This window comes from Typopeltis vanoorti, chromosome 23 (assembly GCF_054136105.1).
Source record: "Typopeltis vanoorti isolate ZY-2024b chromosome 23, IOZ_Tvanoo_1.0, whole genome shotgun sequence".
Lineage (NCBI taxonomy): Eukaryota > Metazoa > Arthropoda > Arachnida > Uropygi > Thelyphonidae > Typopeltis > Typopeltis vanoorti.
Window position 1 is genome coordinate 48,856,674 of NC_143571.1, and position 144,179 is coordinate 49,000,852.

Here is a 144,179-nt window from a genome sequence, read left to right on the forward strand (position 1 = left end):
TTGCTGGTTTCAATAATTTTTTGGATTATTATTTTTTTTTTTTGGGCGGGGGGGGGGGGGTAGCCACTGGCTGAGAAAGTGTTGAGGATGTGATTTTCAGTGGTTAGGGCATTGTCATTTGAAGATTAGTTTGGCCTTGTTGTGTAGTGTCTTAATAACTACATATTGTTCTGAAGGGGGGGGGGGGGGGTATTGTTGGTGAATCTATCTGCCTGTATGGGTGGGTTGTCTATAAACTGAGAAAACCAAGGTTCCATCAGGCTGGCGGGTGACTAGTGTGTCTAGGAAAGGGAGGCTGTTGTTTTCCTCTTTTTCCAGGGTGAACTTGATTCTGGGGTGTTGGTTGTTTAAGTGTGTTAAGAAGGAGAGGAGTGTATCAGAGCCATGTGGCCAAATAGTGAACACATCATCAACGTATTAATATTTGTTTGTTTTTCTTCATTTCCTGGAGAGCTTTGAATGAGAAATGAAGAAAAACAAAGAAATAGTAAACACCGAAGCAAGTTCAAATTTGAAAGACTTTTCATGGAATCAGCCTCAGCCCTAAGAAACATGCCAAACCTCAACAAATTTGGTTGCATGAGACTGCCCCAAATTTGGAAGACACAAAAATCAGGAGACCTTCAGCCCAAATGCCAATAATACCTACATAGCCTGCTAGGGGGCACCATCAGGACTTTTAGGAGAAACAATAGCTTCCTCGCTTCATTCCTCATTTACTGTATGTAGTGCCTGTGTGTACGTGTCTTATTTTAAGTTCCTTTGAAGATGGCAACGTGAAGTTGCTGAAATATTGGAAATATAGATTAAAGTTTAATAATCATTGTAACCAACGTATAAGCCTTTCTACAAGAAATATGGTTAAGAAGTATTGTAGAATGAATGCTGGGTGAAGAACAATCTGGATTCAGGCCAAATAGAGGCTGTCAGGATCAGATTTTCACTTTACGACAAATAGTTGAGAAATCGTGGGAATATAAGAAAGATCTGTATTTGAGTTTTGTAGACCTGCATAAGGCATATGACAAGGTGCAAGAGAAAAGCTATTCAAAATGCTACAGTTATATTGTGTCAATGGGGCAATTATATCAAGGTATACTTAGTCTTTATTTGAGTCGTAAGAATTAAAGTACAGGAAGATGGTTTGATATTAAATCTGGTGTCAGACAAGGACATACATTATCCGCTCTATTATTCATTAGCTATATGGATCACAATATGAAGGAAAGTGGTATTAAACCTGATATCAAAATTGGAGATGTTAATTTTAGCTCTTTGCTTTATGCAGATGATGTTATACTTTTAAATAAATCCAGTACAAGTCTACAAGATTCCCTGACTAAATTGAATAACTGTTGTAATCAATTGGTATGAAAATCAGCAATAATAAGACAAAGACAAAGACAATGAAAATAGGCAGAAAGATTGAAAATATCAACTGCATCATGAATGGAGACCATATATAACAAGTAAAACATTTCAGCTACTTAGGCACAATTTCCAGTGAAGATGATAAATTAAATAAGGAAATAGACAACAGAATCAACAATTCTGATATGGTATGGTAGGAAGTCAAATGAATAAATTTATATGGAATAAGAGAGAAATTAGTCAAAACACTAAATTAGCTGTATACGAGACAGTGTTCAGCCAATTTTAACTTATGGATCTGAGTCAGAAGTAAAACACTTGATCAAAGACTAGAGACTGCAGACAGATATGAGAGTCCTGAGAAAGATTATGGACATGAAAAGATGGCATCAATGGCAATACTATAACTAGGATATTAGGAAAGAACTTGACATTGTCAGCATCTAGGAATGCATTAGCAGAACTAATCTCAGGTGGTATGGTCACTTAAATAGATTGCGAGAGGAAAGATTAGCAAAACAAGTGTTCTCTGTCAGGTTGGCAGGAAAAAGACCCAGAGGAAAACCAAGATATAGGTGGATTGATACAGTAAAAATTGCCTTAGAAGACAGAAATATAAGATCTAATAATGTTGGAGTTTTGACAGATAACAAGTTGATTTGGAGAAAAAGTGTTGATAAGAAGGTCCTGTACACTCCTTGAGAGTAAATGTCAGGAATTTGATGATGATGATGATAAAATTCTCCAATTTGTATAATGAATCAGGCAGGTCCCATATGAACTGGAATAAATTTAAATATAGATTTTCATTATAATGTGAAAACTCTGGAGCAGGTGCCAAGTGACTAAGGCAGTACCAGCACTATGGAATGTTGATATGGACCGAAGCCAAAGAAACATAATTGTAGTGTGGTTGATGGATGGGTGGAAAAGAGGTGATATGATAATGTTTAAGTTGGTAAGAGATTATACATAATCAAGTGTGTGTGTGTGTGTTTGTGTGTTGGAGAGAGGAACAAGAAGCCATTCTTGGAAGTTATTCATACATACATAGCTCATGGCAAAAATATGATGTTAAAAAAGAGAATCATGATGTCATTATATATTAACAGAATTGAAGAATTTAAAATATTTTAAGTTAAAACTTTGAAGGAAAACACAGATCTGATCTATGGAGTTGAAAATTAAAATAAGAGTTAAAAGTAAAAGTCTTAATATGCTGTAAGGAAAAAAAAAACATATCATTATAAATTCAGATCTAAGTTCATAATCCAGGTCACAGCTTCAGGAGCTGTTTGCAAAAAGTCATTCCAGTCATTCTGATAAGCATGGAAGATGCATTCTGTTACAATATGTTGCACAATCTGTCGTGGAGCACCACAGTCACATTCTGTAGATTTTGTCTGTTCCATTTATAGAGAGTATCTCCACATAGGCCATGATTTTTCCAAATTCTATTTAGTACTGTCCATGTTTTGCAAAGTAGATCTGATCCTGTAATGATTTGATCACCTTTAAAGATGTTATGCAAATGTTCTTTCATATTTTCCTTCCATGTTTCTTCCCACTTTGTTAAAGGGTTAAAATTATTTAGCACTAGTTCTTCTACTGCTCGTAGTGATGGATGGCGACATTTCAATCTATTGATGTTAAGAGTTGGGAGATCCTGATGCAGGTAGGTTCGAATTACCAGCAATTTTTTGAAATTCACAGACTAAAGAATTCAATCTACGTAGTTCTGTAGGGATAATGCTTGCTAAAAGAGGTAACCAATATGTTGGGGTCGATCTAATAGAGCCTGTAATTAATCTTAAGGTATTGTTCAATTGAGAATCGATAATCCTTGTGTGAGGGCTATTTTCAGCACTGGAGAATACCAAAGCAAGGGCTGTTGTCCGAAGAGTAGAGGCTCTAGAACCCCAATTGGTGCCACAGAGTCTCTGTAGGATATTATTACATGTCCTTAGTTTATATGCCAAGTTTGAAAGATGTTGCCTGAAAGTGAGAGAATGGTCAAGTGTGACTCCCAAGTACTTAGGGAATTTATTATATGGAAGTATAGTGTCATTCAATTCAATTTTTAGTTTCACATTTGCCAAGTTATTATTTAGATGAAAACAAGACATTACTGGTTTACTCCTATTTAAACAGAGTCTCCATCTTTTAAAATATTCATCCAGAATAGTTAAGTAAGCTTTTAGAATTTCTTCTGTACGACTTATGCATTTATGCTGTGTAGTTATTGTTATATCGTAGGCATAACAAAATTTCCTTGATGTAGTGACAGGAAGATCAGATATATACAGATTGAATAATAACAGAGATAAAACAGATCCCTGTGGCAGCCTATTATTTAACTTCCTTTCGCTGCTAGTTTTATTACCTATAGTCACTATAAATCTTCTATCTCTTAGCATACTTGGAAGTTATATGAAGGTGTGATGAAAAGAGGGGGGATGAAGAGTGATATAAAAATTTTGATTAAATAGATTTTTTAATGGAGAGTGATGTGTGAGCGAAATGCAATGTCTGCGAATGATTAGTGTGCAAATGAGTTTAGTATGATACGTACGATGCTGGCTGAATGAAATCTTCCATGGTGAGCAACTGTATGGAGATTCCTTATAATAATGGATGCATCTCTGGGTTTGTATATCTTGCAAAACTGCATTTGTTTGAACAAATTAAGAAGCTTGTCATACTGATGGACTTAGACCCATAAAAGTTTCAGTATTCACCATTCTGAAACAGCTTAATGAAAACTGTTGTATCACTTACTCTAAGGATTTGTTTTAAAGTAAATCTGAATGCAAGATCAATAATTATCACTGAACAATAAAGATGAAATTGTCTCTTTATTAATGTATGGAGTTTTTGGAGAGACAGAAAAATTCAGTAACTTGAATTATTACTGCATCAGTGCTACAAACATTTTATCCTTTGAGTATGTTAACACATACCTAGCTTTAGCCATACCAGGACAATGCATAAAAAAACAGATGATTTGTTCAGCTTTTTAATTGACGTTAAGTGTATTTCTAGTGGTATACCAGGGCTAGAGTGCATTAAACTGTGCTGCTCTAGTACTTGCCCCCCCCCCCCAAAAAAAAAAACGTTATTGGATAAATTTCAAAATATTGAAGAGATATTATTTAAAATTGTTACATATTATTATTATGCTCTAAAATTTATTTATAAACTCTTTTATAAATTCATGAGTCATTAACAAAGGGTGGGAGAGGACCTACTGAGATGAAAAAAGTCAGTTTTGTTGGAAAAAATGTTCTCATAAGGAACACTACTGTATTTCCCCATTTGCACAAATTCTCTATTCCTAATACTTAGGAGTAGAAATTAATCCACTCAAATTGGTAGTGCAGATGAATAAATGTGCAGAATTAAACTGAACTGACAGTCAAAAATACTTCTACACAGTGTAGTCCATTAGTAGATCAGTGCCATGTGTGGACAAGAATTAAGGAGTAAGAATATGTTTCTCAAATAGGCACAGTTACTTTGGGGTAAACAGTATGAGAAAGACCTAAAAACTGGTCGATGGAATGAAAAAAGAGAAAGAGAAGTTCAGTTCATAGACCTGAAGCTGGACAGTAATGGATGGATGGATACTGACTAGCAACTGTTGATGTGCTTACAGGTTTACAGAAGATAGAAGGAATGATGGGACCAGTTTGACAGAACATTGCTCATGAAAATAACTATAGAAGAGGTATAAAAGATCAGTGAGAAGTTACTGAAGTGACTGTGAGAGGCTAGAGTCAAGGATAAACTGTTTTTTTGAAGACTAAAAAGACTACATATACGTCTTTTTGACAGAAAAGACTAGATGTGAGGTCAGCTGAAGATTAAACCTGATCTTGCCTAAAGAGTTGAGTATTTTCAAAAATAAAGAGAAGTGCAGTGATACTTGGCAGCAACAAAGTTCATGCATTTGTTTTCACTCCATCGAAGAATGGATCAGTTCAAAACATTAGTTAATATCTTAAAGCTTGAAATTATTGTACATTACTAAGTTTATCAAATGAAAGAAAGTAATGGAGTGTATTGCATTAGCAAAACTATGACAAAAATGCAAGGCTAATGAAAGAAGATCATTAATCTATAGGAGGAACAGCATGAGTAAAAGTGCAGACTCTGAGATACTCCAGCAGTGGTGAGGAATCTGAAAAGAGGAAACCATCCAATACAACATGTAATGAATGATTACGGAGGAAATTATTTGCAAAATTGTCAGATTTTTGGAAAGACAACATATACTATAATATTAATTAAATTGTTATCTGAACTGATTAATTTTGCCCTGTTATATAGGGTTTTTATAATCCCATATTGTTGGGGGGAGGGGGTGATTGCTGGTGAATGTATCTCCTGTATGTGTAGGTATTCTGTAAACAGAGAGAGCCATGGATCCATCAGGCTGGCATGTAATCAGAGTGTCTAGGAAAGGGAGATTGTTATTGTTTTCTTTTTCCAAGGTAAACTGAATCCTGAGATGTTGACTGTTTAAGTGTGATAAGAAGTTGTGGAGTGTGTCCAAGCCACGTGGCTTTTTCTTCAAAACAACTCCCCCAACAATATCGGATTATAAAAACCCTATATAACAGGACAAAATTAATCAGTTCAGATAACAATGCCCTTACTAATGAACTTAACGATATTCTTAACCCCTTTGTAATCAATGGCTACAACACAACCCCCATAAAATCCAAAAAATACTGAAACCAATTAACCTCAACACCCCCCCCCCATAACAGGGACTACTATAAATTTATCACCATTCCTTTTATTTGGAGTACTTTTGAAATGCTCACAATGAGACTGCCCCAAATATGGGAAGCTTGCATTTTTAGCCCACATCAGCCAAGACAACCCAATTTAGGGCTCTAAGACTGATTTCAGTTGTTTTCTTCAGCCATACTTGTTCAGTATTAGTGCCTGCGTGCATATATCATTATTTTTATGTTGCCTGAAGTTGGTAATGCAACATTACCGAAATATAGGAAGTATGAATCAAAGTTTTTTAATTAATATTATAGTATACATTACCTTTCCCTAAAATCTGACAGTTATGTATCCCCAACGTATAAGTTTATCTACAAGAATTATCTGATTGCAAAGGGCAGGAGGCACACTATAAAATGTCAGTTTGGTTAAGTAGGCCTCTATGTCAGACCCAATCAAATGCTTTGCAAATATCAAGGGTAACAACCATATGAGTTTCATAAGCTTGCATCCAAAAAATAGGTGGGTTATAATGGATAGGAGATCTGTTGTAGATTGAAAGTGGCAGCATCCATGCTGATGGTCATTGATTAGGCCCTTGGGGATAAAGCTATATTTCTTATACCATATCTTAAATTCAACCATCTCACTCTGACAGTGCATTCCTATCATCTATCTACCACTCTCCATATCTCTACTTTACTACTTATCACACTTTTATGCAGTTTACAGAATGATCTCTCTCTCATTTTCCTTCTTTCCATCCCTTTGATAAATCCCTCTGAGATCTGATCTTCCTCAATCATATCTGGAAAATTACCTTACTCATGTTAAAACGTTATTTTCTTGACCACAAAAACTATGGAAATGACTTCTATTGGGATTTATTGATCAAGTATTTTTAGAACAACTATGTTATACCAACTAGTTTCACCAACTGAGGCTGTTGGCATCTTCAAGGTACATAACTGATATAAGGCACTTAAAGCAAAAAACTGTTACACACTATAAATCAACCGATTCCAATTATATTTGATAAAAAAGAATGCATATAATACATGCATAGCGTGTATATGAGCTCACTTGTTGTTATTTAGGAACATTCTATAATTGGTACTATAATTCAGTTCTTGTGTGTTTAGAGATCTAATAAGGGTTTTCCAGATCTCAGGTAAGATTAATCCTTGGTTCCTGTGAAGGTTTTGTACAAAACGGGCAACTGCTGTGGCTTCTTTAATCATTCGGGAGTGGAAATCCTCTATGTAAGGAATGGAACTTTTACCCCACTCTATGATATGGTTAGTTCTTGAGAAACGAAAAGATAAACCTGATTTTTCTTCTCTATTATTATTAACCTCTCCAATGTGTTCCCTTTGTCTAATCTCAAGGCTTCTTGAAGTCTGGCTGATAGAATTTAAACTGCACGAGCAGGGTATGTTGTAAACTCCAGCATATTTGAAGAAAGGATGGCTGTCTTTTGGAGATCTTAAGAGTTGCCTAATCGTTTCTATAGGTTTAAAAGTCACTCTTATTCTATGGGGTGTGAGGAGTCTTGCAACCAAATTAGAAACTGTCCCCATGTATGGAATGATGATTGTAGAAATATACTGCGTGTCGTCTCATTGTCTTTGTGGGGGTCATAGAAAAGTATTTTGTGGATGAGACTTTTTCTTATGGAATAAAACCATATATCAGCAATTGACTGGCCTTGCAATGGGTAGCCCTCTCTCTCTCTTACCATCTTGTGCTGATCTTTTTATGGAGAATCTTGAAAGTAAAATTTTATATCAAGTAGACCCTAAACCCACAGTATTGTGGAGATATGTAGACAATATTTTCATTGTTTGGAACAACACAAAAAAGGACCTGTTTGATTTTCTAAACAAGATCAACTCATTACACCATACAATCAAATTCATTCTAGATCTTGTAAAAGATAACCAATTATCATTTCTGGACACCCTAATTAAGAAGCAAACAAATGGTCATCTCAGCCTCTTAGTTTGCCGAAAACAAACCCACAAATACAGGATATTATTTGCACTTTTGCTCCTCCCACCACATTTCTCAGAAACTTAGCATTGTACACATGCTGAAAAAGCGAGCTTTCCGCATTACAACAGATCAACAAGATTTCCAAGATGAATTATCACTGATAACTAACAACCTCACCATGAATGGCTACCCTCGGAGACTCATCCACAAAATACTTTTCTCTGACCCCCCACAAAGACAACGAGACGGCACACAGTATATTTCTACAATCATCATTCCATACGTGGGGACAGTTTCTAATGAGGTTGCAAGACTCCTCAAACCCCATAGAATAAGAGCGACTTTTAAACCTACAGAAACAATTAGGCAACTCTTAAGATCTCCAAAAGACAGCCATCCTTTCTTCAAATATGCTGGAGTTTACAACGTACCCTGCTCGTGCGGTTTAAATTATATCAGCCAGACTTCAAGAAGCCTTGAGATTAGACAAAGGGAATAACATTGGAGATGTTAATAATAATAGAGAAGAAAAATCGGGTTTATCTTTTCATTTCTCAAGAACTAACCATATCATAGAGTGGGATAAAAGTTCATTCCATACATAGAGGATGATTTCCACTCCCAAATTATTAAAGAAGCCACCACAGTTGCCTGTTCTGTACAAAACCTTAACAGGAACCAAGGATTAATCTTACCCGAGATCTGGAAAACCTTTATTAGATCTCTAAACATACAAGAACTGAATTATAGTGCCAATATAGAACGTTCCTAAATAACAAGTGAGATCATACACATGCTATGCATGTATTGTACACGTTCGGTTTTGTCAAATATAATTAGAATCGGTTGATTTATAGTCTGTAACTTTTTAGTTTTAAGTGCCTTATATCATTTATGTACCCTGAAGATGCCAACAGCCTCAGTTGGTGAAACTAGTTGGTATTGTTCTAAAAATACTTGATCAATAAATCCCAATAGAAGTCATTTCCATTACCTTACTTAAAACTTCGTATCTCTTCTGGTATTTCCACATCACATTAAAAACTAACTAACCAAATCTGTACACAGTAATCTGCATGTCATCTAATGAAATCCTTATAAGGATAAAACCTGCTTACACAACACAGCTGTTACAGAGATTCCACTTTAAGCATGCTCTACTGTTTTCTTACTCAATTTCTTATTGTTGTTTGCTGTTTGTACTGATGATGTCTTATGATATGTAAGAAGAAATATTTACATAATAAATTTATTTTATTGTGGCATACATATTATTCTGTAGTTAGTTGTGTGTAATATCAACCCACACAAAGCTGAAAAGTCTATAGCAAAATTGCCATGTATAGGCAAATTAAGTCCTTTTAAGGTTTTGATCAGACTGCAACTAGTCAATTTCATCCATACTATAGTAGGAATGATTCAGATTACCCTTAACTATGCTAATAGTCACACAGATAAAATATATCAGACATATATATGCTTTATAACTATGTTTCTATAATATCCAAGCTATATATTGACTTCAATGGACACCTCACAACCACGTAATTATGGATCTACATATGCACATCAAGGCTGGTATGGTGGTTAATGCAAAATGCTAGCCAGATTCTTCCTTAGATAAAGCTATTAATAACCACAAACCTTATATTAAAGGATTACATCTGAAATCAAAAATTACCAAATATTAAACTAAATTAAGTAATTTAAACAAATACCTACAGAAATTTCAAATTCATTTAGTAAACACAGTATATACAAGCGTAATAAGTGTAAATGAATAGTTTCTTATTTCTCTCACATATACTTTCATTCAATTTTGAGATGTATAAAAAGCTCCATGTTGAGTTGAACCTTTTACATACTGATATATTTCTTTATTCTATACATGAGTGGTATGAGAATCTATAAATACATCAGTGCCACATGTGAGAAACAGGAGAGGCTTGGAAAAGAAGTTTATTGACATTTTGTTTTGAAGAGTTGCCAGTTATTTTGAGAGTACTTCATGAGGATGGCTGTTTCAAAGGACAGAAGTAGATGAAATGAGAGAGAAAGACAAGAAGTAGATTCAGTGTGTTTGCAGTTGGACTGAAAAGGAATGTCGGACAGCTTCTGCTTCAACAGAAAGTAAAGGAATGATGGTCAGTTCAGTGGAGCAGTAACCATGGACATTCCTGTAGAAAAGACAAATTTGAAATGGTGAATCTTTGAGAGAGAGAATGATCATCTATGAGCTGAATTGCTGCCATTTGGACAGCATCAAGAATTTTTAGGAAGGTTATAAGCATACACTCTCCACATATTTATTGTGTACCACATGTGTATCACTTCAAACATGTGAACAGTATTCAAAGGATGGGTAGATTTGAGATTTTTATAGAGTTAGCACAATGAGTTAAAAAACAGTATCTTGAGTAGAAGAGAATAGTTTTTTAGAGGCTGAAGAAGCTATTGATGCAATACGTTTTTACCAGGAGAGGCTGGAGGTAAATATCAGTACAAGCAGAGAGAGAGAGAGAGAGAGAGAGAGATCTGATCCTATCTGGTGATTTGCAAATTACTGAAAAGTAAGGGTAGGTGAGCTGAGATCCCTTTTGAGATAAAAAAGATATGACTGCTTTTTGGTGACAATGAAGGTGACCAGGTTATCCCATTGAAGAATAGTATGAAGAACAGTGTTTAAGTTACTGGTTTTAAATGATCTTGCAGCATGGAATGCCTCAACACTACATGGTTTGTTGGATGAGTAGGATGAATGGAGTATATTATCATCAGCAAAACTGTGAACAGGATTAGCAGTAATATAGAGTAGGTTATCATTTATGTATAGGAGAATGAGGGTAGGTAATAGAACTAAGTCCTGAGGTGCTCCTGCCTGTGAAGCTTGAAGAGATGATGCCATCCACCATGACAAAGTGAACAACCAGAGATAATGCTGGCTATCCAATTACTGAGGATGGCAGATATACCAAAGGATTGCAATTTGCTTACCAGGTCTCAACACCAAACATGATCAAAGTCCTGGAAATGTCATGATGTAGGATAAGAGGTCAGTTGTGATTTTGATTGGGTTGGCATATATAAATGCCAGCTTAAATGTAGAAGATTGTAGAGATGATAAAGGATGGGTGTTAACTCTGAAGCACAATATTTGAGTACAGTTGGAACAATGAGGACTAGAAGACATTTTGGTGTACAAGTTGTTTAGTATTCTTATGATTCCTCTTTGGGTGGGCATCACTTCCATTTTGACAGGAAGTGAGTTTTCTGCTATTGGCCTTTATGAAGTTAGATTTTCTGATGGTTAGTCGTTTGCATTTATCATGTGCTTCAGCACAGGCTGAGTATGAAGCAACTGCTTTGGTGTAACCTCTGTTGAATAGGGCTTGGAAAATGGACAAGAACTTTGGGTAGAATGGGGGATGAAGGCTTTCATGCCAGTGAAGATAATTTCTGTGACTCACTAAGAGCAGGCATTTGGATTAGAAGAGCAGAAAAAAGATGGATGACCATGGAAAAGAAGAGAAAAAGTTTGGTAGTGGTAATTTTATAGTGCCAAAGGATATGAGATTGGGAGTGGTTGGAGTGAAGGCATTCTTTGTGAGAGGAGGCTTGCACAGATTGTGCAAGCTAAGTTATCTGTGATCTAAGTTACTGGGAGGAGAAGTGATCTCTATAGTGTATTCAGGAGGAGAACTGGTTAAAAAGATATCAAGATCAGGGGGTGTGGAGGAAACAAACAAACAGATCTGAAGAGAGGTGTAAGATTAGTGATGATACAGAAAAGTGTCTGGGGAGGGGTCATATCTGAGAAGTGGGGATGGTGGAACTTGTTATGGAACCAGAAATTAGCTAGTATGTATGTTTACAAATGCCAGAAGTATTTGAAATAAAGGAAATTAAATTAGAGTAGTATTAGAGTATATTTGCCCCAAAATTGATGGAATAAGTGAGACATGATTAGATAAGAATGATATTCTAACAGGAATAGAGATGGATGAGTTTTTCATGAAGTTAGATAAGACAGAAAGTGTGGAGGAGGTACTGTTGATGGTAGTAGAGGAATAATTCCCATATAAAGCGGAGATGCAAGGAGCAAATAGTGTTAGCAGTTTTGAAGCAGTATGGTGTGAGGTGGAGGCGAACAAAATAAAATAACTAGATAGGTATTACTATAGACCTGGTAATGTGAAGTGCAGTGAGAAGGAAATGTATAGGCAAATTGATGTAGCTAATAAGAAAAGGATGATCATTATGGTAATATAGATTGAAATGAAGCAGCATCTGGGGACAAAGAGAATGAATCCCTCTCTCGAGTTTTTGAGGGACATCTTTTAGGTGGGAGATGAATTTCCTGAATAAACTTTTAAGTGGGAAATGAATTTCCTGAATAAACTTTTAAGTGGGAAATGAATTTTACTGCCCAGTGTGAGACCACTGCCCCACCCATTGGAGGCCTGAAGTGGCTTGAAAGTTCCATGTATTTTACATAGGGATCAAGAGTCTTGGATTTGATTATCTCATCATAGGATGTTATTGCAAAACAAGGTGTCTCCCGTTGGTGAATGTGACCATGAAGTGATTAATTGGGTAGTGGCCAGCTATGTGAAATCTTCTATGAGAAAGGGATATATGTGGGTCTGTAAGACTGCTAATTTTTGACAAGCTCAGGAAAGAGTTTGCAGCTATATCATGGAATAAGGAATTGGATGGAAAGGAGATCAATGCTGCTTGGGACCTGTTCCGGAACTGTCTGAATGCATTCTCAAGGTCAGGAGGTCAAATAAGGCAGATGCAAAATGGGTGAATGACCTTAGCTGCAATTTGGGTTTCTCTGAAGAATAGGTGATTTGGTTTGTAGATAATTACAAGTGATGGTGATGAATATGTTTATGTTAATGTTTATACAACAGACATTGGTAAAGGGGATGTGAAATCAATTTTTATATCGATTCTGGCATGGCTTGTATGATGTCAAAGAGAGCCTCTGAAGCATTGTTACACTGTCTTAATTTAAGCAGAAATGATAGCATATCCATTCCTAAAATATAATAAATTTAGTTTAATCCTTTATCCAAGTGTGAGCAAACAAAGTTTGCACCTGAAAGTATCTTCAGGACTGGGGTAAGGTGGTACAACACCAGGACAACTCGTTGCAAAGGTGGAGCAAGCTACCAACAACTCCTGTCTCAGTATCTCCTATAATGCAAAACACATCTCCTTGTGGATATGTCTAATGTTATGCATTAAGGGAAGGGCCACTACCCAAACTAGTTTCGACCTTTATTGAGGTCTCTTCAGTGGGAGCCAGGCCCAAGTTGAGATACCAGGCTCACTCCACCTTTGCAACGAGTTGCCCTGGTGTTGTACCACCTTACCCCAGTCCTGAAGATACGTTCAGGTGCAAACTTTGTTTGCTCACAGTTGGATAAAGGATTAAATTAAATTTATTATACTCTAACCAAGTGAAAAATAAACTTTCAACATCCATTCCTAAAGTTTGGAAGATTCTTATCCTTAGTAAATATATTTAATTTATTGTTTCATAATTATCATCATCAAATTCCTGACATGTACCCTCACAAGGGGTGTACAGGATATGATAGTACTACATGAAAAACTTACATCATTACTAACTTCCTATCTACAATTTTCCTCCAAATCACTGTTACCTATCAAGACTCCAAAATTATCAGATCTTATATATATTTTTTTATTCGTTTTATAATTATTCCAGTTTCAATTGCATGATATTATCCTGCTTACAGGGACTCTTGCCTTTATCAGTTAAATGATTGCTGCATTCTAATTTGTTTGAATTGCTTGTGCTTTTTACCTACACTGATAATGTATTGTTATATTCCAATAAAAATATCTGTTTATTTTCCCATCCCACCTACTATATATATATATGTATTTTTTTTTTGAGTTGGGCATATTTGTCTGTCACAACTTATTTTCAATAACCCTATTTACAGCTATTGTGTATTTACATGTTTTGTTTTAATCTTTATTAATAGAGGTTAAAAACATGTTCCTTTAAAGGGAATGTATTAATGTCCATTTAAAAGTAATCATTCCAATTTTTTATATCTTTTATTAAGAAAAAGCAGCCCAGAAACACAGAATAGTTTGAGACAGTTCAAACTACAATGTCAGAAAGCCATATGGAACTCTCCTTCCAAGATAAAACTACTAGTGGTATTTGTTCTTGAAAGTGACTGACAGAGCAATGCTGCTGCCTATCAAATAGAATGCAACAGCAAAGTCTGGTGATGAATGTAATAAAATTGAAATCATTTTTCAAAAATTTTGCGAGTAAATTTAGAAGTTTAAATATAATACAGTAGTTGGAAAATAATGTGGTAATGATGTGAAAGCAAATATAGCTTTTGCACCTCTCCCACATAAGTGTCAGGTTTTGAGTGGGAAAACATCTATGGCAAAAGTTTATGTTTAAACAAAAACAATATTTATTTGACCATTAATTCCACACATGTAATTTAATATTTTACAATTTGTGAATTTCATTTTTTTACATACTTTTATTTTTCTTTTTTTAATAAACAGAAATGTTTTTACAGTATATTTTTAATCATCTCTGATATTTATTCAGAAAGATCACAATTTTAAGGCTGTTTATTCTACAAATGATAAACAGTCTTTTACATCTCAAAACCTCTCTCAATAAATGCTAAATCTAAATCAAATAAGTAAACTGATTAAAAATAAACTCGTAAAATTCCAATAAAATTGTGATAGCAATATAAAAATATAGAGCGATAATATTTTTATACAATGCAGTATCACATTTTATACAAAAATATTTTATCTTCAATCAATAATCTCTTCATTATCAATAAAAGTAATAATTTATACATACATTTCATAAGGCACACAGATATTTCATTAAGAATTCAGATTATCAACCTTTCTCTGATTCATGCTGTTCAAGAAACTGTTCCAATGTGGCAGCATCCAAAGGAATATAAAGATGCTCAACACCATCAGAAGACTAAATATTAATGAAAGTATTCGGTCAACATAATTAGTTTTGTAATAGCAAAATGTAAGAACAATTTTCTATGCTATTCTGTTAATTAAAAATACATATTTACTGAAATGTTCAGTGTGAAAATGCAGTTTTAAATTTTACAGCATGCATATGATATTCATTTTTTTTTTTTTTTTAAAGTACTGCATATACACATATAGAACATCTCAAAATAAGAACTCCTCGGTAGTGGACTCAAAAAAATTAAAAATGAATAAGAAAATAAGTCATAGTGAAAGGTTCTGGAAAGAAAACCAGTATATGCTCTTAGAGAAAATTTCAGAAAAGTTATGTCCAACGGTATTTTAATAAAAGTCAGAGAAAGATTGGGTAACTTTTTTTTTTTATATGAATCCCATCCAGATGATCCAGAAACTCTGCTTTATAGATCAAACATATGATGTCTATGTCACCTCAAGCCTCTAATAAGAATGGCAGTCTCACATCAGGCAATACCATTATGAATTTAAAATAAATATCATTAAGATATTTCACATATATCAGATCATCTTAATAATATTCATCATTTGAAAGGTTGTAGATGACCTTCATTGTCCAATGAAACATCAGCACTTGTTTATTGGGAATTGAAATCATTTGGTAAAGAAAGCAGAGTTTCCTGTTTCTGTCCTTGCAATCTTCAAAAATGCATGCAAGCAATACCCTTCAAGGGTGGTATAAAAATACTTCCAGATAGTGTGGGACTGAACCTGATGGCAATGCATTTAGAAGGCTCTCCAATCAGATAGCGCATAATCCTGCTGCCCAAGTGCACCGCTATTTTGCTTAATGAAGGGGGGGGGGGTGTTGAAGTGATTTGGTTTAGTTTAGTCCCCAGAGCAGCTTCCAATCCTCAGCATCCAATCTTCAAATTTTGAAGATTGGGTGCTGCTCTGGGGATTAAACTAAACCAAATCACCCCCCCCCCTTCCTGCCAGTCCGCCAAAAATTTCTTCTTCTCTCAGAAACAATGCTCCAGCCACGTATATCGAATTTTCTAACCTCTAAGCAGCAGCAGATGTCGCACTAGCTAAAAATTGTAATTTCATAACATTGGATTTAATAAATAAAATACTATCTACATTGGTTTTGTGTTTTTGTCTTAGCCGTCAGCCGGTCCGCGAAATATTTCTCCTATTTTTCCCAGTCCACAGGTATAAAAAAGGTTGAAGAATGCTGGTATAGTACATATGCTTTTATGCAGTGTGATATTCTTTGCCAGAGGATGTCAAAATTAGTTGAATCTCCTCTTTTTGATTTTCAGTGGCTTAAGATTTTTTTGTCCCATTATGTACATTTATCTGCTTTATCTACCACTCTCCCAAATTCTGAAAATCATTCTGATTTCGATTTCATATCCATTAAACTTAATCCCCTGCAACCAAATTACCCCAACAATGAAGACATCTTCCTTGGTAACTTTAATGATCGCAACTTCAATCAGCTTTTTTTTCTCAGTTCTGTGACTTAGCTGGAAGAGAGGCCGACGTATTTGCTGGTACAAATGATCGAAGAAAACTGTTCATCTACCAACTGAAATATTTGACCATCATCTCCACTCACCCACCATTCAAGATCTTTCCTTAATTCTCCTTCCAGGTGCACCGTTGATGTAACCCCTCCTCTTCTTTTACTCATCCTAGAGTTGCATTTCTAGTGGAGCACCCCCCCCCCCCTCAGCCATTCACACCCTTATATCCTTTGGCACCATAGTAATGCAAGCAACAACATCTGAGATATTTACTTCTCCTTTCCATGGTCAGATTATTGTTTCCTCTTTCCAGATCCAGATACTTCTCAGGATCTTCATTCCTCATTATGTTCAAAATTCATGCTCCATATCAAAACCAAGGAAAATACCTAAAAGAGACGTGCTCCTGAATAAACACCTGTTGTTTATAATTTTTAAAATATTATATTTAGCTGGCATACTCCCCCACTAAACACCTCCCCCCCCCCTCCCTCCCCCCACACACAGCATGAAAGCAAGCCCATATTTAGCCAGTTCCAGAAAGGGAGATAAGCATCTACCATCAAACCTACTGACTTATTGCTCTTGCATCCACGATGTCTGAAGTAATGGGGATTATCTATAATCAATTTCTTCAACACCTGGAGAAGCTAATTAGTAACTACCAATATAGATTCATCATAATTTTTAATTAAATTCCAGCCATGTACCCTCAGGAGTGTAGAGGATATGACAGTACTACATGAGAAATTTACATCATTAACTTCCTATCTACAATTTTCCTTCAAATGAGTCTGTTACCTGTCAAAACTAATATTATCAGATCTTATATTTCTATCTTCTAAGGCACTTTTCACTGTATCAATCCACCTATATCTCGGTCTTCCTCTCGGTCTTTTCCCTGTCAACCTGGCAGAGGACACTTGTTTTGCTAATCTTCCCTCTCCTATACCACCTGAGATTAGCTCTGCTAATGCATTTCTAGATGCTGACAATGTCAAGTTCTTTTCTAATATCCTCGTTTTTAATATGACATTGCCATTGATGCTATCTGTTCATGCCCCTAATCTTTCTCAGGAGTCTCATATCTGCAGTCTTTAGTATTTTACTTCTGACTCAGCTCTCAGATCCATAAGTTAAAATTGGCTTAAACACTATCTCGTATACAGCTAATTTAGTGTTTTGACTAATTTCTCTCTTATTCCATATAAATTTATTCAGTTGACTTCATACCATACTAGCATTGTTGATTCTGTTGTCTATTTCCATATTTAATTTACCATCTTCGCTAAAAATCGTGCCTAAGTAGCTGAAATGTTTTACTTGTTCTATAGCTTCTGCATTAACAATGCAGTTGATATTTTCAATGCTTCTACCTAATTTAATTATGTCTTGTTATTGCTGACCTTCATACCATATCTATTGCAAGAGTTACTCAATTTAGTCAGGGAACCTTGCAGACTTACCAGATTTATTTAGAAGTATAACATCATCCACATAAAGTAAAGAGCTGAGATTAATATCTCCAATTTTGATATCAGGTTTAATACAACTTTCCTTCATAATGTGATCCATATAGATAATAAATAACAGAGGGGATAACGTAAATAATTTTCTGACACCACATTTAACATTAAACCATCAACCATCTTCCTGTACTTCAATTCTAACTGCAAACTTACAACTCAAATAAAGACTGAGTATTGCTTGATATAATGCCCCATTTCACCATACAATTGTAGCATTTTGAATAGTTTTTCTCTTTGCACCTTGCATATGCCATTTCCAGATCTACAAAACTTAAATACAAATATTTGTTATACTTCTATGATTTCTCAACTATTTGTCTTAAAAAAAATCTGATCCTGACAGCCTCTATTTGGCCCAAATCCAGCTTGTTCTTCATCAAGCTTCCCTTCCACCATCCTTCTCATCCATTTCTAAAGTATAATTGCATAAATCTTATCAGGAACACTTAGGGAAATACCTCTGTAATTTTCACATTCAGTTTTATTTCCCTTTTTACATATGGGTACTATGAGAGCTCTATTCCAATCATCTGGAATTTGTCCCTCTGTCCAGGCTTTCTGAACTATGAAGTGCAGCCACTATAAGACTTTTATACCTCCACCTTCATACTTGAACATTTCTGATCAAATATCATCTATTCCAACTGCCTTTCCACATTTCAAGCTTTTGATGGCTTTTTCTACTTCAAGTATGGATATGTATTCCTTTTTGCATGCCTGTTGAGTGTTTTTTTTTTTTTAACCAGTGCTGTCACTGATTGTTTCATTTAGCAATTTTTCAAAGTAATTACTCCATACCTGAAGGATATCTTTTCTCCTATTTTCATGTCATGTTTATCATCTCTAATTCCTTTCACCACTCTTTCCACTATTTCTGAGCTTTTTCAACAACCTGCAGAATATCTTGCCACCTTCTTGATATTTATTTTCTATGGTCTTACCAAAGTTTTCCCATGAATTTGGTAAGACACGCTGACTTATTTGCCAGGAACGTTTGATGAGCTTTCTTCTTTTCCTTCACTGCCTCTTTAATTTCCTGTGTCTACCATGGAGTTCCTTGCAGACAACCTTACCACATGCCTCTCTGGCTGAATTAATCAATGTTTTCTTCAGGATTTGCCACTGAATCTCCAAGGTTTGGTTTCTGTTCTCAAACTCTTTCATTTTTTCTTCAATAATGTTTGTATATTTTAGTCTACAGTTCACATCTGAGAGCTGTTCAACTTTAATTCAGTTTAAAACTTTCTTACATGTTCCACTTTTCAATATAAAATTCAATTTTATCCTGCGCAAGCAAAACTAAATGGTGATCACTTCCAATTTCAAATCCTCTGTACATTCTAGTGTCCTGCAGAACCAGTAAGAAAACATCACTACCTACAATAACATAGTCAATGAGACTTTCCTTATTCCTTGCCTCTTCTCTCCATGTGATTTCATGCACATTTTTATGTTGGAACATGGTGTTAATAATAGCCAGCCCATGTCCTGAGCAGAAATCCAAGAGGGATTTGCCAATATTATTAGCTATACTCTTTGATGTGCTTTCTTTAAAAAGGACCAACTTTTCCTTTTTCACTGCGTCAGTTGCTTTCTCTAAAGCCTCAAAAAATTCCTCCACTTCTACCTTAGTAAAACCTTCTGTGGGACCATAGGCACAAATAAGTCTCATTCTGATATTTGCCCACATCACTCTACTTGATATTGCCAGCCATTCAAGATTAGCCTCATATTTAGTGTTGAATACTAGCTACTCCTTTTTCTTGATTGCCATTGCCTGAATATGACATTTTGTATTTACTGCTCAGAAACATCTCACCAGTTTTTGTCTTATTTGTTTCAGTCACTCTATTATGTCGATCTGGTACTTATCCAACCTCAGCTAGCTTAATTTCTTTGCCATTCAGGCTTCTATGTTGATAGTACTGATCTTGAACTCTGGTGATGTTGAGTTGGAATGTGTTTTAGGATTTGTTCCAATAGCTGACTTTTTGCTGTTTGCTCTGGTTCCTTGGCAGAAACTTGGTCTTGTCTAACCAGGCAGTGCCCCAGTTGGCATGAAATTCTGTCATGTTGTACCATCATTTTATATTGTGGTTTAAGCCAATAAGAATACAATTTGGTCGGCTAAACCCCAAATTACCAGCCCATCCTTGTTCATTCAGTATCCAAGTAGACAACAGGGTGCCCTACAAGAAGGTGAGGATTAGGCATTAGGTCAGAATCCCTGGGGTCAATTCTAAGACTATGTAGAGGTCTCCTCTCAATTATCCAGCTTTGACCTTTAAGCACCCCCACCCTTTTTTTTACATGTTAGAAAATTATGCTTTTCCACATCATATCATTTCCAGCTTGATAGGACACTCCTGTGCTGTGTAACAAATTTTAAATATCCATTTCCCAAATATCTGGAGGAGTAGAAAAGGAGCAATTTCCTAGCCAACTGATGACCTTAAATTTTTTGTCCACCCTTAAATTTTTTCTATGGGGTTAATTGAGACAATATGATAATTTAAATCATAATAATTTGGTCTTTAACAAAAAAGAGTTAAAGACAAAATTAGATACGATGTAGCCAAATTTCAACACACGTGACAAGAGCTAATTACAGGTCGCATGCATGTGATCTATACAACACTTACATGAAAGTTGTTTATTCCAAACAAAAACTTTACACTTCAATTATTCAACACCATTTTTATTGCTATTTCTTAATTTTTTTTTTTGTCCATAAATATTTGCATTTAAATCACCATTCTTTTGTAAAATGTTAACTAATTCAAAAAAGTTGCAGAAAGGTTATTCCTTACCTTACGAGATTTAAGTAACTTATGGTCACGAAATTCTGTTAACTGGGCCCTCATAGTAAGATCACTATTGACTAGAAAAGCTTCCCGACATCGTTGATAGCACTCTTGAAATGACATTCCTATTGTGATCAGAAATATAAATCTATAACAATTACAAATTTTAAATGAAAACTACACACAACAATAAAAAGTTTAATCAAGAGTCTGGAAATAGACAACAGAATAAGCAAAGCTCGTGTGGTGGTTAGCCAGCTGAAACATTTATATGGAATAAGAGGGGAATTAGCCAAAACACTAAACTAGCAGTATACAAGACAGTGTTCAAACCAGTTTTAAGTTAGAAATACAGCACTTGATCAAAGAGTAGAGACCACAGATATGAGGGTTCTGAGAAAAATTACGGTAGTGAACTAATGGCATCAATGGCATAATCATATTAAAAATGAAAATATTAGAATTATCTTCATTTTTAGAATTATTAGTATTCAAGAATGTGTAAGCAGAGCTAATCTAAGGTGGTATGGTCACCTAAACAGGAAATGGCAGGAAAGATACCCAGAGGAAGACCAAGGTTTAGGTGAATCGATTCAGTCAGAACTGCCTTAGAAAAATGAAATGTTAGATATGACAATATCGGAGTGCTTACAAGTAATAGACTGATTTAGAGGAAAATTGTGAATAGGAGATTGATAATAATGCAAACTTAATCATGTAGTGCTGTCATAGTTACCCTGAACAGCCCTTGGGATACATATCAGGAAATTGATGATGATGATGATGATATAATATATGCTCGTCCAAATATTGTAATATATTGCCAGTTTTGTTTGCCGAGTGGTCAGTGTATCAGCTCTCCAGCCAAAAGGCTGCAGGTTAGAATCCTGCCATGGGCACGGATGTTTGTGATTGTCTGCGAAAATACTAGTGGCAGGGAATAGATGGCATTGGTGTTGATGATGATTGTTGCAGTTCGTTGTAGTTGGTGAATTGAGTGGTACCCTCCCTTGATGAGTCTTTGAACTCCCTGGAAGCATCACGTAATGATGATAATAATATCACCAAGTCAAAAAAAATTTTTTTTGCATTAGCTAAAACTACTCTATTTCAACCAAAACATACAATTAAATGTATTTTTCAGAACTTAGCTGCACACAGCTATTCAATTCTTTGAAATCATCCACAATCATGAATTACTGCTTCAGTGGTTGAAGTGTTCGTTTCCATTCATTTTCAACTTTAGTTTATTCTGTTTATTTAAGTATTCATATTAATGATCAGAGCAGTAACTGATTCAATCCATCCACATTCTCTTTCGTGTTAGGCTCAATGGCATCTTAGAAATTCTGATACAGCTTATGATAGGGTAGTTAATCCTATCTGCATTGTCTGCTACATTAGTAAATTGCACGTGTTCTGGTGAATTTGCCTGGAATGAAAAACTCTGTCAGTTTCATATGAAACTGGATAACTCACATTCAGTTGTAAAACCCTGAGAAAGGTTTTTTGCATCCAAGAAAGGATTCAAATTGACAGTAAATTGACAGGCCTCATCGAAGTAGCCAGGAAGATGGATATTTCAATTAGGACAGGTTATGTGCTGAACTACAAAGCTGGAAATTATGACAAACTCAGGAGAATACTATCGGCTACTGGATGGTAAAGGACATTAGCAATGCATGAGATGCTTTGAAAAGGTGATTATATCAGGCAGTATCTGAATGTGTCCCTAGAGTTCAAAGAACAAAATAGATTAGAAGTGAAATGGATGCCCAACCTTATTAAGCTAGAAATCCAAAAGATGAGATAATGTACAAGGAATATTATGACAATAAAAGTGAAAGGAGTCAGAAAATAAGTGTTTCAGAGGGTATATACAACTTGTCAGGAGAACAGAGAATAATTTGGAAGATGTACAAAAGTGAGTGTTATAATGTAGTGAAACACATCAATTTTTGGTCATGTAACTTTATTACCAAATGGCAACTATTGATGGTGTAGAGCAGGGGTTCCCAACCTTATGCCCATGGGCACCATGGCGCCCGTCGAACAATTTGTGTGTGCCCGCCGCTGTTCAACTGTGTGCCGTAAGTTTGAAATAATCACGCAACAATTCATGTCATGCTATATGACGCAATGTGTTAATGGCACATGACGAGTATTAAACGCATACAATGTAAAGTAGACGTGCATTCGAAGTTGTTCATTCCAGTTTAAGAACTGGAATATCATCATATTCTCCTAATTATGAAGCACTGGCTAATGAAATGCTACCAAAGATCACACTAACTTACATATATATATTTAAATTTTTATATAATGTAAACTTTTAAGTAATAAAACATTTGATTATAATATAAACTTTGTATGTATTCATTTAACAAACAAACTCAAAAAAATTGCTTGAAAAAACAGATGGTGCCAGTCGCCCTATCGGTATTTTAGAATGTGCTCTAGGAAACAAAAAGGTTGGGAACCCCTGGTGTAGAGTGAACACGTTGTGTGTTTTAGTTTGAGGAAATGAAGTCTGCAACACAAGTTCAGAGGAATTTCTGTATGCAATATGGCAAAGAACCTCATAGGTGCATGATCTACATGCGGCACAAGAATTTTGTGTACACAGGCTGTTCTGTGCATCATCCAAGGCCAATGAGAAGGCTGCATGCTGCCAATTTTGTTGTGGAAGAAGTTCGGAAAGTTTCCAGAGAAGCCCTGGAAAGTCAACGACAGGCATCTTGTAAAATTGGCATTCCACATGTGACTGTATGGCATGTTTTATGATAGCATCTACATTTAAGACCCTACAAATTTATCCTTATACAACATTTGAAGAAAGATAAGAAGATATGCCAGGATTTCTGTACGGTAATGATTAGTAGGATAGAACAAAATGAGGACTTTTTTTTTTTTTTTTGGACATGATCAATTTCAGTGACGAGTGCACTTTTCGTGTAAATGGGCAAGTAAACGCTCACAACTGCAGAATTTGGGGAAGCAAAAATCCACATGCCATCATAGAACATGTTCGCGGGAACCTCAAAGGCTAATGTTTTTTGCACCATAAGCAAGAAGAAAGTATATGGGCCCTTCTTTTTTTCAGCGTCTACTGCTACTGGTGGTATGTATCTAGACATGCTACAAGGTTACCTAATACCACAATTAGATGTCTATGACCAAGATGAATACATTTCCAGCAAGACAGAGCACCTCCTCATTACCTGACAGACATAAGGTTGTAACTCGACAGCCATTTTCCACGCAGAGGGATTAGCCGAGGGGTGCCTGTAGCATAGCCACCATGTTCCTCCTGACCTTACAACATTAGATTTTTTTTTCTTGTGGGGCTTTGCAAAGGATCAAGTGTTTGTACCACCACTACCAGCCAATTTGGATGAACTGTGTTTCAAAATTACTGCCACCATTGCCGAAGTTATGCAAGATATGCTCTGCCACATATGGCAGGAAACTGATTACAGATGGGACGTCTGCAGAATTACTGGAGGCAGTCATAGCGAACTTTAACTCTCTGTGTTGAAACTTCAAGTGGTACGTTACATTTGCACCATAATAAAAATTGTTAATCTATCACTATTTACCTTCTATTGCAATTCAAAGCTGTATATCCCTTTTGAAACACCCTGTATATAAAGCTTGAGTATTATATGGAAAGCTAAATCAAAGTATGAAAAAAATTGCATGCTAAAGGCAATCTAAAAAGAATTTTATTGCTATGTTGCAAGAAAAATGAACGTGGAAGAATACCTTTAATAAATAAACATGGTACCTTTGTGTTAGAGGATGAGATTATTCAAATAATGAATTCTCACTTTGCTAAGACTATCAATCATGTGTACAGTATGTAACATGGTGCACAGTGATAGCACTACATTGCATGAAGAAACAGAAGTGCATAATAATAAGGTTCAAGAGTTGTTGTATAATCAATTCAGCAATAGGGCAATATGCTAAAGGAATGTTTAGCTGAATTGGCATGGTCCTTGACATGTTTGTATAACAAATCACAGCTCAGGAAAGATCCTACAGGAATGGAGAGAATATATAATAGCTCCACTGTGCAAGGGAAGTACAAAAACTAAGTCTACTTACCTATCAGTATCTCTGGAGCAGTGGTGATCATTTTAGAGAAACTAAGTTTCTTGCATACAACAGTGACTGACAAGCTATACTTTGCAAACAACAGCATGGATTTACTAAATTGAGGTAATATTTTAGCAATTTGCACATATTTTATCATAGCGTTACAGCTGAGTTCGATAAAGGAGAATGGATAAACTACATTTATCCATTACTGTTATACTTTGCTAACGCATTTTATAGGATATCACACGAAAGGATGTTGCATAAACTGGAGAACATGAGATTGGAATATAAACTATTGACTTCAATAAGAGTGTGTATGTGTGTGTGAGAGAGAGAGAGAAAAGGGGTGGCTAATGGAGATGTATCAAAAAGTGGTATATGGTAGATGCAAATCTACCTGATTTAAGGTGACCAGTTGTGTATCCCAGGAATCAGTTTATACTGAATTCAGTCTATACTGAATAACAGTTGTCCAAAATGATATTGGGAAGGACATGACAGGATGATATTTGGAAGGAATGATATTGGGAAGGACATGACAGGAGATGTTCAATTGTTTGCTAATGGTACAAAGATAGACAGGGCAATCAGGAATGCTGCTGATATCCAGCACTTACAGAATGATCTGAATAAGCTGAAACTTTAGGCAAATGATAATGGCTGTCAATTCACCATCACTAACTGTCAAGTTATGTACTTTAACATGACGGGATTTCCAACAGTACGATTATGTTACAAGAAATTTGATGGGGCCAGATGTCTTGGAGTTAAGGTGAATAGGAAACTGAAGTTCAAAGGTCACATTTGCAAAATTAAATACAACTCAGGGATAAGTGCAATGCTGAAACCAACCTTGATATGTAAGGATAAGGAAGTCTTTTTTGCCTCTTTACAAGGCCTTGATATGGCTACATCTAGACTACTCTGTGCAGTTTTAATCTCCTGGGTTTGGAGGAGATAAAGAAGCTGTGGAAAGGGTTAAAAGAAGAGTAACAAAGATGATGTCAAGATTATGGAATGCAGATTAAAGGACAGATTGAGAGTATGTGAACTACAGACAATGAAAAACAGGAGAAGAGAGGAAACATGACAGATTTCCATAACCTTCTGAAAGGGTGTTACAGGTTATCAATATGAAATTTTTCAGTATATATTTACTGAAAAAAAAAATTTATATACAAGAAGTTTTCACTTCACAAATTTTTTGGATCGGAATTTTTATTTTAAATTGTGCATGGCAAAGGCGATTAGGGGTGTGTACAGGGAATTATGCAGTATGTAATGACCAGTTAGAACGAGCCTCAGTCACTCACGAGTCTTGGCGAAGCAAGTGTGTTATTCGTAGTTTTCTTCAATTACACCTGATTTTTTCTTGTTTTCTTTTTAACTATACTCCTTTCACTTTTCTACCAATGTCAAAAAGAAACAACAGTGCAAAACTAGAAAATGAGCAAAAGAAACAAAGAAAAGCAATTACATTGGAGAAGAAATACGAAATTATTACCAGCCATCAAACGGGTAGCACTGTTAAAGCTCTCTTACTGAGAAATTTTCTCTGGCTGTTCTACAGTTTGCACCACCTTAAAGGATAAAGAAAAATATTTGAAAGTAGTAAAAAATGCAGCATCTATGCAGTCTATGGTTGCATAATAAAGAAACAGGCAGTATAATTCCTCATAAGGAAATACTGTTAACTTGGATAAGTGACCAAACTCATGGATTAAACATGCCTATTACCTATGTAACGCTTTGCACTAAAGCATTAGCTATTTTTAAAATGCTGAAAGACCAAAAAGGGATGACTGCAAAGAGACTTTTGCTGCAAGTAGTGGGTGGTTTGACCGTTATAAAAAGTGAACTGATTGGCATAACACTGAAGTACAAGGTGAAGCTGCAACCGCTGATAGTGAGGCTGCAAAATCTTATCCAGAAAAATTAGAAGAAATAATTAAAGAAGGAATTCGCTCACAATCGCAGATTTTTAACGTTGGGCCTTATTTGGAAATGGATGCCTGCAAGAACTGACATCACAAAAGAAGAATCTCAATGAGGTTTTAAAGCATCAATAGATTGCATCACTCTACTATTAGGAAGAAATGCTGCTGGCGATTGCAAGTTAAAACCCTTATTTGTGCATCAATCAGAAAATCCAAGAAGCTTAAAAGGAATTAATAAAGATACTGTTGGATTCTGAATGAACAGAAATTAAAATTATTAATACTCCCTTCAGAATCCAACATAATCCACCATATCAAAGGCTACATTTGTAGATATTATTTAATGTAAATCTCTTATTATAAACTATTATTCATATAATTATCTTTGAGTTTTTATTTTTATTATTTAATCTAAGATATGTATTAATAATAGAAAGGACTATTTCGGTAAGAACAGTTGTACTTTATAGCATTTTAGAGTGAAGTTATAAGAAATTATCTTCTTCTGTTAAATCCTAACATTAACTGTGGTGTTTATGCTGAAATTAGCCGAAGCTAGAAGATTAATAGTCTCCCCCCCCCCCTTAAAGTGATAGCTATCTCTTGACTGAGCTATGTGATTTCTGACTAAGGGATAGGTAAAGAATACAATTGTTAAAATATTTGCTGTGAATTTCAGTGGTAATAGACTTTAGAACTATCTTTGCTTATTAAGGAGAAAGTAGATTTTGAAGCTCAGTGTTTAATAGCAAAAGTTAAGTGAATGTTATGTGTAGTTGAACTGAGTTAATTTTGCATTATCTTGTATCCAAAGTATGCTTATGTATTTATTATATAACCTTGCATTAAATATTTTGTTTTATTGATTTCAATTTGTTGTTAGCCTGATTCTTTTCCACTGCACCGTTCATAAAATTATCGGACCTAGCGGGAACCTAAAATTTTAATGTAAAATTCGGCCTATATATAAACATTAGACTGCTAAAGTTAATTAATATTTGATTACACTATTTTGCATAGACTAATATGAATATAGGATGGTACAGTATAATAGAAATTTCCCTATATTTGAATTAGTAATCAACACACAATTAATTAACCTTAATAAGAACAACGTTAAAACAAGATGGCAGATCAAAAGCCAGGAAGGACAATCCAACAATACACTCTCCCAGAAATATGGAAGGCAAGTAAGGCTTGGCTCATAGGTTCCCTATTCAAAGATTGGATTATGCATCACTTTGTTCCTGAAGCGAAACTTTATTGTGAGAAAAAACAAATTCCATTTAAAGCGCTTCTAATAATTGACAATGCACCTGGCCATCCCTTATCAATAGCTTACATTTGTCCTAATGTAAAAATAGTCTTTTTAGCTCCAAATACTTCTCTTTTACATCCAATGGATCAGGGAGTGACTGCGATGTTTAAAGCACATTATCTCAAAGAGAATTGAAATGTTAATAGAAGCAACTGATAAAGATGGAAACTTTTCTATCAAAAAGTTTTGGAAGAAATTCAACATTTTAGACGCAATTCGGGTAATGCAGAAGGCTTGGCATAAAGTTTCTGAAAAAACTATGGAAGGAGTATGGCATAAACTTTGTCTTCAATTTAATGATAATTTCGAAGGCTTTGAAGACCCAACAAAGATTGTGAATTCTGAAACTCAAGCGATCTTAGATATGGCTAACCAGTTGCAAATGGAAGTTTCGGAAGGTGATGTTAATGAGCTGCTTCAATCTCACACTATGGAACTCTCACTAAACGATCATCTTGAATTAGAGGAACAAGAAAGAAATGAAGAAGAAAAAGACAAAGAAGATAACGAATATGAAGCTCCAACTCGGTTTTTCACTTTAAAAGGTGTAGAAGAAGCATTTAAACTTCTTGAAAAAATGCTCAAGCAATCTTTGAATTACAAGATTCAGATTTTGAATGATTTAGTAAATTTTCCCACAAAATGAATAATGCTTCTGCTCTATCAAATTATTTTCTTAACGGCTGCCGATTCACCCAGTGATATAGAAATGAGTTAATTTTTTTTCAAAGAATATTTTTTAATTAAAAATATTTCTTATGTTATTTTTTAAATATGTAAATCTTTGGTCAGTTAAGTCTTTTCTTATCATTTAGTATTCATTTTATATATTCCTTCTTATGAATGCAACTCTTGCTTATATTTCTAAGGCAAATAGCATTATTTCTAAGACAAATAAACTCCCGCTTTACGAATGGTCGCTAGGAACCAATTAATTCATAAAGGTGGGAAGTACCTATATATATATATATATATATATATATATATATAAGGTGGATAGATGACAAAGAGACATCTATGGAAGTTTGTGTGGTTAAGAAAGAGATGAAAGCTAGATACTAGAAAGCTCAATTTGTGAGAGAAAAATCTAGCCAGTAAGTCCAGTGCAAATTAGTTTAAGTGAAGGTATGTCTTTTCTCAATGAATCCTTGACTCCTTGGAGGTCTAAGATAACATACACAACTGCTGACCATCATTTGTATGAAGTTCACTTCTAAATTAATTCTAGACCAAAGAAGCTTCCTTCTTTGGTCTAGAATTTTTTGATCTTTTCTTTCTTCAGATCTAGTTATGCAAAGTGAATATGAAGATCCTCTTTAAAAATATCCAATTTACTTTGAGAAAATCACTGAAATAAAAGTAACCCTTGAATGTAATTTCCAGGTCACCTATATAGTCTAAATTCAAGACATTTTACTTTATGAATTTGAAACTGGACATACTTCAGCTGAACAATTCAAAAACATCTTTGTAGATGTTTTTGAATGCTCTTCTTCACAACATTCTAGCCTTCTAGAATGTTGTGAAGAAGAGCAATACCTGACCGGGTATTGCTCTTGAAGGCTGGCAACAAAATTCTTGAAACCAAGCTCGTTCAAGATGATCACTCTGAACTGAACCTAAGACACTGTAAGTTATCAAGGTTGATCAAGTTACAAACCTACCATTAGTCAAAGTCAGCATTCCAAGAGAAACTGTGCAAGATTAACTTCACCAGCCTGGAGAAATCAACAGAAATTATAGAAATGATGTGCTACATAAATTTAAACCAGAAATAAAATAAAATAAAATACTGAAAGTTACAGAGAATTAGGTGCCATTCCTCAAGATGAATATTCCATCAAACAATCATCTATGATGAAAAGTAAATCTAGTTCTCTGGTTCAACAATATGAACATACAAAATCAAGGAACTCAAGGTGAAGCAATGTAAAAGGTCATTTTAAAAACAAGGTCATATTATGCATTTAGTAACATTGAGGGTATAATTTACTTGGAAATTATTCCAGAAAGATGCATTATCAATGCCAACCTTCTTTCTCAAGAACTGGAGTAAATGCAATGCTTTCTAAGTGAGCCACTACTGGTTAATCAAAAACACTGCTCCTTCGACAAGCAACACTAGACTATACCAACATGACAATGTTAGGGCCGCGCGCACACACACACACACACACACACACGACAATGTTAAAGCATGAAAAAAAAATCAGAGTACTGGAGTTGGGACTTCTCCTCATTCAGCATGTAATGCAGACCTGGAACCATCTGATCATCATGATCTCAGATCAATAGCTTACTTCTCGCACAGATGATAGCACACATCAGGATTGCACTGAGGAAGTCAAGAATGGAATGAAATCTTCCAGGATTTGGCCTAGTGTTGTAGAGGGGTAGAACTGCATGTGGAGGGACAGATCAAACCACAGAACATAATCGCTCATATTTTTTAAGAATATTTTTCAAGTGCAGATTTATGAAGTGTTAAATAAAATGAAAAAATTCAAAAAACTTTTTAGGTCATTTGCATGCATATATATATATACATACATACATGTACAAGATGACAGCAGATTTATCAATTAAAACTTATTAGCATAAATTAACTTTTATATTATATTATATTATTAAAAATTATATTTACCAATATAACTGTTGTTGTCCTTTTGATTTAGTTGATACTGAACTAAAAGAAGGAAGATTTTCTGAGCATTAGGTGTTAAACTGTGAAACACATGCAATAAAGAACTGAAAGCCAAACTTCCAGACTGTTGTAGCAGCAAACAATTTTCATAAGATGTCTCAGCAGTGTAGGGAGCATATGTAGTGACATCAAACCACAGCCATTTGAATCTGCTAAGTTTAATTTGATCCCAAACTGGAAAAAAAAGCAAGATAAAAAAAAAGAAATCAGTTAAATTAATAAATTTTTATACTAATGATTTGTAATGTTATGTAGAATCTAAGATTATTTATTGCTATACAGGTGACTTGAAAGTCTTTCCTAACATTTATATATATATATATAATTGTTATAACATAAAACAAATATGCAAATGAATGAGGACACTTAAGCTATATTTTTGACAAACTAACTTCTTAAGACATATGACCTCCCCTCTCCTTTTTTTATATACAGAACATCAGCTCCTTCTGCTAAAATTCTCTTTCTTCCCCCTCTCTAGTTGTGCTATGTTAATAATGTGTTTGCTATCATGCTGCATGGTCACAACTCTAATGCATTCTAAGTGCACTTAAATAACTGACAGCCTATGATAAAATTTCCTTTAGAAATTGAAAACAACTGTTATTTGCTGTTTTTAGACATCAAACCAGAATTAATTACCAGAATTCTCGATGTTGTCTCTTATAACATCTACAGAAAACCAACACACACACACACATCAACCAATAGAATATTAATTCACACCACCATCCAGCACAAATTCATACATAATACAAAACATTAGCACACAGAGCTAGAGCTATTTGCTCTAATAACAGTTACTTGAAAAAGAATTAGAATACATTTCTAATAATTTCATTAGTGATGGTTACAATCTTAATAAAATCCATGTGCTAAAGCTTAATGAAATACACAGGTTGTTATATCCTACACCTAATATTAGACAAACTAACAGAGAACCATTAGATCATTCTAAAACCACAGCAGTTCTTTATCAAAGGAGTATCTGTAAAGATTAAAAAAATACTCAGTAAATACCAGTTACAAACTTCCTATAAACTAATATAAAAACTGGCTTCCCTTATTCATTCTCTAAAAGATGAAATTTTCATCCATTATCAGTATATCTGGAGTTTTTTTAATACACTGTCAGTGTAAACTCCCATATTATGGAGAGTCTTCGCAGATCTATAGCTAAAAGGAGAAAAGAACACCAGAATTATATAGTTATGAACCAATGTGGACAAAGTGGATAAGCAGATTATTTGCTCTATACTTACTTGCAGTCAGATGGAAAAGGACTATAAATTTACTTTAAAAAGTAAATTTATAACTGCCCCCCCCCCCAGTTACATATATAAATTTACAATATTATACACATTATTTTAATGTGTCGCATGACTTCATTATGTAACGGTGTTAACTCATTTCCATATATAGTAATTTCAAAAGATGTGAAGTATGACATCATGTTTGAATATCAATACATGACCATATATGGAAGTTTTGAGAGACACAGTCATGTGTACAATGGAAGTCTGGGTCTATATAAGGCAAAACATCCAAGAGAAGAGATAGAGGTTTTCTATCTCTTCTCTTGCCTGAGTCCACCACCATGTTGTGAGGTCTGATGTCAGTAATCGAGAGAGAGAGAGAGAGAGAGAGAGAAGCACTGTAGGTCTCAAGTTTCTCAATCTCTTACCTGAGACCGCTGCCATGTTAAGGGTCCTAAAGGGCATAGAATAATCGACAAAGAAGAAATTTGGCAGGAAATCAAGAAATATCTTCATGTTAAAGACAATGCTAAACGAAAGTTGTAAGTACTTATATATGTGATATTTCCAAGCAAGAAAGTATATCAAGTGTATCTGCTTATAGGTAGAATATTGAAATAAGCTCAGTCTAGGTGTGTCTTAATCTCAATTGTGTATGGGTAATTATTGTAAGAGTAAGAAGAGTTCTGTACTAGATAATGTAAATTAATATTGATTTAAACTTACTCATTATTTTCAGTTTATGTATGTAAGTATGATTAGCAGGATATTCTAGATTGCGATTTAATCGTAAGGGAAGAAACAGAACTAAATCAGGAAGAATTGAAATTGACAAAGACTTGTAATGCAATTGTATATATGAATGTTAATGTGGATCAAAAAGATGTGATGGGGAAATTTGGATACAGGGAGCTTAATAACAGAGGAGAACAATTACTCCACTTCTATAAAGCAAACGATCTAATGATTACAAAAACATTGTTCTATCAATGCCCTAATAATAAATATACATGGACATCCCCAGATGGTAATATAAAGAACTGCATAGACTATATCATCATAAACAAACAATGGAAAAGATCAGTAAATAATGTACGAACATTAATAAGTTTTGATTTTGACACTGACCACGAAATATTAACTGCCAAAGTGAAGACAAAATTCAATAGGGATACAGTTGAATTTTGTCTTTGAATTTTGTCAGGAAAAACAATATCAGAAAAGAAGAAAATATCAACCTATCAAAACTAAAAGATAGTTCAAGCAGAAGTCAATTTTTAGAACAGATGTGCGCTTGAAATTAAAACCCTCCATCTTCCAGAACAGCGGAAAATACTGGAAAGAAGGAAAAGAAACAGTGTTATCAATTGCAAAAGACACTCTAGGTTCCAAATCCAAAATAAACAAACAGTGGATAACCCAAGAAATCATAGCTACCATAGAAGAGAAAAGAGAGGCCAAGATACTTGTAAACCAACAAAACAATGAAGAGAATAGAGAAAAATACAGAGCACTAAAAAATAAAGTTGATAGCCCATGCAAAAAAGCCAAAGAAAAATGGTTAGAAGAAAAAGCTAAGAAATGTCAAGAAGCATACCAACAAAACAACCTAAAAGTCTTCCATGATACTGTAAGAGAAATTACAAAGGCATTCTCAGCAAAAGCAGTAACAATGATAAACAACAAGATGACTGAAACTGGGAATATTGAATATATAAGAAAAATCTGGTCAAACCATTTTAAGACTATCTTCCACCAAGGAAACAAAACTATAATGCCAAGAATAGAAGGAAATAATGATTACCCAAAAATTTTACAAGAAAAAGTTAGATACGCAATAAAACAGATGAAAAACAATAAAGCACCAGGCATTGATACTATCCCTACTGAACTGTGGTCATATGGAGGCAGCATATCAATAGAATATTTAACAACCCTATTCAATAAAATACTACAAACAGGAGAGATCCCAGATGACTGGAGAACTGGAAAGATCATCTCAATATACAAGAAAGGAGACAAAAGAGACTGCAGAAATTACAGACCAATCAATTTACTCCCTCACACCTATAAAATATTCTTAAGAATTATATAAAATAGATTAAAAAACATCTATGAAGAAATGATAGGCATAGAACAAGCTGGTATCTGAGGAAACTATTCAACAATAGAACAAATTTTCACATTGCACCAACTAGCAGAGCTCAGCTGGGAAGACCATAAAGAACTATATTGTTGTTTTGTGGACTTTAAACAAGCTTTCGATAACATCAACAGAGAAATCCTTCTTAAAATTCTACTAGAAAAAGCAATAGACAAATATATAATACAGTTTCTGATAAAATATTACTCTAAGATAAATGCAATAATTAAAAAGGATACACTCACAACAGAACCCATAGAGATCCAAAAAGGAGTAATGAAAGGATGCCCATTATCCTCATGTCTATTCAACATATATCTAGAAGAAGTTGTAAAGAAGGCAATAGACAATGAGCCTGGAATCAATGTCAATGGTTTAAACATAAATAATATCAAATATGCAGATGATCTCATCCTTCTTGCAAGAACCCCCAAATGAACTACAAAAGTTGATCAACAAGCTAAACGAAACCTGTAAAACATATGACACGACAATAAATATACAAAAGACAAAAGTGATGAAAATAGGGAGGAACAAAACTACCATCTCAGCGACCCTAAATGGAGAACAAATAGAACAAGTAGACAACTTCATATACCTTGGATCAAAACTAACAGAAACAATAGATGAACTCAAAACAATCAAACACAGAATAGCAATAGGATGGACCACCTTGGGAAAATTAAAGAAAATCTGGAAAACAAACAAGATATCTAAGCAAGCCAAAATCAAATTATATGAAGCAATAATTATACCAACAGTCATCTATGGAGCAGAAGCATGGACAGTTAAAAAAAGAGAGGAGAAAAAACTGCTGGCATTTGAAATGCTTAAGAAAAATAAATAGAACAAGTTGGATAGAAAAGAAAACAAACATCACAGTCAGACAAGAACTATTGTATAAAAAGACAATAATAGAAAAAATTAGAAAACAACAACTGAGATGGTTTGGACACACTGTACGCATGGATGCAGACAGACTTCCTAACGTCCTAATCAATACTTTTCCAACTGAAAAAAGTAGACCTGGAAGACCAAGAATTACCTGGCTGAAATTAATAAAGAACATATAAAGAACTTTTTCGAACAGCAAGGAATAGAGAAGACTGGAAGATCCTGCTCAAGAGAAGACTCAACCGGTCTTAGACGGAAGAGAAGAAGAAGAAGAATGTGGATCAGACTGTGTAAATGTTCCTTTTTGATGTAATTAAATGGTTTGTGAACAAACACATTGGATTGATTCTGTTAATGACTATCCTGAAAATTTCAAACCTGCATAAGATAAAGTTTAAGTGATCAATAATCAAACCACTGACTGATTGATAGTAAAGATTAACATAAGCAGGGGATGCTAACAATATTTGCTTTGTCTTTAGTTTAGAATGTTATAATCTTGCACTTAATACATAATCTAACTGCTACAGTTGTAAAACAAATAAATTTGTTAGACTATAGAACAAACATGAGAACACAAGATCTAGTAGAAATAATAAAATGGCAGCAGTTGACCATTTACATTGTACATAAGAACAAAAAAAAAAAAAAAAAAAAAAAAGGCAAAGCAAGGTATGTACACAAATATAATATGACAAATGACTTTTGACTATAGAACAAATTTCATTTTTCTATAGTCAAAATGAAGACTGAAAGATTTTTTGTGAGAAAAAGTAATGAATTTTATTAGCACCGACATTAACCAATTTATAATAACCCCAATTAAGAATGTTTAGAGACCAAAATAAATGTAGTGCAAAGGTCATCAAATGAGAAAGAACAGTGTGATCACCAGCTATATTGAACTGAATTTACAGTAAACTAAAGAATGAATTTAGAAAAGATACAGAAGTAAGAACATGGGTAGAGTCGAATGTAACTACAGCAAACATTGTTATAACAAGCTAGTTCGCTACAACAAAAGTCAATAATAATGAAACGTCTTGACCAAAGCCTCACAGGCATAAATGTTATTCTATAAGAAATTCACTATAGCAAAATGTCCACTATAACAAACTATTCCTGTGGTCCCGCATGTTTACTACAGTGAGAGTCAACAGTTAAAGAATGAAGCGCTATGGTAACTAACATTAACTGCAAATTTGAGAAAGATTCATTTAACATCACACGAGGGAGAAAGCTGATAATGAAATTTTTATAATGCCATACAACATGAAACCAGTAGCTGCTGTGTGAATGGTATTTCAAAGAAGAAGAAAAGACAGCACACGAGGTTTTTTGATCTGAACCTAAAAAGCAAATAACCACCATATAAGGATAACTGTTGGAGAATGGTTAGGATTATCTGGTATGCCAATAATGTGAATAATTTGTAAGAGACTGTTTGGAATAATAAATGACTTAGCATCTCTTCTAAATGGATCACTGGGACTGGAAACACTAAAATCTTCAAGAAATGCAAATGATCCACTGTATGCTAATTTCATACAGAATTACAAAAACACTTATACTAAAGGCCTGCACAAGCCAGGCTTATCGAGTGAAGTTCAAAGCTTATCCTGATCTGTGGGACTAAAATTAATTGCATATTGCACTTTTATTAATCATGTATAATTATGATGTTCAGACTAAAAATTTCCATCTGGGCAAGTCTCCAAGCTGAAGGCATACCAATCTACAATACTGATTGAAAGAGTAAATTTGAAAGGCACATACATTTTGTGAAAGTCCATAAAAGTTTGCAGCCTAATGAATTACTTTTTGCAAAGGTAGTGATTGCTGTTTTGGAAATATGGCCTAAGCAATTAAGACTACAAGGCCAGTGTATTATGTCTGTTTGCATTGTTCTTCTGGCCAGTATGAATGCTTGGTGAAGCTTCCAGAAGGAAAAGTCTGCAACCCTTATATAAAACTGACAAACTCATCACTGAATTGAAAATCCCTTTATTAAGGTTCTTAGTATCATACATGATTATAACTCAAGTCTTTCCAACCAAGGCACCATTGGTAATGAATGATTTTGGAAAGGCACCAATGACCATGATTCACAGCATGATATTCAATGCAAAAACTGGCATTTTTCCTGCAAACATTACATACAATACAGTTAAAGGGTTTCCTTACTGTAATTGGCAAATTTCTGCATTTTGTAGTTTACAACTGAAATATGAGTTGGCATAATTCTCAACAGAAAATATACAAACAGATGATAAGGAAAACCAATAAAATATTGTATTATTAACATTACCTCTACATGGATTATTACACATATTTTGTGTTGCACAGAAAATTACTGAAAACAGTTAACAATAAGTTATATATTAATCTATAATGTTCTATAAACTGTTATGTGAAGAAAAGTTTATTAACACTTCCTGTGATTCTGTAACAAAATATGAGATTTCAAACTCCTTGTAATTTTCTGTATGTCATGTAGAAATCATATGAACATAATCATATCCACAAATGTAAACATCCTTACCAAGTGGGGCATTTATGTGATCTATAGTTGCAAGGATGTGAATATGAGATGCCAGAGCCAGTTGGCTCAATATTGCCTGGGTTTTTTCTGCTCGCAGCATACATCCATCAATATTATGAATAACAAGGTACAGATCATCAGCATCTAAATAAAATAGTAATGCATATTATAATAAACCACCACAGCTGGATGCCTTGAGCACAAAGTTTGTCTGTAAATGTTAAAAAATATCTACTTCAAAGATAATAGAAAAATGCATGTAATATCTGCACTATAAATACAGTACAGATACATATAATGACTTTATACCCAGCACAAAGCTGATTTCACCCGTCTTCTAGGAGATAGTCTTTCCAAAAGCTATTTCCTGAGTTTCCAGAAAAAATTTTCTTTCAAGAGAATATACATAGCAGAATATAGAGATAGGATTAATCAGTACCAAAATTGCATTTATATAAAATGCCAAGTTACTTGGCTAGCACAGGCTAGGCTATTTTACCTAATACTTTATGGAAGATATGAGCAAAAGATGTGGATGACTGAATGAATATAGAGAATGGATATTCTCTTATTATATTCTATATTGGAAATAAAAATACTAATAGTGAGTAAATGCAGAATCTCAACTAATAAATTTTCACTACTAACATATTTTGGATACTGCTTTAGCAAAAAAATACTCATGTCATTCTTTATGTTAATACAATTTGGAAAGTATTTGTTTCTATGAAGTTTTTTTTTAACCTTCAAATGTAAATTTAAAGGATATTTTATTTAAATTTAATAATAAAAATAAAGAATAGTTTCTGATCCAGACATATTACAGTAGGTGCACAATATAACAAACATCACTATACTGAAATGTCTTGTAAATGTCCTTGTAATGAAATGCCTGTAAATGAAATGTCCTAAAATAGCATAATAAATCATTTTAAGCTCATTATTGCAAACAGTAAAAGCAGAAAATCTTGAATATAGTGAACTGAATTTCCTCACAAATGACATCGCAATGAAATCATAGAAAAAAACAACAGAAGAAAATTGTGGGAACAAAGGAAATGGCAGGAACCATACATACATCACACAAAATTACAATATGAAAAAGTATGAATGCAAACAATTATAGGAGGTATAAGAAATAACTAGAAGATATAAAAACTAGAATTAATATTTAAAATATGAAAGATTACATTAACTTTGATTAATGTCACTTACCTTAAATTTAGGTCAAATCTCAAATATTCGAAATCAGAAATTTAGAAAATTTTTAAACTTTTTTAAACAGATAAAGTCTTTCAAACACAAAATGCACTGCTACCAAAAGTTTTCATAACTTCCTTTAATTTTCAGTATTAAGATCATGTTTCTAAACATAAAACAGTTATTAAAATAAACAATATACAGGTATCCCTTCCTTGACACACCGAAATTAATTGCTGCAATCCCTTGATATACGCGGCAAGAGTTTTGATTAACACGCCTTTAACCCTGTGGAGCTTGCAGCTGACCTGACAGACACATGCAAAATGTTTAATATAAATATTCTTACACAATTCAGTGTATAGCTTGGAGGTCACGAGTAGCTGTGCATTCATATGTTACGAGTGATATTCTGCACTGTCAGTTTGGTTTAACACATGTTATGTAAAGGTTTGTGATATTTGACAGTAAATTGTATCTGAAAGATACCGCAACCACCAATGTCAGTATAGTATGGTTTAGTTGTGTTTTTTTTTATTCTTTGTTCAATAATTTCTAGATTGTAACTGAAAATAAATAAACCATCATGTATTACTGAAATAGAGAGCCAAAGGCTTATTTATCATACATGTCCTCTAGGAGATGTGCTTTACATTATGAAAAATACTAAAGAAAGTGATCTGGAGCTTACTCCACCTTTACTACAAGTTGCCCATAAGGTTGCTTATGCTTGCATTCGCCAAAACTTTTAGTTTCTATATATTCGGCACGAAACTCGTGTAGTTTCTATATTTGGCTATGAAATAATGTTGGATTCAATATCCACTTAATTTGTACCATCATGTATTATATTTGCAGTGTTTTTCTTTATGTTTTATTGCTTGTTTGCCGAGGTTTGGAGAGTCATTTTGCTTGTTATCGCAGAATTTATGCCGATATGAAGAAACCTAAAACTGTTCAAATGACTCTTGATAACTTCTTTTGATAAAAAAATTGCAGTAAATAATTTAGGTACAAGTATTTATTAAACATTTACTTTGCATTCATTTTTTATCATCATCAAATTCCTGCCATGTACCCTCAAGGGATGTACAGGATATGATAGTACTACATGCAAAAAATTACATCATTACTAACTTCCTATCTACAATTTTCCTCCAAATCAGTTTGTTACCTGTCAAGACTCCAACATTATCAGATCTTATATTTCTTCTAAGGCACTTTTTACCGTATCAATTCACCTACATCTTGGTCTTCCTCTGGGTCGTTTTGCTGCCAACCTGGCAGAGAACACTTGTTTGCTAATCTTTCTTTGCCCATTCTGTTTAAGTGACCATACCACCTGAGATTAGCTCTGCTAACACATTCCTGGATGTTGACAATGTCAAGTTCTTTCCTAATATCCTCGTTTTTAATATGATATTGCCATTGATGCCATCTGTTCATGCCCCTAATCTTTCTCAGGACTCTCATATCTGTGGTCTCTAGTCTTTGGTCAAGTCTTTTACTTCTGACCCAGCTCTCAGATCTATAAGTTAAAACTGGTTTGAATAATGTCTAGTATACAGCTAATTTAGTGTTCCGACTAATTTCTCTCTTATTCCATATAAATTTATTCAGTTGACTTCCTATTATACCAGCTTTGCTAATTCTGTTGTCTATTTCCATATTTAATTTACTATCTTCACTAAAAATCGTGCCTAAGTAGTTGAAATGTTTCACTTGTTCTATAGGTTTGCCATTTACAATGCAGTTGATATTTTCAATGCTTCTGCATATTTTCATTGTCTTTGTCTTGTTATTGCTGACCTTATACCAAATCTATTACTACAGTTATTCAATGTAGTCAGGGAATCTTGCAGAGTTTTAGTGGATTTATTTAGAAGTATGACATTGTCTGCGTAAAGCAAAGAGCTGACATTAACATCTCCAATTTTGATATCAGTTTTAATACCACTTTCCTTTATAATGTGAATATCTTTTATTTCATCAAATTAACATGAAAAAATACAAAGGGTAAGTAATACTATTTATTTAAGGCCATATATTTTAGCCTGTATATTACAGGCCATCATCAGTGGCGACAATAGTTAATTATAAAGTAGAATGCGAACAATTGCAATCATAATAATTCATTAGCTATTTAAAAAAAAAAAAAAAAAAAAGGGGAAGTCTTATTTTAATCACACACCATTTTTTTTTTTTTTTTTTTTTTGCCTTAAATAAATAGTATTACTTATCCCTTTTGTTTTTCATTTGAAGAATGAAAAAATCTGAAGAATCCTCTCATGGCACAAGTATCTCGTAAACATCTTTTATTTCAGGTGCAAATTTTGTTTGCTTACGCTTGGATAAAGGATTAAACCAAGTATATAATTTCTTTTTATCTTTAATTTATAGTATAACCACATGAAAAAACTTCCAACAATATCTTTTATTTCAGGTTTTATGTCACCTTTCATATCTGATTCTTTTACATTACTTTTTCCTACATTTCTAAGCTTTTCACTAACCTCTATAACATTTTCCCACCTTCCTGATATTTATTTACATTTACACATTGTTTTGATTTTTTATGCTTTTCTCTGTAATTTAAAATTAGAGCCTGTGTAGCTCAGTGGATGTGCTATTTGCATACCACAGCACTTGGCTGCACAAAGGAAGACTTGCTTTTGAATCTAGTCGGCAACTAGAGGAAATTCTTCTAAACCTTTTTTTTTAGACTGGTTCCCGAGTTAGTCAATCTCTGGCATGGATCGACCGTAGAATCCACATTATTTCAGACATTAAATATATTGTGTTAGGATTAGGGACCACGAGATGGCAGCACTTGTTGAGCCATCTCTCTTCACAGTGTGCCGCTTAATTAATGATAGCTTTGGGCCAGCTATCTCTGATTGGGTACCAGTAAAGATTGAACTGTCCACTCAGTCTCCAAAAGTTAGATAGGACTAAAATGGCCTCGCCTACTCCCTATATGGGAATAAAAAGGCATTAGCTGATTTTTTTTTCTCTGTAATTTCTCAGCGCACATTCTCATTTACTTGCTAGACACTTCTTTTCTAAGACTGCCTCCAACTTCCTAAGTCCACTGTGGAGTTCTGATTTTCTTCAGTCTGTCAATGAATGAGAGAGAAGAACCTTTAAAAAAGAGTGTCCCAGGAGAAAAATCATTTTGGACTCAACATAAAATCTGCTCTCTAAGTTCAGTAAACCAAAATATACTTCTCTTACCACAATTTCATATAAAATTAAGGTTAATGAAGCAATATGTTAAGCAATTAGAATTGTGCATGTTTTAAGTATCATTTGCTACAAATTTCCAAGTCATTCTTCTTTCTCATATTTTGGGAAGTTAAACATATCCACACTTAAAAATTTGTCTCATGTTTAAAAATACAAAATTATTTAATACTGACCATTTTACAAACATCTTACATTATAGCCTACCAGTTTTGCCAGCAAACTGTCTAGCTTTTTCAAGGCATTTACGGAAAGACATAAAAACTAGTATATGCAAATTGAAAGGAACACAAAAACATTGTAAACAAACTAGTAGCTAACAGAGACTGAAAGGACTTATTGTTCTTATTCATTATCACGCATGCATGTTTGTTGTAAACGTGTAATGTGATTACTGGCTATCTGTAGTTCAGATGGATTTAGAGAGAGAGGATCAGGTTTTTGCACGAACTGTTTAGGATTGCACCCTGATTTCTGTTGAGGTTTTTGTCTAATGTTTGCTGTGAAGCAGAATCTACAGTTAATTTTCTTGTCTGGCTCTGCAAAATACCTTCTTTGAGCTTAGCAGAAGGTATTTTCAGACATAGACAAGAAAATTAACTTTAGATTCTGCTTCACGGCAAATTTAAACACGAGATGCATTTTTAAGAACCTGCAGCTATCCGAATATCAACCTAATTTAAATAAGGATGGATATGTTAAACTTCAAAATATGAATTCTTCGGCATCTCGAGTTACAATCTAGGCTTCCCTGCTAGCATCCATTGAAGAAACCCTTCCTAGCTAGGACTCTTTTACTTTCATTTTACTCCTTAAAATAGCTTCTGTGCTTATTCTAATTTATACTCACTCTATGAAAATATCTCTGTGACTGAGATGAAATACTGAAAGCACAAGGAATGAATTCAATTTAATTCATTCCTTGTGCTGTTTTTGTTCATTGAACATCCAATGTGAACTTGAACAGCAAAATTTCTTAAAAATAACAAAGATCCTGATTTCAAAAGTATAGCTGAAAATATGCTCAAGAAATCTGAATAATTAGGTTGCAAAATATTGCTCTTAATCAAAAAGTAAAATAAGCTTGAAAATTCATTTTTTTCTCACTCTCATTCAGTGTGTGTGTGTTTTCTTCAAGCCAATGGTTGGTGGGTAATGATGCTACGTTACTGCTGTGCAATTTTTATAGAATGAGGTGGTTTCCCATTGCTTTCTTTGTCCAACAGTATTCTGTCTGTAGATATTATATTCACAGGGCAGTTTGCCTGTTCTGAGTGACAAAAAAACTCCTCACCACTGTATGATACTCGCTAACTCACTTTTAATTCGAAAGACATGATAAAGGCTCTTTGCATCATAGAGAGATTCAAACCCAAATCTTTCCGAACAAAAGCTCCACTGAAACCAACTGAGCTACTGTGGCTCAGTTCGGAGCATATCCTCAAGTATTTTGGTACAATGAGCAACCAGCAGAGTGAAAGATTTTATTAGGATATAAGAGAGATGGAAAGAAGGTACCCGAGATGCTGCAACATCAGCATAATATCATATTAGTGTTGGCTTTCTAAAAAGGAACCTACAGGGACATAAGAGAAAAAATGACCACAAAAATAGTCATTTAAAGACAGAAAAAAAAAAAAAAAAACGTTAGTGATTCATATAAATATCTCTTCATTTTATGAATAAAATGAATCAAATTAAGTACATAAGATACTTAGCTCTGTTTCTTTATCCTTTTTACATGAATCCACCCATTATAAACTTACACTATATTAATATTATGGGTGATTTAAGCATTTAGGGAAAATAAAAAAAAAAAAACTTTAATAAGTTAGACAGTAGTCTCACACTAGGTGATGAACTTCATCTTACAATACAATACAATACCTTACAATATTCATTTTATACAAACATATCCATATAACATTTCAATATTCTTATATATGACATACTGGTGAAATGTATAAGAATGAACATAATAAGTGTATGAGTATTAGTGCGTGCATGTGTATCCGTGTAGCACACACAACAGCATTCTTCCAGTATAATAAGCCATTCCTTTGGTACCAACAGTTCACTACAGTGAGAACCGAATGTATAAACCTATATCATACCCTACCAGTAATAAAATGAATACCATGGATATTTGATGTGTACATATTTAAGTCCATAAATGCAGCTACCATTTTTCACATTCATCAATTTCTCTGCATACTTTGTAAACAGACAGTGAGGGAATGTGGACTGCAGAGTTTGGTGGATAGGAGAGGTGATATGATTGAGACTTTTACGCTGTTGAGAGGGGGTTACAGGGTTGACAATGGAGAGTTCTTTCGCGTGGTTGAACATGGTATGAAGTTCTTTCGCGTGGTATGAAGGAGTGATGACAAGGGGCCATCCCTGGAAGTTACGAAAGGAAACTGTGAGAAAGGAGGTGAGGAGTAGTTTCTTTGCATGGAGGGTGGTTGAACCATGGAATGCATTGCCTGATAGAGTGGTGAGAGCGAGAACGGTCAATGAGTTTAAGGAGTGGTATGATAGACTTTGTGTTTCCTAGGAAGGACCTCCCACGATGAGTCTTTTGACTCCATGGAGGTCTGAATAATAATAATATCTGTAGTGTTCTAACTGCTATCGATGACTAAGAAAACTCTGCCAGATACTAGAAAAATCAATAAGCTATTACTTAACTTACTGGTATTCCATGTATGAAATTTATAGCATGCTGAAAAACTTTACCTTGATTCTGATAATACTTTTTAATAAACTCTACTTGGTCAAACACACTTTGAAAACTTCCATCATTTTCTAAAACTTCTTCTGTAATGGTATTTAGAATCTAAAAGGGAAAATTCATTTACTTTTATAATAATAAGATGTCTCAAAGGAGCTTAAAAGTACTATTTTGAATGATATATGCAATGTAATGTGTCAACTGTCATTATAGCAATCATCATTATAACAAGCTCATACACTATAACAAATTAGAATGCTTGCCTTTGGAGGTGGTGAATGAATTCAAGAAGAGGTTAGGATCACTTTTTCTAGATACTCCTTTCACATTTTTTTTTTTTATTATTCTGCAACCCCTGCTTAATGATGCTATTCATCCATTTAACTCCTACCTGATTTATCCTCCTGACTCTGATACACAGTGATACTGCTTTCTTCAAATGTCCACAGACAATCTCTAAGGTATTGCTAACATCTTGCTTTTCCAAACTCTTATGTCATGGCACTGCTCTAAGCTGCTGACTCTCTAGTCCAGTGGTTCTCAAAGGGTGTACCCTAGAAGATTTCCGGGTGCGCCCTGTGGTATTCCAGAGAAATATGTATTACAACCAGATATAAAAATAAATATAGTTACTCTATTATACCTTTTCATTACGGATATACCACTCTTTTTGTCAACACATCATTATTATGTTAATTAACAACGGTTTTTCTTGCAAAGAGAACAAGAATATGGTTTATTCTTGTTGTGTATATTACTTATTTTAAAAGTGTTGGAAGTGAATGTTATGTGCATATTACTTATTTTCAGATAAATACACCCAAATAAAATGGATAGAGTTCTCAAAAAGAAGTGTAATATTGAAGAATCAGATTCTGGAAGTGAGCAAAAGTTAAGTACAAGTAAGAAAGCAAAATCGCGGCCTACTTGCAAATATAATGAAAGTTATTTAAGCTTCACCTGGACCAGAAGTGAAGATCATCCTTTGCTGCTATGTTTAGTATGTGGATGTAAAATGGCAAATGAATCATTGCTTCCTAGTAAATTGAGTAAACATTTTAAAACTATACACTCTAATTTACAAGATAAGTCTGTAAGTTTTTTCAAGAGATTGTCTGAACAGCAAACAAAAGCGGCAAATTCTTTTAAAAATATAACGAGTGTTTCTGATAAAGCTCAAATCGCTTGTTATCGAGTCTCAGAACTGATAGCAAAAAATATGAAAGATCATACTTTATGTAAGTCACTTATTTTGCCTGCATGCAAAAAAAATGGTCATGACAATGCTAGGAAATGAAGCAGCAATGAAAATAAGCAAGATTCCTCTGTCCAACGATACAGTTCGCAGGCGTATTATAGAAATGTCTTCTGATATCGAAAAAAATGTATGCAGTAATAAACTTCAGTATTCAAATTTTGTATTGCAAGTTGATGAGTCAACAGACATTACCAACAAGGCGCAACTCTTAGCATTCGTCCGTGTTATTAATGAAGATCAAATAGTAAATCAGTTTCTTTTTTGCAAAGAATTAAGTATGTCTACAAAAGGTGAGGATGTTTTTAACATTTTGAATAGCTATCTTGATAAATGGCAGTTAACATGGAAGTCGTGTGTAGGCATTTGTACAGGTAGAGCCCCTTCCATGGTAGGCTGTATTAAGGGCCTTACGTCTTTTGTAAAAAAACAAAATGAGAATGTTATCGTGACTCACTGCTTTCTTCATAAGGAGGCCTTGATGGCAAAAACATTGGGAGAAAAATTAAGAGAAGTTTTAGATCGAGTTGTTCAGATGGTAAACTTTATTAAAACAAGACCTGTCAAATCGCATTTATTCGAAAAGCTTTGTATCGATATGGATTCACAACACAGACAGCTGCTTTTACACACTGAGGTGAGGTGTCTGTCAAGGGGGAAAGTACTTACCCGTGTACACGAGCTACGACAAGAACTTCTTGCGTTTTTTGAAGAGATGAAACAATTACATTTTTGTAACCTCCTTCGGTGCGAATTTTGGATTGCCAGGTTACAGTATTTGGATGATATATTTCAGCAGCTCAATATTTTGAATACTAGCATGCAAGGGAAAGAAGAAAATATTCTCACATCCACTGACAAAATGAAAGCGTTTCAGAGAAAACTACAGATTTGGAAAAGAAAAGCTGTTGAAGGTAATTTGGAAATGTTTCCATTGGTAAGTAACACTTGCATAAATGAAACACTTCCAATAATAGTTGAACATTTAACAAGTTGAGAAGAAAAATTGAGTTCTTATTTTCCATCACTTAACACTGGACAATATGATTGGATTAGAAACCCATTTATGGAAACTTCAAATGATTTTGGTTTAACATTAACAGAAGAAGAAGAACTGGCAGCTATATCCACTGATCGTGGATTGATGATTAAACATAAGGAATTGTCTCTTGAAGCCTTTTGGATTTCTATAAAAGAAGAATATGTGTCAATATCTAAAAAAGGTTTGAACATTTTACTACAATTTTCAACATCATATTTATGTGAATTAGGATTTTCTACCCTCATCACAATTAAGTGTAAAAAAGAGAGGAACTCTTCAATGTATTGATGAGGAAATGAGAGTTTGCCTTTCAAATATATGCCCAAACATTAAAGCAATCACTAGGCCACATCAGGCTCATGTTTCTCATAAACACAAGAATGAATAAATTTAAGGTATGTTTCATTTTACTTTTTTTTTATCGCATTATTTTTTTTTCTGTAATATTTGACTTAATTATTATAACATATTTCTCAGAAATTTGTATATAGTGCGCCTACAATTATTTGTAGGATTTTAAATGCACCCAGACTTCAAAAGGTTTGAGAACCACTGCTCTAGTCTGTCATAATCACCTGCTTTGTAATTCCACTTAAATCCCTTCTTAATGGAAAATTCTGCATGCCTGACAATCTCCCAGATCAAGATTATATAATCATTTTCTCCAAACAGAAACAGTGTGGTGATATTGGTTACTACTAAGTTATCTGATGTTACAACCAGATAAAGCACTCCTGAACCCTTTGTCCCCTTTATTACATGTTCTTTCAGGTGTATAAATTCCATTTCCTTTCCTCCCTGTGACCATTCCTGATTTTAATCAATTTCTCCATGGTCGAAGCCCCCGTAATTACCTAACCTGCACTCACTCACTCTACTAATATGCCAATGTATGCTGTCTACATTCTTCCTTATAACGATGCTAGCTTACAGCAGCAAATTACTATATATTTCATCCTGTTGGCCTCTACTTCACACCAGATAGCCTCAAATGAACTGCACTTTGCATAAGTGTCCTCTGTCCTCCTGATATACTCCTATTCTTTTTTGGGTTCAATCATTAGCAAATGCCCTCCTGCCATTGTCTCCTTTGAAAACACTATACCCCCTTGGATTCTATTACTATGTTATCCTCTGTCAATCAAGTCTCACCAATACTTATAACTTTCGGCCAATTTGAACTAACCAATGCCAAAAAACTCTTCACAATTATTCTGAATATTTTTGACATTAACATACATAAACCATCATTTTTTATTTTGGTTTAACCAATAAGAATACAATTTGGTCGGCTAAATCCCAAATTGCCAGCCCATCCTCGTTCATTCAGTATCAAAGTAGATACCCAACAGGGTGCACCACGAGAAGGTGAGGATTGGACATTAGGTCAGAAGCCCCTGGTCGGTTCTCCGCATTCCTTTAAAGGCTATGTGGAGGTCTCCTCTCAGTTATACAGCTTTGACCCTTAAGCACACCCTCTATTTGGCCTGGATTCAGGCCAAATAGAGGCTGTCAGGATCAGATCTTCACTTTATGACAAATAGTCGAGAAAGCATGGGAATATAACAAAGATCTGTATTTAAGTTTTGTCGATTTGGAAAAGGCATATGACAAGGTGCCAAGAGAGAAACTATTCAATACGCTGCAGTTATATGGTGTCAATGGGGCATTATATCAAGCAATACTTAGTCTTTATTTGAGTTGTAAGTCAGCAGTTAGAATTGAAGGAAGTACAGGAAGATGGTTTAATGTTAAATCTGGTGTGAGACAAGGATGTACATTATCCCCTCTGTTATTCATTATCTATATGGATCACATTATGAAGGAAAGTGGTATTAAACCTGATATCAAAATTGGAGATGTTAATGTCAGCTCTTTGCTTTATGCGGATAATGTTATACTTGTAAATAAATCTGCTACAAGTCTGCAAGATTCTCTGACTAAATTCAATTGCTGTTGTAATAGATATGGTATGAAGGTCAGCAATAAAAAGACAAAGACAATGAAAATAGGCAGAATCATTGAAAATGTCAACTGTGTTGTGAATGGAGAACCTGTGGAACAAGTAAAACATTTCAGCTACTTAGGCACGATTTTTACTGAAGATGGTAAATTAAATATAGAAATAGACAACAGAATCAGCAAAGCTGGTATGGTGGGAAGTCAATTGAATAAATTCATATGGAATAAGAGAGAAATTAGTCAGAACACTAAATTAGCTGTATACAAGACAGTGTTCAAACCAGTTTTAACTTATGGATCTGAGAGCTGGGTCAGAAGTAAAACACTTGACCAAAGACTAGAGACCACAGATATGAGAGTCCTGAGAAAGATTAGAGGCGTGAACAGATGGCATCAATGGCAATATCATATTAAAAATGAGGATATTAGGAAAGAACTTGATATTGTCAGCATCCAGGAATGCATTAGCAGAGCTAATCTCAGGTGGTATGGTCACTTAAATAGAATGGGAGAGGAAAGATTAGCAAAACAAGTGTTCTCTGCCAGGTTGGCAGGAAAACGACCCAGAGGAAGACCAAGATATAGGTGGATTGATACGGTACAAAGTGCCTTAGACGATAGAAATATAAGATCTGATAATGTTGGAGTCTTGACAAGTAACAGACTGATTTGGAGGAAAATTGTAGATAGGAAGTTAGTAATGATGTAATTTTTTCATGTAGTACTATCATATCCTGTACACCCCTTGAGGGTACATGGCAGGAATTTGATGATGATGACATACATAAACAACAAGTACCCCCTTCATCTCACAACCTCCCTTATGGAATAATCAGAACAATGGCACTGTTCTGATTATTCCACTAATTTTAAGAACCTTGGGAGCTATGTTCAGCACAATATGATCACTCTCTGGCTTGTCATATCATGATTTTCAAGCACTTGGGGTCTCCTCTATTTTGAAATTTTTTGACCGAAATAATTGCTTTGCTCATCTTTCATCTCCAAGTTTGAAGATGTTCCATTTTTGGTCTTTACATGCTAGAATCATAGCTTATTCATCCACAGAACTAAATACAACTTTTCATAGATGAGACACACAAAGTAAATAAATGCATCGCTTAATTACCACTTTTTAAACATCTTAGATGATTCAGCCAAAGTGGCATGTGGTGAGGTTGTCTGCAAGGATAGAAAATTCAAAACTCCATGGTGGACACAGGAAGTTAAAGATGCAATGAAGGAAAAGAAGAAAGCATATCAAAAGTTCCTGGCAAATAAGTCAGCTTTTGCTCTTAGAGAATACAGAGACAAATGTAAGAAAGCGAAACACTGTGTGAAACTAGCTAAACAAAAGTAATGGGAGGACTTTGGCAAGAACATAGAAAATAAATATCAAGAAGGTGGTAAGATATTCTGGAGGTTGTTGAAGAAGCTTAGAAATGGAGGAAAGAGTGCTGTAAAAGGAGTTAGAGATGATAAAGGTGACATGAAAACAGGAGAAAAAGATATCCTTGAAGTATGGAGTAATTACTTCGAAAAATTGCTAAATGAAACAAGCATTGATAGCACAGTGGTAATAAACACTCAACATGCATGCAGTCAGGAATACATATCCATACTTGAAGTAGAAAAAGCCATCAAAGGCTTGAAACGTGGAAAGGCAGCAGGAGTAGATAATATTCGACCACAAATGCTGAAGTATGGTGGTATAAAAGTCTTACAGTGGCTGCACTGCATAATTCAGAAAGCCTGGAAAGAGGGATGAATTCTCGATGATTGGAGTAGAGCTCTAATAGTACCCATATATAAAAAGGGAAATAAAACTGAATGTGAGAATTACAGAGGTATTTCCCTACTGAGTGTTCCTGGCAAGATTTATGCAAGTATACTCTTGAGAAACGGTTGAGAAGAATTGTGGAAGAAAAGCTTGGTGAAGAACAAGCTGGATTTAGGCTAAATAGAGGCTGTCAGGATCAGATCTTCACTTTACAACAAATAGTTGAGAAATCATGGGAATATAACAAAGATATGTATTTAAGTTTTGTCGATCAGGAAAAGGTATATGACAAGGCGCCAAGAGAGAAGCTATTCTATACGCTACAGTTATATGGTGTTGATGGGGCATTATTATCAAGCAATATTTAGTCTTTATATGAGTTGTAAGTGAGCAGTCAGAATTGAAGGAAGCAGGAAGATGATAGATGGTTTAATGTTAAATCTGTTGTGAGACAAGGATGTACATTATCTCCTCTGTTATTCATTATCTATATGGGTCACGTTATGAAGTAAAGTGGTATTAAACATGATATAAGAATAGGAGATGTTAATGTTAGCTCTTTGCTTTATGAGGACGATGTTATACTTCTAAATAAATCCACTACAAGTTTGCAAGATTCCCTGACTAAATTGAATAACTGTTGTAATAGATATAGTATGAAAGTCAGCATTAAAAAGACAAAGACAACGAAAATAGGTAGAATTGTTGAAAATGTCAACTGTGTTGCCAACGGGGAACCTGTGGAACAAGTAAAACATTTCAGCTACTTAGGCATGATTTTTACTGAAGATGGTAAATTAAATATGGAAACAAAGCTGGTATGGTAGGCAGTCAATTGAATAAATTCATATGGAATAAGAGAGAAATTAGTCGGAACAATAATTAGTGGTATACAAGACAGTATTCAAACTAGTTTTAACTTATGGATCTGAGAGCTGGGTCAGAAGTAAAACACTTGACCAGAGACTAGAGACCGCAGATATGAGAGTCCTGAGAAAGATTAGAGGCATGAACAGATGGCATCAATGGCAATATCATATTAAAAACAAGGATATTAGGAAAGAACTTGACATTGTCAGCATCCAGGAATGCATTAGCAGAGCTAATCTCAGGTGGTACGGTCACTTAAACAGAATGGGCGAGGAAAGATTCGCAAAACAAGTCTTCTCTGCCAGGTTGGCAGGAAAACAACCCAGAGGAAGACCAAGATATAGGTGGATTGATACAACACAAAGTGCCTTAGACGATAGAAATATAAGATCTGATTACTTAAATATAAAGAGCCAATAAGCTTCATTTCGGCGATATAAACATTATTCAAATTAAGAGGATATTAAATCCCACATTGTTTTAAAACCGAATAAGAAACTCAAAGATTGGAATCAGGAAGTTTCATGCCGAATATAGAAACTATAAAAGTATCGGCGGACACTAGCGTGAGCTAATGTAAGTAGTCCTAGTATGTAGTACAATCTCAGGCAATTCGTTGCAAACGTGGGGAAAGTTCTGATCGCTAACTTGGTATTTTCCATAATGTAAAAACACATTTCCTAGGAAATGTATACTGTTATTACATTATGGTGGGAGGTCACTACCCACACCGGTTTCAGCCTTTTATGAGGCGTCATCAGTGAGTAGCTAGACCAGATAGATACCAAAATTCATTTCGGCGATATATACAATAGTGTTTATATCAGCGAAATGAAGCCTATTGGCTCTTTATATTTAAGTAACTTAATGATTGCACCTGTTTGACAACTCATATAGCAGAGTATATAAGTTCTTTTCGCTATACCCTTTGGTATCTATTTGGTCTAGCTATTCACTGATGAAGCCTCAAAAAAGGCTGAAACCGGTCTGAGTAGTGACCATACACCATAATGTAATAACAGTATACATTTCCTAGGAAATGTGTTTTTACATTATGGAAAATACCAAGTTAGCGATCAGAACTTTCCCCACGTTTGCAACGAGTTGCCTGAGATTGTACTACATACTAGGACTACTTGCATTAGCTCACGCTAGTATCCGCCGATACTTTTATAGTTTACTATATTCGGCATGAAACTCTCTGATTCCAATCTTTGAGTTTCTTATTCGGTTTTAAAATAATGTGGGATTTAATATCCCCTTAATTTGATTAATAAGATCTGATAATGTTGGAGTCTTGACAAGTAACAGACTGATTTGGAGGAAAATTGTAGATAGGAAGTTAGTAATGGTGTAAATTTTTCATGTAGTACCATCATATCCTGTACACCCCTTGAGGGTACATGTCAGGAATTTGATGATGATAGATTAGTCTTATTAGACATTGTGGAGAGTATAGACACGGCAGTTCGGTTTCCTCAAAACTTTCATATCTATAATCTCCAGTCCTTGTCAACTCTCAAATTGATATCTTCAAATCAGTTTGAACATTATCTTGTGTTTTGATAGAATGACATTATGGCCGATGCCTTACTTTTTCTATATATATTTATTCAACTGGTTCCCACTACACAACTTTATTTATTCTATTATCCATTGCCTTATTTAATTTGTCATCTTCACTAAAAAACTGTGCCTTAATAGTTAAAATATGTTACCTGTTTTATACATTTCACTATTAATCTTCTCTTAACATATAAGATCTGATTATTATACACTATGTTGACAAAAGTATTTGGACACCTTACATGGCATGAAAATTTCAAATTCTACCACATGCAAATATTCAGGGAGTGTCAGCATAAGTCTGGTAATAAAAGGTGGGATGTGGTGAATCTTTTGCACTGTACTTGATGTCATGTTCAGCTGAACTGACCAACTTCCAATGTAGGATGGTAGTTGGATGTCACATCAGTGGTCTTCTGTCTGTGACACTGCTACCCATCTCAGTATACTGAAATCTACCATTGCTTATGTCATTCGCAGATGGAAAGTTGATGGCACTACCACAGCAGGAAAATGTCCTGGGAGGCCACCACTACCAACACTCACTGACTGAGATCAACAAGTTGTCTTGGCATGCTCGAGCATCCCATGTCATCAGTGGCAGACCTCGCAGCCAACCTGGAAAATATCGCAGGAAACATCTGTCAGCAATAGAACTGTCCACAGAAAGTTGCATGCCTTAGGATACAATGGCAGAGCTACTGCAAACAAGTCGCACCCCCCCCCCTCCCCTCAATGCCAAACAATATCTGGACTGGTGTCCTTCACACCATTCCTGGACCATAGATAATTGGAAAAGGGTTCTGTGGAGCGACAAATCGCACTTCAAAATGTTCCATTCTGATGGTCGTGTCTGGATCTAGAGATTACATGGAGAAAGGTTCCAGCAGGACTGCATCATTCCAATTGTCAAGTTTGGTGGAGGCTAAGTCCATTGCTGGACATGCCCAAAACTATGCCTGATGGCTACCTGGACATTCTGGACAACTTCATGCTTCTGACACTATGGAGGTCCTTTGGCAGGGATTCTTGCATGTTTCAGCCAACAATGCTCCATGCCATATATATTGCACAACATGTCAAGACTGGTTTTCACAAAACAAAGCTGAAGTGTTGCATTGGCTGACAGAGAGTCAGACCCAAACTTTATCGAACATCTTTGGGACAAATTAAAAAGCTGAATTTGCTCCAGACGCAGTGGCCATCATCAGAAATAAGAATAGCTTTTCACAAGGAATGGAAGAATATCCTGTTGTGATGTATTAAATTGGTTGAAAGCATGTCCTAAAGGGTAGTTGCTGTCATTCAGGCTAAAGGTGGTCCCTCCACTAGAAATGTAATTAAAAGGTTTTTTTTTTTTAATTTTTATTTTACTACAACCAGGTGTCCAAAGAAATAAGCAGATTTTAGGATCCTTTCTAGAAATTGGTATTAAAAATGTAATTAAAAGTTGTTGTTTTTTTTTTTACTACAACTAGGTGTACAAAGAAGCGATCAATTTTAGGATCCTTTGCTTTAGACAGATCATGAAAAGCATAAAGAATTTAGACTCCCTGCTTCAGGTTGGAAAGGGAGTTAGGCAAGGATGTTTACTTTCTCCTCACTTGTTTAGTATCTATGCTGAGGACATCATGCACGTAGCATTGGATGAGCTCAAGACAAGAATTAGGATAGGATGTAGAATGATCAGTAATATAATATAAGGTATGCTGATGATACAGTACCCCTCTATAATGGCAAGCAAGAACTAGGACAAATTCTTGACAAAGTTAACAAGATCAGTAAGAATAAGAACAGAGGACTTCTGCTCAATCCTAGCAAGACAAAGATTATGGTTCTCAAAGGAAATACAGACAGGAAAGCTAATGAGAAACAAGTATACCTTAATGGAGAAAGAATTGAGGAAGTCAGCAAATTCGAGAGATACCTGAGAGCCTTTATTAATGTGAAGATTGCTGTTCAGAGTATGGCTAAAACAACAGTCAAAGACTTGTCTAAAATCTGGAAGCATGGATCTATCTCTATGGGAACAAAGTTCAGGAGTTTGGATATGAGACTTGGAACCTAAAGAAGTCTGATAGTAATAGGATAACTGCTATTACGATGTGGTGCTACAGAAGGCTGTTGAGGATATCATATACTGAAAGGAAGACAAATGGATGGGTACTAGAAAGGATTAGTAGAACTTTACGGCTCCTTAAGGATATTCACAGAAGAACGTTGAAATACTTTGGACACATTGAAAGGATGGAAGGAGGATTTCTAAATAGAAGGCAAAGTTCCTGGTAAAAGAAAAAGGGGTAGAATATCAATGAGATGGATGATGTTGTCTAGAGTGATTGATCTTCAGAGAGTTAAAGCCTCCAGAAATGCATACAACAGGATCATATGGTGTGATATATCACTGAGCAACTTAGTGACCGTATGGCATCTGTGGATGTCCAGTGAACAGATGGATGTACATAGCATAGATAGTCAACTCTCACTAGAGCAAACTGGTATGAACAAAAACAGTTTGTTATAACAGATAGTTTCTATAGTAAATTTCTTTTAGCATAACACTGTATCCATGTAGATGGAAGAACTTTAGTTTGTTACAGCGAGAGCTGACTGTAGCTAAGATACTAAGAGCAGATCTTATTTAAATATAAAAAATATAATATCTGATCAAATTGTATTTGCAATTTATTTTGTAAATAGTTATGATATGGTTAAATATAATTTCATCCTGCTTTCTTCAGGCTATTTCATTCTTTATCTTATTACTTTATTAATATAATATATAACAAACAGGTTTACAAAGAAAATAGTTAATCCAATTTCTTGTTTTTTAAAGAATTACACACAAAGGAATTTTGAAAAAAAATTCTGATTCTGAGTAGATACTTACTTGTTTAATTGTCAAAGCAGGAAAGAAACCATGAACGGTAATATATACATAGTTGGATAACATTTCTTTGCAGAATGTCTCCAGGAGTGAAATTTTAGAGCCAAGTCCATAAAATAGAAGATTAAAGCCATCACTGAAAATATAATAACACACTGACCAAACTAAAGTATAAAAATATTCGTTTTTAGGGTTAAGTATTCAGCTTTAAAAGTATGGTTAAAGGCAATTACATATCTGCTTTAAATTAAAGATACCAAGAAAAAAAATCTTTAAATCTTGGTTTCATCCTTTATCCAAGTGTAAGCAAACAAAAACAAACAAAATAATTTCTTGGCATCTTTAAATTAAAGATGCCAAGAAATTATTTTGTTATAATTTTTCACTTGGTGACCAAGTGATGAAACTTTCAATACATATCTGTTTATACTTTTTGTTATGTCTAGCAAGCAGTATTCAAAAATGTTTTCTCAGGTTTCAGCATTCAGTGCAAAAAATATTAAATCTTAATGTTAAATATCCTTGTGTCCTTGCAAGTAGTAAGTAAAATTCAACTATTAGCACATATATTGCTCTTTAGACAATAAATGTACAGTTGTGATAAACACAACTTGTTTAAAAAAAATAAAAATCGTGCTAAAATATATGGTTAGTTGGTATACAGAAGGGGTGGAGAAGAAGAAGACATGCTGGTCTTGAAAGAGACATCAGGTTAACACTGTCATAATTTATCTAAGCATGTTCCTATTTACAATTCCAATTCAGGTTCCTGAATTTTTCTCCTCACAGATAAGGTTACTGATATTCTAGATTCTAATTCAATTCCTACCTAGTAACTCCGTCATCAAGATTCACTACTCTTAGACTACATTTCCATTAACATCCTCCATTCAGGCCACCAATTACCTGTACTACAGAGATTAAATATATGCATATAACATTAAAAAAACTGAAGACCAACTGCTTCCCACTGACACATCAGCTGTTTACATCAACAGGCTGAATGATGCAGATCATCTATAGCAGTGTATTCCAACTAGTAATCTGCAGATCACTCTGAGTCCATGAGAATGTTGGATTAGATCTGCCAAGCACTTGTTACACACAACCATATTTATTGAGCTTGAGTTGGTTTTTAAGATCAGCTGCTAATTCTAAAAAAAAGTCTTCCCTATTTGTCTCTCATTAATGCAAGTGAACATAATAGCTTTTTTTTTTTTTTTTCAAGGCATGATCTTCTAGAAATGAATGTAATTTATGTGTTCTTCAAGACAGACACTAACAGATCTTCCAGTTTGTCCATAATAAGCCCACTCAAGTTATAAACTTGCTCCACAGTACTAGTGTACAATAAATTTACAACATTTTGTAGTGGGATTCATATAAAGATGTGCATAAAGAAGTCACATAGCTTTATGCACATCCTTTTCTGGTTCCACATATTTTTCACTAATGTTTCTTCTGCTGATTATACCTATCTTCAATTCTATTGGGTGTGTGAGATTGTTCCAGATTGTTCCATTTCTCACATTTTACCCTGACACACACATACATACAAAAGCAGAGGCCTTGTTAAACCAAGCAATGTTTCACTTGGCAGAACTCAACATATTTGTGTGTAACTTAAATCACATACAAATATAAAAGTGATTAAAAAGAGTACATTAATAATATTGGAAAGAATTTGACAGGCGACATACAGCTATGTGCTGATGATGCAAAGATAAGTAAGGTAATCAGGAATGCTGCTGATATGCAGTAATTGCAGAATGATTTGAATAGGATGGAATTGTGGGCATGGGAAAATGAATGTCAGTAAATGCAAAGTCACACACTTTGGTGTGATTAGATATCCAATGTCGTATTATGCTAGAACAAACTGATCAGGCTAGGGATCTTGGGAGTGTTAATAGATAGTTGAAGCTCAGGGGCCATGTAGCAAAGATTGCAATGCTGAAACGAACTTTCACATGCAAAGATAAAGATATAATTTTGTCTCTTTACAAGGCCTTGATAAGACCTCAATTAGACTATTGTGTGCAGGTCTGGTCTCCTGGTTTCTGTTGTATGATTCTGATACAGTGGGGAAAGTGCAAAGGAGAGTGTAAAAAATGATATTAGGATTATGGAATACTAATTATGAAGACAAATTGAGAATTTGTAGACTGCAGACACTAGCAAACAGGAGAAAGAGGGTGCTATGATTGAGATTTACAAACTTTTGAAAGGTCATACAGGATTTTAGTTGAATTTTTCATTTTATGGAGGGTGGGGAAAGGATAAGAGGGCATTCTTGGAAGCTGAAAATGAATGCTAATAAGAAGGGGGATGAGGGCTAGATTTTTCTCTCATAAGGTGGTGCATGATTGGAATGGATTGGTGTGCGCAAGCAGTGTGAATGAATTCAAGAATAAGTATGATACTTAGTTTGTGTAGTATGTGGCCTCCCGCGATAAGTCCCTCACTCCCTCGAGGTCTCTCTTAATAATAATAATAATAATAATAATAATATTATATAATTTGGTCTACTAAATTCTAACTTGCCAGCACATCCACATTAATTCAGCATTTGATAGATATCTAATAAAAGGCACACCATAAGGTAAAACTGAATATTAGGTAAGAGGACCAGATCAGCTGTGAATAATTCTAATAGGTTTATATGGAAGTCCTCCTCTGAGATATCTAGTTTTGATCCTTAAGTAACCGAATTATTCATGGGTACTTATTCAGTGACTGTTTTGATAACACAAAGCTATATAAATTAATTCTATGAGTACTTACCTTAAAAGAAAGAACCACTTATTAAAAAGTGAATGATATTTATGATAGAGATTTTTAATTTCAGAGCTATGAATATCAGGAGTTTCTTTAAGTAGCTTTCTTAACGTGTCCATATCAAGAAAAGGTTGATTGAGCCTTTTCAACGTGCTATTTGATGTAACTGCTTTGGACTGTTTATGTGCAAGAAAATATTCCTCAGCAAATGTCTTCTAGAAAAAAATAATAATAATACCAGTCTTTTAGCATCACCAATAATTCAGCAAGTAATGACAACAATACAACAAATATAAATAAAAAATGTGATTTAACAGTTACTTAAGCATACATTACTTCTTTTATGAAAATATGAAGGGGGGGGGGAACACTTAACAGTGTCTAAAGAACAGGATCTTTAAACAATATTTAACATATTTATATTAATATATGTTATCTAAAATATTTATATAAAGGAATAAAAGTGAAGAAAACATATGAAGCAAGAGATATGAGTATACTGACAACAGGAAACTGAAAAATAACAAAAAAGGTAAAGAAATATTTACTTTTAAAACTTGAATTAGGACATATCAGTTCCATTAGTGGACTAATATTTGCAATTCTAGATACTGGAATGATAAGGGAGATGCAGAAAGTCATCAGATGATCAAATTCTAGATGACTGACTAATCAACTTCAAAGGAAAACGATATGAATATCATAAAAGAAGTTCCCTATTGAACAGCCCAGGAAAGACTACATGAGAATGCCTGAAGAGAGATTGAGAAAATTTGATGAAAAACTAGAAATGACTGGAGTTAGACTAGACAGGTTCCCCAGTATCACACTATAACTTTAAAGAAAAGAGGTTAAGAAATCAAGGTTATTATTTATGTAGACAGATTTTGAAAAGACACATAAGATGTCAAAAAAGAAAAAACTATTCATAATAACATATGGCAGAGATGAAGCCACACACATATAATTGATATGTATATATAATTCAAATATAACTTCATATATGCCATATTTGCCGGCGTATAAGATGCACCCCCATTTTTGTACACATTTTTAGGGAAAAAAACTTTATCACTGAATATTATAATGAATTTTCAGTATTTCAAATATAAAGTAATAAGTAGGTCTACTTTCAACAAATACCTAATCTAACTAGGGAAGAGTACCCACCTTTTAATCTTCTTCGTCAAAACCCAGAAATTCATCTCCAGAGCTAAATGAAGAGGCACTTGAAACCACTTCTACATCATTTTCTCAGTTGGGGGTGGCCCGAAATGCCTCTCTGCAGCCCTGTTTCCATGTTCTTTAGCATACGCAATCACACGTAGCTTGTATGCAATATTGCAGCAATGCCGACATTTTTCAGCCATAATTTGCCAAGAAATTTGGAGAAAATTTAACGGCAGAAATTTATCACTGCTCACAACAACTGCGACAACAACTGGAAATTTAAGCGAACAGGAACACAGCTGTGATCGTCAATGACAGCACATGTGCATCCACTGAACTCTACATAATTGAAATGCTCTCACACACACCGCAAGGAAGCAAGAAAGAAATCACGTAACTCGGAACAGAAAAAATGTCCAGAAATGAAAGTAATAAAAAACTGAGTATCGGCGTATAAGATGCACCCTGTTTTTCAGACCAATGTGCGTCTTATATGCTGGCAAATACGGTAATTGATATTTAAGTTGTAAGACAGTAGTAAAAATTCAATGATATGAACAACTACGAATCTACAGTTCCTTTCTGAAAGCCTTCAATTTTAAAGACCTTGATTCTTTTTAAACATTTTCTTACACACACTCTTCAGTATGATATTCAATTTTATCTTTCTCAAAACAAAATAGTGATCCCTTCCTATTTCAAATCTTCTGTATACTCTTGTGTCCTGAACCAGTGTAAAGACATCACCATCAACAATAAGTTAATCAATGAAACTTATTTCTTGTGTCTTCTCTCCATGTGAATTTGTGCACAACTTTATGCTGAATCATGGTATTAGTCATGACTAGCCCATATCCTAAACAGAATTCCAGCATTAATTACCATTATTATTAGCTTTGCTCTGTCCTCCATTCCCCAAAACATTTCTATATATCTGGTAATCATTTTCTAATTTGCTGTTTAGATCTCCAGCAAGGACCAAATTTTCTTCTGTGTCAACTGCTGTCTAATGCCTTAAAAAATTCCATTCACTTCCCTTCCTCCTTATCAGAATCTTCTATGAGATCACAAGCACAACTAAGTCTCATTATCCAATTCCCCATTTCGATATCTGCCTACATCTCTACTTGATACTGCCTGCCATTCAAGATTATCCTTGTAATTAGTGATTGAATATAACATCTTGTATTTGTTACTTAAAAATCTGTTTTTTTGGTATTATGTTATTGTTATTTCATATTTCTATGTATAATTAGTTCTACACTTTTCACATTCATTCCAGGAGAGTCAACGACTCATTGAGGAAGGCCACAAGATTCCCCACACTAGATACACTCACAGCTTCAACAGGGGGAAAACTGATACACTTACAGTTCTATGTTAGAGCGAGAGAGCTAGCTCTTATCCCTTTTTAAACTGCACTTCCCTTCCTCCTTATCAGAATCTTCTATGAGATCACAAGCACAACTAAGTCTCATTATCCAATTCCCCATTTCGATATCTGCCTACATCTCTACTTGATACTGCCTGCCATTCAAGATTATCCTTGTAATTAGTGATTGAATATAACATCTTGTATTTGTTACTTAAAAATCTGTTTTTTTGGTATTATGTTATTGTTATTTCATATTTCTATGTATAATTAGTTCTACACTTTTCACATTCATTCCAGGAGAGTCAACGACTCATTGAGGAAGGCCACAAGATTCCTCACACTAGATACACTCACAGCTTCAACAGGGGGAAAACTGATACACTTACAGTTCTATGTTAGAGAGAGAGAGCTAGCTCTTATCCCTTTTTAAACTGCATACAAACCTAACTTCCATGGATGCCCCCCCCCCGCCTACTCTCTATCTTCCATATGAATCAAAAATATTTCACCAATTGATAACCTATAACATCCTTTCAGAAGTTTACAGACCACAATATCATTCACCTTTCTCCCATTTACCAGTATCTACAGTCCACATACTTTCAATCTGTCCTCATAATCTATATTCCATAATCCTGATCTCATCTTTGTTATTCTTCTTTGCAACCTTTCCACAGCTTCTTTACTCCCTCTGAACCCAGGAGACTAAATTAGCACACAATAGTCCAGGTTGCAGTTGTATCAAGGTCCTGTAAAGTGGAAAAATGGCATCCTTATCCTTACACGGCAATGTTCATTTCAGCATTGCAATTATCCTCTTAGTTGTATTTGCAAATTTTGTAATGTGACCTTTGAACTTCAGTTTCCTATCCATCATAACTTCCAGATCACTAGCCTAATTTCTTGTAACATAATCACACTAATATAATATGCTGTTAGAAATCTCTTTCTCATATAGTTTTTTTTTAATGTAATTCCTAGTGTTTTTATATACTATTTTACATCCTATGTACTGACGATGTCTTATGATACTTAAGATGAAATATTTACATATTAAAAAGTTAATTAAAAATAAATTGGATTCCATTTTCTGAAAGGATAATGCTGTTACAACTTAAGGGAAACCCCGTTAACATAAATATCATCCAAGCTTATGCACCCACAGCTGACAAAAGTGAAGAAGATGTTGAAGAGTTTTATGAACACCTAAAAGAGATTAAAAACCTAACAAAGAAACATGATATAAACATAGTGATGGGTGACTTCAATGCAAAAGTGGGAAGAGGGGGTGATGGAGAAATTGTTGGCGAACATGGCTTAGGCACCAGAAATGACAGAGGAGATCGCCTAGTCCAATTCTGTCAGGAAGAAGATCTAACAATAGCAAATACCTGGTTTAAACTTCCACCAAGAAGACTGTACACTTGGAAATCGCCTCAAGATAACCAACATAATATTGTCAGAAATCAAATCGATTATATACTGATAAATAAAAGATTCCACAGTAGTATAAAGAGTGCAAAGACTTATCCTGGAGCAGATATCTCATCAGACCACAATCACATAGTTGCAGAAGTACGTCTTAGATTAAAATCAGCTAAAAAATCACAAAAGAAGAAAAAGAAAATTGATGTAGAAAAACTGAAAGACCCGAACATAAATAAAAGTGCCAAGACACAGCTTAACCTGCGATTACAACAGATTAACATAGAAGAAAATAAAAGTGTGGAATCTCTTTGGAATAGCTTAAAGAATGCCATCGTAACAACAAGTATTGAAGAAGTAGGTTATGTGAATAATATAAAACAACAGGAATGGATGACAGATGAGATTCTTTCTCTTATTGATACAAGAAGAATGTATAAAAACAAAGACCTAGCCAGGTATACAGAAATACATATCATCAAGAAAAAAATAAAAGAAGCCAAGGAAAATTGGATGAAAAATTTATGTACTGAAATTGAACTGCTTCAGAAACAACATGATAATTTCAATCTGTATAAGAAAATCAACGAAATTTCCGGAAAGCTGAGGAAAAAGCAAATAGTGTCTCTAAGAAACGAAAATGGAAAAATAGCTCTAGAAGAAGAGAATAAAGCACAGATTTGGATAAAATATGTAACGGAACTTTTCAATGATACTAGACAGAAGCCTATAAATATAAAAGATAACATTCAAGGACCAGCAATCATGAAATGCGAAATAGAGAATGCTATACAAACAAGTAAAACAGGAAAAGCGTGGACCAAATGGTGTGCAAACAGAATTTTTAAAATTAATCGAACCAGATAACATCAAACTTCTTGAAAAACTATTTAATAAAATATATGAAAGTGATGAATTTCCATCAGATTGGCTCAAATCTACATTTATCACTATCCCAAAGAAACCCAAAGCGAATTCCTGTGGTGACTTCAGACTTATTAGTCTAATGAGCCAAACATTAAAAATATTTTTGAAAGTAATTCAGAATCGCATTTATAGAAAAAGTGAAGAAACTCTAAGTGAAACACAATTCGGCTTTCGGAATGGTTTTGGTACTAGAGAGGCCATTTTCTGTACCCAAATATTGATACAAAAATGCATAGAAAAACAGAAATCTGTCTTTACGTGTTTCATAGATTTTGAAAAAGCATTCGACAAAGTCAGACACACCAACTTAATAGAAATCCTTCAACAAATAAGGCTAGACGAACAAGACATAAGACTAATAACAAATCTGTATTGGAATCAGTCAGCTACCGTTCAATTAGACAACATTACCACCAGTGATATTAACATCAAAAGAGGAGTGAGACAAGGATGTGTGCTCTCACCACTCCTGTTCAACATATATGCAGAGGTAATCTTTAAAAAAGCATTGGAAGAATGTCCAGAGGGAATCACAATAAATGGAAAGATTGTTAACAACCTACGATATGCAGATGACACAGTGCTAATTGCAGATAACATTATGGATCTCCAAAAACTCGTTGACAGAGTATACATAGAAAGCCAAAGAATGGGAATAAATATAAACATCAACAAGACAAAATACATGATCATCAGCAAACATCCAGCCTCATCAATGAAACTGACACTCAATGGGAAAAATATTGATCAAGTGTCAAGATATAAATATCTTGGTTGCTGGCTTAATGAACGGTGGGATCCAGAAATAGATATAAAGACAAGGATTGAAGTTGCATGGCAGTCCTTCATGAAAATGAGAACACTATTCTGCAATAAAGACCTAAACATGGAAGTCAGATGCCGAATGCTGAAATGTTACATGTGGTCTATTCTGCTCTATGGAGTTGAAACATGGACATTGAAGGCGACAACCATCAAGAAAATCGAAGCTTTTGAGATGTGGCTATACAGAAGAATGCTAAAGATATCATGGACAGAAAAAATTACCAATGAAGATGTCTTAAAATCCATTGGCAAAGCTAAACATCTTGTACAAATAATCAAGAAACGAAAAACATCATATCTTGGACACATCATGAGAAACAGCAAATACCAACTTCTACAAACTATTTTGGTAGGAAGAATTGATGGCAAAGGAACTAGAGGAAGAAAAAGAATATCATGGTTTGACAACATCAAGACATGGACAGGAAAGAGCAGTGCACAACTGCTCAGATTAGCACAAGAGCGCAGTTTGTTCGCCAAGATGGTCGCTGACCTTCGATAGAAGATAGCACAATAATAAGAAGAAAAAGTTAATTACTGTGGCATACATGTGAATTTTTAGTTGTTAGAAATCTCATCATGCTAAAGTGCATAGTTCAAACTGACTAACAATGAATTGACAGCAATTATCATTTGCCCACTCTTCCATCAATCAATAGCATCACTGATTGCCCCACCTATCTTTGTATCATTAACAAATAATTGAGAATGTCCTTTCAGGCCCAGTAACAAAATAAACTTCCCAATATCATTAAGGTATAGATTGAACAACAGTGGTCCAAGACTGATCCTTCGGGAGCACTGCTAATAATCTGAAATCTGGCAGATTCATACCCATCACTTATCATAGTCAATAGTTTATATTCCAATCCCATATTCTCCAATTTGTGCAACAGCCCTTTCATGTGGTATCTTATCAAATGTCTCAGCAAAGTCCAACAGTATCATAGTATATTCATTCTCTTTATTGAACTCAGCTATAACATTATTATAAAATATGAACAAACTGCTAAAACATAGCCTCCTTTTGGTACATCTATGCTGAAATCGAACAATCACATCTTTCTTTGACACAAGAGTCTGTAATCATTGCAAAATTCTTTTCAGAATAGCTTGTCTGTCAACCCATTTCTGTATGTGAGTTCTTGCCAACTTCTCTAAAATCTTCACCACCATTCCAGAGATACTGATGGGTCAGTGATCAGATGCATCCATTTTTGCACCACCACACTCTTTACATTCCTGTGGGATCTATCCAAAGATGAGAAGTTATACAAACATGTCAAGGGTCAAGCCATTCCAGCCGAATCTTCCTTTAGCACATGTGCTGATATCCCACCTGCTGCTGAATTGATATCCAGGTTATGCAACAGCTCTTAGTGACAGCAATGTGCACCATATTAGATACACCTGGTTGATAGATCTTAGCAAAGTGAGACATCATTACTTGAACAATCTCATCTTCCTTTGACATAAGGGTCTGCAATCATTAAAGTTCTTTTGCTTTTGTCTTCTAATTTCTTTCATACCCAGATTGAGCTTTCTATACAAAACTTAACTTTTCTGGCCTGTGCTTTATATATTTCATAACTCTGATGACTTTTCTTCTCACAATATTCTCTCCACATCATCTTGTTTTTCTTGTGGATCTCTTGCATAATAAAACTGAACATCCATTTCACTCCCAACCTATTTGTTTTCAAAACACTTTAAGAACAGATTCAGATACCCTATTCAAAGCTTCTCATGCATTGTTGATATCCTTCTCATGTAATAACTGGTAACATCAAACTAAAGATAGTATTCTCCTTAGTTTCATAATTTTTAGTTTTGTTGTTGATCGTACATTCTGATGTGTGATCAAATCAAATAATCTTTGATATCCAGTTCCTTTTTTCAAGTGCTGCTTGAGAAAGTTGTCTTGCAACAGCTCAATAAATTCTCCTTCATTCTTATCAGTTTGAAAATAGGAACAAAACCTTGGAGATTCAGTGGCAAATCCTGAAAAAAACATTGATTCATCCAGAGAGGCATGTGGTGAGGTTGTCTGCAAGGATAGAAACAACAGAACTCAATGGTGGACACAGGAATTTAAGGAGGTAGTGAAGGAAAAGAAGAAAGCATAGCAAAAGTTCCTGACCTTTTGCTATGCTTTCTTAGAGAATATAGAGACAAATGTAAGAAAGCTAAACACTGTGTAAAACTATCCAAATAGAAGTCATGGGAAGACTTTGGTAAGAACATAGAAAATAAATATCAAGAAGGTGGGAAGATATTCTGGAGGTTGTTGAAAAAGCTCAGAAATGAAGGAAAGAGTGCTATAAAAGAAATTAGAGATGATAAAGGTATCCTTCTCTGCCAAGTTAGCAGGAAAATGACCCAGAGGAAGACCAAGATATAAGTGGATTGATACGGTACAAAGTGCCTTAGACGATAGAAATATAAGATCTGGTAATGTTGGAGTCTTTACAAGTAACAGACTGATTTGGAGGAAAATTGTAGATAGGAAGTTAGTAATAATGTAAATTTTTCATGTAGTACTATCATATCCTGTACACCCCTTGAGGGTACATGGCAGGAATTTGATGATGATGATGAAGGTATCATGAAAACTGCAGAAAAAGATATCCTTGATGCATGGAATAATTACTTCGAAAAATTACTAAATGAAACAATCAGTGACAGCACAGTGGTAAAAAACACTCAACAGACATGCAATTAGGAATACAAATAAATACTTGAAGTAGAGAAAGCACCAAAAGCCTGAAATGTGGAAAAGCAGCTGGAGTAGATGATATTCAACCCGAAATGCTCAGTATAAAGGTATAAAAGACTTGCAGTGGCTACACTGCATAGTTCAGAAGGCCTGGACAGAGGGACAAATTCCAGGTGATTGGAGTAGAGCTCTCATAGTACCCATACATAAAAAAGAGAAATAAAATTGAATGTGAGAATTACAGAGGCATTTCCCTACTTGCATAAATGCAAGTAGGGAAATATTTGCATAAATTCAAGTATACTTGAGAAACGATCGAGAAGGACTGTGGAAGGGAAGCTTGGTGAAGAACAAGTTGGATTCAGGACAAATAGAGGCTGTCAGGAGCAGATTTTCACTTTACAACAAATAGTTAAGAAATCATGGGGAATATAACAAAGACCTGTATTTAAGTTTTGTACATCTGGAAAAGGCATATGACAAGGTGCAAATGGGACAATATAGCAAGCAATACTTATTCTTTATTTGAGTTGTAAGTTAGCAATTAGAACTGAAGGAAGTACAGGAAGGTGGTTTAATGTTAAATCTGATGTCAGATAAGGATGTACATTATCCCCTCTTATACATTATCTATATGAATCACATTATGAAGGAAAGTGATATTAAACCTGATATGAAAATTGGAGATATTCATCTAAGTTCTTTACTTTATGCAGATGATGTTATCCAGTACAAGTCTGCAAGATTCCTTGACTAAAATGAATAACTGTTGTAATAGATTTGGTATGAAGGTCAGCAACAAGAATACAAAGACAATGAAAATAGGCAGAAGCATTGAAAATATCAAGCGCATTGTGAATGGAGAACCTATAGAACAAGTAAAACATTTCAGCTACTTAGGCACAATTTTCAGTGAAGATGTAAATTAAATATGGAAGTAGACAGCAGAATCAACAAAGCTGGTATGGTAGGCAGTCAATTGAATAAATTCATATGGAATAAGAGAGAAATTAGTCTCAACAATAATTAGCGGTATACAAGACAGTATTCAAACCAGTTTTAACTTATGGATCTGAGAGCTGAGTCAGAAGTAAAACACTTGACCAGAGACTAGAGACCGCAGATATGAGAGTCCTGAGAAAGATTAGGGGAGTGAACAGATGGCATCAATGGCAACATCATATTAAAAATGAGGATATTAGGAAAGAACTTAACATTGTTTGCATCCAAGAATGCATTAGCAGAGCTAATCTCAGGTGGTATGGTCACTTAAACAGAATGGGAGAGGAAAGATTAGCAAAACAAGTGTTCTCTGCCAGGTTAGCAGGAAAAAGACCCAGATATAGGTGGATTGATACAGTATAAAGTACTTTAGATGATAGAAATATAAGATCTGATAATGTTGGAATCGTGACAAGTAACAGACTGATTTGGAAGAAAATTGTAGATAGGAAGTTAGCATGATGTAAGTTTTTTGTGTAGTACTATCATAATATCCTTTACACCCCTTGAGGGTACATGTCTGGAATTTGATGATGATCATCATCATTCTTATCATGAGATTTCTCTTTTACCCAATCAATATTCAGGTAATTTAAGCCATCCATAATGATTACTCACTTAGTACCTATCCAACAGGCTAATTTGGTGATGCATTTCATTATCCCCAGCAGCTAAACCACGAAGTCTGTAGCAACTCCCACCATATATTTCATTCTGTATATTTCAATATACAGAAAACTCCCCACAATTGGAAGACTTTTACATGCTTCTTCACCATCATCCATTACAAAAGATATGCATAATGTTATGAGACAGAGCATACAAAATGCCCAGTACTTCAATTAATAGGAATGAAGAACTACACTACCTGAGATGTAACCTCGCCTTCAGTGGTTATGAACCCAAGATGATCAACAAAATTCTTAATACACCTCCTATAACTCCTGCACTTAAACAAGATTTTAAGAATGTAATCGCACTACCTCACATCAAGAATGTTACAGATAAAGTGGTGCTTCATGAGTACAACTTTAAAGTGGCTTTTTTACCATTGCATAAAATCTCCAGATTCTTACATCCACCAAAAACTCAACATCATCCCATTAAAAAAACCAGATGTTTATGAGATTCATTGTTCTTGTGACATTTGCTATGTAGACCAAACAGAAAGGTGTTGGGTGAGACCTGTATGTCTGAACACGAGATGTTGAAAAAAGAAGACAACATAAATCAGGTTTGGCATCCCATACAACTATTACAGGCCATCAAGTAGTTTGATAACAAACAAAAATGCCTTATATTGATCATAATTGTTTTACAAGAAAGTTCAAGGAAGCCTCTGAAATGCTGCAGATCTGCACACAATGTAACAAAAAATCAAAGCATAATCCTTCAATTTTGTTTGGTCTGCTTTCATTAAAAATCTAACTGCTGTGGACCTAGGATATGATACATGCAATGCTACAGAATGCGACAGCAGCAGCAACTGTTCCAACACGTATACAGTAATTACTTTAATATTTTTATTCTGGTTATTATTTATATGTACGAATTGTGAAGTTCTGATAACATCTAATATGCATAATTAATTGTTTCTAGTTTCTTTTCTGTACAGCTTTTGCCAATACCCCTGTCAGACATAAGTCTGTCAACTTACGAAACTTGTAGGGCTATATTTTATTAAACTCATTATTTATCTTAAAGCATGTGATGTTAATACCGGAATCTATCTACAGATGGTATCCCTACTATCTCTCATTAACATTCAGGGAAATGGGGGGCGGGGGAGAGAGAGATTGACTCACTTGTCATCCACCCAACCTGTCTGTAAAACTTATTTTAACATGGAAATGAAGATGGTCACAATATATCAGTCAAAACAAGTTTGCACTATTAAACCTGTCTAAATAAATCTATCTGGTTTTTATATTACTTCCTACAGTTTCTCATTCATGGGATGATGACACTATGTAACAGGATTTTTTTTTTGCCATATGACTTAAAACATAAATATATATTTTTAAAAATGCTCTTACAACATTCGAGGATTTTCTTTTCTTTGCTGATGTACAACTTGTTGGGTTGCTGAGATTTAAATTACTTCCCAATTCCTCCAGCATTTTTTCATCTTCCTCTGAATCCTCACATGATGATTCGCTATAGTCCTCTGCATCAGAATCTTTCTGAGAATACATCTTGGCCAATTCTGAAAAATAAAAAAAATAAATTATGCTTTCCAGGAAAATGGCCATTTTGAAAATGTTAAACCACACATATACGAGGGTGGTCTGAAAAGTTCTTGGCCAACAACGAAACAATGAATTTATAATTTCAAAATTATTTTTATTTTTCAACATATTAAGGGTCAAAGCTGTATAACTGAGAGGAGACCTTCACATAGCCTTTAAAGGAATGCAGAGAACCGACCAGGGCTTCTGACCTAATGTCCAATCCTCACCTTCTCGTGGTGCACCCTGTCGAGTATCTACCTGGATACTGAATGAATGAGGATGGGCTGGCAGTTTGGGATTTAGCCGACCAAATTGTAATTGTTATTGGCTTAAACCAAATTACAAAATGATGGTACAACATAACAAAATTTCATGCCGGCCGGGCCGTCGTCCGGTTAAACAAGGCCCCCGTTGTTTTCACCAGGGAACCAGGGTGAACAGCGAAAAGTCAGCTACTGGAACAAATCTGAAAAAACACCCCAACTCAACTTCATCAGAGTTAAAGATCAGTACTATCAACATAAGAAGTCTGAATGGCAAAGAAATGGAGCTAGCTGAGGAATTAGATAAGTACCAGATCGACATAACAGGGGTGACTGAAACAAAAAAGACAAAAACTGGTGAGATCTTTCTGAGCAATAAATACAAAATGTTATATTCAGGCAATGACAATCAAGGAAAAGAAGGAGTAGCCACTGTATTCAACACTAAATACAAAGCTAATCTTCTTGAATGGCAGGCAGTCTCAAGTAGAGTGATGTGGGCAAATATGAGAATGGGGAACTTGACAATGAGACTTATTTGTGCCTATGGTCCCACAGAAGGTTCTACTAAGGTAGAAGTGGAGGAATTTTTTGACGCTTTAGAAAAAGCAACTGACACAATGAAAAAGGAAAAGTTGATCCTTGTTGGGGATCTAAATAGCAGAGTAGGAAATGATTGTCAGACATACAAATATATATTGGGAAAATTTGGAGAAAAGAGAAATCTAATAACAATGGCAAATATTTGTTGGATTTCTGCTCAGGACATGGACTGGTTATTACTAACACCATGTTCCAACATAAAAATGTGCACAAATTCACATGGAGAGAAGAGGCAAGAAATAAGAAAAGTCTCACTGACTATGTTATTGTTGATAGTGATGTTTTCTCCCTTGTGCAGGACACCAGAGTGTACAGAGGATTTGAAATTGGAAGTGATCACTATTTAGTCTTGAGCAGGATAAAACTGAATTTCATATTGAAAAGAAGAACATGTAAGAAAGTTTTAAAGCGAATAAAAGTTGAGCAGCTCTCAGATGTGAACTGTAGACTAAAATACACAAAGATTATTGAAGAAAAAATGAAAGAGTTTGAGAACAGGAACCAAACTTTAGAGATTCAGTGGCAAGCCTTGAAGAAAACCTTGATTGATTCAGCCAGAGAGGCATGTGGTGAGGTTGTCTGCAAGGATAGAAAAATCAGAACTCCATGGTGGACACAGGAAGTTAAAGAGGCAGTAAAGGAAAAGAAGAAATGCGCTCTCAGAGAATACAGAGACAAATGCAACAAAGCTAAACACTGTGTAAAGCTAGATAAACAAAAGTCATGGGAGGACTTTGACAAGAACATAGAAAATAAATATCAAGAATGTGGCAAAATATTTTGGAGGTTGTTGAAGAAGCTTAGAAATGGAGGAAAGAGTACTGTAAAAGGAGTTAGAGATGTTAAAGGTGAATGAAAACGGGATAAAAAGATATAGTTGAAGTATGGAGTAATTACTTCGAAAAATTGCTAAATGAAACAAGCGGTGATAGCACAGTGGTAAAAAACACTCAACAGGCGTACAGTCAGGAATAAATATCCATACTTGAAGTAGGAAAAGCCATCAAAGGCTTAAAATGTGGAAAGGCAGCAGGAGTATGTGATATTCGACCAGAAATGCTGAAGTATGGTGGTATAAAAGTCTTGCAGTGGCTGCACTGCATAGTTCAACAGGCCTAGAAAGAGGGACGAATTCCCGATGATTGGAGTAGAGCTCTCATAGTACCCATATATATATAAAAAGGGAAATAAAACTGAATGTGAGAATTACAGAGGCATTTCCCTACTGAGTGTTGCTGGTAAGATATATGCAAGTATACTAGAAACGGTTGAGAAGGATTGTGGAAGAAAAGTTTGGTGAAGAACAAGCTGGATTCAGGCCACACAGAGGCTGTCAGGATCAGATTTTCACTTTACGTCAGATAGTTGAGAAAGCATGGGAATATAACAAAGATCTGTATTTAAGTTTTGTAGATCGGGAAGAGGCATATGATAAGGTGCCAAGAGAGAAGCTATTCAATATGCTACAGTTATATGGTGTCAATGGGGCATTATATCAAGCAATGCTTATTCTTTAAATGAGTTGTAAGTCAGCAGTTAGAATTGATGGAAGTACAGGAAGACAGTTTATTGTTAAATCTGGTGTGAGACAAGGATGTACATTATCCCCTCTATTATTCATTATCTATATGGATCACATTATGAAGAAGAGTAGTATTAAACATGATATCAAAATGGGAGATGTTAATGTCAGCTCTTTGCTTTATGCGAACGATGTTACACTTATCGATAAATCCGCTACGAGTCTGCAAGATTCCTTGACTAAATTGAATAACTGTTGTAATAGATATGGTATGAAAGTCAGCAATAAAAATACAAAGACAAAGAAAATAGGCAGAATCGTTGAAAATGTCAACTGCAATGTGAACGGAGAACCTGTGGAACAAGTAAAACATTTCACCTACTTAGGCACGATTTTTAGTGAAGATGGTAAATTAAATATGGAAATAGACAGCAGAATCTATAAAGCTCGTATAGTAGGAAGTCAATTGAATAAATTCATATGGAATAAGAGCGAAATTAGTCGGAACACTAAATTAGCTGTATACAAGACAGTGTTCAAACTAGTTTTACCTTATGTATCTGAGAGCTGGGTCAGAAGTAAAACACTTGACCAAAGACTAGAGACCACAGATATGAAAATCCTGTGAAAGATTAGAGGCGTGAACAGATGGATTCAATGGCAATATCATATTAAAAACGAGGATATTAGGAAAGAACTTGACATTGTTAGCATCCAGGAATGCATTAGCAGAGCTAATCTCAGTGGTATGGTCATTTAAACAGAATGGGTGAAGAAAGTTTAGCAAAACAAGTGTTCTTTGCCAGGTTGACAGGAAAACGACTCAGAGGAAGACCAAAATCTAAGATATAGGTGGATTGATACAGTACAAAGTGCCTTAGACGACAAAAATATAAGATCTGATAATATTGGAGTCTTGACAAGTAACAGACTGATCTGGAGGAAAATTGTAAATAGGAAGTTAGTAATGATGTAAATTTTTCATGTAGTACTATCATATCCTGTACACTCCTTGAAGGTACATGGCAGGAATTTGATGATGATGATGATGACATAATCTCCCTTAAGACTAATACATTTATTCCAGCAATGCTCCAGCACCATTATCCAATCCCTGTAGTGGTTCTCAGTAAGATCTGCAAAATACCCCTCTACAGCTGCAATCACCTCTTGATTCGAAGAAAAATGCTGAAAAAAAGCATTCTTCATAATGGATCACATTATGAAGTAAAGTGGTATTAAACCTGATATCAAAATTGGAGGTGTTAATCTCAGCTCTTTGCTTTATGCGAAATAAATAAATCTTCTAAATAAATCTGCAACAAGTCTGCAAGGTTCCCTGACTAAACTGAATAACTGTTGTAATAGATATGGTATGAAGGTCAGCATTAAAAAGACAATGACAATGAAAATAGGCAGAAACATTGAAAATATCCACTGCATTGTGAATGGAGAAACTATAGAACAAGTAAAACATTTCAGCTATTTAGGCACGATTTTTAGCGAAGATGGTAAATTAAATATAGAAATAGACAACAGAATCAACAAAGCTGGTATAGTAGGAAGTCAACTGAATAAATTTATATGGAATAAGAGAGAAATTAGTCAAAACAGTAAATTAGCTATACACAAGACAGTGTTCAAACCAATTTTAACTTATGGATCCGAGAGCTGGGTTAGAAGTAAAACACTTGACCAAAGACTATAGACTGCAGATATGAGTCCTGAGAAAGATTATTGGCATGAACAGATGGCATCAATGGTAATAGCATATTAAAAACGAGGATATTACGAAAGAACTTCATATTGTCAGTATCCAGGAATGCATTAGCAGAGCTAATCTCAGGTGGTATGGTCACTTAAACAGAATGGGTGAGGAAAGATTAGCAAAACAAGTGTTTTCTGCCAGATTGGCAGGAAAAAGACCTAGAGGAAGACCAAGATATAGGTGGATTGATACAGTAAAAAGTGCCTTAGAAGACAGAAATATAAGACCTGATAATATTGGAGGTTAGTCTTTACAGGTAACAGACTGATTTGGAGGAAAATTGTAGATAGGAAGTTAGTGATGTGTAAATTGTTCATGTAGTACTATCATATCCTGTACACCTCTTGAGGGTATATATCAGGAATTTGATGATGTCACAAAGGCTTCAGTAACTGTATTTTTCTTAATCAACAACAGTGTGAACTTGACCCACAGCATTCATTAATTACACTAAAATTGAGCAGAAGAGAAATATATATACAACTTTTATTCTGACTGAACTGATTACTCTATCAGATTATTGAAGTCCAGAATGGTATAAATGGTATGCGTAAAACTTATATATGAACGCATGCATATATTTTCATAATATACCGTATTTTCCGGTGTATAAGACGCTCCTATGTATAAGACACACCCAAGAAATTTAATACAATTTTCTGGAAAAAACCTTAACTTTAAAGTATGACTTAAAAAAAAAATGGATAAAATAATAGTTAATTTTTAATAGTAAACTGACCTTTGTACGCATACAAAGTCCACTGCGTTTCATGAAATGGTAACATCATGACGCACTACCTTTGAAATTCTTTACGCGTGCTTTTCTTTACACAAATTGTACAAAATCTCCTTCTGACCACGCCAAGTTCTAATCATTTTTTCTGTAGGCGGAGGTCCAAAATGTCTTTTAGCTTCCCTATTCCCATGTTCTTCTGCATACAACCTGCAATTTGTAACTTGAAGTATATGAATGTCACCTGTTTTTTCCCATCACTAAAATCTACGGGGAAATATCAAACTGAACACAAAATATCTCAACATGTCAACTCGATACTGATAAACATCGGCAACTGATTACTCGGATAATATATTATGAAACTTGAATAGGGGCTCCCCGTTCTTAGCCAATGACGCGCTAGAAGTCACGTGAAGGTCACGCATCAATTTGATTGCACCATTAACTGCCTACAAAGATCTTGGAACATAAAAGGGAGTGCATATGACTTTGAAAAGAGGAAACAATCTTTACTTTCATTATATAAGATGCACGCCATTTTTAAGATGAATTTTTAAGGTAAAAAAAAAGTGCGTCTTATACACCGGAAAATACGGTAATTCTTCTAATTACTGTACAATAGTATTCTAATTGTAACTTACTTATATAATATAAATACTTTATAAACTATTTACACTGCATGAATTTATAAGTTAATTAAATTACTAATTTTAAATAATCAACTGGATACTTTCAGAAATAGGGAACATATTTAGTATTAAACATACTAATCAATAAAATGAATTTATGTGAAATATAATCACATTTCTCATACCTTGTTTCATTTTTCTTCTTAGGCTATATGGTGTCTGAGGTTGTTCTGTGTCGGTAATGCCTACTTTTTTTTTACTTTTATTTACTGACTTTGTCCCACTTTTGGGTGTTTTTTGTATTTTTTTATCTTTAGTAGGTGTTTTAAGAGTGCTTGTAGGTTCCACTGAAAAGGAAAATTATATGTGTAAATATTGGTGAAGTTATATATAACTGCTTAATATATTACCTAAAGCAATTTAAATTTTTAAATAAATTGAATATCAAACCGAATCCACATAATGAATATGTTGCATACCTTTAATCTGACTATGTACATATATATCTGCTTTATTTATGTGCAGTAGTGCACATTTTAAGAAATTTCAAGAAATCATTTCCTGCTCATTAAAGAACAATTTTGTTAAAAAATAAAAAAACAATCAACCAAATAAATAGTCCTTTATCAATGGCATAAAAAAAAACAAAAAAAAAAGAGCAGAAATGATCCATGAGAAATCAAAAACAAACAAAGACATATATCACATAATTTTGCTCTTGTTTTCCACAAGCAGACAAACAAAGCTCACAGACACAACATGAGTATTAGTAAAAGAAATAAAAAAAATACTCCTTAAGATGAAATTTGTAGGAAAAACTGATTAAGAGATAAAATTGATTATCATACCACTATGACTTCTCAGTAATATAACAGATTAGGAACAAAGCAAATCAAAGAAAGGAAAGACTTGTTTTTATCACTATTCCATCATGACACCATCATCCATTTGGATATGTATCCTTACAGGATGTACACAACCATGATATTATTGAATAAAGTTTACATTATTACTGGATTACTATCAAGAATCTTCTAAATTAATCTGTTATTTGTCATATCTTTGATACTACTAGGACTAACATTTTGAGTCTCCTACAGCATTACTAAACACATCGATCCACCTAAATCTTAGTATTTCTCTGGATATTTTTCCTGTTATCAAATCTATTTTTGTTAACCTTTCCAGTTCCAGTCTGCATAAGTGACCACATGTCATGTTAGATTTGTTCTGTTCAAACATTCTTGAATGATAATGACATCAGGTTCCTACACACACACACACACCCACACAAAGTTATTTTTTAATGATTCAGCCATTGATGCCATTTATTTTCTTCTCTAATGTTTCTAAGAACTCTCGATATTTGTGGTTTCTAGTTTTTGTTCAACTGTATTATTTCTACACCAACTCACAGATCCATAAGTTAAAATTAATCTGAAGATTTTTAAACTTCAATGTTCTGGCTTGTTTCTCTCATATTTCATAATTTGACTTCTCACCATCTATTTTGCTTCTTCTATTATCATTTCCATATTTAACCTGCCATCTTCACCAAAAACTGTGCGTAATTGGCAGAAACATGTTATCTGCTATCAAGAAGTCCTAACCAAACTCCACAGACATACTGTCATTATAAAAAAAAGTTCACCGTAGCCAACTATTTACTATTAGAAACCATTCCTACAGTCCCTATAGATTTGATATGTTGAGGGTCAACTGATTTATAATTGCTTTGTATAATAACTCATGTAAAGGCATGAACATAGATGAAAAGTTGGTGTTTGGTGTCTAGATTGGTTTTCCAATTATCAAACCCTTGGTTTGCCAATGACACTAACAGAAACATACTTCAGGCTATTAGTGTTTTGTGGATAGGATTTACATAAAATATACATATAACCAAAATCCTATTCACCATGAAAAAAATTTATTTGTCCAAGAATCCCACCCCCCTCCATTTTTTAATGATATGACTCATAACTCAATACAAATTCCATGAAGAGATTATTTGTGCTGTATCACTGCTTGGAAAACATTTCCACTGTGTGTTTATAAGAACTATTCCTAAAAGAAGAAGCCAATAAATAATAAGAATAGGAAGAACAGTAAAAACAACATGACTTTTTTTGAAGAATATAACCTGTTATATTAATTTTTGTTACTGTAATGGCCCTTTATATTACACATAATTGTCTCTAATTTCTTAAAGTTAAAAAAAAATTGTTTAGAAAGTTATTTTTTATTAAATAAAATTCTATTTTGTTCAGTGTGCAGTTATTTTCCAGCTGGCCAAATTTACTCATCATGGGCAAGTGTATTTGTATATAACTAAAGTCTTTTGAAAAGTTTTTCTTTGGACACCTTCATATACTTTGCCACATTTACAAAACTTAAATATAGATCCTTGCATATTCTCATTTCTCAACTAATTATCTTAAAATGATAATTTGGTTCCAACAACTATTATTTGTTCTGAACCCAGCAAGTTTTTCACCCAGGTTTTTCTTCAAAAAACTTTTTCTTAGCCTCTTTTGTATGCATGCATAAATCTTCCCTCAAGCAGATACTCACCTGTTCAGAAAAAGCTAGCCTAGTTGGCAGAGTGGTTAGCATATCTGTTCTACAGACAAGAGGATGTTGGTTCAAATCCTGTCATGGGCAAGCTTATGATTGCCCTACTAACTTTGTGCAAGGGCATCTGTGACCCTATCACTTCTAGCAGAGGGCTTCACTCCAAAAATCCAGTGAGGTATGGAAGTGACCATACAACATTAGTGATGTCATATGCAAATAGCTAACAAACAGATAATCTTACAAAACTTTAATGAGGAATTAACTGCAATTCTGGTATTCAGTTTTATTCCTTTTTTCATATACGTGTACTATGAGGGAATTGTATTGAATTGAATTGCCTTCCCTGTTAAATTATTGTTGATAGATAATTTATATAAATTCACCCTACATTAAGAACAATAAACAAAAGAAGACACAAACTGAGTTGTGATGACTTGTGTTGTGGTTTATATTTTAGACCTACCTTAAAGGAAGGTAGGTCTAAAAAGTCAAACTAAAGGCCTTCTTCAGTTTGACTGCATGTGACATATAGTGAAATTAAAGAATGCATTTCTTTGTTTGGTCAACATAAAATTTTTTTATAACATTGCCTATAACAATATTGATATAAAATAGACTAATACCTTGGTTGAGTAAACTTTTTTCTCGCTAGCAGATTTAAGTTTTATCAGGTAACAAAACATTTGTGCAGTTTTTCATAATAAAAATTAAACAAATGCAGAAATTTCCATAAAATGTTTGTGTCATTAAAATAAGCACTTTCACAATCTACAACTCTTTCACAAATACAAGTTTGTAAATTCAGCTTGTATAAAACGTTTTGTCTTTAGAAGTAATAAACCTAGCAACCTCTGTTTTATTGTTGAACTGTCTATTTTGCATATGATTGTCTAGTGCCAAAAAAAAAAGAAAAAAAAAGAAAAAAGGTGATAATCGCTTGGAGAAATGTCAGCAGATAAGGAGGATGAGGGAGTATCTCTCATCCTAAAGCAAATCTTCTCACGGGTAAGTTTTGCAATATGAGGTTTTGCATTATCCTGTAAGAATAGCATTTTCTTCCAATTAATTAGTCCTGGCTGTTTCCGAAGTAACGCATCCTGCACACACTTGAGTTGCCTTGAGTAGATCTCAGACATAATTGTTTGGCCTGCAGTGAGAGAGATCCATAGTGGAAACCACTGGCTACAGCCCACCACACACAAAGCATAGTCTTCTGGGGATGAAGCAGTGCCTTTGAAATGTATGGTACTGGATCGTTTGGTGACAATCAATCTTAAGTTCGCTTCCTGTTAGAATACAAGATCCACTTTTTGCCATAAGTGAGCAAGTAATCCAATAATGGCTCATTTTTATGATGTGAAAGAAGTAAAGATCAAACTGATAGACTTTGAAGTTTAATGTCATCTGATAATGCATCTGGGACTCATTTGCTTAGTTTCCGTGATTTTCCCAGTTGAAGCAAGTGTAAAAGAATTGTTTCACCACTCACATTAAATATCTGTGAGAGTTCTTGACACGTTAATCTTGAATTATTCTCAACAACATCATGTAATTTTTCATTATCAACAATGGAGGGTCTTCCTGAACGTGATGCATCTTCAAGTGATTCGTCACCTGAAACAATTTTTTGAAACCATTTCTGCACAGTACATCCTGCTACAGCATCTTTTCCAAATGCCACATACACATATCTTACAGGAAGCTTCTGAAGCCTTTCAACCGAGTTTAAATTTGTAAAACAAACAAGCCCAAATTACAGCAGATTCAACTGACCTTTTAAAAGGATTCAAAGTCACAGAAAAAGAGTACACACCAAGTTAGAGTGCACCGATTGACTGACACATATCTGTGCCTTATGATACAAAAAATTGCACTCTGCAAACCACTACAAAATAAAACAAGTCATTGCAGCAAGCACTACTGAAAACTGCATGAACCTTTTTGGTTATCTGATATTTCTAGAGGCCTGTTCATATATATACCAAACAAACTTGCAATAATGCGCAAGCATTCTGTTTTTCTAACATAATTTTTGGCTTTTTCTATTTGGGATAAGAAGGAAAATCCAACATCTGCCAGCATGATATTCCAATCTTCAATATTTAACAAATGTCATACAATTTTTGGTCTTTCTTCTTTCTCTAAATAAACTTCACACCACTTCTGACAAATCATCTGACTATGTGCCAAGTGAAGTGAGTTTTCTAAACTAAATCAAAAAATTTTTCTAGGCCATCTGACTAAGGAACACAGTGATTCCAATAATTCATCCATTGATATGGAGGAAACATTGGAATAACTGCATTCCACAAGAGGCCATTGGGCAGGAAATGACTGAACAAATATCATATGAAATCAATGCACTGTTGAATATAGAGCAAATTTGAGAACATAACTTTGAATTTTACTGATGGCACAGGAAATGCTAAAAAAACGGAAAATCAATATTAGGGACAAGTTCTCTGTGAAGAAGAGAAATTTTAGTAAAATTTTTCTCCAAAACACAATCCTTTATCAAATATCAGTATTAGGTAGTTTATAAAAATTATGCATTTAACAAAAGAAAATGTATTCCAATATATAAAATCTGGAATACTGCATTGTCAGGACTCAGACAGCGAAGTGATGGTATGAAAAAAAAAAAAAGTAAAATCAATTAAAAATTAACAATTAAGTAGGTACAAAATACTGTAAAATATAAAATAAAATTCTGTAAATCTGAGATGCTATCTATATTAATTGTTACATCTACATCTATTGTTGCAACTAATCTAAACAAATACTGCTAAAATAACATACCATCTGTCACCTTTCTTGAAGACTTAAGTGAAGTAAATGGAAATAACTTTTTGCCATCCATGTCATCTTCACAACCCAAGAGTTCTGAAACCAGAAAAGAATAATTAAATAAAAATACAAAATAATAATATTAACTGTGAAATCTTAAAAAAATTTACAAACAAAATGTAAATTAGCAGAAAAATTAGATTTTTCATATTTAAATTATAATAGCTCATCAATGAAAGCATATTATAGAAAAGGAGTTTTCTCTTTAATAATCAAGAATTCCATCTAACCTGTAATAAATGAGAGTGATACTTTTTTCATTTCAAAATAATGTAAAGAAAAGAGTATTTTTATGGGAAAGTAGTAATGCATTGATTATATAATAAATAATCCATGAAGAGGTCAAGATGGATTGACAGCAAAGAACACATCAACTAACCAATACTGTAGTCAACCTTTCTTCAGTTATTTTGAAGCCTGAAGCACTCAATGCTCTTTCACGTGGCCACAATTTTGCCATTGTTCCTAGAAAAATACCAGCCAAGGAATTAACGATCCAGATTGAATGCGGGATTCGCCACCTTCCAAACCACATCGCCAACAATAATAGACTGGATGTAGCCTGTGTTCTCACCAAAGCAAGACCACCAAAAACCAACATATCCAATAGTGAATATAAGGCTCTACAGGAAATGAAGAAAAACAAAGAAATAGTAATCACCAAAGCGGATAAGGGGAAAGTCACTGTGGTACTCAACCAAACTGACTACACATGTAAGCTTAATGCTTTACTATTAGAACGGGCTACTTAACTCCCTACTGAATACAATCCCACCAACTCACAAATTAGAAAACTCTATAGGTCCTTAAGGTCACTTCTTGGCCTGTGGAAGTTACTAACAAATTAAAACCGTTTAACTCTAGACCTCCCGTATATATATGGGCTCTCAAAAATACATAAACAAAATGTGCCATTACGTCCCATAGTGGATGGCATTGATTCCCCCATGTATAAATTAGCTAAACATTTAGCCAAAGCACTCACACACACTATACTGGGCAACACACCATCACACATAAAAAAACTCAGCCCACTTCAAAGCCAGTGTAGAAAACCTTACACTCCAACATACTGACATAATGGTTCAGTTTTGACATCTCATTCACAAATGTTCCACTCAAGGAAACCTTAGAGCTAATCCAAGCTAAATTTCCTCCTGATATCTCAGCCCTATTTCAGTTCACAATGAACTCAGGCTATTTCGTTTGGCAGGGAAAATTCTACAAACAGATAGAGAGGACAGCCATGGGTTCACCACTTTCCCCATCCTTGGCCAACTTCTTTATGAAGACTTTTGAAGAGAAAGCCTTAAACTCTGCCCCATAAAAACCTACCATATGGCTTTGCTACGTTGATGATGTGTTCGCTATTTGGCCACATGGCTTGGATACACTCCTCTCCTTCTTAACACACTTAAACAACCAACACCCCAGAATCAAGTTCACCCTGGAAAAAGAGGAAAACAATAGCCTCCCTTTCCTAGCCACCAAGCTGATGGAACCTTGGTTTTCTAAGCTTATAGAAAACCCACCCATACTTTTTTGTACATATTATACTTTTTACAACCTACACACAGCATATAAGCCCTACCGCAAACTTGCTACCCTTATCCGTTCTACGAAAGATCAGCTCCCTCCTCTCTCTCTCTGCCTTGAGTTTACAAAGTACCCTGTTCCTGTAAGCTGGCATACTTTGGTCAGACAGGCAGATCAGCATCCATCTGCCTGGAGGAACACAAGTCTTACATCTGTAACACAACTATGGCCATTCAGGCTTGGCTAACCATGTTTTGGACACCACCCACAGGGTATCATGGAAGAAAACCACCATGCTCCACCACAGCAAATTCAAGAAAGAGAGACTTTTCTTAGAAGCAGCAGCAGCAGCTCTCAGAAACCAACCAAATCTTAATAAATACGGCTGCATTAAGCTTCTGAAGATTTGGGAAACACTCATCACTAGAGGTCCCACCTTACATTCCAGGCCACCTACTACCGCCCTTAGAGGGCGCTCCACCTGGATAGGACTTTAGTGTCACCCACGTGGTTGGGCTTAGTATTGTAAGATTTGTGTGTGCATGTTACATTAATTGTTTTTGTAATCCCCGTAGATGTCCTAATGACTAGGATGAAATATAGGAAGTATTAAATTCTATTTTAATTCTTTTTGAGTGTTGTAAAAAATCCATTAAGCCTCCAACATGATGACCATTAGGTCAGTATGTTGGAGTGTAAGGTTTTCAAATGACAAAGCCCTAACCACTGAACTAAATCACGTCCTTAACACTTTCTCAGCCAATGGCTACCCCTCCAAAAAAATCCAAAAAATACTAAAACCAGAACCCCTCCCCCCTTCACAACAAAGATTACTCTAAATCCATCACCATTCCCTACATCTGGGGGCACCTCGGAAAAAATTACCAAAATCCTAAAAAAACATGATGACATCTTGTTACAGACCATATAGAAAACTGGCATCTCTTATCCGCTCCACTAAAGACCAACCACTTCCCCTAGACCTACCTGGTGTATACCAGGTCCCTTGCAGCTGTAAACTGTCCTACTTTGGCCAAAGATGTTGGAGAAAGATGTTGAAAGTTTATTTTTCACTTGGTTAGGTGGCACACCGTTTGGCAACTCCTATAGGTAAAGATGACTTGCCACTGCTTCTGCCTGGTATCTCCACCTCTGGGGCTGGCTCCCACTGAAGAGACCTCAATAAAGGTCGAAACTAGTCTGGGTAGTGGCCCTTCCCTTAATGCATAACATTATACATATCTGTAAGGAGATGTGTTTTGCATTATGGAAGATACTGAGATAGGAGTGATGTTAGCTTGCTCCACCTTTGCTGCGAGATGCCCGGTGTTGTACTACCTTACCCCAGTCCTGAAGATATTTTCAGGCAAACTTTGTTTGCTCACACTTGGATAAAGGATTAAACTAAATTTATTATAGTCTAACAAAGTGAAAAATAAACTTTCAAAAACTTTGAATATAATGTAGAATTCAACTCTACTGTAATCTTTTGTGCTAGGTACGCATAAGAGGTTACTATATCAATTTCCTGGTGATCCATTTTCACTGGCTTTTTTGGTGATATATTCATTACACATTATTTTAGTTTTGTCTTTGTTTATATTTAATCCTTTCTTTTTACTTTCTGCATTCAATTTAGCGATCATTTTTCAAAAATCTGCGGTTTCCTAAAAGAACAATCTGCAGCAAACTGTAGATGACTTAGTTCTTTTCTATTTTAAGTGGTTAGCACTTTCCAACCAACAGGCTGTGTGCTTGAATCCCATCATGGATATGGATGTTTGTGATTGTCTTTAGGTGGGAGATGAATGTCATCACCCAGTGTAAGTCCATCGCCCTACTTATTGGAAGCCTGAAGTGGCTTGAAAATTGTTCCATGTTTAGTCTCTAGAGCAGGGTTTCTGAACTACATAAAAAAAATAAATGAAAAATACAAATATATACGGACTCCTTGGAGGTGTCACGAATAATAATAATAATAATATATATATATATATATATTTGATAAAAATAGAAAAAAAAAATTTGTAGCCAGCCCACAGTACAAAATGTACTATAGGTTTACAAATAACCTTTTGCGGGTGGGAACAACTTAAAAAAAAATTTAAGTGAAATGGTGTCTCCCTCTTTAACTCTTTTTTACAGGAAATTTCATAGTTGTTCTTGATTTTATATACATATCACAATATAAGTTGTTTCAATTACTTGATTCTAAAATTGCTAATGCTGAGATTGAATTAAATGCCTTTCCAAAATCAATAAATGCCAAGATTAAGGGTTTGTGATATTCCATTGTCTTATTACATATATATATATATATATATATATATATATATGTAACAATCTGCAGCAAAGTGGTTAGCACTTTACTGCAGATTGAGTCATAGAATATGTGGCCGCAAACGCAATGAGGAGTCGGAAATGAAGGATAGACACACTTGATTCTAAAATTGCTAATGCTGAGATTGAATTAAATGCCTTTCCAAAATCAATAAATGCCAAGATTAAGGGTTTGTGATATTCCATTGTCTTATTACATATATATATATATTTATATATATATATGTAACAATCTGCAGCAAAGTGGTTAGCACTTTACTGCAGATTGGGTCATAGAATATGTGGCTGCAAACGCAGTGAGGAGTCGGAAATGAAGGATAGACACAGGTTTCCAGAGTGACACTTATTGGAGATCATTACAACAAACGCATCAACATCAATACACATTACATAACAGCAGAGTAGTGATTGGCGTACCTGCTTGTAAACACCAAGCTTATTACGCACATCGCCAGCTGTGATGGACAGTCGGGCTACCAAACCCTCCATCGATTGCACAGGCGTCTCATACACGACACTCTTCAAATGTCCTCACAGAAAGAAATCGAGACAAGAAAGATTGGGCGATCTGGGGAGGGCACGGGATGGGACCACCATGCCCAATCCATCGGTTCCCAAATGTGGCATTACGATGCTGATGCACGTCCATGCTGAAATGGGCAAGTGCCCCATCGTGCTAGAACCACATATGGGAGCAGATGGCAACTTGCAACCTGAAGCAATTCCAACAAAACCTGTTGCAGAAAAATACGGTACGTTCACCCATCAAGGTGGTCCGGCAGTAGGTAGGGTCCAATTAAATAGTCATGCATGATTCCCGCCCAGACATTGATGGCGAACCGTTGCTGGTTCGACTGTGGACGTGTACAATGGGGATTCTGGGCCGCCCACAAATGTGCATTAAGGACATTGACTACGCCTTCACGTGAGAAAGTTGATTCATCCATAAAGAGCACATGAGTGGGGAAATAGGGCTGTATGACACTATGCTGCAGGAAGCACTGGGAAAAATCCATGCGCAGGGGATAATCAACAGCTGTCAATGCCTGCACTCGCTGCAAGTGATAGTGGTGTAGCCCTTCTTCATGCAGTACTTGCCAGACAGTGTTCTGATGCACACCCAGGCTCCGGGCAGCGGATTGCATGCTTGTACCTGGGTTATCTGTCACCATACACAAGATGTTTTCGCTCATAGCTGGCGTTCTGACCGTCCATGCTCATCTGGCATCATGTTGTTGTGTCCCATTTTATGATTTTTATTCCAATTAGAGAAATTCTGCTTAGCTATGTTCAACTATTATCTACGCACGAGATATCACCAAAATTTTTACTAATACTTAAGTTATTTCTCCCCTTAGTGCCCCTAATATTTGTATTTATACTGCGCCTTTTGGGATATTTAGTTTGAGATATTATATACAAAAACAAGGAGAAAGAACTAAAATATGTCTGAAAGTGAAACAATGTTGCAGTCGTGACACTTTATCTCGTTTCTTAACACATTAATTTCCCGCGTGATATTAGGTTCGTAATTTTTCAAGTGGTGCATTGGACAGCAATTTCAGACAACTTTTCTTATCATTGAACAAAGATTTATTAAAAACTTTAACATGGTACAATTCAATTTTTGTTATTACTCAATTCAATGCTAAACTAAATACTTACAAACTGACATTAACTTATTACAAGTAATTAGGCTATGATCCTATAATGGGTATTACAATCATGCCGCCATAACAATTCAACACATAACTTCATGTGACATGGACATATAAGATTAATTCACACTATTTAACTATTCAAACTTAAGTAGATTAACTAAACCTTTTACTGCACTAACACACAACTATGACATTTTAACTTTCCTATACATTACAATAGACATGCAAAATTCTCAGGACACTTAATTATTCACATAACATTAACACTATCTAGCTTACTTTTAATACATATTCTGTCAGATACTAAAGTCCTAGTATAAATTTTCCTTGGTCACTTCAACAGTTCCATATTAGAATAATGATACTTATTACAGACAAATTTTAGTTAACATTAGATATATTTTACAGTACCTTTCTTTCTTGAGTTTTTCATATGGGCCTTTACCTTTTTCTGATTGAACTAGCATGGTATAACCTCTCCGATAATCTGCTACTCCTACGTTCCTTTTGGAGTTGAACTATGCTTACACGGTCTTAAACTTTCGTAATTCAGGACACACTTTGAATCATCTATATGATGGCTGTGCGACTCGCGACGTGGATATCGATATCTTTATAGCTTTCCCTTTCTCGTGGTTGTCACTGAAGTTGAAACACAAAGAATACGTTTCCATTTCTTTGACTCTATGGCATTCTTCGCTTCTTACATAGGAAATCTGGAATCGAAATCCCGCTCACTTTTGTTTCCATGTTGTGACGACGGAGATATAACCCCAATCTCCACTCAGGAAAACCGCGTGAAAACCCATGCCACGGAGCTCATAGAGAACTCCTCGGGAACAGAACCAAAACAAAAACCAAAAAGCCCCTTTGGGGGGGTCCAACCCTTTTATACTTGCTCTCCTAACGGCACCCTCTTTAACTTCTTTTCTCCGCCCCCTACTTGTTTTTACTTCACCGACCAATTAGGGTGACGTTTTTTTTCTTCTGCCAAACGATGTCTCAATCTGGGAATCGGCCCTGAGCGATAGTCTGTTGTTTTTCTTCCGCTAGCCTCTAACTTAATCCCCTTTCCAAAATTTGTCTATGAATTCACTTAATATTTTTAATCTCTAGCCTCTCACATACCATCTCTTATGACTAATCCTTTTCTGTCTTATTTAGTTAAATTTTCTCTTTTATATAATATTACAACATTAATATATTCTTTCCTATTGTTAGTTAGTTCAACCAAACACCTTTATTTTATATATATTTTATTGGATGCAAGAATATTTCCTTTTTCTTTTAAATAATTCATTTAAATTAGCTATTAGCCTTTATGCAGGGTTTTTAATTTATTTCTCTTCATGTTACACCATGATAGCTGAGAATCCTACATTCTTAAGATATCAGGTGTAACAATGTCGACTGACGTGGAAGGTGCTTGCCTCACATAGCTGAAGGTGCAGTCGTGCAAACATTTTATGATCGGACACATGGTGCAGTCTTTGTGCCTCTCTAAAATTGCCCTCGACTACGGTGTACATCAGATGCATATCGGCTTTCTCTGCATTCGTAAACTGCTCCATCTTGTGTCTGGTGGACGCTGAGAATGCTGGAGTTTGGCCGATCCAGCGCTTTTAAGCCATGCCGTCTCGTCTGCACCCCCTACTTGCACTGGGCTGCGTTTGCAGCTGCATGTTCTATGACGAATATTGGTGATTTCGGTGTGTACTACCATCCTCTCGTGTTTGGGCCATGAATTCAGGGTTACCCTGTATATGTAGGAGCAATAGAGCGCTGCAATTTTTTCTCAAACCTGTTTGTTCTGGAGGATGACAAAAATCTAGTTTGTCTTGTATTCTGTTACTAATGATTTTTGTAAAAATTCTGTATATTGACAGGAGATTGATAGAGCAGTAATTTTTAATGTCTTCTCTGTCTCTCCCTTTTTTTAAAAACTATAATAAAAATAGCATTATTCCAAATGTTTGGTATTCTCTTCTTAGGCAGGATCATAAATTTTACTCACAGTTGTGACCGGTTCATCACCTGCTTTTTGTGACTGGTTCATAACGTGCTTTAAGAACTTGTATTAGTAACTCATTTTCACCTGGTGTCTTTCCACTACTCATGCTATCCATTGCATACTGAAATTCTTTTAAAACATCAGGGCATATTTCTTCCTCTTCCATTTGGGGTATCTTTAATCTTGGGAATCATCATAATTTGGCATAGAAGAGCAATGTTATTCTTATGATCTGTTCTTTGCCTTTAATTAGTACTCCATTAACAGCCATTAAGGACTAGTAATTTATCTTGTCCATGAACAACTCTCTTCTCACTCCTTTTAGACTCATTGTTTTCTATTGTAATTCTGATTTTCCTTGTTCTGAAGTTTCTAATTTTTTGTGTCATCCTTTTCCTTATTGTTTTACACAGTTCTAAGAATTCTATTCTACTTCTCTTGTCTAGATCTCTTTTCCTTTTCTTCACTTTCTGAGAAAGTTTAGGGTTTCTTCAGACTATTTTCTTTCATCCTCCTTTTCATTAATTCCACCAATCTTTCTCTCTCTCTCTCTGGCATTATTTAGCAGGGACTCAGTTATTATTTGATAGCTTTTATGAAATCTTCATTCATTTCAATATTATAAAACTTTTCTTCTATCTCTTTATGGAAGAACATGTTTTTCCAGAGTTGGTAACTCGTTAGTCTTTTACTTTTAATCAGTTTCTGTCTTTCCCATCTTTTGTTGATAACAATTTTTGATCTCACTAACCTGCTGTCAATACTTGTATTAAAACTATTATATCTGTGTCTTTGACAATGTATTTTCTTTTTGGTTAAAATATAATCTATTTCATTATACACCTCTCCATTTAGACTTTGCCATGTCCATTTCTGTTTCTTCATTTTTTCTTTTTGAAGCAAATATTCATTATGTGCAGACCTCTGCTTTAGCAACTTCTATCAATCTCACTGTCCCAGTCCATATTTCCAATTGCTTCCAGATGTGCACCACTTACAACTACTTTACCATGAAGTTGCCCATTAAGATTGTAAAGATGTATAATTGATATTTAGTAATTGGTCTAGTGTTTCATAAAACACATCAATTTCTTCCTCTGTGTTGTCTGAGGTTGGTGAAACTTGTATAATTCTTAATTTAGAATGCCTATTTATTTTAAGGTAGAGTTCTGCAATCCTGTCTGTGATATGTTTTATCATTTGTATTTGATATTTTATGGAGAGGTTAATTAGGAAGCTAATTCCTCCATGGGATCTCAGATTGTCATCATAACTATAGAGTAGATGTCTATCCTTTAGATTAATACTATTTTCAGCAAGTCTCCGAGTATTAATCTAAAGGATAGTAGATGTCTATTAGAGTATTAATCTAAAGGATAGTAGATGTCTATTAGAGTATTAATCTAAAGGATAGTAGATGTCTATCCTTTAGATTAATACTATTTTCACCAAGTCTCCGAGTTTCACTCGATCCAATGATGTCCCATTTTATCTTATCTGCTTCCAGTTATAATTCTAGTCTTGTTTGTCCTAATAAGTCAACTATGATGTCATTTTATTTTGCACAACATAGCACAAATCTCCTCATTTAAGGGTTTTATTTAGCAATAGACTAATCACAATAACATTAATATGATGAATTTAAATTAATGCAATTTAAAAAACGTAAAATTATAAACATTAATTAATTATACATAAGTTTTGCCACACTAGAAGAGGTAGCTTCTTTTTATGTTTATGACTGGAATTAAGCTATTTCAATTTTTAATTCCCATTACACTGCATATAATAATTTCTCAAGACTGTGGTAATAGTATGCTAGTTGTTACTATTAATATGAATGTTAGGTTCATCAGATAATCTGATTTTCATATGCAGCATTTCTTGATTAGTCCACAATTTCAAATTCATTATAATTCAAGTTTATCACTGTAGTATTTTAACAGCAGCTCTTTAATAGTCAATAATATCACTGTTTTGCAATACTGTTCCTTCAAACAGTATAACAACAGCAATGCAATCAAATGACCTTGCATTAATTTTGTAAAATTCAAGCTTTATCCCAATGAATTTAATAGAAGCGAACAAATTAATCCAAACATTCATCTGCTTTCTTAGCAGATAACTGTATTTTATTTGTATATTCAATGAAATGCCCTTGAATTCACAGTTCTCTGTTAATTTCTGTAAACCTGATAGAGAGAGAGAGAGGATGATTTTCCTTATTTTTATAAAAAATGTATATACAAAGGACAACCAAATGTTCAAATATCAAAAGCTAGATACTCAACAAAAACTATGGAAAAACATACAGAATATCCAATATAAAATTCAATTATTTCTAGAATTCTTTCTTATAAATACATTTTCTTTCTAGCTGCATATGGGGAGAAGTTAAATAGCTCAACTTATTCCTCCCTCTCACACATCAAAAAAGGAAATCTAATTGGAATTACAACCAAAAAAGCTAAAGCAACAAGGTCAGTATACATTATATCTAGAATTCTTTTAACCATTTTTTTCTGGAGGGTTGTATCTTGCAAGGACAACCTTATCCCCATTTCTGGGAAGAAAAACTCTTCTACCTTCATATGAACCTGGCTGGAATGTGTCTGTGACCTTCAGTTGAAACATGGTATTTTCAACACTGATGACAAATGATGTTGCATTAATTGGACTGCAGCAGTCTGGTGTTGCCAAATTTTAACAAGCAGGAATAGAAACAGCACTTCCCAAATCAATGCATTCATAAAGAATTATTATAAAGTTACAAAAATCATACTGGCTCTATTTTCTATGAACACAGCAACAGAGGCAAACATATACTGAGTTGTTATTGTATTTGATAACATTCATTGAAAATGCTTTAGTCAATGTTCCTAATGATGAGTGCATTTTCTGATAATTTTTAAAGCTCACACAACGAATGTTTCAACTCATTTGATCATAAGCATTCATGAAAATGATGACACTATCTGACATGACTCAATTTTTCAAAACTTCTATCAGATTTCATTAATTCCCAGCACTTTAATTTGGCATGTAATGATTGTGCACAAATTTCAGAATCTTACAAAACATCACAGTTATTAAATTTACAAACAGATACCAGTTTTCTTTTGATAACCTTTGCATCAGGACTATCAGTCATATAATTACCAGTACTGCTTAAAACATCTTTGTAAATTGGTAAACACTAACTTGTATTTATTTAGTTAGCAAACATCACCCATATTTGCCAACTAAACAAATACAAATCCCAAGGCATCAAAAACGTTTAAAATATCAAGCATGGTGACATCACCATACTGAGTTTATATGAGTGATTTGTGTTGCCTGCAATAATAATAATAATGAACCATTTATGTTTATAAACATGTATATGCCAGCCTGACTGGTTGAGTGAATAGTATTTCTGTTTTCAAATCTCCATGCTGTGGACTTGAACCCCACTGAGGTATGGATGTTTGAAATTGTCTGGATGCAGCAAATGATTTAAATTACTGATGTAAGACTATTAACCTGCTTGCTGGGTCATGTTAATCTCTACAGCAGGATCCCCAAAATTATCTGATTCTTAACTTACCTTGATACTTACCCAGTAGTGCTCTAGGTTAACACTTTAGCAAGTGGGATATTCATAATAAATAAATAAATAAAAGAATAAATGAATAGAGCATGCTAGGGGAAAAACTGCATGATATAATACTTTTCAGTAATTTTTCTGAGTATTTGGCATTAACATCCCACAGAGAAAAGTTTACCACTCCCTTGGGATCATGTATACATATATAAATCATCATAATCAAACCCCGATGTGTAACCTCAAGGAGTGTAACAGGATATTTTGATAGTACTGCAATGAAAAAGTTACACCATTATTCACTTCCAATCAGCAATTTTCCTCCAAATTAATCTGCTATCTGTCAAGACTCCAACATTATCAGATCTTGTATTTCTGTCTTCTAAAGCACTTTTTATTGTATCAATCCACCTACATCATCAATCCACCCATTGACATTGCTGATCTTTCCTATTTGATTCTGTATAAGTGACCATAACATCTGAGATCAGCTCTACTAACACATTCCTGAATGCTAACAATGGCAAATTCTTTCCTAATATCCTCATTTTTTAATGTGATACTGCCATTGATGTCATCTGTTCACTCCACTAATCTTTCTCAGGACTCTAATATCAGTGCTCTCTAGATTTCAAACTGTCTGTATATATACAGCTAATTTAGTGTTCTGACTAATTTCTTTCTTATTTCATATAAAATTATTCAGCTGACTTCCTATCATATCAGCTTAACTAATTCTGTTGTTTATTTCCATATTTAATTTGCATCTTCCCTAAAAATTGTGCCTAAATAGCTGGGATGTTTAACTTGTTCTATATATTCTGCATTGAGGATACAGTCGATGTCTTTGTTTCTGCCTATTTTGATTGTCTTTTTATTGCTGATTTTTATAACAAATTTATTATAACAGTTTTTCAATTTAGTCAATGAATCTTGCAGACTAGTACTGAATGTATTAGAAATATAACATCATCTGCCTAAAGTAAAGAACTAAGATTAACATTGACAATTTTGATATCAGATTTAATACCACTTTTCTTCATAATGTGATCCATATAGATAATGTAGAAATGAAAATGGAACCGAATGAAAACACTACAAACTCAAGAACTGCATCTTTGCATAAAAAGTTATCCAAACATAATGAATCATTTGCTCATAATAAAATCATAAAAATAAATGAAGAATGTTGCAAATCTATATTACCAAATTTAATTTACAAACTAAATGAAAAAGAAATTGTGATAACTTCAAAACTGTTTAATTCTGTTTATAGTTTGGTGAAGAGAAACTGACCAATGTCTGATTTGCCAGATTTAATCGAGCTCCAAATTAAAAATGGTATTGTTCTAGGATTATCATTGCATTCTAGATTCTCATGAATTAGAATAGTTGAACATTATTCTAAACAAATATTCTCCAAAATAATAGAAAAAAAAAGCAAAATCTCTATAATAGCAGTCGATAATGTTGTCAATTTGTCTGCTATTATAGAAAAAAAGTGTTTTAATTATTCACATACAAGTTGAGCTCACTGAACCATGTATGATTTTTGTAGATCTTGCAGAACTAGAAAATACCACCGTGGAATGTATACATGCTAGTTTAAATTCATCTGGATTTTCTGATAACGATTTAAAAAATCATCTTATTGCAGTTTGTTCTGATGGATCTAGTGTAATGCCAGGAAACAAATCAGGTGTTGCAATCAAACTTCTACAAAAATTTCCCAACATTACGATTTGGCATTGCATAGCTCATTGTTTACAATTAGCATTAGATGATTTGATAAAAAACATTAAACAAATAAATTATTTTGAAATATTCATGGATAAATTATATGCTTTTCATCATCAACAACCAAAACATCAACGATAATTAAATATGATAGCAAAAGACCTTGGTATCGAAATTTTAAAGATCAGCCGTGTGTTTGGACCATGATGGGCAGCTTGCAGTTTATGAACGGCTCTTGCTGTGTGGGGAAATTACCCAGCTTTATGCAAGCATTTTGCATCGAACGATAAATATAAGGGCTTTTTAAACCGACTTCTCAATTTGAATTGTTAAAAGATCTAGCATTAATGATTGAGATATGATAATCCCTACAGGAATTATATCTGTCAGAAGCTCTACAAAGTTGCAATATAAGTATTATAAGGGCTAACTCCTTAATCATGTAAACAATCACTGCAATTAATGATTTTAAAAATTCTGTAGGTTCTTGTGAATCTAAAATTGATACCATTGTTAAAATCAAAACGATTTGAAGGAATAGCAATTGAAAGCAAAATCAGATTTCACAAACTACCGCGAGAAACATTCACCCTTATAATGTCTTTAAAGGATAGATTAATACAGCAAAGAAATTTTAAACTTAAAAATGAAAATTATGAGGATTTGGAAGATGAAGAACTCAAAAACATTTTAAATGTATGTTATTCTGAAACATGGAGTATGGAAGAAGTTACACATCCATGGTTAGAAGGGAAAAAAAGATAAGATCTTTAAATTTTATTTTGAAATATGAAATGAAAATTAATGATTTTAGAGATTTAGTGGAAATGGCTTTGACTGGAAAGTTATGAAACGAAATTCCCAGCACGGCGAAAAAAAGCCAAAGCGATTATGGCAACAATTGCAGTTTGCAGCGCGGAAGCCGAACGAGCTTTTAGTGTGATGAATAACATCGTAACAACGAAGAGATCTTCTCTCACTATGATATATTTCAGATTTAATGACAATATGTATAAATGGGAAACCATTGATTGAATTTAATCCGAATCCTTATGTCAAATCTTTTCTAGAAAATCATCGCTCAGCTATAGAGCCTCCTAGAAAAACACAAGACGTGAAGGAGGAAATAAGGTGTAGCAGCTGTTGTCACAAGTATTTCCTTAAAGTAATTGTTCGTAAATGTAAACCTGTAAAGAAGAGAGTTTTTTTTTTCTTGGTAAATGTTCACCAGACAGTGAGGTTTTTTTTTTGTTTCTGTAAAATCGTTTCATAGTTTCGAAAGTACAGTCATACCCCGACTTACGCGAATCTGGAGTTACGCGGTTTCTTATATGTACGTATTCCCGTCCACTTCACGCCTCACCACTAGTTGTATCTTTCAGCCGCCAGCCGCATTCGCCAGTGTCGCACATACTGTGAATAAGCACTGACGTGTTTCGCACGGTCTCCATTCATACACGATTTTTATAGTCTACAAACCTTGCGATTGTTTAATGTTTTAATGTTATGTTCTTGATAAAAATTTTATCACATAAATAATAATAATGTCGTCCAAAAGAAGCAAGTCTGATTCTTCTACAGCTAGCAAGAAAAGAAAAACATTGACTTTAGAAACAAAACTCAACATCACTAAGGATTTTAATGGCTGAATGAAAATTTGTGAGCTAGCAAAGAAGTTCGATCTACAGGAATCCACAGTAAGAACAATCATAAAAGAAAGGTTTACAGATTTTGGAGGACATAGATTCTAACGAGGAACGAATTGTAGCCACAAGGCAAAGAATAAAAAAATCATTAGCTTGCTATGAAGAAATTTTGCGTGACAAGAAAAAGACATTATGCCGTCAGACGAATCTATTAGATTTTATGAAACCATCGACATAGAAATAACTTTCTTTTTTTTATGTACAAAAAACTACAATTATGATTATATTTCTTAAAAAATATAGGTGTTTTTGTAAACCTTTGGTCCCAATTGCATGTTTGTATATATAAATTACATGCAAAATTATACCTCGAGTTACACGAATTCGACTTATGCGTTTTTTGTTGGTCCCACCTACCACGTAACTTTGGGGTTTTACTGTAATTTTATTAAATAAAACGTTATAGTTACTGTTACTACCATTTTACAAATAAGAATTCACTTTTGGTATCTCATATAAATAAATAGGACTATAAAATAATGCCCCTTTATTGGTACCGTTGATTATCACTTGAAGTATAAAAACAAAAGAGAAATATAACGTATTTCAATATTATTGTGTTTAGATAATATTTATGTATTATTTATAGGCTGTTTGTCATAAAAACTTCTATTGCAAATAAAACACATTTATTTTGTTTATAAACATCCCGTGAACATCCATCAGCGTTCACAAACATCCCTCCGTGGGAATGGATGTTTGTGATTGTCTCTGGAAATACTAATGGTGGCGGTCGGCAATAGATGGTGGTGGTGTAATTTTTTTTTAAAGCTCTATAGGTTAGTGTTTTTATTATGCCATATTGTTGAGAGAGGATGATAGGAAAGTTTGTGAATCTATCTGCCTTTGTGACTGGATTTGCTATATACTGAAAAAGACAGGTTACCATTAGGTAGGTTGGTCACCAAGGTGTCTAGAAAAGCCAGGCTATTATTAGTTTCCTTTTCCATAGTAAATTGGATTCTAGATGATATAAAAAGGTATCTAATGAGTCTGGGTCATGAGACCAAATAGAAAAAACATCATCTACATATCTCAATCAGACAGAAGGTTTGAGAGGAGCTGAGACAAGAGTTTGTTTTTCAAAATCTTCCATAAAAAAATTGGCAAGGGAGAGGTGAGACCCATAGAGGTATGCTCTGTCGTTTTGTAAATTTGTTCTTCCAACATGAAATAACCAGAATGGGTAGCAAAGAAAACTAGGTCAATGATATCAAGGTGAAAAAAAAATTTTAAAAGAAATAAGGTGTCATTTAAGGGAATGTTAATAAACAATGATGTGATGTCAAAATTCACTAAGATATCAGTATCATTCACAATTATATTTTCAATAGAGCCTTTAAAATGGGAACAATTTTTTTTTTTTATGTATGACATGGCATGACCAGTAAAGGGGGCATGAGATTTTGTTAACTGGATAATTTATAGCATGGAGAATCAATGGTATCGACTATGGGTCATTGGGGGGGGGGGTATAAATCTTAGCTAAACCATACACCCAGAAGGGGGGGGACAACTGAAGGGTTTGAGTTTTTTTTGTGATATCAGGAGGCCAGGAAGAAACTTTTTTGAGTAGACTTTTTATTCTCTTTTTCATTGTGTCAACTGCCTTCTCTAATGCTTTAAAAAATTTCTCCATGTCACCATTAATAACCTTCTGTAGGACCGTAGGCATAAATAAGTCTCGTTCCCCAGTTCTCCATTCTGATATTTGCCCACATCACTATACTTGATATCACCTGGCATTAAAGATTATTCTTGTATATAGTATTGAATACTATAGCTACTTCTTTTGCCTGATTGTTATTGCCTGAATATAACATTTTGTATTTGTTGCTTAGAAAGATCCCACCTATAGAAAACATACATATTAAAAAGAAATACATACATATTAGAAACAAAGTTTATCAAAACATCAGTTCATTCAGATTTGTACAAAACATTGGTCTCTGGTAAAATTTTAATTTTTTGTAATACACATATGCACACATTAGGATTCCCTAATTTGAAACAGGACATCAGCTACTGATTGAGGGGGATGGGATTACAAAAAATCATTCAAAAATATAATTAGTTTTGATTATTTTCACCAACCTAAAATTTCACTATTCTGACTTTAATATGCTAAAATCAGCATTACAAAATAGAATAAAATTAGGTGTAGCTTGTTACAATATTTGCAGAAACTGATGGCAAGGAAAAGGAGGGATATATGATTGAGACATGTCAAGGGGTTATCACCAGATTAATGTGGAGGAGGTTTTACATATAGGGAGGAAAATTTTTAGTTTTGGGAAGAGATAGAAGTCAGAGGGAGACAAATTTGGGGAACAGGATGGATGTTCTAACAATTCATAGTGCAGATCCTTGTCTCTTAATTTTCCCATTGCCAAAACACTTTTGTGGAAGGTGAATTGTCCTGATGAAAGATGACTTTTTTTCTTCTCCAAACAGGGTCTTTCTCACGAATTTTTTTGTCTAGTCTGGTTAAAAGATTGAATAATATTCCCCAATTATTGTCTTACCCTTTTCAAGATAATTAATAAACAAAATGCCTTTAGTATCCCAAAACACCGATGCTTTCCTGCTGAAGGAACCAACTTTGTCTTCTTTGGTGCTGAACAACCGGCTTCTGTCCACTGTTTTAACTGCTGTTTGGATTATGGTGTGTAATGGTGAATCCAAGTCTCATCCACAGTAATAAATCGATGCACAAAATCAGTTTTATTCTTGTTAAAACGCTCCAAGCACCGTTCAGAGATTTTCATGTGAGTGCGTTTTGGATAAGCAAGCATTTGAGCAAAGCTTGGCACCCATCTTGCGCAAAGCTTTTTCATTGCAATTCTTCATGCAAAATACATCCTACATATTCTTTTGAAATGCCCATAGTCTCAGCAATTTCATGCACTTTGACTCGCTGGTCATCCAATACCATATCATGCACTTGATCAATGATTTCTGGTGTTGTTACACTTTTTGGACATCCTTCACGTAGATTATCTTCAAGCCTGGTATGGCCACATTTAAACTTGGTAGCCCATTTCTTAATTGTCGAAAACAAAGGAGAGGAGTGCCCATAAACTTTTATGAACTTCGATTGAATTTCTTTTGCCGTTAAACCCTCTACATTCATCCATTTTACACCTACCTTGTTTAGACATTTGGTCTTCAGAATGCATTCACACATTGATGTTCTTATGTATTTCTTTATCACTTCCCATGCAGCATTTATTTCCTTACTTCTCGACTAGTCATTCCATGCTATAACTTCACGCTCTCTCCTAAGCTTGTCATAATCACCAGCCTTATAATTCCACATATACCCTCTCCTCACAAAAGTTTGCATATGATCACTTCACGATCACTTTCACCAACTAGAGGAAAGTGTGAAATCCCTCTCACAATTACATCCTCTGATGAAATTATCAGATCTAGAAGTCTCGATCCTTACATGCCTTCCTTTACATGCCACCTCAGATAGTTATCTCTCAAGAACTCAAGAATATAATTTTCTTTATTCCTAAATGTTATCTCTTCATTCCAATCTATACTGCCCTAATTAAAATTACCCTTCCTTTGTTCACTGATCCAAATTGTTTATACACTTCTTCATCACTATCCTCCACATTCCTGGGCATACAGCAACATCCAACTAAATATGTCTTCCTGTCAACCTCCATGTTGCTTCACAATGCCTCATAACCATTGCCACTATTTCCCTCTTTCATTATACATTATATGGACATAATTCCCCTCCTTTCTTATCCCTTCTATCCTTGTAAAAAATACTGTATCCTTCTATTTCTATTAGAATATCATTTTCATTCAATCATGTTTCACTTATCCCAATGATTTTGGGGAACCTTACGATACTCAATGTTATCCATTTCAAGGGATAATACAGACAACACTTTTGCTTCAGACAGCTGTATAAAACAAACTTCTTGATAGAATGACTTGCAATTTCACATGGATGCTTATGACAAATGTACCAACTTAGAAATCTCTTGCTAATAGTGTTGCCATCTATGGTTGAGGCCGAGAACTTTTCAGACCACCCTTGTAGAATGTGGGGAAGACCGGCAAGAGGTTATCCTTGGAAGCTGCAGAAGAAGGATGTTAGGAAGAAAGGGGGGGGGGGGGACAGATTTTTTGCATGAAGAGTGGTGAGTGATTGGAATGCAGTGCATGAGAGTGTGGTAAGTGCAGAGATGGTGAATATATTTAAGGTGCAGTATGATGAACTGTGTGTATGTGACAGTGAGACCTCCTGCAATGAGTCTTTTGATTTCATCATCATCATCCGTATCAAGGATTTAGGCCTAGTATGGCCTGTTCCGGCCTTAGAAGTCATCATTGAATCGTTTAAGAGGACGTCCTGGTTTTCTTTTTCCTAATGGCTTGTACTTTAAGGCTTGTTTTGGTAATCTTTCTGTTTTCATTCTTTGAATGTGTTCTATCCATCTATGTTTATATTTTTTAATTTTTTCAATTACTGGTTCTTGGTTTAATTCTTTCATAATATCTTCGTTTCTTTTGTGATCAAATAGGGTATACTTTGTAGTTTTTCTCATAAACTTCATTTCTGCTGTTGTTAATCTTTGTTTGTCTTTTTGTTTTATTGTCCAGATTTCGCTTCCATACATTAAGACCGGTAGGGCTAATGTATTGTATACTTTTAGCCTGGTTTGTTTTTGAACTAGGTTTGGTTTAAATATAGAGTTAATTACTATTGTTATTTTTAAATATTTTGCAATTTTTATGTTTATATCTTTTTTCATTTTCATAAGTGATCATACGTCCTAGGTAGTTAAATGAATTCACCTGTTTTAAGATCTTGTTATCTAATACTATTTTAGTTCTTGCTGGATCTTGTCCTTTAAAGGCCATAGTTTTTGATTTTTCCGTTGATATTATCATACCATAATCTTTGGATATCTCATTTAGATTTAAAATAGCTTTCTGTAAGTTATCTTCAGAATTTGTAATTATTATTTGGTCGTCAGCAAAGAGGAGAGTGTTTAAGTTAACTGTAGGTGAAAGTTTAATTCCTTGATGTAAATTTTTACTCCATTTTATTATTATTTCATTTAAGTAGATATTAAAAAGAGTTGCTGAGAGAGGACATCCCTGTCGGACCCCTTGGTTTATCTCTCTTGTATATGATAGCTCATGATTTAATCTTATTTGTATTTGATTATTTTCATATATACTTGTGACAGCTTTTAGGATATTATTTGGTATTTGTCTTTCTTTTAATATGTTAAATAATATGTTTCTTTTAACTTTGTCAAATGCTTTTTCAAAGTCAATAAATGCAATATGCGTTTCTAAATTATATTCTCTTCTTTTCTCTATTATTAATTTTAGGCAGAAGGCTGGGTCTATACATGATCGTCCTTTTCTAAATCCATTTTGTACCTTTAGAATAAAGTTTTCGGAATATTTCATTAGTTTGTTATTTAAGATTCTGCTGTATATTTTGTAACATGAATTTAGTATATTGATACCTCTATAGTTTTTAGGGTCATCTCGCTTAACTTTCTTAAAGATAGGAATCACAATTGCTTTTTTCCATTCTATTGGGGGGATATCAGTTGAGTAAATTTTATTTAAAAATAATAAGAGTCTTCCTTTGAATCTTGTTCCTGCATATTTATATAGTTCTGAACCTAGCTTATCTTCTCCAGGTGATTTTCCGTTTCTTGTTTCTTTCAGGCTGATTTCTAATTCTTCTTCAGTTATTTCCTTTTCATTTTCGTTAATTGTTTGCCAGTTGTCTTTTTTAAAATATTTGTCTGTCCACAGTTCTGTGTAGTAATTTAGAAATTCTTCTAATTTCAATTCAGTGTTTAATTTTATGTTTTCTTTGGTATCTGCATTTAGGTGTTTCAAAATCTTATATACATTGGGTCTTATTTTATATAAATCATGTTCTAAATTAGAAACAAATTTATTCCATGATTCTCTATGTCTTTTTCTGACTTCTCTTTTAGCTATGGCTCTTATTCTTTTATATTCTATTTCATCTTCTAATCTTTTACTGCTTAACCATCTGTGATAAGCTTCTTTTTTCTTTTTGATTATTTCTTTGATTGTATCATCCCAGATCTTCAGTTTTTTTCTTTTATTGAATTTTTTGGTCTTTCCTAAGCTTTCATTTGCTGCTGCATTTAGTATCGTTTTTATATTAAGCCATTCTATTTCTATTTCTTCATTTTGTTTTATTTTATCTAGATACTGGTTAATTCTTTGTTCATATAGCCATTGTACATTTGTGTCATTCAATAGTCTAGTTTTATAAACAAATGTTTCAATTTTTCTTTCTGTTCTTGTTACTTGTAGCCATTTAGGTGGTAATCTTAATTTTATTTTAACAAGGAAGTGGTCACTGCTTATTTCATATCCTCTGTGAACTCTAACATCTAGTGAAAATTTTGATGTCTTTGCATTTAATATGAAGTAATCTAATATTGATTTCCATCCACTTGCTGCCCAAGTATATTTATGTATGTCTTTATGTTTATAGAAGGAATTCATTATTTTTAGGTTATTATAAACTACAAAGTGAATCAATTTTTTACCATTTTTGTTTAGAGTGTGTTCTCCATGTATTCCTATATTATTATTAATTTTCGTGTTTCCAATTCTTGTATTTAAGTCTCCTGCTAAAATTATGTAATCATTTTTATTTATTTTATTATATATGTTTTGTAGCTGATTATAAAAATCAATATTATCCTGTATGTAATCAATATATCCTAGTATGATGAACTGTGTGTATGTGACAGTGAGACCTCCTGCAATGAGTCTTTTGATTTCATGGAGGGTTTAATAATAATTTTTTTTTTAATAAAAAGCAATTGTATTTGTGACAGCTAATTAATTGTAATTAAGCCGATTGGCAGTAATTATACATACATCTTCAAGGTCCACTCTTCTTAAATGGGTTGTGGGGGCAAAAGCTGCAAGAGGAACATCCAATGGTCACGATCCTCTGCCACCAAGTTCAGGTGTTCTGGTGGGATTCCCAAACGTGTCCACCCAAGGTTTTGGATATAATCTATCCAGCGAGCCCTCGGCCTTCCATGTGGCCTCCCACCCGCTGGCTTGGCAAAGAGGGCCTGCTGAGGGAGCCTCTCTTGTGGCATTCTGACCAGGTGCCCGTACCAGCGTAACTGTGATCTCTCAACACAAAGAAGCAGCGGTTGAGTATTGAGGGTTTTCTGAATTGCAGAGCTTCTGACTCTGTCGAGTTTTGTCAGCCCTGCAACCCCTCGAAGGAACCTCATTTCAGCCGCTTGGATTCGTGTCCGCATTCTTTCGGTCATTACCCAACTCTCATGGCCATAGGTGAGGATGGGGACATAGACTGTATTGAAGACAGCCAGCTTTGCCTTCTAGCTTAACTCCCGCTTGAATACTACTGAACGGCCAAGCTCCCGCAATACTGAGCTTGCTAAGCCAATTCGAGTATCTAGCTCTACGTCCCATTTTCCATCATTCGTGAATATGGACCCAAGGTATTTAAACTTCTCCACCTGTCTCATTGGGACTCCACTTACATTTAGAGTGCACACTGGGATGGTTGTCTTGAGACCACAAATGTTTCAGTTTTGGCCACACTGATCTTCATTCCGGCGTCTGCACAAACAGTTACAAACCTATCCAGGGTCCGCTGGAGGTCATTTGTGGAAGAGCTAAGCAGAAATTATAATAATAGTAAAATTAAATTTAAATTAAAATACATAATAAGTTACTCAAAATTTTTGTATAGAGGCTTAAGTGCTGTGAAGACATAATGTTGGAGGTTTATTGGATTTTTTACAACACTCAGAAAGGATTAAAAAGAATTTGATACTTCCTATATTTCATCCTAGTCACTAGGACATCTACAGGGATTACAAAAATAACTAATGTAACATAACACAAATATCATACAATACTAAGCCCAACCACGTGGGTGACACTAAAGTCCTATCTAGGTGGAGCACCCTCTAAGGGCGGTTGTAGGTGGCCTGGAATATAAAATAGGATATCTGGTGATGAGTGTTTCCCAAATCTTCGGAAGTTTAATGGAACCATATTTATTAAGATTTGGTTGATTTCTAAGAGCTGTTGCTGCTTCTAAGAATAGTCTCTCTTTCTTGAATTTGCTGTGATATAGCATGGTGGTTTTCTTCCATGATACTCTGTGGGTGGTGTCCAAGACATGGTCAGCCAAGCCTGAATGACCATAGTTGTGTTTACAGATGTAAGACTTGTGTTCCTCTAAGCGGATGGATGCTGATCTGCCTGTCTGTCCAAAGTACGCCAGCTTACAGGAACAGGGTACTTTGTAAACTCCAGGCAGAGAGAGAGAGAGGAGGGAGCTGATCTTTTGTAGAATGGATAAGGGTAGTAAGTTTGCGGTGAGGTTTATATGCTGTGTGTAGGTTGTACTTTTTTAGAATCTTGGCTATTTTTTCGGATGTGCCACGGATGTAGGGTATGGTGATGGCATTTTTAAATTCTTGTTGACAAGAAGGACTGGGAATGGGAGAGAAACTAATTATTTTTTTGATACTGTGATCGCTGTAGCCATTGGAGAGGAAAGTGTAGTGTATGTAGTTAAGCTCAGTAGTGAGGGCAGTTCCACTGGAACAAAGATTGTGGGCTCTCTTGGTAAGAGTTTTAATAATGCTATATTGTTGAGAGGGGTGGTGGTGTGAGAGTTTGTGAATGTATCTACCTGTGTGTGTGGGTTTTCTGTATACAGTGAAGGCAAGTGTATCATTAGGCAGGCGTGTGACTAAGGTGTCTAGGAAGGGTAAACAATTGTTCTTTTCCTTTTCCATAGTAAACTGGATTCTTGGATGTAGGTTATTGAGATGACTGAGGAAGGAGTCTAATGTGTCTGGGCCATGAGGCCAAATAGAGAACACATCATCTACATATCTTAGCCAGATAGAAGGTTTGAGTGGGGCTGAGTCTATGGCTCATTTTTCAAAATCTTCCATATAGAAATTGGCAAGGGGGGGGAGAGGGGGGACCCATGGCAGCTCCCTCTATCTGCTTGTAGATTTTGTTCTTCCAAGAAAAATACCCAGAATTAATGGCAAAGGAAAAGAGATCTAAGATGTCAGATGGGAAAACTTTTTGTAAGAGAGATAAGGTGTCACTTAAGGGAATATTAGTAAACAAAGAGCAGATATCAAAGCTTATCAATATGTCTGCTTTATGCAAGGTTAAATTTTCTATGAGGGCTTTAAAGTGGGTTGAGTTTTTTATATAGGAAGTGGACCTTCCAGTGAGGGGGGTCAGAGAGTTGGCCAGCTGTTTAGACAGTCTGTAGCAAGGTGCATTGGTGGCATATACTATAGGTCTGAGTGGGGAATTGGGTTTGTGGATTTTTGGTAAGCCGTAAATTCGGGAAGCAGAAAGGTTTAAGTTTTTTCGTGATGTCGGGGGGTCAGGAAGATACTTTTTTAAGTACGATTTTAATTTTTTAACTTGTGTTTTTGTGGCATCTTGTTCTAGCGGGATGTAGGTAGCGCGATCGCGGAGGATAATATTCTCCACTTTAGTGTCACTCATGTGGTTGGGCTTAGTATTGTATGATATTTGTGTTATGTTACATTAGTTATTTATGTAATCCCCATAGATGTCCTAGTGACTAGGACGAAATATAGGAAGTATTAAATTCTTTTTAATCCTTTCTGAGTGTTGTAAAAAAAGATCCATTACTCAAAATTTGTTGCACTTGTAGCCCCAGCAGCTTCCATTCCTTGGAAGCTTTGCTGTAGTGGTTGATGCAGGTGGCAAGTTCTTGTGATCTTAATATACTTTTCAGAAGAATGTATCTTTTTAATGTTTTTTCTTCCTTTCTACACAAACTGGAAAATTATTGGACTTCATTTCTTTTGAAATAGGTTTTTTTTTATAATTATCATTGATTTTACTGTGTCAATATGCACTTGATTTTTGTCCTTGCTCCATAATAAAATTCAGTAAAGAGCGAATGCCAACAATACTGCTTTCAACTGCCTTCAGTAGAAAAGCTTTCTACTGAAGGCAGTTGGAAGCAGCATCAAAATAAATTCAAGAATGGTTTTCATTATGAAAGTGTTTGAAAACTGCTGAAATGAAATGGGAGAGGGAACCCTAACATTTTGATAATAGAAATAAATCCATCAGAAGATAATCATATATTTCTACCACAGTTTTTCATCTTTGAAATGGAAAAACATATTGGTGTCCCCAAAGCATATCTAGGGATTGTAGGGCAGTTTTTAGGAAAACAGGATGGATGGGCACCCTAACATATATAAAAAATACATCTGGAAGTCACAACAAATACTTTTAGACCACAAGTGGAACATGTTTTAAAAAAAGAGGTAAAAAGGATCACTCTATACACGCAAATACTTGGCAACATTCATGAATAAAACAGATCTTTAATGAATTTAGTTTAATCCTTTATCCCAGTGAGAGCAAACAAAGTTTGCACCTGAAAATATCTTCAGGACTGAATATAGTGTTGTACTAACTTACCTGGGTAAGTAGTGCAACACCAAGGCAACTCGTAGCAAAGGTGGAGCAAGCTACCAACACTCCTAAGTGCAACACACCTTGGTGTTGCACTACTTACCCAGGTAAGTTAGTACAACACTATATTCAGTCCTGAAGATATTTTCAGGCGCAAACTTTGTTTGCTCTCACTGGGATAAAGGATTAAACTAAATTCATTATAGTCTAACCTAGTGATAAATAAACTTTCAAAACAGATCTTGTTTTATTCATGTTTCTTGTAAATACATACCAGTAGGTATATGATATTCTTCTTCAACATCATTAATATCAATAGGTAAACTCTCTGGAAACAATGATCTTCTAGTTTTATTTTTTGTTTCCTTAGTAACTGAAATAAAAAATAAATATATAAAAATATTACATGCATTCTGAAATCAAGTAACATTAAAAGCTTTAACAGTGAGTTTATCAAGAAAAAAAATTTAACTTAATAAATGTATTCATAACAGAAAACATTAGGATATAACCTTATATTATATTTAGTAACCGAAAATCATTTTTAATAGTTTTATTAACCATAGCAATATCAAGGGAAAATCAACTGCACTCATTATATCCTATACCAAAACTTTGGTCAAGGTTCACTTTTCCCACCTCTAGCACAACTAGCCAATAATCTGTTACTGTTTCATTAATGTGATACAGAAATATAGAAAATACTGTAGAGGCTCACCTAGATCACTTTGTAAAAATACCAGGTGTTTTGTTTTTTTATTTTATTTTAAATAGTTCCTACATATGAGAAGCCACAAAGTCTACAGCAAAATCAATGCTATATGTAGCTTGCTAGATGAAATTTTTTTTTAATAATTTTAGGAATATGTAGCATTTTATCCATATTTCCCTGTAAAGCAATAAGATAAGAAAATGAGTAATTCCATACTCTCTAGTTGCATTTTGTGATATGCAATATGTCTATTCATATCTCCTTTGTGTGTATATATTATTATTCGACACCTCCAATATATATAGACATGCTTTCCAGTTGCACTTTATTTTTTCTTTCTACTGAAGACAATCGGAAGTAATACGTTAATTTCACGCAATTTTATGTTACTTGACGCACAATTACTTGTTTTCTATTTCGTTCAACCAACTAAAACTAAGAATAATAATTTATTCGTTTTTTTTTTTTTTTGGTAGAGGTAGGTAAATAAAGTGCTCCTTTGCCGAAGAGTTGCATATTAGACAGCTGCATGAACTTCCTAGGACTGATTAGTTCTGTTATTGTCAACATGCTTCTTCCACGTGGGATTGGGTTAACTTTTACTAAATCGTTTTATATATGTATACACAATAATATATAATTATCTCTCATGTATGACTATCATATTTATACCAAATAAGTTTCCATCTCACCCCTTCTCCTTTCATTAATAGGTAAAATATTTTCAACACCCTCCGCTCGATCACCAACAAACCTAACTAAAGCTACAGTTCCTTTTCTAGCGCTAATCGATGCTGCCATGACAAATGCACATACTGACCAAAACGCCATCTATAACAACAAAAGAACCAAGTTGTTCAAAAACAAATACTCTTGATATAATGACTCGATGTTTTCTTAATTGGATAATCTTTGGTCAGCAAACTGCTTCTCTGAGAACGTATGCCTAATAACACAACAAACAAATAAACAACAAAAAACTAACTATGATGAGAATAATCTGATTATATTGTGAGTTTTATTTAAGATTATGATTATAATCTGATTATATGAGAAGATAATCTAATTAAAAGAGTATAATAGAGAAGAATAATATAATAGAGAAAAATAAAATAGAGAAGATAATCTAATTAAAGACGAAGCTAATATTATTTAACACAAATTAGCTTAAATAAAATAAAAGAGCCAACAGGCTTCACTTCGGCGATGTAACATTATTTAAATTAAGGGGATATTAAATCCCACATTATTTCAAAGCCGAATAAGAAACTCAAAGATCGGAATCAAAAAGTTTCATGCCGAATATAGTAAACTATAAAAATTTCGGCGAATTGTAGCGTAAGCTAAGGCACATAGGGCAACTCGTTGCAAAGGTGGGTAAAGTTCTATTCACTATTCTTAGTATTACCCATAATGTAAAACACATCTCCTAGGAGACGTATGATGTTATACATTATGTTGGAAGGTCACTACCCAGACCGGTTTCGACCTTTATTGAAGTCTCATCACTGAGTAGGTAGACCTGGTAATACTGAGGTTATAGCGAAAAGAACTTATATACTTTGCTATACGAGTTGTCAAAAAGGTGCACCCATAAATTACTTAAATGAAATAATATAAAAGCCAACAGACTTCACTTCGGCGATGTAACATTATTTAAATTAAGGAGATATTAAATCCCACATTATTTCTTGAGAACTTTACAACCCACCTTTGCAACGAGTTGCCCTAGTGTTGAACTATGTGCTTTAGCTTACGCTACAATCCGCCGAAATTTTTATAGTTTACTATATTCGGCATGAAACTCTTTGATTCTGATCTTTGAGTTTCTTATTCGACTTTAAAATAAAAAAATAAAAAATCAGCTAACGCCGTTTTGTTCCCATATAGGGAGTAGGCGAGGCCGTTTTTTAGCCCTATCTAACTTTTTTTTTTGGAGACTGAGTGGGCAGTTCAATCTCCACTGGTAGCCAATCAGAGATAGCTAACCCAAGGCTATCATTAATTAATCGGCACACAGTGAAGAAAGCGGCTAGTAAGTGCTGCCATCTGGTGGTCCCTAACCCTAACACAATATTTTTAATGTCTGAAAATAGTGTGGTTCGATGGCCGATTTTCTTGAGTTTACGGGACGAAAAAACCCGCTTTCCCGTGCCAGAGATCGACAAACTCTGGAACCGGTCGAGAAAAGGCTTAGAAAAACTTCCTTTAGTCGGCGACTAGATTCGAACGCCTTTCATCGTGCGGTCAAGCGCTGTAGAGTGCAAACGCCACTTCTACTGAGCTACACATAAAATAATGTGGATTTAATATCCCCTTAATTTAAACAAATTAGTTTACTTCATAGTCTCCCATGAGTGCATATCTATCATCATCATTATTATTATGACCTGTCATTATTATTATTTGACACTTCCAGGGAGTCCAAAGACTCATCGAAGAAGCGTGTGCCAACAACAGCGATCAATTGAATCCCTTCCAACTACTAGCCGCACTGAAACTTGCTTATCTTTTTGCGTGAGTGACTGTAATTCTTCCAAATCTTCTAGAGGCGCTTGTGTTTCCTTTGAAGTTTGCAATAATAAATAAGCGCCTTTATAGAACATTTCTAGAAACTGCCGCCGTCTTGTGGTCAATAATCCTAACATCATGTTTATTCTCTAAAATAGTGCAAGTTCTATACTCAATTTTTTAGTTGCAGGGTTAAAATTTGATTGCTGGGATGAGGAAAAAATCCTATTTGCCTGTTAAAGACCGATTAACTGGTGATCTGGCTGAAAAAAGGGCCCAGAAAAAAAAAAGTTTCTCTAGTCGGTGACTGCAATCGAACTCTGAACTGACTTTTTTCAGCTGACCTAGCACTGTTAAAGGAAATGTTATTTCCACATAGCTACACAGGATATCTCTGGAAGGTACTTAGATTTCTGATTTCACAACTCAGCAAAATCGACTAATGAATACGCACAGCCACTAATTAAAATAAATATTATAAACACTGATTAAAATAAATATTAAATACTAAATAAATACTCTTTTTATTAAATATGAAATATTATAATTTATATGGCAGACGATCTAAAAGCGCAGGTCCTTTGGACAGTCAAAGGTGACCGACAGTATTATGTATTGTATTCACTAAAGGAACTTTTCTGTTTTTCTCAGCTGGTTTCTGAGTTAATCGGTCTACCGGAAAAGTAAATAGACCATAGAAATCATACTGTTCCTCTCAGCAATACTAGTCGGATTATGCATGAAGTGGTCAGCATTTGTTTGCCATATCCTAATGTGATTTGGCTATGTGCTCCAACTAGTGATGGCACTAATCGTTTGTTCATGACAAAAGTAGAAACTGGATGCCACTGATTACTAAAGAGTGTGCTGCCTAATCTCTTAAGGGAATACAGTATATATTTAGGTGCGCATGCACACAATCACACACAAATTGCAATATCTCTAGTGTGGGTATTTATGAGTATTAATGTATGAGTGTGCTCTTATTCCACTAGAGAATGGTAAAGGAGCTCAGTGCTTAACAAGTTCACTGACACTCATTTATGACAGAATGTTCACAGGCCATTCAGAATGACAGAATAACGTTGCAGCCGAAACTACACATCCACACAATTCGACTGCCCAGGCCTGACTGAGTAATACATCAGAGAAACACTTGAGTCTTACAATATTTAGATACGCAATTGCAAATAATATGCAATTATCAGTTTGACTCTTCAAAGCGTCAGTGGCACTGAATGTGTTAAGGCATTAGTTATGAAAGATCTTCAAGATCGGAATGCTTGATCATTAGAAGGTTTGTCAATGGAATATATTGTAAGCAGCAAAATTGTGGATAGTATTTAAGGTCATTGTAGAGAGGTCATTTATTTGTGAAAGAAGTATGGAGCCCTTGTGTACCCTGGCCTTAGTAGGAAAGTTTAAGAGAAATATTGATCTACTATGGTACTTAGAGAATAATTTTAGGAGAAACTGGCTGTTCAATTACAAAGAATGGAAGGAAGACCATAGGATGTCAGACTCTGTTTACTGAATTTCAGAAAATTGGAGCTAAAAGGTGCTATATATAGTCGCTTTTGAAATAAAAGTAGTAGACAGCATTCTACTTCCCTTTGAATAAAAAGGCATTACAGAAATTATTCAATTTTTTACTAGCCTCAAGAGTTAATTTAAGTACCTTACGTTTGTATATCCATTAAGCGTTCTGTCAAAGACAACTATTATGCAGAAAGAAATTTAATGCTTACTTATTATATCAAGTACTTTTAAAGCAAAAGTCCTAATGCACATCTTAAAATACAGTTCTATAAATCTCAAAACCTTTTTCCTTCTCAATCATTTCTTTCTCGTGGTAAAGGTGGATTAAGCTCTCATCACTTGTCTTAGTATCTCCCATAATGCAAAGCACATTTAATAATAAGGTGAGACACCTTTTGGCAACTCGTATAGGTAAATATGACTTCTCTATTACTTTCACCTTAGTATCACCACCTCTGGGTCTGGCTCCCACCGACGAGATCTCAATAAATGTCGAAACCGATCTGAGTGGTCCTTCCCTTAATGCATAGCATTATACATGTCCGCAAGGAGATGGGCTTTGCATTAGGGGTAGGCTGACTATATGTACCGTTTTGAACGGGACAGCACCATTTTTTTTTCATATTTCTCGGCTGTTCCGTCGTTTTAATAAAAATGTCAATTTTGTCCCGTTTTTAATAAAATCTATAATATATTTTAATACCGATCAATCATAGGTTATGAATTATTATTCATAACCTATAATCATATATCGATATCACGGATACCAGTAAGTTGTATAACCATGGAGTCGCATTATGTTGGCAACATTTGTTCTGCTGTAGCGTTAGTTTTTGTTTTGCCTGTATGTTAACAGGGGGAGCTTTGTTATTCAATGCTTGTGGTTTAGATTTCATTTTTTGAAGTCTTATTTTTTGAAGCTTTAAGTCTATCCTTGCAATGTCAACAAGGCGAAACTGAACTGTAGTTTTAATGACGATCTCTGGAATGAATTCAAATTTATTAATATGGACAAGCTGTTTAGCGATGGAACAAAAGTGGTATGTCAACATTGTAATGTCCATTTTTTCGTTGCTCATGGAGGTAGAACAGATATCAACCAACATCTGTGTAACCAGGAACATAAGGATGCTGAAAAGACTTTGGCTTCCATTAAAAACATCAAATCTTTTTATGGTGAGACGTGGTGATTGATATGGCCAAATATGATGAAAACGATAAAATTGCAGCAAGTGAAGCTCTTGTTTCTTATTATACTGTGCATCACGGACAAAGTTTTCGTGCAACTGACTGCTTGTCAACAACGATAAATAAAATTTATGAACCAAAATTTTCTTCAGCACGTACCAAATCAGAAGCAGGAATTACCAAGGTTTTATTACCACACATATTGGGCGAAGTAATATAGAATTTGAATAAAACATAAAGCATTTCAGTCAGTTTAGATGCATCAAATAAAAAAGACATCAAACTTTTTCCAATTGTTGTGCGGTACTTTTTTGCCAAATTGTGTTCAAGACGAAATTATAGACTTTATTTCCTTACCTGGCGAAACATCCGACATACAGTGTGCTATATTGAAGGAAGTAAGAGACAAATTTGCCTTACAAACCAAAATTGTTGGTTTGTGTACAGATAACACGAATACCAATTTTGGTGGTTGCAAAAGACGTGGCAAAAATAATGTGTTTATGTACTAAAACTTTTTTTAATCGTCTTACTTTCTCATCAATACAGAATAATATATAACCCCCATCCCGTTTTTGCCATTCCAATGTCCCGTTTTTGTCTCAAGGAAATATGGTCAGCCTAATTATGGAAGATACCAAGTGATGAGAGCTTAGTCCACCTTTACCACGAGTTGCCTCAGTCCTGAAGATACTTCAGGTGCAAACTTTGTTTGCTTACACTTGGATAAAGGATTAAACTAAATTTATTATAATTGGGTACCTTATTTTTTTCTCATAATAAGACAGCATTGAACCATTATCAGTCAAACCGCACGTTTGTCATAAGTAAAGGTTGGTAGCTAGTGCTTTCAAAATAGTTGAGGACAAAGTTTTCTAATGATTTTGTGAACAGTTCATAAAATGAACTCATGAATATGTGTTGTGAACTGTTCATAAACCGAAATATAGCCATTAACCTTCCCTTCTTTGCGAAACCCTTCGATGAGAGTTTGGTGAAAAAAAAAAAAGAATGAACTTCAAACATTGTCTTTTATTGTCTTATATTAATTCTTCAAACATCTTAAACTTCAAACATCCGTTAACTTATACTAAATTTTAGAAATACTCGAGTCAGTTTAATTCCTATGATGTCGGCCTTAAGGTTGAATGCGTCCTGGCATTGTTGATTTTCATCTTCTTTGCTTTAGTAATGAATACATTATTCATCAGTGCACTCATAAATGTGGACGTTTGTGGAAATACACCAAATGTAAAGGTTAATGAAGATAACCTCCATCTAAAAGATACTAATATTATCGCTAGTTGTCATTCTATGTGTGTTATATCCATGTTATGCCTATACTTCCATATTAATAGCTTGTCTGAAAATGTGTTGAAATTCACAGTTTTTCTCTTCGAACTGTTCTAAATCATATTCAGAAAAATTAATAGTGATATTTTTATTTATGAAATCTATATTTATTGAGGAAAAATATCATGGGGATACATCTAATGTAAGAATACGCCGTGTAGATTGGTATGATATGAGGAACGCTAGGAAAGTAATTCCTCCTTTTTTTCTATTTTTTCTAGAAAATATAACAATATAAACAATAGATTTTATATGGATTACTTTTCCATCTTTTATTAACATTCTGTCATTTTTTAACGAGGTCTCCATCATGTATACTTTGTTATCTCTGAGTGATATGAAGTATGCAGACCCAATAAAAAGTCTTTACTCCGCTGTCAGAGCTCTTCAAAAACGCTTGTTTCAGCTTATCCTCATCCGCAAAATGCATCTTAGGACTGGTTCCCTCACAAGGCAAAACAGGTGACAGTCGAAAGCACCAGATAAAGGCTAAGTGGAATGGACTAGATTAGTTAATCAAATGTTGTTATAAAATGAAACATGTGTAGCATTCATCACTAAAATACACACGTACTTGATTATGATCCTACTTGATTATGATTATTATCTTGATCTGAAGGATCATAACTTGATTATGATCCTACAAAAAGACAGCTTAAGAATCTAAACAAGTTACTAGTGAAACCTCTTCCCTAGATCAAGAAACAATAAAAAATACTCGGGACATACCATGCTAGGCCTCCTAGAACATATAGTAACTTCATCCTAAACGTCACAAGAATAACGTTCCACTCAGAACCATCGTGGATTCTATTAGCAGCTCGACTTACAAATCATCAAGATTTTTATCTAACCTCCGTCCTCTCATAGGCCACTCAGCCTCATTAATTAAAAATTCCACAGAGTTTCAAGCAAAAATTAAAGACATTCAACTGTTGGAAACTGACATGCTAATTAGCTTCGACATGTTTCTTTCCCTCTTCACTAATACTTCCCATAAGGAAACGATAGACTAACTCAGTCAAAACTTTCCATCAGATATTGTTGATTTATTCAAATTTGTTACTACGTCTGGATACTTCACTTGGAAAGAGAAAATTTACAAGCAAAAGGAAGGAACAGCAGTGGGGTCTGGGTCTCCCTTATCACCAAACTTATCCAATCTTTTTCTAGAGCACCTTGAAGAAAAAATTTTCACATTTAATCCTAAATCAAAAATCTGGCTACGATATGTCGATGACGTCTTTGCTGTCTGGGGTCATTCTGAACGAGAACTACACTTGTTTCTAGAAAAAATCAACCTTCTTCATCCTCGCATCAAATTCACGCTAGAAAAAGAATCTCCATAGGGTATCTCCTTTCTGGATGTACACATCCAAAGAAAAGAAGATGGTCTGTCTCCACTTCTGTCTATCGTAAGCCGACATTTTCAGGTCGCTACATTCACAATTCTTCGACTCATCATCCATTTCAAAAAATTCGCATCATTAAATCATTAGTAACCAGAGCACACAGATTCTGCTCCTCCGAAGAGTCTTTAAACCAAGAATTGGAAACAATCAAAAATACAGCCATACAAAATGGATACAATTCAAAAACAAACTAAAAAAATCATCAGTTATTTCCCCACACATTGACCTAGACAAGAACAAGCCCGTAAGATTCCCATACCTCATGTCAAAGGTATTTTCGAACGTCTTTCAAATATTACGAGGAAATATAAATTATCTCCTACCTACAAAACCAATCAACCAGATCCACAATTGATTACCTTCTCCTAAAGACAAACTCTCACCTCTGATGCTACCTGGCGTGTACGAGGTCCTATGTTTCTGTAAATTGTCCTACTACGGACAGACAGGTAGATCCATTAGCAAACGCATTTCGGAATATAAAGACCATATCCGTCTTATCAAACCACAGAAATATGACCTCGCATAACATGGAATTGAGAACCCAAACCATAGGATCCATTGGAAACAGACCAAACTTCTACATAGATCTTTATATAAACATGAACGTTTATATAAGGAAAGTGCTGAAATCCTACGTCACAGTCCCAATTTGAATTTTAATGACATTCTTACTGACCAAAAGTCTGGGAAATTGTCATCCTCAATTGTGTAAAATAATTTTATATATGTTATCTCATTTTAATGTAACCTTTTTTTCCCACAGATATATTTTAATTTAATTCTATAACACGCTACTGCACACTTAGAGGGATTCCATTGTAAGCATGCGCCCTAACCAGTGGCACACCCAGAGGGGGGAAGGACCCCTTCCCCCCCCCAAAGAAAAAGGAAAAAAAAAAACACCAGAATATTTTCTAAAAATCTTTTCCTAATTAAAATTCATTTTTTTATTTATGTTGTGTTGTGTCCTCTATTTCTATACTACTTATGAATTAGCAATCATTGCAGATGCTCAGTCATAGGTCGTATGCGATGCGTAGTGTGTATTCTCAAATCCTTTACTCAACTCAGCCCCCTCCCCCCAAGATTAAATTGCGCTACTGGCCCTGACTGCATGTGGTTCCTAGTACTGTATTGTTTGAATAAACTGTACATTACTTTGAACATTACTGAAAATGTCCTATGATACTTAGGACCAAATATTTACTTATTAAAATTTCATTACTGTGAGTGGTTACGTGTGTATGTTTAGTCGTTAATCAAATGTTGAAATAGTATCCCTCTTATTAATACATCGCCCACAGCTACAGGTGGTGAAATATATCCATGATTCATCACCTGTGACTATGAGTGATAAGAAAGCAGCACTCTCATTCTCGTAGCGTGGATGGAGAAGTCTGTACATATGCTTTCTAGGAGTCCTGGTGTTCAACGCTCAGCACTTACGAGACCCACCATGCGCGAACCTTCTTGTAGACAAGATCACTTCCCTTTGCTGTCGGTCATGTTTCTTACCTCCGTTTCTCTACTATTAAAAGTGTCTGAGCCAGCCTCACTGTGCTCAAGTCGATCGTATTGTCCCCCAATGCATTTTTCTGATGGACCCGAACTTACGTTGGATTTATCTTCCACAGTAAGGAATTAGCCATTACTGATCAGTCAACACTCGCCATTTTGAACTACTCGTTGCGCTCATGTGTACGATCACAGCGACACTATGCTGAACTAGGGACTATTAATGTTCACTGAGTGAAGTGTAAAGCTTTCGTATTCGAATCGAAAGGGAAAAAATATAGGAGACATGCCTTTAGTACCTCTCCTTGTATAAGAAAAACAGCTTATTCCCAAACAGAGATGGCAGATTCCTTTAGCATGCCTAACTTTTTTTATTATTTTTTTGAGAGTGGTATGCAGCAAGTTTCCCTCAACTGCCACTCGATGATATTGAAAGAATTTGACTGGAGTACGATAAGCAACTCCCACCATCTCTTGATCCTAAACCCTAAGCTATATTGTTGTCTGAAATAATGTGATATCTACATAAAAATTTCTGAGCGTCAGGATTAAAACTTTGAGTTTACAGACGAATGGGAAGAAAAGAAGTGTCAAAGAAAAGATCGACTAACTTCGGAAAGTTAGTATGTAAAAAGGCCTTGAAAAAGGTCCTTTAGTCGGTAACTGGAATCCAACTGATAATGGTCTCCCGTCTAATTTATTTATTTCGTAGGCTCCTTTCCTCTGCCATCCCTTAGGACAGATTGAGCTCTCGTAATGAGAGATTAAGCATGTAGTTTATGACTGTAGATCCGTGTGTGTGTGTGTGTGTGTGTGTGTGTGTGTGATCACAGGGCCAACTTGCCTGTTCCGAGGGACGAAAAACTTGAGTTTCCGGATGAAAAACCCTCTACCGCCGTATGAGACTGGCTAACTCGCATTTAGTCGAAAGAAACCAGATAAACGTTCCTCACGTTATGGATGGGAATCGAATCCAGGTCTTTCCGATCAATTGGGTTCGTCTATACTGATTGAGCTACGGAGTATCTTTCCCATATAATGATGTTGCATTATGGAACTAGGAACTGCTATAACGCTACACTTGTCAATAATACGTTTTTGAAAATGCGTAATATTATTATCGAATAGATAACTTTGTATTTACTACTACTACTACTAACAATAATAATAAAAAAACAGATATGGAGAAATTCGAAAATGACATCCGAGCGATTTGAAAATGTAGTTTTGCCCTAAATCAGTGCATTGGAAAACACAGAAACTTGTTTAAAAAGTAGTTTAATTATAACCTTAAATAGGCATGGTCAGATTACAGAAAATCACATTTGAAATTCTCTCTGAACTGTTGGTTCAGAATAATGTTTGTTGTCAAGTGAAGTTTCCCGCAATACCATGATCACAGTCTCCACTGAACTGACAATCTCATGGTCTTAAGAGATTTCCGTTCAGCTTTCTTGATGAAACCACTTGGATAATTACCAGAGTTCGACAACAGTGTCTTCTGATCTGGCATCAAGTGAACATTTGCTAGAATTCAGAGCGTCTTTATACAGATTTAATTAAGTAATGTAAGTAATTAAATTAATTACTTAACATTTGCATTTCGAAACACTATCCTTCTTTAAATGTTTGGAGAAGAGTAGAAGTATTAAAGAAGTATACACCATATGATGGGTTAAAAGAAACGGTGAGTATTCTCACCATTTCTTTCTAACGCATCCAGGAATGCGTTAGCAGAGCTAATCTCAGGTGGTATGGTCACTTAAACAGAATGGGAGAGGAAAGATTAGCAAAACAAGTGTTCTCTGCCAGGTTGGAAGCAAAACGACCCAGAGGAAGACCAAGATATAGGTGGATTGATACGGTACAAAGTGCCTTAGATGATAGAAATAAGATCTGATAATGTTGGAGTCTTGACAAGTAACAGACTGATTTGAAGGAAAATTGTAGATAGGAAATTAATAATGATGTAAATTTTTCATGTAGTACTATCATATCCTGTACACCCCTTGAGGGTACATATATATATATATATATATATATATATAACATCTATATATATATATATATATATATATATATATATATATATATATATATATATATATATATATATATATATATATATATATATATATAGATGTTATTTTATTTATTTTTTTCTAAAACACATAGGCGAATATCACCCACTATAACAAAATTATTTTACTTATTTTACTTGATTAGAATGAATCTAAAATTAGAATGATCTAAAACACATAGGCGAATATCACCCACTATAACAAAATTATTTTACTTATTTTACTTGATTAGAATGAAGTAAAGAAGGAGATTGAAACCGAGCTCAATCTTTTTCACCTGTCTTTATGCGGTACACAGATGAGCTTCCATCTCACTGAATGAGATTGCACTTGCAAAAGCCAAATATGCAGGAAAGAAAATGATCCATAAAAATCTTAGGAAAATAATTATAATTTCATTGTACCATAAATGCTGATGAACGTATTTACCATAGATTATTTTCATCGTAAAATGTGAAAATTCTATTACCGTAGCAAATGGAGGCTGGCGTAATGTTTTTGGCATCTGAAGCAGAGCTTCCTCATTATCTATCCGTTAGTCAACACTCAAGATACTACTAAATTACTTTATAAGATTTATAAAGGTTATGCCTAAGATTATCATAAAAAGGTCAGTCTAAAGGTTATAGGTCTCTGGGAAAATAAAAATTAACATGTTGGAAATATGATTTATCACTGCCAGTTTTGGCAAATTTTAAAAACACACTGGTAGATACTAGAACAAAAGGAAATTAAAAAAGATGGTTTATATCCTTATCACAATTAGAGACTATGGAACAGCAGATTTTACAGGCAAAGCATCAGCGAATAATTATGGAACCATACTTTTGTTTTCTAAAGTGTTCGGTAAATCGTTAGAAATCAGTGGTATGGAGTGAGAAGTTACGATATGCACATGTTTCTAATCAGATGGATGTGTTGGGAAATGACGACTGTTCAGCAAGACTTTTTATCAGTGTATCAATGTTTAATTTCACTTCAAGAACTAACTATCATATTAGTATAGTCTCTATTTATACATTTAGTTTGAAAGTCCAGAAAAGCAACTTCTAAATGGCGGGCAAAACTGGGACAGCATTGCATTTAAGAGGAAGCCAAATTGAACATATCTCAATTGGGTGTGAACAGGGTGTGGGATCTCCTTCGGCAATGACCTCATGTTTATCATTTAAGCAAATTCTTTACCAATTCCTGAGGTAATTTGGACTATTCTTCATGTAACATAATTCTAGTCATTCTGTCACACCATGTTGCAACAGCATGAGTCACGCGGTGTGTTGATATGTTGAAAAAAAGAATCTGTATCTGTTCATAAACTGTTTGTCTCAAAGGATTGCATTATTCTAAAGCTGAATAATAGTCTGCGTTCATCATTTCATCATTCTAAGCACTACAATCAAATGTTCGAAACCATATCAGAAAAAAACAGACCTGGACCATTATGCCTCCTACATCATACTGTATTTCATAGTCAGATGATCCATGAGGACATTAGCCCATCCAATAGAAAATAATGCACTCAATTCCTCGATCTTCTTCACACGAATGTAGCCTATGCCGTTAATTGTCATTACTGATATTTATCTTATGAGCAGCGGACAAAACAAGAATGTGGGGTTCCTTTTTTTTTTTTTCATCATCATAGATTTCCTGATATATACCCTAAAGGGGTATTCAGGATACTATGAGAGCATTACGTGATTAAATTTATATTATTATTTATTTCCTATCAACCATTTTCCACAAAATTATTCTGCTACTTGTCAACACTTCAATATTACCATATCTAACATTTCATGGTTTAAGGCACTTCTGACTGAATCAATATACCTGGACCTTATTCTTAATCTGGATCTCTTTTCTGCATCTTGACATCAAACATCTGTTCTGCTAATTCCTCATCCATTCTATTTAAGTGGCCAATCTGCCTTAGGTTAGTTCTGCGTATATGTCTTGAATGCTAATTGTCTCGTGTTCTTTTCTAATATCTTCATTTTTAATATGATTCTGCTATTGATGTCATTTGTTCACTCTCCTAACTATTGAACCCTCATTTCTTTGATCAAATGTTATATTTCTAACCCAACTTTCACATCCATAACTTAAAACTGGTTTGAACACTGTCTTTTATACTCATAGTTTGGTGTTTTGGCTAATTTCTCTCTTATTCCATATAAATTTATTCCGCTGACTACCCACCATAGCAGCTTTGTTTATTCTGTTGTCTATTTGCAGATTTAACCTGCCATCTTCACTAAAAACTATTCCTAAATAGCTGAAATATTTTATTATTCTATGGGATCTCCATCAGACTGCCGCTGAAGTATTCTATGCCCCTGCTTATTTTCACAGTTTTGGTCTTTTTATTGCTTTTCAGTCTTTCATTTCGTGGCAGTCTTTTATGAAAATGAGAACATTATCATGCAGTAATGATCTAAACATAGAATTCAAGTGCAGAATGTTGAAATGTTATGTCTGGTGAATTTTGCTCTATGGAGTTGAGACATTGATATTGAAGGCGGCAACAAGCAAGAAAATTGATGGTTACTGCCATCAGTTTTCTCATGGACAAAAAAAAATGAAGATGTTTTAAAATCCATTGGAAAAGCCAAAGATTATATATAGAGAGACTTGGAGGCTTGCTTTTTCTTTCAAAGATTGCGCACAAACAATCAAGAAACGAAAAACATCATATCGTGGCAACATCATGAGATACAGCAAATATCAGCTTCTACAAACCACATTTGTAGGAAGAATTGATGGCAAAAGAGCTAGGGAAGGAAGAGAATGAATATCTTTGTTTGATAACATCAAGACGTGGACAGGTAAGAGCAGCGTGCAACTGCTCAGATCAACGCAAGAACGTAGTTTGTTCGCCGAGATGGTCACTGACCTTCGATAGAAGATGGCCCCTTAAGAAGAAGAATTGCTGATTTTCATGCCAAATTTTTAGTTGTTATTCAATTTTGTTAGGGAATCCTGGAGACTTGCATTAGATGTGTTTAGGAGTACAACATCATCTGCATAAAGCAAAGAACTAAGTTTGACATTTCCAATTCTAATATCAGGCCTAATGCCACTTTCTTTCATAATGTGATCCGTATTGATGATGAATGAGAGTAGACAGAATATGCATCTTTTGCCTAACCCCTGATTTTATATTAAACCATCTTCCTGTATTTCCTTAAATTCTAACTGCCTACTTACAACTTAAATATAGACTATGTATTGCTGTGTATAATGTGCCAGTTACCCATGTAATTGCAGTGTTTTGAAAAGCTTTTCTCTCAGCACTTTGTCACATGTCTTTTCCAGATCTACAAAACTTATGTACTGTTCCTTGTCATATTCTCATGCAGTTAAGTGATAATATGATCTTGACAACCTCTATTTGGTCTGAACCCAGCTTGTTCTTCTCCAAGTTTCTCTTCCACAATCTTTCTCAGCCTCTTTTCAAGTATACTTGCATAAATCTTACCTGGAACACTTAGTAGAGACATCGCTCTGTAATTCACATTCAGCTTTATTCCTTTTTTATAGATGAGAACTATGAAAGCTCGACTTCAGTCATCTGGAATTCGACCATCTGACTATGCTCTCTGAATTATGCAGTGTAGTCAATTCAAAGATTTTATACTTCCATACTTAAGCATTTCTGGTAGAATATCCTCTAGTCTAGTTGCCTTTCCACATTTAAAGTTTGAATGCCTTTTTTGGCCTCAAATTGTGATCTGTATTCTCTTTGCATTCCTCTTAAAAATGTTCTATTATTTTCCTGACAATTCTTGTTTCGTTTAAATGTTTTTCAAAGTAATTAATCTAGACATCTGTAATATCCTTATCTGCAGTTTTTCCATGTCACCTGTATCATCTTTGATTCCTTTTATAGTAGTCTTTCCTTTATTTCTAAGCTTCACAAGACGTTTGTTAGCTGCTTTTACGCATGGCGTAGCCCTCTTACATTTTTCTCTGTATTCGTTTACGGCATCTGCTGACTAATTCGCTAGAAACGTTTGATGTGCTTTCTTCTTTTCCAGGACTGTTTGTTTAACTTCTTGTGTCCAGCATGGGGTTTTTCTTACTCTATCGTTATAGAAAACTTCATCACATACCTTCCTAGATGAATCAAGCAATGAATCAAGATGAATCTCAATAGCATACCTTCTTCAAAGTATGCTATTGAGACACCAAGTTTTTGTTCTTGTTTTCAATGTTTCAAAAATGTTTGAATAATTTGTATTGTCGAGTCTACAGTTTACCTGTAAAAGCTGGTCAACTTTAATCATTCTCTCAAAACTTTCTTACATACGGTCCTTTTCAATGTACCATCCATGTTTATTGTGATCAGTGGTAAGTAATGTTCACTTACCATTTGAAATCCTCTGTTCACTCTTGTATCTTGAACTAGCATTAAAATATCAACAATGACGCAGTGAATGAGGCTTTTCTTATTTATTTTGTCTTCTCTCCACGTGAACTTGTGCACATCTTTATGTTGGAATATGGTGTTAGTCAGGGCCGCGCCAACCCGAAGGTGCAAGAGGTGCACAGCACCCGGGCGACATTTTATGTAGCTAATATCTAATTTGGATTATACAATGCACTATCAGGAGCGACCGATAAAAGTGTGCACATGGGTGGCAAATACCCTTGGCGTGCCCCTGATGTTAGTAATGACTAGTCTGTGTGATGAGCAGCAGTCCAGTAAATAGTTACTAGTATTATCGGCTTTGCCCATTTCCCCAAATTGTTCCTATATGCTTGGTGGGATTCATTTCGTACTCTGCTGTTCAAATCGACAACAAGGATCATTTTTTCCATTTTCTTTATGTCAGCTGCCTGTTCTGGTGATTCGAAAAATTCCTCCACTTCTTCCTTAGAAGAACTTTCTGTTGGACCATAGATAGACACAGATAAGTTTCATTGTCCTTTTCCCCCATTTTGAAGTGTGCACACATCACTCTACTTGATACTGCCTTCTAATCAAGAAGTTTATCTTGATGTTCGGTGTTGAATGTTATTCGCTGCTTTTTCTTTTCCTTGATCATTATTGTGTGAATATAACATCCTGTACTTATTTAGTATGATCTCACCTGTTTTTTATCTTTTTGTCTAAGTAATGCTAATTATGTTTCGATGGCACTTTTTTCAATTTTTATGCAAACTCGATTTTCTTTCCATTAATACTCCTTATATTGATGGTTCCTATTTTCAGTTCTTCTGCTTTAGGTTTTTTCTTCATCTTCTAGATGTTAAGTTGAATCTTTTTCCAGTAGTTGACTTTTCGCTGTTCGCCATGGTTCCCTGTTAAACTGAGCAGCGCCCAGTCAGCATGAAATCTTATCATGTTGTACTATCATATGCATTTGTGGTTCAGGCCAACAGAGAGTACAATTTGGTCAGCTAAGTATCCCCTTTTTTAATGTTAATCCCACCCACGAAAAAACTTTCGCTCACCCATTACAGAGTACTACTGGGTGGGCTAAGAGTTAGGTAATCGGGAAACCCATGAAGCTTTTCAAGTCACTTGAGATCTCCAATAACCAGAGTAATGGTATCACGCCATACGATGAAGCTCATTTCCCACTTAAAGACATTCTGAAATATCCCTACCATGGTGAGATTCGAACCAACAGCCTGTTAGAGAGTAGATACGCTAACTAGGACGACAATGGTTGAGGTGGCATCCTTGCATTTCTATCTGCTCATAATATGCCACGAGGTGAATTTTAGGCGATGCAATCATTTACCAGTGCTACAACAAATGCGCCATTGTCTTGATCCTATGAAAACACCTCTTTCGAAGTGTCCTTAGGTTCGTCAAGTACCATTGGCAGTATAGATATGAACCGTATTATCCTGATGCTTATTTTGACATAGTGTATATCTTAAATCCAATGGCAAAATTGATTACTGTGATGTTTTAAAAGCAGAATGAATTCCTTCTCAGCTTTAGAAGTATATAGGGCTTAAAGTTGTGGAGGGGGGGGGGGATCGAAATACGACGGAATGACTTCATATTTTCTTAAACAGTTATCTGATGATAATTAGCACGAGGACTCCAATCTTAACATTTTGTCCTTCGCATACTTATTCAAATGACAACTTCTTGGGGAGTAGGGTGAGCAATATGTAAAATTTGAATATAAAACTAATCACGTATGATAATATAATATTTACATGTAATGATGTATGCCCAGTCATTGCAGCTCTCGTAAATAAATGTTGATTTTTTTCCTCAATGATGATTCTTTCAAATCACTTGATTTTTAATTCCAGTTCGTACGAGTCGTTAGCCTGATAATTAGGTTTAGTGGAACAAACGCTTTGAAATTTAGCAGTTATTTATCTGATGATTTTGTGTAGAGCTTTACATTTCGAGTTTTCGACATGGAAAGGATCTTGTAGCTGCGATCGATTTAAATTCTATAGTAATAGTTCACGTAAGAGTCTTGTGGTATGGGGAAATAATATTTTTATATTTTGATATTTTTATTATCTATGAGCTGGTTAAAGTCCTAAGTGCCACGAATCTCTGCCGCTGTGTTTGTTCGTTTAATACTGTAGTTAATTGATAATAAGTGATTCTTAAAACAACGCTATTCGCAATAATAATACACAACATCAAAATACAGGTAGAGGCTGTGTGCGAATATTATTATTATTATTAAAAATAAAGAAAATCATTATAAAAGTAATCTTTCTTAAAATAATATAAATTTATCAATTCATTTAATAATATTAATTAGTTAACATTCTGTTGTTGCATTTCGATATTACTTACATTAAGGTAAATCCTTTTCCTTCCGAAATCTTTTGGTATTTTTTAGACTACTTCACAAACGGACATGCGCAGTGGCATATAACAACCTAACATTAAAGCTACGTGGATAAGGAGAAATGGCTCTCTGAAAAGGTATTTCCAGCTCTTCTTCTTCTTCTCTTCAGTCTAAGACGGGTTGAGTCTTTTCTTGAATTTTCTTAAATTTAATTCAGCATAAAATAATTTATGCTGAATTAAATTTAAAAAAAAAAATGGAACTTTAAAAGTTTAATTTTTTAAAAAATAAACCGTGTTTTATTAAACATAAATGTTTTTAATATAAAATAGTAATAATAAAATATGTTTTTTTTAAAAAATAAACCGTGTTTTGAAAATAAAATCCTCATTTATCGAAATTAAGGAAAGAAAGTATCCCTTAACCTACATTCCCATTTTTCATTAGTGTGACCCCGATCGTTTTCTCTTTTGTCCTATTAGTGGTGGGTTTTTCCTGTTTTTATCCACGGTAAATAGTACTGAGCAGTAGTAGTCTGTCTGTAGGTCAACGATGGCGTCGAAAGGCTGTGGAGGGGGAGGGGATACAGGGATCACCTAGATAGTTGACACAACACATCTTCACACCTGTCAGTACTTGATCTAAATACATATTAATATTAAACTTGCATATTTCATGAGAGTTGAGTATTTTACGCATTTTGGAATACGGAACTAAATTTGTAAGCTTTTCATAAAAAAAAAGGTAAATCTTATGATGCAAGTTTAATGCTCAAAGTGAGGAGAATTCATGGAGTTACTAAATCCCCCATTTACTAGTGTTTCTGATTCATTAGGAACCGAATAAAAAAACGCGCCAACAGAGATATCATCAGAAAGGTCAAAGGATCAACTCGTTACATAAATTTCCTCTCAGTTTTCCAACGCAAAAGAGGGAGTTTTCTAAAGATAGATACAGGTAAATCCTTCGGATCGACTTGCAATAGATAAAACTGGGACATGAGAATATTCTTGTAGCAATGATTTCATATATTGGTTGACTGTTCTGTTAATGAAGATTTTTTTTTTTTTTTTGGTTATTTTGTGTCATTTATCAGAGAAAAAGAACACTGAATGTGATAGTTAGCTACCGTGGTAGCAAACTATCACATTCAGTGTTCTTAAAGTCTACCGTGGTAGCAAACTATCACATTCAGTGTTCTTAAAGTCCACCAAGTGGACTTTATTACGGGAACAATACTGCTTACGTTTTGCTTAAGACAATTCAATGCGATAATACAATAAGTTGTCCACGCATTCGTTCTAAATTAGTTTAACGTTTTCAGCAACAACGTAAAAACCTTGTTACTAAAAGATCTCTGTCATCGGAAATTTATTTATTGTCAATATAAAGAAATTTATTGACAGTTCGCCTATGGGCTGCTTTGAAACCACGCTTCAAATCGCGAATTCTTTTTTTTTTTTTTTTTTTTTTTTTTTTTTTGCTGTTCCCATTTGACATTTCACTGCACAGTCTGACAATTTTTCTTTCATTGCGCTGCAGAACGTTTTTCAAAAGTGTTTTTGTAACGTTATATCGAAGTTTCTCAAGATTTTTTAAATTGCACTGTTCATTGTTTATCAACCGTTGGTCCATCTGTTTTTTTATTATTATTATTTTTTTTTATTCCCTCTGAAAAAAAGTTAAGTCTGTCTTCCTTATTTCTTAAAAAAAAATGATGGCAATTAATTCTTTTTTTTTTCTTGTAATAATACTCCAAAGATGCAAAGACAAAATCATTCACTATTGAATTATTTTTCATTTTAATTGATAAAATACCAAATTTTTCAGAAAGCGCCCTCTACAAACCATGTTATGATTTATAGAGAAACTTTGACCGGAAAAGGAGATACAATTTTTTTTCAGAATTAACCAGAGATAATTGTGACAAAAAAAAAAAAATCAAGGTATATAATATACCAAAGGCGACATTGTCTAAGTTTAAAAGTATTATTATCTCAAATTGGATTTTACCCTGCGCTCGCTCATGTATAATTCGGGTATTATTTAACTGAGTATCATTTACCTGTTGCATGTAGAATTTAATGACTAAATGAAAGTTCTTTTGTGATATGAACGTTTGAAATATTAACAAGTTTCCCCAACATGTAATATACCTAAATTTATGTTATATGGTCAAGGAAATTAATTAAATGTATGTGAAATTTAACTAAAAACAAGAAATAGAATGTTTCTTGAAATATATATATGACTCCTAACCACCTACATTAGTACCATGGGCACACTGAGAAATTTCGTTGTTATTTTTATTATGTATTTATTTATTTATTTCTGTATTAACTGTATTTTTTTGCATTTACAAAACGTCAAAATATAAATAATTATTGTCATGCAACACCTTAAAATGACTTTTGTTTGTCTGCTAACGTCGTTAAGGCAGAGAAAATCATTTGTCATGGGCGTTTACGTATGCAGAAAAGAAAATCACAAACATCATTTGATGTATGAGCATCGTCCACCCATTTTCCCCCATATGATAAACGTAATCTCCAATGTTGCGTGTGTGTGTCGTTGTTACTAGGAGTCCCTACTCTGTCACCTATATTGCCCTCGCCTTTCTTTAAAACCTGCCATTAAAAAAAAAAGAAGGAAAAAAAAAGACTCTCTCAGATCCACATTCCACATCTAGACTAGACCCAAAGTGGGTCACGTACAGTTTCTTTCCCTAACTTTTGAGAAAGTAGCGAACAATCCGGGAAACTTAAGAGGGAAGGTAAAAATTCTTGCAATAGCTAAAAGTAAAAAAACCAGTCATAACAAGTGCAGAAAGATGCATCATGTTCATAATGTTCCCGCACCTGTTTGTCTGGTGATATCCTGGTGCTTGCACAAAAGGATGGGAGGACTCGTTTCCAAGAAGGTCAATAAGAAACAAGTATAACCGCTTAGTCTTCTTTATCTTGTCTTAACTTGACCTCATACGAGACCCTACAAGGTGCTAAGCAAGGCCACTGAAAATTAAATACTGTCACTTCCTGGGTCCTATAGAGAGAAATTATATATAATACGAAATTAATGTTCATTAACTAGTAAAAGTTCGCTTCTATTGATTAGTGAGTGGTGTGTAGCATGGCTGCTCATTTATCATTATTTTAATTGTAGTTATTATTTCGGTAAAAATTTATAATTTATTATTATCAGCTTATTATTATAAATTTATGCTTTAAGGTATAACAATTCTGACATCACTGCGCACCATAACGCGCATTAGAATATCATTTTTTTTTTTGTCGTGAAGTTTCTTTTTCGTCAAATTATAGCAAAAATGTTAACATGCAGACTCTATTTTCTAATTTAGAAAAATTTAAAAAAAAATAAAAATGCTCATATAAAAGTGTATATAATCTAAAGATGAAAAGATGCATTATGTAAAGTGACTTTCATTTTTTTAATCAAAAGTTATCCATTTTTATTTCTCATTTTTATAACTTACTCATATAGAAATAACTATAATCAAAGCAAACCTAATGAAGATATTTCACGAAATATTTTCAGACAAGAATCAAATATGAAATATGTGCTTTACTACGCCAATCACTTATTTATTAGTACAACAAAGATTTCGCGTCTATAAAAAAGAAATATTTTCAATCTTATGATTATCAAAGTTGGATATCTTTTGTTATCATTTCTTTTTAAATATTTGGATATATTGAACTGCATTTGTTCGAATACGATTTCTTTTTTAAAGTGCTTACAGAAGGGTAACGATTTTTCCAGTGCAGTTTGTTTTCAAACAGAATAAGAGGCCGATGTAGTGAATGCTACATATAACAAGTAATTCGTTTTTACAAGTATTTTTGTATGCATATCAATACAGTAATGCTACAGAGAGAGCGCTAATGCATTACAGTGAACACACTTTTGGTAATTTTCCTCGATTCGTAATTAATGCATCTGGTAATGTAGCATAGTCGTTTGTTTAGCAGTTACAAATCAGAGAACAATTAAAATTAACATGACCATATGGCCCTTATTTATTATAGGTTGATTTTTCAATTCATTCGTAATAGAATTTTCTGAATCAAGTTTGATTTCTTAGTATTCATGAATCGAAATCGTCTGAAAAACAAAATGCACCTGAATAGAATGGCAGTCAGTTGAATTGCTTTGGGTATACACCAGCTTATTTATTCGTTTATTTTACTTCTACCTGTACTGTAGGTGTGATGTTTGCTCCACCTCACACTAACACGTTTGCGGTATAAATTACCACAAATTATTTCAATAGCATTCACAACATTCTCTTGATTCTAAATTATAAGTAAGACCATTTATACCTTGATCAAGCTAATCAAATTAGTCAACTCTTATTATAATAGTTAAGCTAGTTTTTTTCGATATCCTGGAAATCGATTTCGATATCCCCCCCTCCGCCTTGATTTATCACTAACATAAATTTTAAGTGATAACATATTTAAATAAAATTTAAAATTCAATCGTTTTAATTTTGTAATCAAATATTATATTTAAAATAAAATTATATATTCTAAAAACTCTGCACTGCTTAAAATGGAACTTCGAAAAAAATCTGTAGTTTATGTTTAACAAGTATGTCTAAAACTAAATATCACACTGAAAAATGTGTGTTTTTATTCAAATTAAAAATTTTAATAGAAACCTGAAAAACCATCAAAATGTATTTAATTAATTTACTCTTCAATACTTAAAAACGGACTTTAGAGTTCTGGGAAGTATGCAGTGGAGTGAAGAACAAAAACTGTTATCTAAAAAGTTTCTGTAAAATAAAAAAAAAATAGTGTTAATTAAAACATTTTGAGAATTTCTGATATTGAATTTTCCTTTGATACCGAATATCCGGCCATAAGCATTCGTAGATTGCTTTTGCACTGGGTAGCTTCAATGACTTGATGCCATATCTTTGAATCGATCGAAAGTGGTTGTCCAGAACGAGGTTTGACACACACACACACACGAGGACTTTTAGAACAATGTTGTTGGTTTTATATGTTTAAAAGTATGCCGTTTTGTTAATAATAATTATAGATATTTAGACTCTTTCCTGTTAATATGTATCAGTTTTTTTCCCTAGAAGAGAAAGGTCTCAGTAGCTTAGTCCGAAATAACAATGCTCTTCGATTGGAAGACCTGGGTTCGAATCTCATCTACGATGCAAAGAAACTTTATATCGCTTTTCAGATGAAAGTGAGTTAGCCAGTCTCATACGGAGGTGGCGGAATTTCATCCTAAAACTGTCAAACCATCACACATCCTTCAGAAGAAAGTACGTAATTAACGTGACTTATAGCCTTAGTTGGTTCGACCGTAATTTAAAACAACCCAACCCCAGAAGGGTGAAGGGGAACGAGTTTTGTTATACAGAGAAAAAGGAAATTCCTGGAGTAGATTCTGCTAAATATAATGAAGAAGAAACAATTATTCAGAAGTGGAGTTTAGGAAAATTATTATTATTATTATTACGTAACACCTCCAGGGAATCCAAAGATTCATCGAGGGAGGGCACCAACTCTCCGTCTCCACCAATCCACCAACCACAACTACCTTCATCATCTACACCAGGAGTCACCAAAGTCATTTGCCCGTCGACCCCTTCAAGCGTTTCTTGACTTTTTATCGACCCCTTATATTTTATTATTACGTAATTATAACAGGACAAGCAAAAAAAGACGCTTATGTGAGTTTTTAGATTGTTTATTTTATAGTTACAGTGTTTATTGTATGTATAATATAGTATATATTATTATATTGCTATTACTACTCCTATTACTATCACTAGTAATATCACTAGTATTACTAGTGATATTAATAAACCACTGGTATTAATATCACTGGTATTACTACCAGCGCTGCTCAACTCTTCAACATACAGAAGTTTAGTTCGTGAATGAATAACGATTGAATTATGTGTATGTTGATGAATTTTAGAACATTCACGCTCACTTTTATGTCGATGCGCAAAAATGAGACTGGGATAAATAAGAACCACGCACGTGTTGCAATCTCGCTCCCACTGCGCCGGCCGGCGGTAATCCAAGTTAACCGAATTAAATAATATCCATACAATGATGTCTTATATTTTTCTGTCCACCCCCAATCGACCCCTGAGCCCGAATCGACCCCTAACAATGTCATATCGACCCCAGGGAGTCGATATCGATCCCTTTGGCGACCACTGATCTACACCAACGCTATCTCTGCCGACTACCATCACTAATATTTTCACATTATGATATTGAAGAAAACCTGATAATTTGGCCAGGACAAAAAGACGAGCATTTAGATTACGTCTTAAAGTGAAAAGTTATCTTCTAAGAAAACAAAATCTCTAGATTGAATTTTCCTGCTGATAAGGTCATGTCATCTCTCTGAAATCCTGAACTCGGTGCACAAAAACTTCTTTCCCAATGGCTGTAGCTTTTCAGACTTCTCAGAATCATGTTTATTGCATCCGCATAGCAGAAGATCCGGAGTGCGGAATTAGCAACACCTCTCTGGATGCAAAGAAGTGAGAAAACTCCCACTGTCATAATAAATCATGGTTATTTCAGGAAAACAGCACCTTCACAGTGTGTGTGTGTGTGTGTGTGTGTGTGTGTGTGTGTGTGTGTGTGTGTGTGTACACACACACACACACACACACACACACACACACACACACACACACACACACACACACACACACACACACACACACACACACACACACACACACACACACACACACACACACACACACACACACACACACACACGAGGATAAAAAGCAGCAAGTAGCGTCGCAATAGTAGGATGCTGGCCAAAATCCTTGCAAAAATTGAAATTTCAGTAAAATGCAGGAAATTATATTTACGGATTACAATAATATTCAATAAACGACACATCTGTGCAGTAGTTGGTATAGTACACTCTCGTTGGATTGAAAAGCCTATATGTCGTAATCCGTCAAGTTACGAGGAATTTTTTTCTACGTCTTTTTAACGTAGTTATCCTGTCTGTCTCGGATGGAACAGGAACAGTTTTTTCTACCCGATTGTGCATACGCATTGTCATGATGGATAAATCTGTAATGAGAAATTTCTGCGTCTTTGCATTTCCAAATGCTTTACAACTGGTCATTCTTCTCTTATGTTTACTAACTTACTAATTCCAGTGATTTATTCATTTCCATCCGTTCACTTTGAACCAGGGGCGGCTCGTGCATGGGCACTGCGGAACTGCAGCAGCCCCAATTTTTCTCGATATATAAATATATTTATTAATTTATTTATATTTGCTTGTAATATTTATTTTTATCATCAACAATCCTATACAATTCTCTTATTTTATATAAAATATAATAAAAATTCATCTTGTAGCACTGAGGAGGGCGAAGGACACTAGCGGCACTGTGTTTACCACAGTGTTATATTGCTACGCGCGCAAGCATATGCATATCATAGTGAGATGCGAGCTATCAGAGTAAGGCGGCACTGTTCGTCGCGCAGTTCCACTGTTGTTTATATGCAGTTTGCTCCAGTAGTAGAGTGTTCGTAGTGCTTATCGTGTTTACTCCGTCTCTTTAAATATTCAGACATTATAATTAAAGGATTTAATTGTAATATCCAAAAAATTGTAAATCCATTCCTCTAATTACAATTAAAGGAATGGATTTTATTTTTAAGTAATTTTGAATTATACCAAACTGTATAATTTTATCGATAATAAACAATATTTTTTCATGCTTAATTTTTTTTTTTAAATTTTTATCATAATTTTGATATTTTATCCAAATCATATACATATACCAATTCCTCGATTAATGCGCCTAATGCGTTCTTTAAAACAGGCGCATTAATCGAAAACGCACTAATCGGGGGGCGTATTCGAGGGATTGCTGTATTCGAAAGTTGCAGCACCCTCACGATTTCAAGCCACGAGCTGCCACTGCTTTGAACGGATATTCATAAATTTTTTATATCTTGGACTTATTTGAAAACTCTGTGTATGTGTGTGTGTGTGTGCGCGCGCGCATTAACTTTGGGATAAAGAAGTTTAAAGCCAAAGAATTACTTACACTTACATACCGTGAACGATAAGCCATGGATTAATTAGAATATATATATATATATATATATACAGGGTGTTCGGGATAAATTTGACAGTTTCGTAAGGAAAAAGAAAATCTTCTTTGTATCTATTAAATTTAATGAATTGACAAAAAAACATTATAGGCAGAGTTAATTACAATACTATCAACAAGATTTACTCAAAATAACCACCATTAGCATCGATCACAGCTTCAATTCTGCTTCGGAACCTCGAACAAGCTGATGCTACAGTCTCCCTGGGAAGGGCCGCAAAAACTGTTTTAATTTTATCCATTAACTGGGCTTTTGTATTACTGGAAGTGCGATTGGTGTCTTTTTCAACTGCGCCCCATACAAAATAATCCATGGGGTTAAGGTCTGGGGAGTTTGGAGGCCAAACATTTGGACTGGTGAAGTCGTAGAAATTTTCAGACAACCATTTTTGACTTTTCCCAGAGGTGTGGCAAGGGGCCGAATCCTGCTGCCATACATACGGCCTACCATTGGCTACCCTTGTTATCCAGGGCTTGACTACAGTTAGCAACTCCACGAACAAAGCCCGAATTCCAATGCCAGGGTTCTTCAACACCTGTTCCTGCAGATTTGCGAGGAATTCTGCTGTACGAACGCAATCAGATCGTCTGCTAGGGATCTTTCTTCTTGCTACATCCTCGTAGTCACCATTGCAAGTCTCTAGTTCATGCCTGATTGTTTTTACTGTATTCAGGGAGCATTGGGCAGCAGTCGTAATATCCTTATTTTGATGGTGGGCACGAATCATCATGATACAAGTTATTCTCTTCCATGATTCAGGTGGGTTCCAGCTATCCATCCTTTCTGACATCTTGTATATGAATGAAGAAGGGTCCAAACTTTTAAATGAAGAGAAGTGTGTGTTAATACATGTAACTTACGGAAAAATATAATTAATTATAAATATGTCAAATTTATCCCGAACACCCTGTATATATATATATAATCAAAAAGCCTCTTTAGGAATATTGTCAAGGATCAGAGGAATTTCTAAGCTCTTTTTATAGAAGTCGAGTTACCATTCTCAAACTCAACTTCTTTAAAAAAGGCCTGGAAAAATTCCTCTGATGCTTGATAATATTCCTAAAGAGGCTTTTCGATTCAAAAAGTATTTATATTCTCATTAATGCACTTTCCTCTCCCTTTTGTAAAATAGAAAATCTTCTTAAGAACTAATGCGCATAATACAACAAAACTTCATGGACTTATGATTGATATGAATGAATGAATGATAATTTAAACTCAATTGAGCTCAATGATAATTTTAAACTTTACAATCATGGAGGAAAGTTGCTGATTACGAAATTCAAGAAATAGCAAGATATAAGCATGTATGAATCGTTTTTAAGTGAAAAACCCGAGCAGATATCTTAGAATTATGAAGATAACTATCCAAGTTTCTTTGAATCGTGTGGTGACACATATCCAATGTTGGTAACAAAAAAGATATTATGGGATCGATGGTAATGACACTCGTATTGACAATCATTAGTTAGGCGATATTCGAAGATGAAACTTTAGCGTAAGAGTTTCCTCGTTATTGAATTTATACATTGTTCGTAAAACGATTGATGCAAGATAAAGATTTCTCTCTCTCTCTCTCTCTCTCTCTCTCTCTCTCTCTCTCTCTCTCTCGATATATGATACAATATGAGAGCAAAGAAGTAGAATGTAAAAGAATAGCGAAACATAAGCAATAACCATAGGAGAGGAGATGGAGAGATTTTAAGAAATGAGGAGAGAGAGAGAGAGAATTTATAGCTATAAGAATACTTGCACCAAAGATGAAGCTCCTCATAGCAGGAGATAAGCAACAAGAGACGGAAGAGGCGTACAGATACAAAGAGCTTTAGTTAGTAAATTAAAATGACGACCAATCAATCGCTTTAGTTAAACTACGAATTAATGTTGATTGATTCACGTTTCATTCTTCAAAAGTCCAAGAACAGCGGTGGAATTAGATGCAAGCTCGGACGAGCAATATTGCTGTAAAGTATTAAGCATAGGTAGAGCACAGCTATTTTTCTGGAATCGGAGTGAATTTTTAGGCATATGTTTAGGAACATGTTTATGTACGAAGAAGCTTGAAATTATTGTTAAACTAACAAACGAAATCTCTTCTTGATTGGTGACTGAGTGGTATTACAAGTCTGACTAGGTGAAACTTTTTTTGTGTGTCTGTGAAAGGTGAGGTACGTTCAGTTTTTGGATGGAATTAGTTTGAATTAGAGTAGGTTATTTTTTCTCTGAAACGAGAAGCGAAACCTGATTCTCTTTTGCACCACAGAAAGAGAGTCCAATTAAAGAACGAAAACCAAATGAATGAAGTAAAATACGCAAGAAATATGAAAATATGCATTTACTGTTTTCATAATATAAATAAAGTCATGGTAGGAATGGAAAAAAACGAGAATTACACGTAAAGAGTTATCCCAAATAAATTATCACAATTATTAGTGATGATTGTGAGATTGATGAGACAGTATTAGAATCATTAATGCTGTCTGTCACATCAGCATTACAATCACTAAGGATGGATTACCTAATTAAAGTTTTTATTTATTTATTATTTTTTTATCGTGAATGGTTTTAATTTCTGTAAGATCAAAATTACAATTTCTTTCATTCAGTATGCTTTCTTTGCTCCAAGGCTAGTGAATAAACATAAAGCGCAGCCTAATCATCGGCAGCACTTGTAACACAAGCAGACAACTAAGATAAATTAGCATTTTGGCATGATGTTTGATTTCCTCCCAGGATGACCTCAGTCACCCTCATCCTAAAAGAGATAAATAACGTGAAGATAATGTCCGTTACAAGACTTCAAGGACAACATCTCCGGTTTTGAATAGCAGGAGATATTTGGGTAGTAGAATTCAAGGTCTTGGAAATTATGGCTTATTCTTAAGTCTCTTATCAGATGAGAGAAGCTGTGAATACAAAAAAGTTTTTATCCTGTGGATGAGTAATGCGTCTATCTCTCCCTCTGTCTTCTTATTTTGGTTGTCCTTTGGATAATCTCAATGTGAATGAAAAAAAAAAAACAGTGACGCCTTCTATTTTTATATTTCGGTCTGAACACAACTTATTATGGCATTTGTGTAATTGTAGACAGACCGTCAAGCAGATTTTTTGCTGTAAATTTATAAATAAAAATCCTTGTTTTTATTTCAACTTTCCTTAAAAGAAATGCGAAAGTTATGTAACCTCCCCCCCCCCCTTTTTTTTTGGCATTTTTAGTCAAAATTATGTCACCAGTGCAACAACTGCAGACTTTGATCGGTATCAGAAGCGCCAAAGAATTTTTCATCAACAATGGACGATCTCAGGTTAACTTAGTAACTTATACATAAAATTTATCTTTATATTATTTTTGTAAGCATTTTTATTTTAACTTAAGGAATTTAATTGAGTGAATCATTAAACGCTCCTTTCTTTGTGTCTCATTAACAGAATTGTAGTCGCACGAATTAAGAATGCCAGCAGTTTCTCGGAAAATAATAATTATAATAACCTCAAACTCAGTGGAATTTAAGAATGACACCATCAAGGGAAAAAAAAATGGAGCAAGCAGTATAGAAATACCATGTAGAAAGAATTGGTGTCAAGGAGACAAAGAAGACTAAACAGGCTCTAAAATAATAATTATAAGAAGGCAGTAGTAATCAGGGAAAGAAAGAAAGATGAACATAAGATGCTTGAATGGCAGTAAATTTCATAGCGAAGTGGGCTAATTTCAAAATGGAAAATTGGACAGTGAAACAATTCTATAGAATCCAAGGGGGGAGGAGTTAAAGAAAAAAATAGAGACAACAAGCTAATCGTTTAACATAATAACTGAATCTGATAACATGTTGATTGAATCTGCCATTATCAGACTTTTCTCCAATGCTTTTTAGGCATTTTTAATTAAATTTTCACTTTGCTCTTTGATCATCGATCACTGCTGTAAAACGCAAAGGCATTCAACGCATTTAGAGTAGTTTAGTTTAATATTATTCTAATTCTCAATCTCAATTTTGAAACGATTTATATTATTTGAATAACAATAGCTACGAGCTTATCTTCAATAAAACTGTCGCATCTATATCATTACCTTGTATTCAAAAAATAAGCTTTTCTCTATCGCTTTAGATAGCCATGTTTCAAATGCAAAAATTCTGCAAATCCCAGATTCATGCGATGATAGAATGCTATTCCCCTTCTTATCCTATTAAAAGGCTAAAAAGTACTGCAAAAGGTCCCTGCCTATGGTGAACATGAAATTACATGTTCACCATAGGCAGGGGCAATGTAAAGAAATGTGCAATGTAAAAGAAATAAAAAAAAAAGGTATTTTTCCCATTGTGTATATTTCATTCTTTCACTTTTTTTCTTTTTTTTTTTGCACAACTTGATAACTTATTCCGGTAATTATTTTTGTCTTATTTTTCTCACTCTTAATTACTGACAAATCCTTTTACAACGTTTTCTTCTGTTTATAATGAAACTACAGTGGCTGTTCAAATGATTTTGTGTTCACAAAGGAACCCTAAATAACATCCTGAACGCAATTCAAAGAACCACCTGCATTTGCCACTAATTTCTCTTGTGGAGTTAAATGAACCTGATGGTAACTGACTGCATGCAATCATTACGGTCCGTCAAGCGTAACACGTTGAAAAGAATTCAGCATGTTCTTTTGCATGCAAGGTGAATAGCCCAAAAATAACTTTTCTTCATCTTAAAAATAAAAAATAAAATAAAATCGACGGACTCACTTTATCTATTTTCGTTATTACAGTGATTGGTTTGCTCATCTTTATTCACCGACTCCACCCCTAATTAAGTGAAATGGGATCGACCGTTTAGTATTGAAAACTCTTCCTTAGTTTAGCTTTTTCTGTAATAATTATTTTTGACAATATTATTAAGAAACTTTCTGTGTCTTTAGTCTTTGAGAAATAAATTCAATAAAGTAGATTTGGAAATTTCAAGTTGATTTAAATGAGATTCTGAAAGTTTAGATAAAGTTTAGATATCTGAATGAGTAGTTCCACTTCAATTAATTACTTTAAATCAATAAAAATGCATTAAAACTGATTATATAAAAATATTTAAATCAATTTTTATTAAAATAATAAATAAACTAAAATAATACTTGAGTTTTATTTGTGCTTTTCAATAAATATTAAAATTTTAGCAATAAAAATAAAAATAATTTACAATCGACCTGAAATGCGGTGATTAATACCCTTGGAGGTTAATGGATGGCAATGCTGTAGCCAATGAAGTTCTAACTGAGGCTCGGCTATTGCTGTTACCCTCTTGCCATGATCAGAGCTTTAATAGCTGAATAACACCTTATCCCTACACTGTCCTCTATAGATAACGGGGAAGATGAAAAGCTTTGCTTCGCCCCTTTAAGCCAGTCCTTATAAGGACTAACTGAGGCTCAGCTATTGCTGCTACCCTCCTGCCATGATCAGAGCTTTAATAGCTCAATAACACCTTATCCCTACACTGACCTCTACAGATAACGGGGAAGATGAAAAGCATTCTTCCTTCGCCCCCTTAAGCCAGTCCTTATAAGGACTATAAGGAAAATGGCAGTGTTGCAGCTATGTAGTTTTAACTGAGACTCGGTTATTGCTGTTACCCACCCGCTCCCTTGCCATAATCAAAGCTTATAGCTCTATATTACCTCATGCATACATTTTCTTCTACAGATAACAGGGATATGAAAAGCATTATTGCTTCACCCATCTAGCCCCCCCCCCCCAAAAAAGCAAATTGAATTAACTTCTTAAAGTGTATGAGAAGATCGCCGGTAAGTATTTTGTGTGTACTGCATTTCCTGGAAACTGGTTCATATCTCCGTGGGTCATGTTTAAAGTACGTCTCGATTTTCTCAGGAAAGATTGCAGGACACCAAAATGTCCCGCTTTTGAACTCACTCATCATCACATGAGGCGCGCGTGCGCATCATTACTCATATATATATATATATATATATATATATATATATTAGGAGTTAAAATAACCAAGTTTATAAAATAACTTGGTTATCCTAATATACAATATCTCCAATTAAAAAATTTATTACATCTATATCTTCTCCAGAGATTTTTATTAAAAATAAAAACACCTTTTTGCAACTTCTGTAGGTAAAGTTGATAAGGCTCCGTATTACTATACTCTCGTGGTACCGATGATCCAATACCCTTGGAGGGTAATGGATAGCATTGCTGTAGCCAATGAAGTTCTAACTGAGGCTCGGCTATTGCTGTTACCCTCCTGCCATGATCAGAGCTTTAATTTAATTTAATAGCTCAATAAAACCTTATCCCTACACTGCTCTCTACAGATAACGGGGAAGATGAAAAGCATTATTGCTTCGCCCCTTTAAGCCAGTCCTTATAAGGACTACAAGGACTCTAACGTTGGTATGATATTGTATACCTCTTGTGTCCAACTCCTTGGTTAGAATTCGGTAGTCACACACTGTAGTGGGCTGAATTTTGATGCCCTCCTCTGTATTCTTGGCAGTGGAGTAATTTATCTGCAGGTTGGCCATGGTGGTTCTTAAGGCTGTCCATCTCTGCTTTTCCCTAAGAATGACTGCAGGCACCTTTTCATTGGTGGAGGCAGAGGAATCTGTGTTGGGGGCATCTTCATCCATGCCATTTTCATTTACTGACTCCGAGGCGAGAGTTTTGCATTTTTTACGCGCGTGCCTCTCTTCTTGATCTGAATGAGTAGAGTCAGAGATAACTGGACTTAGTTTTTCCTCCATTTGAGGAACGTCTCCTTCACACTTACCTCGGAGAAAAATTTTAAAGTGGTACTGAGGAGTATCTGTAGACATTGAAACAGCTGAAATAGCTGCTGACCTCAACATGCAAGATCTGCCCCCCATCAAAGTCAGTAGAATGTACAGATCTAACAAGACCCCTATGCCTCTAGTATTGGTGGAAATACACAACATCTATAAAGATATTTATAACTTGAAGACAATCTGTGGGCCTAAGGTCTCACCAGAGCCACTTAGGAAGAGGGCTTCTTCTGGGCAGTGCCATAGATGCCAAAAATTTGGTCATGCCCAGAAGTTGTGCAAAGCTCAATACAGATGTCTGAAATGTGGTGACACCCACCCCACATATACCTGCTCCAAGCCAAAAACCACCCTGGCTAAGTGTGCTAATTGTGGTGGCCCCCACCCTGCAAATTACATAGGGTGCATTTGCCACCCAAAAAATAGACAAACTGAGTTAATCAGTCAGTCTACCTCACTGACAGAAACGAAAGCCCCAGAAGCTCAAGTTCATCAGGCTCCTATTAGCTTGAACAAGATGACAGGTGTTCACCCACCATCAACTGAGCCCCCTAAGAAAATAAATCTTCAACACCAAACAAGAACATATGCTGATGTGGCCCGCCCCAAAAAAGCAATCCATGACCAGAATATGACAAATCCACATTCAAATATAACAGCCATCATCACCTCTTCTCTTGTAAATATGTTACAGGATTTCAGTAACGCAAATTCATCACTGAGCACTACAAAAAGTTTCTTGCAGCAAACACAGTTCATTTTATCTGCACTCCCCAATGCATAGGAAAAAATTTACCCCAGATTCTCTAATGATTATCTCATGGAATGCCAACGGCCTTAAAAATAAAATACTAGAAGTGCAGGAATTCAATGACAGATATAATCCGGATATATTATTAATTAATGAGCCTCATCTAAGACCTGCTGACAATCCTAAATTCAAAGGATATCAACTCTACAGGAATGACAGACTGGATGGATTACAGAGGTGGTGGCACAGCCATCCTCATTAAAAATCACATCAATCATCATGGTGTAGCCATTCCTACAACCACCAATCTCGAACTTACAGGTACCAATGTCATCACAAACTCTATCGGAAACATAAAAATATATTCTGCTTATAACCCACCATCAAAAACATTGCTGACCACAGATCTGGATGCTATCCTCGGCATTAAACTGCCGGTTATTATTTCCGGAGATTTTAACGCAAAAACATCACGCCTGGAGCAGTTGGTCTATAAATAGGAATGGCCGCATCCTCTTTAACTACACAAGCTCAAATTGCGCAACTGTGGCTGGTCCCTCAGTGCCAACTCACCACAGTCCTACTGGCTCATCCGACGTCTTGGATATAGCTGTCCTTCAGAATGTCAACCTACAGTACTCCCTGGAATCATTGAATGAGTTATCATCAGACCACAATACTATTCTGCTCCAACTGGGTTATCAGAGGGATCTTCCCCATTCGCCTCATACCTTCATTCCCTAGGAAAAACTATCCAAAATGCTTCCAAACTACATTGATCCCATCCCTCATATTAATTCCAAGGAAGAAATTGATTCTGCAGTCAAAAAACTTACTGATCAAATCAACAGAGCCATAGCATCTATCACCTCAAATTCAGTTGCCTTCAAGCCTAAACGACTACCAGATGACATAATGAACTTAATCAGGGAGAAAAATAAAGCAAGAAAAAGATACCACAACACCAGAGCACCCCAAGACAAGAAATATCTCAACAAAATGAACAGTGCAGTGAGAGATGCACTTAAAGACCATAGAAACAAACTATGGGAAGATAAATTAGCCTCCATATCACCTGGTGATCAATCCGTTTGGAAGTTCCTGAGAAACATCAAAAACAAAAACAAATCTCTTCCTCCTCTCAAATCTGACCTGAACATTGTTTACACAGATTCAGAAAAAGCCGAAACTATAGCTAAAAATTTAGAAAAACAGTGTAGCCCTTCATACAATAATCTAAATTTCAATCATATTTACAAAGTCCACCGCCACATCAGACACGTGTTAAAACGGCCTGATACCTGTACCAGCCAACTCACACCTACTTCCCCAGCTGAAATTTATGACATTATGAAGAATTTAAAGAATAAAAAAGCTCCAGGGCCTGACGGCATCTCTAACAAAGTTATTAAACTGCTACCCCGAAAGGCCATCGTATATCTCACAACAATAATAAATTCTATGTTCAGGTTTAAGAACTTCCCCTCTGCATGGAAGTTGGCAGACGTAGTTCCTATATACAAACCAGGCAAGGATCCTCAGCAGCCTCAAAGTTATCGTCCCATAAGTCTGATATCTAATTTGGGCAAAATAGCAGAAAAAGCTATCCTTTCCAGAATTCAACTTTCAGTAAAAAAATTAAACATCCTTCCTTCAGAACAGTTTGGTTTTCGCCAATTTCACAGTACCACCCAACAAATTCATAGACTAATAGAATTCATTATCACAAGTTATAATTAGCATCAATAGACCGGAGCAGTTTTTCTTGATTTAGAAAAGGCGTTCGACAAATTATGCACTTTGGACTGCTATACAAGTTGATTTTGGCTGACATTCCATTAGATCTAGTCCAAATCATAAAGTCATTTCTTAGTGACAGACGAATGCAAGTCAAACTAAATGATATATTATCTACCCAGCGACGCATCTTGGCAGGAGTTCCTCAAGGGTCCCTTCTGGCACCGATACTTTTCGCGATTTACATGGCGGACATTCCGCACAATCCAATGTCATCCATTATTGCCCTATACGCAGACGACACAGCTATACTAGCCAGATCTATTAAACCGCACCTTGTCACCAAGAAACTGCAAGAAAACCTGCAGAGATTACAGCACTGGTTCTCGGAATGGAGACTGCAAGTAAGCCCTCAGAAGAGTACCGCCATGCTCTTCACTAAAAACACAATATCTCCCAAAGATGACATCTTCCTATTTAATACCAAGATTCCCTGGAAAGCAGAAGCTAAATATCTGGGTGTACTGCTGGACAGAAAACTAACTTTCAGTTCACATATAAAAGCCTCATGTTCGAAAGCATCAAGAGTCATTGCACAGCTTTACCCTCTTATCAATAGGAATAGCAAGCTGGATACCAAAATAAAACTGCTCCTTTATCAATTGATGATTCGACCCATTATTACTTATACTTTCTCAGCCTGCAGCCACACCTCAAGTACAAATATCCTCAAACTACAGAAAG

At 34.7% G+C, this 144,179-nt stretch overlaps 1 protein-coding gene across 1 annotated transcript; it reads right to left on the minus strand.

Moving 5' to 3' along the window:
* Positions 1 to 14,558: 14,558 nt before the first annotated feature.
* On the minus strand, positions 14,559 to 108,442 carry Orc2 (origin recognition complex subunit 2). The gene is made up of 12 exons (XM_090412530.1): positions 108,304 to 108,442; positions 107,174 to 107,272; positions 81,751 to 81,834; positions 76,560 to 76,721; positions 70,659 to 70,828; positions 59,189 to 59,397; positions 56,408 to 56,540; positions 45,048 to 45,147; positions 37,866 to 38,009; positions 30,971 to 31,204; positions 20,974 to 21,092; positions 14,559 to 15,124 (listed from the first exon to the last, which is right to left on the minus strand). The coding sequence occupies exons 1-12, from the start codon at positions 108,440 to 108,442 to the stop codon at positions 15,035 to 15,037; spliced, it is 1,683 nt and encodes a 560-aa protein (XP_090268656.1). The 3' UTR covers positions 14,559 to 15,034.
* Between the last annotated feature and the right edge of the window lie 35,737 nt (positions 108,443 to 144,179).

Excerpts from the sequence above, each read along its gene's own strand:
- Orc2 (XM_090412530.1), bottom strand. The coding sequence starts at position 108,442 with ATGGCGTTTTGGTCAGTATGTGCATTTGTCATGGCAGCATCGATTAGC. Across the intron at positions 31,205-37,865 it reads TCACATAAATGCCCCACTTG|TTTGGGATCAAATTAAACTT; the intron begins GTAAGGATGTTT and ends TTTTTTTTCCAG. Across the intron at positions 21,093-30,970 it reads GGACAACAACAGTTATATTG|GAATGTCATTTCAAGAGTGC; the intron begins GTAAATATAATT and ends TGATCACAATAG.